The sequence below is a fragment of the Papio anubis genome, chromosome 7 (genome assembly GCF_008728515.1).
Source record: "Papio anubis isolate 15944 chromosome 7, Panubis1.0, whole genome shotgun sequence".
Lineage (NCBI taxonomy): Eukaryota > Metazoa > Chordata > Mammalia > Primates > Cercopithecidae > Papio > Papio anubis.
Window position 1 is genome coordinate 139,297,522 of NC_044982.1, and position 144,179 is coordinate 139,441,700.

Genomic DNA, 144,179 nt, shown 5'->3' on the forward strand with positions numbered 1-144,179 from the left:
TCTTTGCTGCCAATGAGCAACCCACTTCAATAAGTTGCAAAGCAAGGATGTGATTTTACAAAGTATCTCATAGAGAGATCTGCTGAAGTGAGCTGGCCACGAGGCACTAGGAACCTCTTTACATTCTGAAACCTCACCCTTTCCTTGATCGGCATGAAGGAGTTGACTTCTAGATGCCCTAGAAAATTGCTGCTTTTTTTCTCCTCCCTAATGTGTGATCCTGAACAGAGCAAAGATACCCCCCTCTTACCCCCCGCAAGTCAAGCTGAAATGTCTGAGATGAAAAAGTCACTCTGGAAATAACGGGATGTGAGAGGGCAGAGTTCTATTGGACAGCTCCTCTGGGAATGAACACAGCTTTGTTCTTAAGGAGGTCAAATGATTCCAAAGGATGCCACTGAGGCAGGAATGCTTTTTACCATCTCCTGAAGTTCCAAAGTAAAAACGCTTAAAGTGTAATTGTGGAGTCTGATGGCGTTTTTATAGCCTGGGTCTTTAGGAACAGTCAATTAAAGTTTACCTGCTGGAGCATTTTGCAAAACAAATCAATATCTCATTTATTAAAAATTAAGAACCCATAAGCTTCTAATACATGACCAAAAAAGCAGGGAAATAGTGTGTCAGGGAAAGATTGCAAGATTGGGGGAAAAAAAACGCAACATACATTTCTGATTTTAAATCTACCACAAAGTTTGGCTGTTGTCATGCTGCACTGCATGGTATTAGCATAATCAAGTTTGCTTACTTTTAGTTTGTGAGCTGAAGACCGCAATGAAGCTTGATTTGCACTGTTTCTTCTAAACCACAGGCTCCAGTCCTGAACGCAGGCGAGTTTCTAAAGAAGTGGCTCACAGAGGCTGGAGACAGTCAGCAGGCTACTGGTTTCCTTCGAAATGGAATAGGAAACAGAAAACGTGGTAAAGGAGAGCTTTTTCTTACTGAACTTCCCATTCATAGATTTTGAGTGGGTTTCTCCACCCAAGAAGCCTCCCCGGAAAAAACAGTCTTGCTCCTTCTCCCTATACCATAACTTTAAGAACAACAGTCTATCAATATTTCACAGATGTTCAGCTAAATCCACTGATTGGATCGTCATGTCCGTACATCAGTCACAGGTTCTCAAACTTGTCTGTGCATTTGAATCACCTGGGGAGTTTTTTGTTTCTTTTTAGAGATAGAGTCTCACTCTGTCACCCACACTGGAGTACAGCAGTGCAGTCACAGCTCACTGTAACCGTGAACTCCTGGACTTAAGCAATTCTCTTGCCTCAACCTCCCAAGTAGCTAGGACTGCAGGCATGCACCATCATGCCCAATTAATTTTTTTTTTTTTTTTGTAAATATGTGGTCTCACTATGATGCCCACGCTGGTTTTGAATTCCTGGCCTCAAGTGGTCCTCCTACCCGGGCCTCCCAAAGTGCTGGGATTATTTTTGCAGGCATGAGCCACCACTCCTGGCTCACCTGAGGAGTTTTAGAAATCACTGATGTCTTGGTCCCACCCAAAAAAATTCTGACGTAATTGATGTGGGGTGCATCCTAGACAGTAACATTTTTAAATTCCCAGAGTGATTCTCACGTGCAGCCGAGTTTGAAACCACTTCTATAAGCCACTGGTTCTTAAAGTGTGGTCCTCGGACTACAGCATCAGCGTCAACTGGGAGCTTGTTAGACAGGCAGACTTTCTGGCCCCACCCCAAGCAGACTGATTCAGAAACCCTGGGGATAAGCCCAGAAATCTGTGTTGTAACAAGCCCTCCAGGTGATTCTGATGCATGCTAGTATTTGAGAGCAATTGCCTTACATAAAGCTTTGAGAACCCACGGTGTATCGACACTGTTTGTGTAGCTGCTGTTCATGTCTCAAATTGGTGTCTTTCTCAGGAAGCAGCAAGATATGATGGAAAGACTATGGGCTTTGGAGTCAGGCCAGACCTGAGTTTGAATCCCAGCCCCATCATTTATGGGCTGTGTGAGCTTAGACAAACATGTAATTTAACCTGTATGAGCTTCAGTCTCCTCAATTCTGAAACAGTGGAAATTTTATCTAACCCATAATGTTGTTGTGAAAATTAAATGGGATAATAGCATCTAAAATGGACTTGTAGAGTACTATAAATCAGATCTTAGTTCCCTGTCCTTCCTCCCTTCTATTCCAAATTTTAACAAGCAATAGAAAGAAGTAATGGGATATTGACATGAATTAGGCCTATTCATTTTCTTGTTAGTTCCTAAATATTCTTTTCTATCCTCTTCTGATAGCATCATTTCTTTGCACTTGAATCAGCAGCATGACATAGGACTTTGGCATCAGGTGACTTCCATGAGCCAGGCACAGGACCAGGCTCTGGCTACTGGGCCACTGAAAGAGAGTCCAGTTTTGGTCTTATCACTTGACAAGGACAAAAAGTAAGGTCAGGATACTCAAACCTGGCAAATCCTTCTCCACAGTCCGCTGAGTGGATGTATTCTCAGAGGCACGTCAAACTTTTAGAAGTAGTTACCTACTTAATTCAGACAAATTGCTCACTTTATTCCAATAATTCCCCTATTCTGACCCATTTATAGACTTTGTATTTTAACATCAAGGATTCAATTTCTCTCTTCTGCTTGAGGAAAAGGCATCCAAGTCCGCTCCGGGACAAGCGTGTCAGTGTAGTATAATACCTAACAGCAGTACCAACAATTGACATCTCACTAGATCATGACTGCTTAAACCCATACTCTGTTTAACTCCGTTTCAGTTTCACAGCCACTCAAGGAGGGAGGGTAATTACTATCCCCATTTTACAGATGAGAAGGCTGGAGCTCAGAGAGGTTAAATGACTTGCCCAAGGTCACACAGTTAGTAACTAGGGGAGCTGTCTTATATCCTAACTGCCATAATAATGATAATGACCAATAGTAACAATACAAAAACACAGAGCACCTGAGAGATGGAAAGAATTGACTGCTGGAAGACATGCACAAGTCTGATTCATGCATAAACAGCTGGATTCAGACCAACTATTATTATTAACAATTCTCTCCTCTCTACCCACTGCTCCCTCTACTGTTACTCCCCTGCCCTCCCTGACTTCAGCATTGTTCGTCCCTAGAATAATGAGATGGATTTCCCAAGAATACCTAACTATGTCTTCCAATTTTAAAAACATTTCCTTAAAAATGGAGAGAGTAACCTGCAGTGAAATGACCAGGTGTCCTAGTGCCATGCTTGTTGTAGAATGAGCGGCAGCAGAGTCACCAGGGAGAGACGCAGACTCTCAGGACTTGTCCCAGACCTCCTGAATCAGAGTCCAGCATTGAACAAGCCCCCCAGGTGACTGGTCCACACAGTCTGCAGTTCCTAACCAGCTCCCGGGTGAGCCCAACACTGTTGGTCTGTGGATTCTGCTTTAGCAGCAGGGTTCTAGAATGGACAGATCTTCCACTCCTCTGCCAGCACACTAGGCCTCAGGTCTCAGTGCTGTGGCAGAGCCCATTAAGCTGATCATATCCTATAGTCTATGCTGACTTCTTCTGCCAGCACCTTCCACCTGAGGGAAGGTGGGAGAGCAGGAGAGGCTCTTTGAATCCCTCTAGGCACCTGACCTGCAGAGGTACCTGGGATTTACGGCTTCAAAAGGGGTGCACTAAGCTTCACAGGGGATGTCTCTCAGTGTGCCTGCATGTGGCAGTGGGAAAAGATATCTGTGAAGCCGGTTCTAGGTGTCTCTCTGTAAAAACGTCAGGGCAGGGGATAACTGGGATAAGCTATGTCTCCAGTAGATCTTATGTCCTTCAGAAGGGTGGCCCTAGAGCTGCATCAGGTAAATATGGGATATTTTATAGAAGGTTGTATAGGACATCTGTCTGGGCATAACTGGCCTCTCCATGTTGATTCTGACATGCCTCTTTCCTCTCTGTCCTCTAAGCCATGCTGCAATCCCCTGTCAACCTGGCCTGTTTCCCAAGGATCTGCCAGCGCTTACCTGATCCGTGTCAGCTTTCCCCTGCAGCTCTGTTGTGTCCCCTGGTTTCTGGGTTCCTGGCATGGGATCCAATGCCCTGTGTCTGAGTTTTGCTCTCCTGATCCTCTGTCACCTAGGTGTCAATCTAGGTGGCTAACATGCTTTTTCTTGTTGCTTCCTTGACCCTGGAAACAAAAAAGGCAATGCAGTTAGAGGCAGTTGAAGGTCTTGTGTCCTGAGAAGGATTTAACTCATTTAAACCAGAATTGTTAATCATTCCACCGGGCCAGAATCTTTTTCTCCCTCATGGAACTTTCCCAATTCAGGATAAAGCATCATTACCCATGTAGTTGCTCATGTTGAAATCCCAGGCAGAAGTCATTCCTGAATGCCTCCTTCCGTCACACCCACATCCAGTCCATCAGCAAGGCCTGTCAGCTCTTTGTCCAGAATACGTCTTAGGTGTGCACACTGTGCTTCCTGTTTATCAACACTGCTCTGATCCACCATCTCTAGATTACAGCTGTCCCCGACTGGCCTCCCTACTACCAGTCTTGCACTTCACAAAGAAGCCAGAGTGATCTTCTCAAAATCACTTCTCAGATTATCACCGTAATCTCTCTCCTTCCCAATTTCAAAACACTCAAAATCCAAACAGAACATCATGAACTTTGACCTTTGTCTCCTTCTCTACCTCTATGTTTTCCTATTCATTCATTAAATGAATGAAAACTTCTCAACTCACTCACTCTACTCCAGCCCCATGGACTCCTCCCATCAATGGGCCTCATTGTGGCCTCTTCTCTCCATCTGAAACTCTCTTCCCCCGGAGGATAAGGTGGCTAACTTTCTCTACTGAAGCCTAATCTTTGAACAGACCTCAAAGATTTTGTCCAAAGAGAGACCCTCCTCTGACCACATAATCTGAAGCAAGTTGTTATACCAACCTTATATTATAATGTTCTCTAGGCCTATTGCTACTGGAATCATGTTGTTAATGTTTCTTTTTCTTTGTTCCTGTGTATATCACCACTGGAATATGAGCTTTAGGGAGCAATTACCCTATCTGTTTTGTTCATACATTACAGATCCTCCACAAATTGAAGAAAATGATGGCAGGAGATATGATGACTGCCATCTTCATTTCTGTGTTAATTCCTTTATTTTTATTTTTATTTATTTATCTATTTATTTATTTATTTATTTATTTATTTTTGAGACGGAGTCTTGCTCTGTCGTCCAGGCTGGAGTGCATTGGCACGATCTCTGCACGCTGCAACCCTCACCTCCTGGGTTTGAGCAATTCTCCTACCTCAGCCTCCTGAGTAGCTGGGACTACAGGCATGCACCACCACGCCTGGCTAATTCTTGTATTTTTAGTAGAGATGGGGCTTCACCATGTTGGCCAGGCTGATCTCAAACTCCTGACCTCAGGTGATCCACCCGCTTCAGCCTGCCAAAGTGTTGGGATTACAGGCGTGAGCCACCATGCCCAGCCAATTCCTTTATTTTTATAATATTTAGAATGCCAAAGAGAATGTTAAAAACTATGAGGCAGGCACGGTGGCTCACGCCTGTAATCCTAGCACTATGGGAGGTCGAGGCGGGTGGATCACCTGAGGTCAGGAGCTTGAGACCAGCCTGGTCAACATGGCGAAACTCTGTCTCTACTAAAAAAATACAAAAATTAGTTGGGCATGGTGGCACATGCCTGTAATCCCAGCTACTTGGGAGGCTGAGGCTGGAGAATCACTTGAACCTGGGAGGCAGAGATTGCAGTGAGCCGAGATTGCACCACTGTACTCCAGCCTGGGTGACAGAGTGAGACTCCATCTCAAACAACAACAACAACAACAACAACAACAAACACCTAACTATGCTGGTTGGAAAATGCCATATTAAGTGGACTCATGCTTAGACCGTGCTTGGGTCACCCATAACTCCAGCATGCTGGGGCAGCAGGTGATGCTGTGGGGAGGAATCAGGGCTATCTGCTTCTACTCTTGCCATAGTAGTTCAAGGTGCAGAACTCAAACTGCACACCTTACAGGTAATGAATGAGTCTGTGGTGTCATGTGAAACAGGAAGAAATGAGGTTTAACCAATAAAATCACTGATTTGCCCAAGAAAAGGAAAAATTTTTCTCCTGGTTTCATTTTTTATTTGGAGATAGTTCACTCAAGATCAGAGACAGTGTCCCACGTAGGCAGAGTGACCCATCTGGGAAGTCTATGTTCCTCACTTGAGAGCAAAAGCATTGGAGAACAGATTTCAAAATTATACTATGGGTTGTCCAAGTATGAAAGGATGACAAAAACAAGACAGCAACCTAAGAAATAAAGAGATGTTTCTGACAGTGACTTCCCTGCCTTCCCCATGAGTCGTCTTGCTCTGCCAGTCCCCTGTTGGCGTTCCCACAGGATTCTGTTTTCCTTTCCCTCATCTACACTCATCTACATCCAAGGTTTTTAAGGACTATTCACGTATCGATTGCTGCCTTCAATTTAGATTGTTTTCCTGTGCTGCAAACTTGTATCTCCACTTGCCAGGTAGTTTTTTTTTTTTTTTTAAATTAACAGCCTTATTGAGGCAACATTGACCTACAATTAATATCATATATTTGAAGGGTACTGTTGGATACATGTGATACATGTTTACAGCTAGAAAGGAATGACCATAATTGAGATAATGAACATAATCATTACCTCCAAGTTTCCTTGTGCCTCTTTGTCGTTCCTTCTACATCTGCTTCACATTCCCAGGGAAACACTGATCTGCTTTCACTATAGATTATTTTACATATTCTCAAATTCTGTAAAGGAGATGATTTAGTATGTACTCTTTGTTGTCTGGCTTCTTCCATTCAGCTTCGTTATTTTGAGATTCATTCATGTGTGGGTATCAGTAATTCATTTTGTTTAATTTCTTAGTAGCATTCCATTTTGTGGATATACCACAGTTGGTTTATCCAATCACTTGATGATGGACATTTAAGTCATTTCCAGTTTATGGGTTTTACAAGCAAAGCTGCTATGAAGATTTGTGTACAAATATTTCTATGATTTTATTCCTCTTAGATAAATACCTATGTGTGAAATATTTAACTTTTAAAGAAACTCTGAAATTGCCTTTCAAAATGGTTACACCTAAATTACATTTCCACCAGTAGCATCTAAGAGTTCCAGTTGCTTCCACATCCTTTCCAAAACTTTCTTAGGCCAGTTTTCTTATTTTTAGCCATTCTAGTAGGCGTACTTCCTTAATTCAGGGCATCATGACATCTTCCCTGAATCATTACAGCCTCTTGCCCTCTGCCCTCTTCCGTACCTTGTTTGTATGCTATACTTTAAGATCCTACTCAGGTCTGTAATATCTTTCCACGTTTCTTGCCACCCAAAAAACTATCACCTTCCACAGAATTTGCCATTCATTCTTCAGCACCACATCCATATTCCATAGCAGACATACCTTGGAGGTGCTCCTATTCCTGTACTTATCAGTTTACCTATCTCACTGCACTGTAAGGGTTTTCTGCCTCTTTCCTACCATAGATTGTTAGCTTGAGGTCAAGGGCTAGGTTCTATTCAACTTTTCATCCCCAATTCTTTTGACACTCAGCACAGAGCCTGACACATAAAAAGTACCTATTGTTTCTGAAGGATGGAGTGAAAGAAACCCCCAAGTTTCCATTTACGGTGAACTTAATATTTCTAATTATTACAAGACTCTTCAAAAACAAATTTAATGATTTGAGGATATGCTCTATGTCCAATTTTATCTATATGATGAATAACAATATTTTCCTGTTTTCATTTTCTTTTCAAAAGATGAATTAACTATTCATCACGTTATCTGAGAAATTTACTTTCATAAAAGGGGTGGCTAAATTGGTTATTAATATTTTCTTAGATATATGTATAAATGTGTGTATACCTGCATACACACAAATACATATACACATACACCACACACATTTACAGTTTTTCAATGTGCCCTCCTGTACATTGGAACATTTAGTCAATAAGACAGTCAATAAGATCTTTTATTTCTTTTACTAAAGAGACAGGGTCTCGCTCTGTCACTGAGAGGCGAGTGCAGTGGCACAATCGGAGCTCACTGCAGCCTTGACCTCCTGGGCTCAAGCAATCCTCCCACCTCAACCTCTTCCCACCCACCTCAAGTAGCTAGGACTACAGACACACACCACCACACCTGTCTAATTTAATAAGACCATTTTAACTCAATTTATTCTTTTCTCAGTGCTACGGTTGTTGTCTTTAAATAATACCTCTAAATATTACAGAATTTTTTGTATGAAAAATTTATCTTAAAAATGGGGAAGAAAAGCAAACATTAAACAGCATTGCCTCAAGTACACTATAATTCACAACTGTTATTAAAAGTTTTCACTTTATTAAGAGACAGTGAGTTATACCACAATTCGAAGTGAAGTTTAAAATAAGATGATCAAATAGCTTTTCTTTCTTTAATAATTTCTCCCCTTCATGAAAGTACCATTTATAGTGAAATATGGTATTCATATTTCTGAGAAATAAACCAGAAAAGGCCACTAGCAAGAAATGATTACACATGATGTTTCCATTAAGCATTTCCATTCCTTTCAAGTTTCAGATCTACAATTTAAGCACTTACAACCCAGGGAAAAAAGGAATTCTAGGGTTGCTCAGCCCTAGTTTACAGCATGAAGCAGGACTGTTGTGTGGATGCCCCAGGGACCTCTACAAAAGCCTCGTAACTGGAGCTCACGAATACTTACTACCACTCCCTACTGGGGCTGAAACACAAACTGTTTAAGTGAAGTAAAGTAGATGGAACAGAATAAAAGGGATTACTTTGCATCACTCTCCCGTAGTGTTCATCTTTCCTTTTGGTAAGTCAGGTATCAATAGCTAGCTGATGTTTTACTTTAATGTTTTTTTCACTCTGTGTGTGTGTGTGTGTGTGTGTGTGTGTGTGTATCATGCCTATCTCAGGCTTTACCAGCCAGTAAGCACAAATTTTTAACACCCAAATATCATTAGCTAATGATATATAATAATAAATTATTAGCTAATAAATATAATAATATTTAACTACATGCCCCATCCCACTCCAGGGTAATTGGACTTGTTATGCCTTATTATTTTCTTTTTAAGAGACAGGCTGTTGCTTTGTTGCCCAGACATGAGTGCAGTGGTACAATAATAGCTCACTGCAGCCTCAGCTCCTGGCTCAAGTGATCTTCCCACTTTGGCCTTCCAAAGCTCTGGGATCACAGGCAAGAGCCACTGTGACTGGCCTGCTTTTCAATTTTGTACTCAGTATTTCCTGGAGACTCTGAAGCCTTGCCCTGATGTTTCTAGAGAGAGACTGTTAGGATTCTAGAATATGGCTCCAGTCTCTACTACTGTTCCTCAAATCCTGCAGGAATTGAACATTAGCTGTTCTCCATGTCAATGAAACTGGAAGCCTACCTCAAGCCCCAATGCCAGTGATCCTAATCACCACTCTTGCAAAGTCAGAAGAAGAGGGTGGAAGGCCGGATTTCCTGCAGAAACTCAGCTTGAGCCTCAAAATATCACAGCAATTAGCAATCCAGTTCTTTCTTTCTCTCTAGGTGGTAGATCTAAGCCTGGATCAGTAATCCAAGACAAGCAGTTCCTCAGAGTTCTGAGGGCAGATATCTGCTCACGTCACTATAACAGTGACTATCTCTTCACTACCTGAGGTTTAAAGTGGTGTACCAGACATGCCTAGGGCAATACTTTTGAAGTAAAAGGGGGAAAATGACTTCATTTTTAGTGTGGAAAGGAAGTTAGGCTCCCAGAGCAAGGTTGCATGAATAGCTCTCAAGTATTTAGAGATATATAATCATTTCAAGGTACATAAACATGCATGCACACATGCATACACACTGCCACTGCAGCTGGATGCAGCAGATTAGAAATGGTAGCAAGTTCTTTCACAGGCTTCTTTTGGAGAGGTGGGGGCTATTTGCTCTCCCCATGAATCTGGGCTGGCCTGTGAGTGTTTCATCAATAGAGTATAGTGCAAGTGAATCTATGTCAGATGTAAGCCTAGCCTTTAAGAGGACTGGTAGCCACTGCCTTGGCTTGTTTGAGCACTGTGCCTGACTAGTACCCTGCTTGAGAAACTTTGTGGAGAGGCTCTGAGGCTCCATGGAGAGGAAGAGGACTGAGACATGTGGAGTGAAGCCCATGTACCCTTCAGTCCAGCCCAGTCACCACTTGGATACCAGGGACCCCAGTCAACTCCACATGGTTCAAAGAAATCAGCCAATTCTGGACCCATATAAAATGATCCTTATTTTAACTTATCAAGTTTTGGAATACCTTATTATGCAACACAGATTCCTGGAGCCCTAGTTAGGGACAAATATTGTAGGGTCCTCCAGGCTGTGGCCAGAACTCCCATCCCCTTTTAAGAGCAGTTCTGCATCTGATCCTCCACTCCAGACTCTTTCCACTGGGTGCAGATCTGTGAGGACCTTGAGACCAACCAGCCTCATTGAATGAGTTTCAAGTTTTCCCCTACTAGATTCAATTACTACATGCAAAGGAGTACACTCAAAATAATGGAGCTCCATTCTCTGCCCAGCCGGGACACCCTGTTACATGTACTTTATTAGTTGCCACGATTGCTATTTTAAAGTTTTATAAAAGGTTAGGAGATGAGATTTGATCAGGAGAAAAAAGTACGTCTTTTCAAAGCTTTTCTTAGAATTTGAGAGGAAGGAATCATTCAAGGATGGGAAGTGCATGAGTAATTAAATTACTTTAGTCTTCCTTATTTTTTCTTTGTAATCATTATGTTTTCTCTTCCCCGAAGCTCACATCCTAAACCCTGTGCTGCATTTCAGAATAAATCCCAAGGTTCTCAATTATTAGTCTCTGTTAGAACTATTTTCTCCTCATTTTCTCTTTCTCTTTCCCTGCTAAAATTAGCGTTCCTACCAGGACTCTGTAGTTAACTTAGTACACCGTTCCAGCTCTGAGTTGGATGCCAAGAACACCTTTTCTGTCTGGCTCCCAGGGTGCCTGCATTGATGTGCTATGCTGAGGACATCAATATGATGTTCAGTGATGCATAGTTGTTTCTATTCTAAGGGATACATTTGACTGTTTATAGAGCAGCAAGAAACAGCCTAGTGTTCACCTGCTGACAAAATGAATGTGGATAAGATGCTTCTAGATTTCTGGCATAGATGCTTGTGAGCAGTGATCAGCTAAGTTTAGGTGTGGCTTATAGCAGTCAGGAACTTACTGAATCTCAGATTCTCAGATGACCTTTTCATCTGGGCAGGAAGACAACTTTTCTTAGCTGGGCAAAAGTAAAAAGGGTTCAGAAATTTGATGTGTCAAATTCACCATGACTCATTTATCAGAGTGGCGGGGGCTTAATTTTTTTTTTTTTTTTTATCTTTTCATATCAAGTTTCAGGGTATTCTCCAAAAGCCCAAAAACAAAATCAAACTGGATGAAGAATTGAATGCATTCATTAGGACTTGTTCCTAGTTACACAAAAACTAGGGTGGCTGTAGTATTTATTATACAGACGAGGACACTTTGAGAGTGCAAGGAAGCACTACTAACAGTTACACCACGACAGCAGGTGTGTAAGGCAAACAGGGATGCATTTCTACCCTTGAAATAGCCCAACTCAAGTTGTCTTAAGGCAATAAAGGAGATTCACTGGGCTGCATTAGAAGAAATGCAAAGGTTAGGTGGGCTTTGAAACAACTCGACCAGTTTCTTTTAATGTCTCCATTTTGCCTTCTGGATGGTAGCCTTTTTATATATATAAATAAATATTTCCCTAGCAATCAGACTGAGCATATAGTAGTTTTATCTCAAGACTGGTTCTTCTTGTGGTCATAGGTGGATGCCAGTAGCAGTTGGCATGTTTCCTTTTTCACATTCAGCAATGGAAAGAACACCTCAATCCCAGCATTCTAAGCAAGAATTGCAAGGCTCAGACACGTCAATGCCCACTGCTATAACTGACAAGGAAGTGGAATGTCGCGTTTGGCTTCAACCAACAAGGGCTGGTTGGAGCTTTGAGTAACTTCCGTTTCTTACAAGTACTCAGGACAGTTTGGGGATGAGTGATTTTTTTTTTTCCATGAAAATTCTGGGTAATGTTTTTTTTAAAAAGAGTGGGAATGAATACTTGATAGGTAAGCAGCAAACATCTGCTCTATTGGAAACAAACCTGAAATTTAATAAAGTAGCTTTCTTGGTGCCCTGAAAGTTAAAAGAGAGGGACTCTGATGTCAGACTTTCTACGTGTAAACGCAGGTTTTACCCTTAATAACCACGTAACCTTGTACCAGTTGTTTAACCTAAGTCTCATTTCCTCAAACTGGAAAATTGGGATAATGCTAATAACTGCCTTACATGGTTGTTATGAAATTAAATGAGATAATGTATGCAAAGTGCTTATGACACTTATGACAGGGCCTGCCATATTGTGAGAGCTTAATACATGTTAGCCTCTATTACAATAGTCATTGAAGTGATTGTTTAGCAAAATGTTCATGAGAATCTGTAAGGAAATTCTAAGGTATCAGCAGTAAAGAAAATCATGTACTTAGTTGAGGGAGAAATAATGAAGGCAAGAATAAGAACTGAAGGAACTGGGGTATGAGGGCGGCATCTGGGAGAGAAGAATGATCCCAAGTAAGTAGATGAGTAGTTCAGAAAATTTAAAATTATTCCCGTCCAAAGTGAGTCTCTCATTTTTAAACATCGCAGCAGACTCTCTCAGGAGCCTTTTCTAGTGTTTCATGGTCAGGAAATTCTCCCTTATGTTTAAGATAAATCCCTTGTTGTCACATAAGCTCGTTTTATGTCTTCACACAGGATAAAACATAGGTAAAGGTTTTAGAGACACGGAGAGCTGAGATGGAGCTTTAGAGATGTTATAGGGGAAAAGTGACAAGGCTTAGTGACATCCATTTCTTAGCGACAGGGAGAAAAGGGTAGAGTCAGATGCAGGCCCATGATAGTGGGCATGAAAGACGAGGGAGACAATGGTATCTGTGACAAAGAGGGAGAGGGGAGAGGTTGGTCTGCTAGATAAGGAGTTGGATGTATAAATATAAGGTGATGATATTACCAGGGCTCTGATAATAAAATCAAAATGGTGCCAGAATAGTAAAGAAGACATTTTCTCTGCTTCTCTGTCCTCTCCTAGATAAGTAGGAAGCTAAAAAAAAAGGGGGTGGGGGACAGAAGAAGATGTTGCAATCACAACTTTTAGCAACATGTACACATTCTGGCAAGGTTCGATCATTAGAAGTACATAAAAAATGGATATAATCCAGTCCTAGTTTTTGGTGTGAGTGTAGCAGTGGGCGTGGTAGTAATGATTGGCTTTTCTTTGCCTTATGGGGGCTTTTGTAACAAAAGTGGCACTTTGCCCCAGTCGTCTATCGAGTGAGTCTTCTGTCTTACAAATGCAATCTGAATCATTCACAACAACCACATATATGCAGCAATTTTTGCTTTTCTGTGTTTTCCTATAAATTTTCTGTGGGATTGGATTTGGGTAGACTCTTGTATTTAAAATGAAATTATATTTTCTCATGATTGGTTTCAATAAAAGATAAACTAGATTATTCACATTTTGGTTGTTTATTAATGTAACTGAATTAATGATAAGTTCTCCAACAATTACATACATTTTAATTACAAAATGTTATATGAGGTTTTATAAGTACTTAATTTAACTTGCTATACACTCAGCACCAGGTAATCTTTTTGCATTGAAAATAATGAGAAATAAGGATCCATTGTTGAAGCTTGTACTTTGATTTAGGAGGTGCAAATACCTAGTTGTATCACTGGTGAGAAATTGAAATTCTAGAGAGAATAGTGTCCCACTTAAAACAGATAATATGAAAATAATTTGTTTGTTTCTTGTGGTTTTGCTCTCCAAGCACACTTTGCTTGTGAGACCAATTATAGATTTTTCATATAGAACCATTATCTCCATCATCACATTGATGGCAAATAACTTGCTTTTTTTGTTCAAATAGTAGCTCCTCAAAGGATAGTTGCAACTGAATGAATGAATGAGTAAATAAGTAAATGTACCTATTATACTTGAGAAAATCAATTTAGAGTCCTGAATTTGTTCATGAGAAGTATCAAAATAGTATGTGTATTGATGCAAAGTTTTGGACACAATAAAGTTGCATTTTGTATTTTAAGCTATATCTGACCCTGATTTATTATATGTTTAAGAATTTAATTCTTGCTTAACTATTTGACCTACTACTGTCCAGTAGTCTCAATTATTTAACAGCTTAAACTGACACTTAATAAGTATGTAAATGGAAGGCACCCTAACACAATACAGGTATCTTCCTAAGTGCCAATTATATGCCTCAACATTCCCTTCAATTTCAATGTGTTAGTAAGAATCTAATTACACTGGTTTATAGCTGATGGAATTACAGAAGGAGAAGATTTCTCTCCTACATACTTATTAGACCTCAATAAGTGTTCCTTTGCAATCTGTTGCTATTCAATTACCAAGTAATAACTGTCTTAATGAATCTAATTGAAATGCTTATTTCAGACTCCTATCACACCAAAAAAAGAGGCTTCACTTGGAGTGCTGCCACTGGATGGGGCCTGACTTGTTTATCCAGAAAGAAGTGACTTTCCTGGGAAGAAGGTTGCATCTGTGAAAGCCTGTGCAGCATTTCAAGGACATTCATGTTTTCATCATTCAGGTATTAGAAAACGGAAGCCCCTACTCAAAAACCTTACTAGTCAAGCCCATGCCTGTGTGCGCACTTTTACAATCATTCTGCCTGAATGTTCCCCTCACCATGAGAAGCTTTTGTTTAGCTTTCCTTAATGAAGACAAAATAATAATAAGTAAAACATCATAGCTAATATCTGTAGGGTACTTATTAGTGCCAATGCTGCCTAAACACTAGTTTAATCTTCACAAGTCCCCTAAGAGAGATGCATATGGTTATTGACTCCATTGAACAGATTTGGATACAGTATAGTTTAGTCTTTGGCAGAGGGCAAATTCATACAGCATATCGGTTAATAAGTGGCAGAGATCATGATGCAACTGCAGGCACACTGGCTTTGGAGCCTCTCACCCGCCGGCAAAAACTATCACAAGAGCAAAGACATGAAATAAATGTGATCTTAGTTGATGCAACCTCTTGTTTCTTGGGAAACTGAAACTGTAAACTTGCATGGCAAATATGAAACTAGCTCCAAGTCTCCTGAGCCCCAGTCCTGTGCACATCAACCTACACCATGCTGCATTAAAACAACAAACAAACAAACAAACAAAAAACTCATTGAGCTCGATGTTCTATGTAATACTCTTTGCATCCCCATTCTTTGGTAACTTATTTTTGGATCCACAACTGGGACATAAAATGCGTTCATCTCAAGGTCATGATTAGAATTTGTTTGGAAGATAATGTAAGAAGACAGTTCAAAACACACTATTGTGTTTATTTCCTTTAAAGAAAAAATTTAAAGTTTTATTGGCCCAAACACAAAGTGATGTTATTTCAAGAGAGGGCAAATCACTTTGACAGGCACAATTTTTATGCAGATTCTGTGAGGCTCCCCATTTTAAAACCACCCCTGGAGATCTGGGCATAGCCATGAATCTGCTGATACAGATGGGCTCAACCCAGAGACTCCCTGAAAAGCCAAGTTATCCTCAGCAGTATGTGACCCTTCTTGAGTTGCATCCTCATTGTCAGGGTGAGGGATAGATGCCATGGTCCATCTTTGGGACATCTGCAACGTGGAGTTTCTTCCTCTCCAAAAATGATGATAATGTGGTCACTTCAGAGATTTCAAGGATTTCTGATGAACAATATCTCTATGGAATATACAAGGATTTTAGGTACAGTACAAATAAAGATTTGACAAGAATAAAAACAACCCTTTATATAAATTACCTAGGTTTGCTAAAGAGTCACCTTATCACTTACACAGGTGTGGTGTTCATCTTTAACCATTGGTCCTTTTTCAGTAATGATTGGTTTCATCACTCTATGTATGAACAGACAGAGTCGCTCAGGTCTGTTCCTGTCCCATTTTTCTCATTTGAAACTATGATGTTTCCCTGCAAACACCTGTTCTGGTCAGTGCTAATTGCAGGGGCTTAATTCCCCCTTTGCATATTCATTCAGAAACAGTTTTTTGTTTTTGTTGTTGCTGTTGTTTCCCCAGACAGGGTCTTGCTCTGTCACCAGGCTGGAGTGCAGTAACACGAGGATAGCTCACTGATAATCTCCAACCTCTGGGTTCAAGTGATTCTCTTGCCTCAGCCTCCCAACCAAGTAGCTGAGACTACAGGTGTGAGCCACTACACCGGCTAATTAAAAAATTTTTTTTTTTTGTACAAGCAGGGTCTTGCCGTGCTGCACAGGCCGGTCATGAACTCCTGGCCTCAAGTGATCTTCCTACCTTAGCCTCCCAAAGTGTTGGGATTACAGGCATGAGTCACCGTACCAGTCTTCTAAGAAGCAGTTTTTAAGGAGCAACAGGTTCTTGTAGTTATCCAGTTAACACAGTATCAAAATTATGAGTCTGCCAACAGGCAAGAACTTCTTTTATATGGAAAGAAAACAATATGATAGAAGGGAGTTGTTTAGCCTCTTGAGGAAGCCCTGAGTACACCCAGCCAGACGACCTGATAGTTTTGAGTGCCATTAATTTGCTGAGTGCTGGGCAAGGTTCCTTCCCTCCCCTTAGGACTCGCAGCCTGGAGAACTACAGTTTATGATTGTTGGAAAACTCCCGGGAATGCCCTTATAATGATGTACATGGGAAATTTGAAGTGGGGAACAGAGAATAGACAATGGTGAAATGACAGTTTAACTTAATCCTGTCCTTTCTAAACAGAGAAAGCTCAGAACAAGAGTTCATACAAACATCCAGCGGGCAGGGACCAGCTCTTGCGGAAAGAGTAGTTTATGGAACAAAAAATGGACAATAATTTTTATGTCCAAAATTGATTGTTTTGAAAATGACTAAAGATTATAAGAACTTGAAATCTTTTATATTGAAATTTTAAAATATTTTAAATGTGAAATTGTGAAATGTGAACATATTTTAAAGGTGAAATCGTATAATTACAAGCAGTATATTAAATAGAGAATGTGAAACTTTTTCTGAAACAGAATAGATTGTAAAGTGTTTATGGAATATACACTACCTATGGTATTCCTGTTTAATTTTTTTCAAAATAGTGAGTTATTTGGTTTTAAATTTTTGCAGGGTTATTTATTAAATGTATTTATTATTTATTTATTTATTATTAAATTATGACTAGTTTTACTTTGTTGTTTCTTTAAGGCACAGGTCTTTGAAGATTTTGCATTGCTCTGTGAGTTACCAGAGGACTACAATCTTTAATGCAATTCAGACAGCAATTCACCAGGCCTTGCATGTGCTCAGGCCTGTTGCTCCTTATCAGAGGCCCACAAACAGCTCTCAGTACAGCTGCAGCCCTGGAGAATTTCCCTGTCTCCTCCTGTTCCCTCTCTCTCCTCCTCCTCCCACTTCTTTTCCCTGCCTCTCCCCCACCCCTATACAAACACACGTGCGCGCGCGCACACACACACACACACACACACTACTCCTTGGCTCTTTAATTTTCCTTTGAAGGCATCAAAATCAATTTTAGGACTCAATTTGGTACAAAGAGTTAATATGAATTTGATATGGATAGAGTTGACTGATCTCTACTCTGGGTTTGAAGATGTTGATGCAAATGGAAAGGAAATAATCCCAGGCTATTGTGACAGATGACATGGTGTAGAGGGAAGAGCACAGGACTGAAGGTGGAGAATCACTTGTTTATGCAACACATATTTCCTGAACGTCAAATACGAGGATAAAGCCATGAAGGAAACAGAGCCCTGTTTCTGCAGAACACACATTCTGGTTGGAGAAGACAAGTAGAGAATACACCAACAAATAAGAGAATATCTGATGATGATGAGTGTTTTATGAAGGGGATAAAGAGTGACTGTAGGGAGAAAGTGATTATTTTAAGTAGGGAAGGTCTTTTGTGAGAAGGTACTATTTAAATTGAGACTTTATAAGCTGTGCAACTTTGGATAAATTATTTAGCCTCACTGAATCTCTCAAGAGTAAAATTAGGTTAAAAGTACCCAGCTCTTAGTTATTGTAAACACAAAGAAGAGGAAAATGTATATAAAGTGGTTCAACAGCTAGTAGCTGTAACTGTTGCCATTGACGAAATTCTGTGTCAGTTAGGATCTGAGCAAGAAACTGACAACACACGCAAATGAGGATAGCCTGAGTGAGTTTAATAGAGAATTTATAAAACTGTCAGTGGGGTGTAGGGAAACAAGAAGGGAAGTGCATTCTCTGGGATCCAGTAAGAGCAGAGAGTGATGACCAACTGCAGACCCCAAAGAGAAAGGAGAGTGAGGCTACTGGCACTTGGAGGCAGAGAAAGCCATGTGGAGAGGGAGGCAGGGAGGCCGGACTGAGCTAAAACCTTCAGTCCGCTGGCCTTGAGCTATTTGAGGGTCTGTTATGTTCAGGATTAAGCTTGGCACTATAGAGGATCACAAAAGTGTGTTAGTTAGGGAGTCTTCCAGCAATAGGCTTGCAGTCAAGAATGGGAAACAACACGTATGCACGTAATTTGATTGAAATGTAAGAAGTCTTACGGATCATAGGAGGAGTTCAGATAAAGACTAAAAAGTTCTCAGGGGCCAGATTGCTACCAGCCGACAGATCAAAGGAACTGCCACAGAGGAGGTGGCTGTGTGTGCCCTGGACCTCAAAGGAGAGAGAGCATATTCAGACATGTAGCAGTGATGGGCAGAAGCACATTTTAAGTGGAGAGAATAAAACGGGAGAAGCAAATGGCTGGTGATTGAAAAACCCTGATTGCATGTGCAGGAAAGAGAAATCTTAGTTTGACTGGAGCCTCTGGCACATGAAGGAGAGTTAGAGTTTGCTGTTTCTGGGAATCTGTCCATCTTCACCCTCATGCTGTTCTCCTTTCCTCTTTTAACTTGTATCTTCTCTCTCCTTGTTTTGTTGACGTTCTCTTTTTTGTTTTCCGTGGTCCTTTTTTATGAGTGGAGCATTTCAGTGCAAGGGCAAATGGGAGTGGAGTGGGGTTCTGTGGAATGTCAGAAATGCATGCTCAACCTAGATTTCCCAAGCTCTCACTCAGTCTTATCCCAGGGATCACTTGACGTGATGGGAAATGATGGGAAAAAAATAAACAATGTGATCCCAGAGCAATGCTTATTTACTTTATCCCTTTAACCCAGTTCTACTGCTTCTCTCTCCATTTCCCAAGAACCAGGGGCAGGAAACATGAGGAAGCAGAAGGGGGACAGATTTTAGAGAATGTGAGTTTGTCCTTTGTCCTTCCAAGACCAGAGGCCATGTCTGCCACCACCGGTTTCAGGGAACAACTGGTTCATTTCCCAGCCCCACCAATGTACACAACCTGGCTTGTTCTTGAGCCAGGTGCTTTCTCATTGGTGACAGAGCAGCGGTACTTTCCAGCACGCTATGCAATTACCCAGACCAGAGACCCTTCCTCTGCATGGATTGGCCCTGCTTAAGAAAAGATACGTAAACTGTCCTGGCCTATTCTGTGTTTTTCATTTTTGTTTCTTTATTCATCATCAAAGCCCAGTTAAAGTGGAAAACTTAAGCTCAAGGCATTTCCACTGATTTCTCTGGGTGCTCTCATGAGGCTCAACAGTACACACTCAATAAATGTACATTAAATAAATGAATAGTTGCAAAAGGGTATCTGGGTTAAAGAATAATCATCATACAAAATGTACTCGAGTTGCCATTCATTATTTTATCTTTGTCTTTCCAATAAGCCTTGACCCCATTGTGGAGAGAAATAATACTTTGATCATTTTTTAAATTTCCAGCTACTAGAAGACTATATATGGTCCATAACAGGCCCTCAATGCATACTTGTTTGAAGGAATGAATAACTAAATCACTGAATAAACAATCCTGTCTTCTAAGCCGATTTAGGGAAAGGATGGGAGATAGTAAGCCCCTTCCCAACAGGGAAGTCATGTTGGGAAGGGCCTTGTATATAAGACTAAGGATGTTGCATTTTATTATTTATTATTTTTCCTATAGGGGATGACTGAAGCATTTTAAGTAATCTGTGAGTGATTTAGTGGTCAAGGCTGCTTTAGAAAGATTATTCTGATGGTTAAGTGATGGATTGCTCTGATGATAAATCTGATGTATGTCTAAGCTTTTGTTGTTTTCAAAAAGTAACAGTGAAAACTTCAATGAACAAGGGGCTTTAAGTTCAAACATAGGTATGGTTGCCTTAATTCTATTGCTTACTGATGGAAACAAATGTACTTTACCCAGCTTACATGGTCTAAAGGTGTTGTACAGTTTTAGAAGACAATGTGTCCTCATGAGATTAGTATAAGCTAAATGTGCTCAATTATTTGTCATTTCTGTAAAGTGCAAAGTCTCAAACATCTTCCATGTTCTTAATCGCAAACACAAGACTATCTTCAAACTAAGAAAGAGAAATGTTCCCATTCTCATTTATTAAACATCCCTCTGAGAAAGAAACAATGCTCTTTAAAGTGCTGGACCTAAAATTGTAAGCTTTTTGTAGCCACTCTAAGGTTTGAAAAGTTAAACTTGTAGAAGCAGATTGTTTTGTTTGTTTTTGGCCATCTGAATAGCTGGCATCTAATGGTCACACCTTAACATGCTATTTTAGTTAATCACTTGGGATTTTCTCAGTCAGAACCAACTGAACTATGTTGGGCTATAGCTGAGAATAACTCAAATCCATCTACCCATGATTTTTTGCACCTCTAAAACCATTCAAACACCTCTTTGTTAATATATCATCATAAATATTGATTACTCACTGTGATATACACAGCTATACACTTTTTACAGCTCCTCTATCAAGCGGTGGAGTCCATTTCCCCTACTTTCTGATCTGGACTGGCTTTGTGACTTGCTTTGACCAAAAAGAGGTGGCAGATGTGATTTTGTGTGATTTCCAAGCCTCTTGTTAATGAGGCCTGGGAGCATCCTCTCTCATTCTCTTGGAACACTGCATTTTGAAAGAAGTCTAGGCAGCCTCTTTGAGGTTAAGAGATCACAGGGAGACAGTGAAAGAGACCATTTGACAATACAGATCCGTCTGTCCCAGATGTCCTAGCCAAGACCCAAGGTATATGAGGTCATCGGGGACAGCCAATCTCACAGACAAATCTACTAACAGATTGACTGCAAATGCACAAGTAAGCCTAGTCGACACTCTGTGGAGGAGAGTTAAGCTCTCCCAAATGAGCCCTGCCAAGTTGTTAACTTACAGAACTGTAAGGAAATAAATAGTTATTGTTGTCAGCCATCAAATTTGAGGGTATTGTGGTAGACAGATTCCTAAAGATTGCCCTTCTAAGATTCCCATTGCCTGGTTATTCAATTAAATACTAATCTAGGTACTGCTGTGAAGGGATTTTTCAAATATCAGTAAAGCCCCAAGTCCGTTGACCTTCTAATAGGATCCTTATGTGATCTTATAAAATATTTAAGTGAGCACTTAAGAGCAACAAGTTTTCTCTGGCTGGTAGCAGAATAAAAGCTCATACAGATATGAAGAATAAGAGGGATTTGAGGCCGGGCATGGTGGCTCACGCCTGTAATCCTAGCACTTTGGGAGGCCGAGATGGGCGGATCACTTGAGGTCAGGAGTTCAAGACCAGCCTGGCCAACATGGTGAAACCCAGTCTCTACTAAAATACAAAAAATTTGCTGGGTGAGATAGCACGTGCCTGTAATCCCAGCTACTCAGAAGGTCGAAGCATGAGAACTGCTTGAACCCGGGGGATGGAGGTTGTAGTGAGCAGAGATCACGCCACTGCACTCTGGGCAACAGAGTGAGACTCCTTTAAAAAAAAAAAAAAGAAAAGAAGGATTTGATATGGCCTTACTGTCTTAAAGATGTAGAGGGCCACATGACAAGAAGTAAAACAGCCTCTGGATGGTCAGAGCAGCCCTTGCCGACTGCCAGCAAGAAAACTGGGACCTCAGTCCTACAATCAGAGGAAACTGAATTCTACCAACAGTCTGAGACAGTTGTGAGCAGATTCTTCTCCAGGGCCTCCAGATAAGAGCACAGTTCAGTTAACACCTTGATTATAGATTTGTGCAACCCTGAGTGGGGAACCCTGTCCAGCCGGCCCACATTTCTGACCTACAGAACTGTGAACTAATAAATGAGTGTTAAAAGTCTCCAAGTTGGTGCTAATGTGTTATGCAGCAATATGAAACTAATACAAGAGTTTGTTTCGTAGCGGTGGATGATAAATACACACATGAGCATTTGTATAATACATAGAGAAGACATAACACGGAGCAAGGGATTTCAACTCTGTACATCAAAATCTTTTGGAGACCACTTTTAAAATACCAATGCCTGAGCCCACCCTAGAGATGCTAATTTAATTGATTAATTATTCTGGGATCTAGTCCAGGCTTTGGTGGTTTTAAAAACCTCGCCAGATGATTCTAATGTACAACCAGGCTTGAAAAGCACCAATGTAAACAAATTATACAGGACAGATAAATAGATAAGAGAGAGGTGGAGATTTTCACCCCATCTTCCCTCCTAATTCATCCACTATGAGATGACCATCTTGAACATGTTGTTTACTCTATCTGTTAGGGTGCTTTTGACTAGAAGAAGCAATACCTGACCAACAATGGGACAAGAAGAACATTCGCCAGGCGCGTGCCTATGGTAATCCTAGCACTTTGGGAGGCTGAGGGGTGTGGATCCCCTGAGGTCAGGAATTCGAGACCAGACTGACCAACATGGCAAAACCCCGTCTCTACTAAAAATACAAACATTAGTATGGTGGCTTGTGCCTGTAATCCCAGCTACTTGGGAGGCTGGGGCAGGAGAATCGCTTGAACCTTGGGGACGGCGGTTGCACTGAGCCGAGATTGCGCCACTTCACTCCAGCCTGGGCAAAAGAGCGAGATTCGTTTCAAAACAAAACAAAACAAAAGCATTCATGTCTTCTGTAACAGGAAATCCAAACCTGAGAGTCTTCAAAGTTGGTTAGTTTAGCAGCTCTACATAGCCATTAAGGACTTCAGGGCACTCAATCTCTTTACTATGCCATCTTCAGCATGTGAACCTTTCCCCTAGCCTGCTTTCGTGGTATCAAGATGGCAGCTGCTGATCCATGCACCATCTCTTGCTTCCACTACCGGAAAGCAGACTTTTCTTCATGTATTCCCTCTTTCTTAGAAAAGACAACCTCCCTTAAAGCCCTCCCACACTTTTGCTCGGATTCTACTGGCCAGAATTGAGTCGCATGTCTAAGCTTTCAGTGTAAGAGAGACTGGAAAAGGAAGTATTTTGCATTTTCAGGCTCTGTAGGTGGAGCTGACCACTCTCAGCAAATTAGAGCAGGGATAGGTGGGTGGGTGGTTAGTAGGTAGACAGCCAAATATGCTGATCCTCCACACATCTCTTTATCCTGATATAAAGACACAGTATTTGTGTGTCTATATAGATGTAGATATGGGTATGTACTCAGGAATGGGATGATATCATACACGCTCTTTACTGTGGTCATCCTCCCTGTCACATTCTGCTATTGTTATTACCATTTTGACTTCCTGCACTTTACTCAGTAACATACGTTAACACTTGGTGTTTATCCTTTAATAATTTCCTCAATGCTTATATAAATCATAGAATATACATCTACTTATAGAATGGAAGTGTGTCATTATTTATTTACCAAAATAATATTATGTTGCATATTATGACAATCCTTTTAAGTGTGTAGAAACACTTAGGTACCTAGCTTACTAGTGTTGAAATGTTATCATTGCTCCCCAGCTTCTCCCAGTTTTCCTTCCTATTCAACTTTCCTTTCTATCTCCTTCAACATTTACCAAAGAGTCCAGCTAAGCATGAGTACGGAGCTTCCTAGCCTCCCTCATACTTTGTTGTTTGGGATGTCAGGGTAATGTAGTTATGAAGCAGAATGTTCTCTACGTGCCCTTCTGTCTTTCAACTAGTTGCTTGCTCTTAGAGAAGTTTTCAGGGTCTTCTGACATTCCCGTTTAGTTTCTAAGATCCTTCATTCTCTTTCTGTTTTCCCAATGAAAGCCTGTAATTAATTGTCCCTCCTAAGCTTCTGGAAGCTACCTTCTCTCCTGAGGGAAATATAAGACCTCAGAGTGATATTTTACATTTCCAAACATGCTACATTCCCCATGCTTTTTGCCACTCACATGGTGGAAGGATCCTAATTATAGGGCTGAAGGGGAATTCATTCTTTCTAGACTCCCTGCCTTCCTTTTTCAGTGTTTATTCCGACACTAAAGGGAGTTTTTTCACAAAGCTCTAAAACTCAACCATTCTGCCAAGAATTTTTGTTGTGTTGTTTTTATGAACGGTGACTTTTCCTGTTATGTTTTAATCAGATGTGAACAAAACCAAATAGTTGTTAGACACATTTATACAGGGATTATCTTATAGATTTCTGTCAAACATAGTTAACCTGAATCTTTCTTGTATGTCTTCTAAATAACTGCCTAAATATACTGGCGTTCAAATAAACATGAGAGGAAAAGAAGCAAAAGATAATATCACTGGCAAAGGCATAAAAGATTCAAAGCGAAAAACTGCAAAATGTTGTAGCTCTTGGCTACCATCAATGCTGGCTCAGGGCAATAACTTTGTTAGGCTAGGGCCTGGCCTGATTCTCACCAAACGTGTATAAGGCCCAGTGCAGCAGGGGTCTCAAAATGTGACCAATGTGTTTTCAGTGTTCCCAGGGTACACATTGTAGATGCTGGAGATTTAGAAATTGTTCAACTGGGGAGATTTCATATGTACAGTAGAAGCATTCTAACTCCAGAGCTATCTCCCTGGCAGTCGGTGACTAATCTAAAACCAAGAGACACACGTCTGTTACAGGAAAAGGGTCCCGATCCAGACCCCAGGAGAGGGTTCTTGGATCTCTTGCAAGAAAGAATTCAGGGCGAGTCCACAGTGCAAAGCAAAGGAAAGTTTATTGTCTCGCAAAAAAATAAAATAAAATAAGAAGGTAAAGTTGTGAAAGGACAGCTACTCCATAGACAGAGTAGGGTGCTTCCAAAAGTAGGAGGAACACGTCCACCCTAGGTCCAATGCTTGTGTGTATATATACACACACATATATACACACACACATATATATACACACACATATATCTACACACACATATATATGATGAAAAAATATTATGGGGAGATGTGCTCTGCTACAAAGGTTTTTGATAAAGGTTTAATTTTCGTAAGAATCGATATATTATCTTTCAAGCAAAATTAGGAATGCTTTTGTTCTCAAGATATCAGGCTATTAGGACAATCCCAAGTCTGGGTCTGTTTAGTAAACGTTATCAATCTGTTCCCTTAACTGTAAATATCTAGAGGCTAGGAATGCCTAACTTTCTGGGAATGCAGCTCAGCAAGTCCCAGCCTCATTTTCCTAGCCCTCACTCAAAATGGAGTCGCTCTGGTTCGAATGCCTCTGACATGTCCAGTTATGCAATAACTTAATTTTTTTTCAACAATGGGGGTAATTTTCTCTATGGTGGCTTTATGCCTTTTGATTCCTAGGCTCATTTTCAGGAAACAAGATCTTCCTATTGAGTGGTCTTGGTATTGACATTCTTGATGTAAGTTGGAACTGTGGAAACCCTAATGAAATAGTATGACATACAACCAGGCCATTAAATGCCAATTCCATTTTGCCTGGCTAGACTGGTTGAGATTACCCCAAAACATCTCTCTCCTTAAGGTAGTCCATAGCTACAACAGAAGGAGGAGCAGAGTTGCTTCTCCTAAAAGAGAACTTGTTAAATTGAGAAAATTTACTTTTTAAAAAGTAGGGGGAGGGGAGAAATTGCAGGGAACTTTGCAAAGGGGTGTGGCTTTCCTGACATCCTTAACTGGCATGCTGTCACAGAGGAGAGGAGTTTGCTCTGCTAATTATTTCATATTTTCCCAAGTTGTCATTACCATAATAATCTCATTGTCCTCAAAGCTACCTGCTCTCTTTTCATCTGCTTCCTTGCTTTCTGTTATTCTTGAATCTAGGAAAGAAAAGACAAAGGAAAAAATGGGGTTTTCCAGTTTTTTGCGTGGTTGCCCTTTGAGATACAGAGAAGGCCCAGGCTGCCTGCCACAGCATCTCCATTCTGAGTTCCTCCTCTGGACGCTAGCCATGTACCCACACCGTGCTCTGCCATTGCCTGGCTATTCTGCCTGGGTCCTAGTTCTGTCCTGAGTTCTGTCTTTTGGTTTTTTATAATTTCCACATTTCATCGGTTTATTCCCAGTATCTCAAGGAAAAAAAAAAAAAAAAAAGAAAGAAACATTTTATTTAGACACTCTAGGAACCAAAGAACGTCAAGGTCGATCATAATCATTGATACCTTCCTTGTAGCAAAATAAAACTTTTGGGAGTTTGTTTTCAGTGGTAAATAAAGTCTTCATCTTTTCTTGATACTAGATAACTAAACAAAGTCAGGGGCTGTTTCCAGGAGTTTTTTTTCCTTTTTAAAACAAAGTTAGAATAAAAATGTACAGAGAATTTTCAAAAATGTGTTTGAATGAAGCATGTTTCAAAATATGTCAGTTTTAATGATTCTAAGCGGTTTTTAATATTTTTGTATGTTTTTTTTCTAGACTCCTATATATGTACACATATTTAAAATAATTTGAACTCTATTGTTTTCTTCCATTTTAGTGTTTTGCTCTTTTCTCTCATTTATGATATTCATGCAAATTAAGCAAACCACATGATGTCAATCATTTCTACCTCTATGAAGTGTGAGTTCCATAGGTAGTTGGAAATAATAGTTTAGTAAGTCCTGAAAAACCGATGGAATTTTTCAGGGTGAAGCCTTAACTGGGCAGCCAGAAGAGGCTCTCATCAGATCAGATTGAATCTTAAGAATTGATCTCAATTTTATGAGTCACTCCAGTAACATACAGACCAACAAAACTCCAAACTGCCTGACTCTATCTCTGAACCTGAGATGTCATTGAACTTTGGAGCCTAATTCATACCCCAAATGCTCCCTAAAACTCTCTAAACTTTCACATTTGCAAAAGTGCTCCAAGGGTTCCATTTCTTTATTATACTTTCCAAAGCTGTCTCCCAAACCCATGGAATGCTCCTTTGAGAATGGTTAAAGAATGCTATAATCCTCTTATTTGAAAACCTGATTTGCAAATGCTAAGAAGGTCTATATGCTTTTACTATGCTTATTAGCATTAACAGTTGCAAATGTCTGGCAAGGCCCTGCCACCTGACTTAGGGTAAGATGCTGGGGCGATTACCAAATTTGTTTCTTCAACAGATGTTTTTTTTGTGTGCTTACTCTAATGGCTCACAAAAGGCTAGGCAGCTCAAATGATCAGAAAACATTCTTTAAGATAGTCCGACTCCTAAAGATCTCCCAACCATAGGGAGCAGTGGAAAAACTGTAACTGTGTTTAACTCCCAATATACAACCACAGCTCAATATGAAGAAATTGCAAAGTAAGAAATAAACAAATTCTCCCCAGAGACTCTCTGCCAGTCCGCAGGTGTAGATCTGGCAAGATGCCCAGAAACCTAGATGGGTACCATTTGGACACATCAAGTTAGTTTCTTGTAGCATCTCTGAATGCATCCTTTTGGTTGCTTTCAGCCTACACCTTGTCAATTCAGCCCATGGATTGTTTTTTCAAATAATTGATTTGGCATGTTCATTATGATGGCTCAGCATGTGACTGATGTCACTGAATGTTCTGTTTTTCATTAGAAGTTTGGCACGTATTCCTGGATACTGTAATTATTCTACCTTTTTTGTTTCTCCTCATTATACATGAAGTGCTGGAGAGAGGCCATCCTCACTGATTGAACACCGATACTCCCTTTTCAACCGTCTCGCAGAGGGTGTTAGCTTGTGCATCGGGCATGAGTGTGAGAATGTGAATTAGCCCTGATTTTTGAACTGACTGTCATTTACATGTCCACAGTTGTCACACTCACACTCATCTTAATTTCTGTACCTTGAAAATGGGAATGACAATCTTATCCCTTTCAAAAAGAAAAAAAAAGGCATGTTGGGGATTAACTGAATAGGGCTCAAAAGCACCAGGAAAATGTAAGAGAAGTCTGTCCACATAAGCCAAGCACTGATGCTTTTTAGCAGTCAATGGATGTGCTTATTATAGTTTCTAAATCAGAAAACAGACCTCAAACTAGATCTGTGATTGATTGGGCGATCAATTGTGAGTTCAACTCTCTGTGAAGCCCCAGGGTAGATACACAAAATGTACAAGGCATGTCTTATCTTTTAATCAGAGTTAAATACCTCATGGAATTGCTGTATTCAGAGCCACAGCCTGACCTCTTACAGTGGTGCAGCAGCAGGGGTGGCCTTGTAGATGGCTTTGCCCAGTGTAGTAAGTCCTCACAAATACTGGCCACATTTCAAATACTCAGTAACCACATACGCGAAGCTACTAGGTTGTACAGCACAGATTTAGAACCTCCATCAGCATGGAACATTCCACTGCACAGGGCTGCTTGACACTGACAAATTGTCCTTCTTACCACTGCTCTAACTGGTCAGAAGTCAGTCTTTACAGTAGCATTGGGTAGGTCCATCTCACACTAACGAAGAACGCTCACAAGTAACAGCGCATATATAACGCTGTATTTTCATACTTTACCCAAACCCTGCATATGAGGCTAAGTGTACTCAAGTGCATGTTAAAATGAGATTTATCAACCAGTAATCAATACCTAATTTTTAAAAAGAATTATATTATAAGACAGGGGCTAAAAATATGCTATTTTTCTTTACATATGAATTCTAGTTGATTCACTATTTGAATGACCAAGACATTACCTCCCCCTCTAGCCTTGCACCCTCCATCCCCTCAAGAATTAAAGATTGATTTTATTATAGTTCCATTCTTCTTTGTTTATGATATCACATCTACTTGATAAAAAATGCAACACTGGCAGAGATTTAAGTGTTTCACATGTTATATATGCAAAAAGTGTAAACGTCAAATATATTAGTAGATCCAAGGTAAATGGCTTAAAGTGCACTGTTTGTCATAACTTATTGTTAATCTCACATATATCTTATATCTAACAGGAAGCAGGCCTCATGCATCCATAAACATACTACCAACCAAGCTATTGAACTTGTAATAGTTAAGCATAGCATTCATAAAATAATAGAATTGCAGAGTTGACAGAGACCATAGAACTGTCAGAGAAATGGATGTCAAATCATCTCTTTACCAAAGTCAGGAGAGGTGGAGTGCCCTCAATCACTAGATGAGTGATGGGGTGAGGATTAGAACTCAGCTCCCTGGACCCGGACCTAGGGCTGCTTTGGACACTTTGTTCTTTTCCCTCCTCTGACAAGCAGATGAAGGAGACCAGCTGGGAGAAGATGAGAAAGTTGATCTCTCTCTGATGGCAGGAGGCTGAGTCCTCCTAGTGCCAGACCAGCACCTGGGTCATCATGACACTACCTGGCAGAAGAAGAGATGCCCTCTCTTCTTAGCCTGTATCAGCATTTCAAGTGTTGCATCTGGCTTCAAAGTTGCCCCTTCCCAGGGTAACCAAGTGCTTAGTCGATGGAATTTCTGGAACCAGAGCACAGTGCCTTGTCCTGGTTAGTTTATTGTATTTGTCCCATTACTCTCTGGTTTTATGTGCTCCCTTTGAAAAAAAATCCCAAGTTCCCTTACCCTATGTCTCTCAAATGGGATCTGAGCATTTATCTTGAGGATTCACAGATGTGATTTTAGGGGACTGTAAATGTCCTGGAGAGGAAAGGGAAATGCGCCTTTCAGTCCATAGCATTCATTAAATTATCAAAAATGTCTATGATGGAATAAGGCTAAGAACTTCTATAAGGGAGAAAAGAAAGGTGCATTTTTTAGAAGAGAAAAAAGTCGCTGAACTCAGAAAAACTAGTAAACAGGCAGTAGGTATAATAAACACCAAGTTAATGGAAACAGGCAATGCAAATGAGTGATAATGCAATGCTAAAGAAGCCTAGGAGGAGGCTGCATGTGGTGGCTCATGCCTGTAATCCCAGCACTTTGGAAGGCTGAGGTGGGCAGGTCACCTGAGGTCAGGAGTTCGAGACCAACCTGGCCAACATGGTGAAACCCCTTCTCTACTAAAAATACAAAAATTAACTGGGCATGGTGGCGGGTGCCTGTAATCCCAGCTATTCGGGAGGCTGAGGCAGGAGTATCGCTCAAACCTGGGAGGTGGAGGTTGCAGTGAGCCGAGATCCTGCCACTGCACTCCAGCCTGGGCGACAGAGCAAGACAAGGTTGAAGATGCATTTCCCTTGTGTCTTCTTTCATCCATTTGTTCAAAATCTGAGTTACAAATTGACTTCGGCAAGTCAGTGAGATAGGAGACACCTTCCACCCTCTTCTCCAGCACTATAATGGTGTGCAGACTTACACAGACTTCCTGCCAATGATGGGGTCATTTGGAAGGCCGAGGTCAGGCTCTCTGGCTGGTGGCACAACCTGTGGTACTGGGAGCTGTGAAATGGGGCAAATAGGTCATCCACTGGTCTGTCTCTCTCACAAAAGGATTCCTGCAAATTTTTCCTCATGTCTCTGGAGTATTGCATGCCATGATAGGAATAAACAAGGACTTCTGATACCACTAAATTATACTGAAATGCAGCACCCCTAATTAGATGACACTATCAGGGAGAGTAATACTCGAGACAGGAATATGGCCATTCTGCTGTTCAGCAAAGATGCTGCTGAAGGTCCTTGAGAAAACATGACCACACGGGAGCTGCAGATGGGCTTTGGCCAGGAGTAGCAGCTAGAACCAAAAGGGCAGGGATTCCTACAAGCACCCCTGTTGTCTTTCTCAGAAGTGGCTTGCCACTGTCAATATCCATGAGAAGCAATGACAGCAGCCACCAACTCATTAGGTGCTAAGAAAGAGCTGTAGAATCATGTTGTTACCTTCCATTTCAATGTTTAGATATTTAGATAGCTCCTAATTTATTCTATTTGTTTAAAACAAGGGAACTGAGAAACTCCTTATACCAAATTGCAAGAAATGTTCACGGGAACCCTGTTTGCCAGTTATAATTTTGAACTGAAATTATGTGAAATATTTCATGCAGGAAAACAAATCATGAATTTTAAAAATGTCTGTGGAACTAGATAGATCTATGGATAATGTGAACCACCTCTGTTTGCCTAAAGCGTCTGACTGTTGATGCAGTACAGTTCAGCTGGTTTTCTGAGCAGTTTCTCATTTTTCTCAGGGGCTCTGACCTTCAGTACCAGCCTTCCAAGGAGAGAATGGTAGTGCAACCATGACTGGAGAGCAACTGTTCCAAGAATATTTTGGCAGATTTTAAAAGCAACTCTTAGCAGTGTTGATTGACTTGAAAATATTTAAAAAATTTAATACGTTATAAACCTCTTCAATATCAAGAGGCAAGATATAATGATTTGTATATTTTATTTTGACTTTACATGCGGTGTTAAAAACCCAAAGTACGTATTATTTACACATCCACAATACAAGTTTACAAGATATCTATACATGTTAAAGTACTCTATAAAACAGTATAGAGCCACTTCACTTGAGGGTTACTTTTTATGCCGTACCATTAAAAAAGATACAATCTGCATTTACCTTTGCACAAATGGATAAAGCATTTAAAAATTAAATTATCAGGATAGAGACTAGATTTCATGTTAGAAATTTCAACATAAATACTGATTGAACTCACATTACAAACTACAAGGAAGTACAATGTTACAAAATGTTATCTGGGGTCACATAGAGTTACTGTTCCGTTTTACACACGCTGGGATTAATATTGGTAAGGTGAATTCAAACACGTTTGTTGTTGGTGGACTGAGTAGTGTTTATCATTGGTTGGTTTAATTTATTATTAATCTGTAATATTTTAGTTGCAAAGCTGAAGTGTTTCAAGAACAGAAATCTTAGCTTTAGCGCCTCCAGGGATCACTGGAAATCATGTTCTATATAAAACAATGTTCTTTAAAAAAAAAAAGAATAGCTGTATCAGTATTTCACATTCTGTATAAAAATGATCTGGTCTTCTGCAACCTGTCCTCCCCAAAGTAATAGGTACCAACAGTATTGTCAAAAGAAATCCAGTCGAACTCATTTGCCTGACTACAGCAGGAGCATTCCTCTGCCTTGGTACTTTCTAGATTTGGTTCACTAAACAACTGTGTGGTCTGCAGCATATTAACTGAAACAGTCAGCAGGGTTGCGCATCATCAACTGTAAGTGGTTTCTGCCAAACTACGCATAAATGACGCTCTATAGTTTCTGCAGGTGTCACATTACCCAGGAAACCTCATTTGAGTTCACATTATCACTGTTTCATCCTTAGGAAAGCAGGAGTGGAATGTTTATCATGGCAAAGAATGTAATGCTGCTCTGAGGTTGGATTATGTTAACAATTAATTGTTCTAGATTGTTTCTGTGATTTTTTGAAAAGAGTCTTTTTCAGGTGCTGGTTGAAAAACATTTACAACTGGCACTCAGTAAATAATGTGCTATACTGAAAACACTTGACAGATTTTAGTACTTCTATCATTCTCATGAATAAGGCACAAAATGCACAGATTCAGGTAAACTCACATGTGGTATTTACAGTATATTGTCATTACCTGCATGACTTAGGAGAAAATTCTCACATAACACAACACAGACAACATGATTGCACCACTGTTAGTCTTCACAGACTGTTTCTGTTAAGCCAATTACATTTCCTTTCATATGTCTTTCTTTCGTCTTCTATTTTTTGTTTGTTTGTTTTTTGTTTTTTACCTTGGGGGGTAGGAGGAGTTAAAGGAGGAGAAATTTTACTATGCGGGAAAAAACCAAACACAATAAAAATAAAACCTTATTAATGTGTCTAAGGTTAAATAGAGTGACTCAGGCTTTGATTCACAGTGGACAGGAAAATTTTACTACTGAATACTGGAAAATAAATCAAGGATACCTCTTAATATCTTGATCTCCTTAAGCTGGCAAGACTGGAATAGAAGTTTTAATGAATAGCAGCACAAAATCACTTGCAACTCTTACATTCTGGCATTGGGTACCACCTAAGTAAAGTTCATCATTTTGATGGTCAAAGGAGCCTCGATTCTATTCCTCTTTCAAAGCTGAACGCAATGGACTCCTGTGGGAAGCAGTATTGTCTCTCGTTCAGTCATGCTCAATGTAAACAACTCCATAGCACAAAAAGATGCAATGGGCACCTAAACAAATCCTAGTGGGTACAGCACACACACACACACACAAACACACACACACACACACGCAACAAGTTTGTTGGTGGCATGAAAAAAATGCCACACATGAAAAAAAAAATGCTACAGCTTGGGTCAAAGATTGAATTTTTAGCAAACTGCGTGGTAATCTTACAAGTTCATTTCTTTGAGACATTACCATCTTTTTTCGACATTTGTGCAAGAGGCAAGGTGAATGCATACATATTAAAACGTTCACATTTAATGGGAAGACCACACATAATGGCAGTCAACATTGAACCCATTTTCAAGTATTTGTTCACAGATTCTTCTGAGTACTGTTATCAGCTCTTTATACTGGTAAGGTAGCCCCTGGGAGCTACACATCTCTTTAGCTTCAAACAAAAGAAATGGAATGACCAGCACCTTCCTTTGTTTTCAGGCAAGTACACAGAAGCCTTGCTGCAGTAGCTACATGTGGCGAGTTCTGATGTTGCCAAAGTTAGAAAGAGTTTCTTTGGCCACTTGGTTCTCTTAAAATACAAGCAAGTCTCTTGTTTTAAGGTACCCTTACAACATCATCCTCTCAAAAACATGGGCAGGATAAAGCCACATGGGAATAGCACACTTGAGGCCTAGTATGTGTATTTGTTCAGTGGTCTGACAGATGGGGTTTGAGGAACAAAGGAAGGCTTTGGTGGCACGTCAGGTTTTAAGGACGGCGTCCTCTTTAGTCCCGTCCTAGGAAGAGTGCCATTACTGGTGTAGCTGCTCTGTCTGGAGAGGGAAGGCTGCAGATGAACACTCACTGGTGTCCCCTGAATATAGTCCACCTTCGCCCCAGTGGGGGTGGGCATATATCCTCCACGGTTCATACTAGGCTGTCTGGATAACAAAACGCCATTTGGTGAGTTTAAGTTTTTAGGCATAGCAGATATAGAGTGCCTCTGGGAGGAATTTTTGTGATAACCCCTTTGTCTTTCCAGAGAAGTCATTGGGACTCCAGGAGTGGTGGGGACATCCACTCGCTTGGTTGGGCTATTTCTGGGGAGAGTTGAAGGAGGGGAGTATAGCGATGCCTCCCGGTTAGGGACTTTAGGTGGGACCTCAGACATCGATCCCACGGGATCCAGCATTAAGTTCTGGTGTGCCATTTGGATGTCTCCCATGATGGCTTTGGGGTTACTATTTGGGTCATTCAGATGCTTCAGGAGGTCATTGAGGGTATTTCTGGAATCGACAGAACGCCGGTGCTCTCTCTTACTGGATGACTTTGTAAGAGGGTGATCAATGTTTTGAAGCTTCTTTTCAGCTTTGTGAGCGTTGGAGTTTGAGAAAGACGTGTTGTAGTCATGGGTAGCATTTGGAAGAACAATGGCGCTGGGGATATGCCCATGACTTAATGGGGAATGAGGCGGCGGACTAGAGGGAAAAAACTGAGGGGTTTCTTTCCTTGAAGCCCCATGGCCATGGGCCTTTTCTGAGTGGCTCTTCATGGCCTGCAGGGTCTTCTGGTGAAGCACGGGTGTAGACTCAGGAGTGGGAAGAGCAGCCAGCTCTGGAGGTTGCCCTCGATGGTCCATTACCATGGATTTAGTATCTCCATTGGGTGGGAGCTCTTTCCGACTGGTCAGCAGGTTACTATACAGTTTAGGAGAATCGATATTCTGTTGGTATTCCTTGACAGGGCTGTCAAAGAGACCATTCAGTTTGGCAAAACTTCCACTGGAGTCTGTGCATGACTGGGCGGACTCTGCATCTTTATGGATCTTTCTGTTTTTCCGAACAAACATGTCTCGATAGCAGTATACTGCCACACCTGCAATGAATGCCCCCAAAACAAAAGCAGCAAAGACACAGGTGATGAGGACATTCATGTGGACCATCTGGTTGGACTCTCCAGACTGCACTTCCCATCGTACACCTGCAACAGACACATGGGACGTGTGAATGAGGTGCTTTTTAACAATAATAATAAACAGCAAATGGCTTTCAGTGAGCCAACAAGACCTTCACATGGTTCGTATGCTTAGCTTGGAGGGTCAAGTAGACTCCAAAATTCCTTGTATATTTTGTCTTTAATCAAACTAGGATCCCCAGAGACATACAGGATTGCTGCAAATGCCAGGATAACTGTAATCTCCCACTGATCTGTATTCTTCTGTTCTTTTCCTCTAATCCCTCATAAATAGTTGTTATATGTTAGAAAGTTTAATAAGAGTTTCGATCTAAAAAATAGTTAGAGGTGCATAGTTTCTGAATAGCTAACCTTAAACTCATTATATGTTTTGTGGCATAATTTTCTCTTAATTCAGGATTAAAAGGTAGCTGTTAGGATATAGGAAACTGTAATAATTAGCATAAATATATATTATGCTAAAATAATATCCCAATAAAATTATACTAACTTAAATAAGAACACATAATTTGTTCACAAACCAAAAATATCTGCTTGATCACTATTAGCTATAAAAAGAGACTTTCATGTTTGCTTGAATTTTTTTTTCATTCCATCTTGGGGTGAAGCACTCTTGAATGACCGACTATGTAAGAAATCCAGACAGTCTAAGGAAACATACTACGTATTAGTTAAGAAAATTGTCAAATTATCCGAAGATATTTGAAAATATTTAAATTAGACCTAGAAAAAGAAGAGCAAATTAGTTTATAATTATTGAAATTAAACTTAACCTTTTAATGCAACCACAGACATCTAACAATTAATTAAAAAATGTTAGTTTAAGAGGTATTCAAGTCTGTTACATGCTATAAACACAGCTATCCCAGAGTAAGGTAAGTCAGAGTGATTTTGAAGATTCTGTTGCTTTAAGTTAGTGCTAAGGCCTTTGAACATTAGTTGTTTTTAATTAATGTTTAATTAATGTTATGGAATTCAGTGGCACTGTGAAAGACCAAGAAAGAAAAGGAGAAAAAAATGGTATTACTAAAGAAAGCAAAGCAGAAAGAAGAATGAAGAATGATTATAAAATTGTTTACAACGAAAACATATAAAATGAAAATCAACCGATATAAATCATAAATGACAATGCGCTGCCATAAAAACTGATTGGAAACCTGATACCATAGTTTAGTAAGCACTAAAGAATAGATTTTTTTTCCTAGAGTAATATATCTAATAAGCTAACTCAACAGGCAGCTATTTTATAACTGCTCCTATTACAGGCTGAAAATGATAGTTATGGACAAGCATTCTGTTATGTTTTATTGCTTGTGGCATTCAAGCAACTTAGCATCTCACATATCCTTTTCAGATTGCATTTTGAATGGAAGCTAAACAAGAGGCTGGGAAAGGTTCCTAGACAAAACATCTGATATCAGGATATTTGCAATTAATGAGTTTTGTTTTTTGCTGCGGTGACCCTTGAAATTTCCTGAAATCCAGCACGCTCTCTGCTTCTTCAGACAGAAATCAACACAGATTAGATTGTCTGAGTGGCTGCTTCAGCAGCCTTTTCTCCAACAGCTTTCCACCTCTTTTATCTTTTAAGGAATGCACTCAGATATAACCACAGAAAGCCAGAGAGACTGTGGCTAGGGGCGGTGGAGGTACAACCGCAGAAGCTCCAGTGAGGCTCACCTCTGGAGAACCACATACTCCTCAGTGATATTAAGGATCAGGTTTCCATGCAGTTAGAGATGAGGTCCCTGCTGAGGCCTTACCCTTTGGGATACCCGATAAAGGATCAGTAAAATCAGAAGTGTTTGGATCATCTTGAACTACAAATTTCCGAGAGCTTGTCAGTTTAGGTCTCCAGGTATCAATCACTTTAGGTGTGATTTCTGGGATACTTGCCATTGTGGTAACAGAAGATGAAGATACCTCCATGTCTGTGGTGGCAAACAGATTTTATTAATATGGATAATGTCAAGATTTTTTTGATTGGTCTGTTGCATTTTTAAATAAAGTTTGAGTAAATTTCATGAGAACGTTTGCTCTAGGATTTTGTAAAAACATGCCTGAGGAAGCTACATCAAATTCTTTCCTTTCAAGGGAGTGAATGAAAACTGAAAATTAACAGTAAAGACATATTAAGCAGATTTCAAAATTAAAGATACTCGAAAGGCTCTTAGGAAAGCCCCTGTGGTTACTAATGACACTCATGAAAAAGGTAATATAATTCCCAGGGCAGATTAGTTGCTGTTTCTTCCTTCTCTTGTGAGACATCATTTCATTTCTTTTTATGCATCCTAAAAAGCACTTTCACAGATGGTTAGAAAATCTATAGTCTTTATTGGGGAAGAAGCTATGATGGAATTTTGTCAGAAAATATCTGGTTAAGTCTATGAAGAGACTTGATTTTGGATGTGATAAACCAGCTCTGCCTAAGAGGTTGTTACTAGTGGCCTCCTGTCCATATGTAGATTATTCACTACACTGAGGCTCTGCCCCCGACAGTAAAACACCGAAGGAGGGACAGACTTTGCCTGTACTCTCCAAAACTGCTGGGGAGTTTCTTCCAAAGAGTTAGCAGAACCTAATGCAAAGGCAATGGCATTTACAAACTGAACGAGGATATTCTGATACATAAGGTCTGCCATCTTTTTCTCCCCCTGAGGAAAGGAATTGCTGGTGAGTTTTAGAAGCAGCAATAGGACCGGGAGTAACTTAACCTTTTAGCATGTCTAGTACTGATTTCCTCCAAATAGATTTTCCCTCAAAATGTAAGCCTACGCTTTTAGGCTAAAACCTCAGAGACTGCAATTCTGACTGGTGCAACGATTACAGAAGAAGGTTCCAAAACAGGTACAGAGAGGCTTGGAGAGCCCACTGAACATCTTAATACATCAAAAATCAGCTTCATTCCACTGAAGCCTTTTTCACACGACCAAGACCACAACATTCAAAGATTCGCAGGATGAGCGCAAACCATTCAAAGATCTCTAAAACTTTTAAATACACATTTATGGGAAATGTGTATTTGTTTACTAGGTCATAGGAAAGGTGAGGAGAGATGGGGAAAAATAATGAAATTCCGCCATCCATTAAATACAGATGACCAGAAGAAACATTCACAATGCAAAGAGGTGAGAAAGAAGAAAGCTTGGGTGGGCGTGCGTGCAGCTGGAATGCAGTCTATGTTAGCCCATTTGAATTTTCTTAAAGGATGTGGCTTGGTCAATGATGAAGTGTTAACATGCTATACAAGGGTGAAGTGCTCAGTAAGAAAAGTCTTTTGGTACCATCAGTGGGATTATGAGTCAAAGCGGAAAAATGAAGGGCTGCCAAACTGCGCAAAAGGAGGGGAGAAGGGGCTGAAAATGCTGAACTGAAGGAAAGAAAAGGTTGTTAATTCAAAAAAATTAAAAAAAACTAACCAGATGTTGGACCGCCAAATATTTTGTAATCTGGTGTAGCTGAAGTAGGCAAACTTTCTAAAAGAATTAAAGGAACAAGTAATCAGTGAAAAGTAACCAAAAGAAAGCAAAAATTTATGAATTCCAATTAACTAAAAAAGTAAAAAAAAAAAAGACTATAAATTAAAAAGATTAACCTACTGGTTAGACTATCTCTCTCTAGATTTCCTACAAAATTGTAAATGGTGAAGGAAAAAAAAGTAAGCCTCTTTTCTAATGTATCCCCATGATCAAACAGCTCAGCTTTTGCGAAGTTTAAGTTAAAATGCTAGGTGGTATGTGTCCTGAGTCATTAAAAAGACTGATTGTAAAATAATGTCCACGTGCAAAGGTGGTCAAAAAGAAGCTCCAGGTGGGAATGGAAGATTCTGTCTTACCATGGCAGTCCCCTAGATGAGCTGTGTTGCCGAATTCTGTGTCTTGCTCATATCCTTCAGCACTGTGGTTATGGAAAGCAAAGAAGTCTTCGGTTAACAGCCTTCATAGGAACACAAGTGACAACCAGAGCAGAACCAAGAACACAGACTCATTAGTAAGAATGTGCAGAGAGAAAAAAAATATTAAACATTTTAACATAACTTGCTAAAATGGCTACTTCTGTTAAAAACTAGTGAACTAGAATGTTTAAGAGAACAGACTAGAATTGGTTTTTTCTCTCCATCCATTTCCCTTAAGTATTATTAGGTCTACCATTTCCCTTAAGTATTATTATGCCCTTCCTTCTCACATCTCCTGGTTTTCATTTTCCTGTTTCTTCCATAACAAAAAAACAAAAAGAAAGCAAGAAAGCAAGAAAGCAAGAAAGCAAGCAAGAAAGAAAAAGTAGTGTAATTGGAAGTTTTCCACAATTTCTAGCTTTAGAGACCCTGGAGAGGATAGTTCATCCTAGCTCACGTGAGAAAGTGTACTTACAGCATCCCTGGGGTCACTCTACCACAGGATCCCTGGCTTAACCAGCCACAATACGGGTCACGAGATGCAATACAAGACCTGTATAACACCAAACAGAATGTAACTCGGATTTTCTCATCATCAAAGGTTTTGATGCTGCAAGACCCAGGGTAAGTAAAGAAACACGAGCTTACTTTTTACATGATCCATAACGCTCACAGCGACTGAGGGGGATGCGGACAACGCAGCTAGAGAATGCCACATATAAAGCGTGGTGATCTTTATCCAACTGTAATGAGATGACCTTTTTGTCTTCCTCATTCTCAGCACTGCACCTATTTTGTGGGATACATTTTGAAGCCATATGTTTAGTCAGTCAAGTGTGGTTTGGTTTAGCAATTACTGAGAGCTGGGAAATCATAAGGAATATTCTTGGTAACAAACCAGGCAAGTACATAGTTTGGGAAATAATAATTACGTGATTCATCTTCTACTTCTCTGCATGGTTGGTTAAATTTCAGGCTGGACAAAGGGTTTTTAAAGATTGCTTTCCTGTTATGATGATAGAAATGAATTGCATTTGTGAAGGCCACATTTGACTATAGAAATAAAAAGGATCGTGTTTTTATGCATTTAAATTTTCCTGTGTTAGATGGTTCTGGTTCTCTCCTTAGTCCCCTTTGCTCCATTTCTCTCTTTTATTTCTTGTTTTTTTAAAAATGGTCTAAATATTCTCTTACATATTTATGATAGGAAGGAAATGCTTAACTAGTATTACATTCTGTGTATGTATGTGCGTGTATATTTGTGTGTGTGTGTGTGTGTGTGTGTGTGTATGCAAGCTCACAACTGTCTGCTGCATGTAGCATCTTGGAATATATCTGCAAGATAAGAGAGGTGCTGTTAAAATGTTCTCATAGTCTACAGGTGAAAAACAAGGGCTGAATGATTTTTAAACTCATCAACCGTTCACCCTCCTTGCCCTAGTAGGCTCGGGAAAAAAACAAATCCAAGATTTATTTCAATGAGAAAAAAACACAAAACACTATTATGCCAAACCATGGCTAATTTAGAGGGCCAAAAGGACACGACTAGATGAAATACACGCTGGAAATTTTTGAGCAGTACTGAAGGGCATTCTCGTAACATACACCTACTTTGCATGGTTGTAGGCTTCAATCTCTTCCAGTAACACGCTGTCGTTCAAAGAGAAAGGACTGGTCTTTGCCAGAACTTTAAGTACCACGCCAGCTTCAGAGCCAACAAAGATGACTGTGTAGTTCTGGTAGGGTCCGGCAGAATGGTCCACTGCGATGGCTGTCAGTCTGTACCTACGAGAGGCGGCAGCACAGATCAGAAGGGGAGGCCAACGGGCAGAGAAAATGTTGGATAGGAAGGAGTGTTTCCCATACGATCTCACCTGACCCGAGTCTTTGTGAACCAGGGCTCATCGGCAATGGGTGGAACAGCAGAGTCCATCAGAGGATGAGATTTGATGAATGACAGGGTTTCATCCGGGAAATCGATGGAGGTTTTATAAGCTTCAGCGAGGCCGTGTTTTGCACAACAGCCAGGCCTGAAAGGAAAACAGCGTTCTTTTATGCTCTTGGCTGCCCCTGCCACACCATGTACTGTATCTAAGGAATAAGTGCATATTCTCAGAGAAGAGGTCAAGGGAGGAAGGAGAGTGAATGAAACTAAAGGAGCAATGCTATGCCCCTGAACTCAGTGGGCTCTCCATTCACACTCATGAGCTTGCAGGTCACAAGGCTATATCCACTGGCTCCATCTGAGATGCTGCAGAGAGACAAACCCCTTCCTGGTGTGGGAGGTTGGCCAAGCTGCTCCCTGAGGAGGGCTTCTTCCAGCGACCGGAGGGTTTTGTTCAAGACAAAACCCTTTTCGACTTTTTTATTTACCTTGGCTTTGGGACTTTGTCTTCGGGAACTGCTGTCCAAACAGAATCTGGAGTTTTCTGTTCCTTAAACCGTCCTTTGAATACTTTTTCAATGTCATCCATGCTAAAGGCACAGACAGCGGAACCAGGGATGCTGAAAAGGAAGAAAACCATCAGGAAGAGGCTGGCGACACGGAGCCTGTCTTGGTTCTGACAGGCATGTGCAGAACATCTCTGCAGTGCCGGGGTCCTGCGCTCACCTGTTGAGCTGTGTGGTAAACACCCCGACCACAGTGGGGATGCCATTGATTTGTATTATGTCTGTAATAGACTGCAGAACATCAAAGTAGAAAAACGAATCTCCAGGGACAGAACAGTTCAGCCGAGCCTTCAAAAATGAAGTCCAGTGTTTCTCCAGGACCCGCTGGGAGCCACCCATGTCGTTTTTACAGATGCGGGCCACGCGGGAATACACAGCCTGCCCAACAGACAGAAGCAAAGCGATGGGGTTGTGAGCATGGAAAGGAATGGAAACAAAATGATGCTATTTAAGGGAGGGACAAAAAATGCTAAAGATACATCTGGTTCAAAAGAATCTAGCAGTCTTCTCTCTAGGGGTCTGTCCAGTAAGAAGGTAAACTGGATTCACCTATGGAAAAAAAAAAGAGCCACTGTTTTGCTAAACATCCTCCCCAAGGAGTGAGCTGTCTATCTGCCTTGCTGAATGAAAACCATTCTAGCACTTGGTCTCCAACTCTGCTTCCTGTATTGTTAATGAAACGTGTCGTCTTTCAACCTGGCATAGAAGGGGTTGCAATACTTTAAAATCACATGGGCCTTCACTGAAACACTAAAAATTGAATGGGGTCCCTACTTTCTATCCTGCCTTTTGACACTGAGAAAGAAGAGACTATGAATGATTTTCTAAAGAGTAAAAAAAAAAAAAGCATCCATAGCTCAAGGGTACCTGTAGAACACTCTCTGTGGCTGCAGGAAAAAAAAGGAAATCTTCTCAAAACTCAAGGCTGGTGTTCCCACTCAGGTTATTGTTCAGATGTTTTCCAGCAATTATTCTCATGACAAGCAACCCACCTCTCTGCAGTTGGCCCTATGTACACTGAATTGAGAGCTGGAAAACATGCCAAGGGAGCATCCTTAACTCTATCACAGTGGTCTCAATTTCATGCAGTACAAGTCCATGATTCAAGCCAAATGCATACACTTGCCTTGCCTAAATTATTATGTTCGACAGCAATTTCTCGAAAGAAGAAATAGACATAGTTTCCGTATTCTATGGCATGAAGAAAGTGTGGCTCTGAAAGAAAAATTAAAAACAAACTGGTTCCTAAAGGATAATTCAATTAGCATAAGACCCCGACTGCAAGGCATGACTGAAAGATGTTGCACAGTTACATTCAAGCCAACAAGAACTCCAATCTGCCAATGATTTTGAGGAGTCCCAATATGGGTGTGTTCAAGCTTCAGGGACCCGTTGTCTCTAAAGTCAGCTAATGGACTGTAAAAAGACCTACAGGGAACTGAACTACAGCAAAGGTCTTTGTTTCAACAGATTTATTCATTAACCTATTTAACTAGGGAAGAAAACCTCTTACACTGAAAATAAAAAATCTTGATTTCTAGACTCCGAAGAACAAAATGGCTCTCATACGGACTAATCAATTCTCTCTGTTAACTTTCCAAGATGGGTAAATGGCAAATAGTATTATGTGCATTTAGAAGGTTAGACAAATTGGTACACACAGAGATGAAATCTCCCCCTGCTTTTTTTTTGAGGTCACCTGGGATAAACACCTGGATGAACTTACTCTCCTTAGGCGGCTACTAGTCTCCTCATTCCCTATCAATGCTCCTGTTCACAACCAAAGCAGTGTTTACGTGTTCTAAATAAACAATATAAAGTCATGTGCTGAACCTCTCGATGGCTGTGGCTGCTGTCCCCACTTGGGCCATCCACTCTCCTGGTGACCCCACGACACTGCTCTTCAAAGGTACCTTTTATCCATTTGGAATCATATTTTATTGTGCGGAGGGCAGATCCATCACCCATGCTTCGATAAATAACGGCATCACTGGCCAAGAAGTCAGCCACTGTGGCAGAATACAGCTTCCCATCTGAAACCAAAGTTATAATTTTGGTAAGATAACCATAATTATCCCGCAGTGTGTTTGCTTCAGTAGCGTGCTATGCCCTTTGCAGTGCTCTCACCGGTATTACCATTATCTATACAAATAGGGCTGCACCTGATACTCACATCAATGTGTGACAGGTCAGCCATGGGATTATCTAATTTTACAGATGAAGGATCTAGGCATCAAAAAGTTAAGCAACTTATCTGGAGTCACTGGCCTAGTTAACAACAGGGTGTCATAATACTTATAGTGTGCACTGAAATATCCTTGTCCTTAATTTCTTCTTTTTTTCTGGAAATTTGTGCATAGATTTTAGCCTTTCGAACACTTAGATCAAGGTGGGTATCCAAGTTATTAACTTTTACTCTTCCATTACATTCCTTTTTTGCCTTCAATGTCATTAATCATTTATATTCATTAGGCTAGAGGATCTTACCAGCAAAGAGGGCAACATTGGTTTGTCTGGCATCAAATGGGCATCTTGCCAGGCCACTAATTTCTTCCCCATCATATTCTAAGGTACTCAACTACAAAAGAAAAATAAATAGCCAGTGTCATATCTATTCAATGTGCCTGTCTGAAGGCAATACTGTTTTATTTGTATTAAAATTCCATTTGAAGAATTCTGTCTTTATTCTTTCATAGCACTAGAGATAAAACAAATTACTGGAAAGCAGAAAGGTTTCAACTCTAACAGCATACCAGTGAAGGGAGAAAAGTTGATCAAAAGAAGCACATCGCATAAAGTATACTTACCCTGTAGTATCTACACATGGGATTGAATGCATTGGTACCACAAACAAAAACCATCTCATCGTTTCTTGGAACAAATACTTTGATAAAGTTGTGGCATTCATCCTAAAGAAAGTAGTAGTAACATTAATATCAGACATTCAAACGTGCTGGCACTGTGGTATCAAGCCCACAGAAAGACTAAATCTAGCAAACATTTGTCTGTTTAACTCACTTTATGCTTGCCTTTCATAGCACAGTTTTCTCGATCCTGTTGTCTTGATCGCCATGTCAGTTTCTGTATTAATCAAGCAAAATCAAAGTTCAGTTTTTAAATGGGAACATTTTTGGGGGAGGGAGTGGAAAAATTAATCAGGTTCAGAGGGAATGTAAATAAATTTGCCAACTACAGTTGCTCACCTTGCTTGGTATTACCTCTGTTTTGGGCATTTCATTTAAGTTTACTGTATAAACTTGATCCCTGTTGGAAATAAGGCAATAAAGCATATCATGTGAATACATAAAAATGTTAAGCTGCTTCTTATTTTATTTTTACAGATCTGCCTTTATTGTGTTTTAGAGATCATCTGGATTTTCTCTGTCTCAAACAAAGTCAACAAAGAGTACTTTTTCATTAGTGAGATGCTTTTATACATCACTGTAGTCAGAGAGCAAAGAAAGCTCTTCTCTCCAGGCATGGGTCAAACTGCTACTTGGTATTAGCATAGACATATTTCTGATATTTGCTTGAATAATTCTAAGTTAAAAACGCATAAAGAAAGGTTTTTTTTCCCTGCTGCTTTAGGAAAAAAGAATGGTGTATGATTTCTTGATGGCAGTAATAAAATAGCACCGCTGAAGGCTTGAGCTTTGTATTTTGTTCCTGGTACACAACACTGACTCTTCTCAGTGAATATTTCTGGCTACTTGCAATTTTTGATCACAATCACATATTAGTTTTTCATGAACTAGACACATTAATGCAAGCACCACTAGAGAAAAGAATTTTAATCTAATAAACCAATGAGAGGAAAATTACCTGCCAGCAATATAAAGTGTGTCTCGAATTTTCAACATCAGCTGAAAGTCCAGCCTGTGCTGCGATTCATTGCCTGAAGGGCGTCCTCTAAAAACCGGATATTGCCTTGAATCTGCAAGTAAAAATGGGCTAAACCATCATTCAGGATTATGGAGCTGAGGGATCAATAAACAGCATTGATTAGCCGTATATACTTGTTGTAGAAGGGTTTTAACTAAATTCCTCTCTTAAGGTCTTGAATATAAATGAATAAAAGGCAGTGAATGTCAGCAAATGGTCTTTTTCTTTTAACTCCACATATATAACCTATATATGGGTTGCTATAGAAAAGCACCCAACAAAACTGTCCCGTTTTCTCCAAACACTAGGACATGATTACTGATAAATTCAGATGCAAATTCATGTTTAAGACATAAAAAATCTCTGCCTCTTTCTGAAAATGAACATGCTTAGAAAATGAAAAACAGAAAAGCTTCCTTCTCAGAATAGAAGACTGTTCTTGAGACGACTTACAGTGATAATCGACAGTATTAAGGGGTTCATCATCTTCAGGAAAGCTGACTGCCCTCAACTGGGAAACCATCAGCAGCAGTATGTAGGCACAAAGCAGGAAGACCCTCATGGTGGGCCAAGGTGAAGTCAGGGTAGCCCCTGCTCAGAAATGCCACTGAGCTACCTGGAAAACAGAAGCAATTTGGAAAGATCGCTATGCTGCAATGAAATAGGTTTCTTGTTTGTCATCAGCTCAGTTTTCACCATCAGCTCCCTCCAAATCCCCTTTCCCACCAGGAATGCTGGCAGTGGTAGATCAGGTATCGCCAAAAACACAGGCAAAAGATGGCAGCATGCCAGTCCTGATTAAAGCATCTGGTCGAGCATATTGAAGTTTTCAGCAAATTCACAAGAATTTTGGAGGTAATCATATGTCATCACAGCAGAGTCACCAGAACCATGAACAGAAATGCTAGCTGCTGACTTGGCAAGAAGATGGGCAAAGTTGGGATGAGAATTTTAATTAAATTCCAATCCTCTTCCCTTCCCCCAGTCCTGAAATATATCTAATACAGCTTGTCTCTGCCCCCCATAAAATGCTCAAGCTGCCTCAAAAATAGCCAGAGGGCTGATGATCCTGTCATAATCCCTCCTCAGCTCTTTGCTTATGGTGTTGCCAAATTCCCAGCATTACCCAAGCATTAGCTCTAAATTCTTAAGTCGAGTATTTCCCTATGCTTAGCAAGACCAACATGGAGACAATGACATGAATGACCCTGAATCAGTGTGAAAGGGAATTAAAAGAAATACAATGATTCCACGATAACCAATCAAGCAAAGCAAGGCAGGGATGAAGTGGCACAGCTGACACCAGGCCACTAGGGAAGACCACGTTTTTACATAAAACCATTTGGACACAAACCAATACCCTAAGTACACCAGTCCTTTTAGCTTTATTGAACTTCAGAGCTGTAGGGGTCCTTAGGGACCATCTAGTCCAACTCCCTCATTTTTCAGATGAAAATCCAAGGGCCAAAAATAATTAAAGGGCTCATTGAATTGTGTGGGGCTAGTTAAGGCGAGATTGGAGTCCAGACTCACATAATCTGGGTCCCTGTCCAGGCTCCTTTTCACCAAATGGAAAGGGGAACATAAATGACTGAATTTTTTTTCCTTCAAAAATACAGCATTACAAAAACCTGTTTGGGAAAATGGATATATTCATCATTTTTATTGAAGTGATGTTTCATAGGTGTTAAATTTAATCAAATTGTACATTAAATACATGCAATTTGTTATATATCAATACCTCAATAAAGCCATCAAAACACAGCATTAATTGCATTATAATAACAGTAAAAAATTTAAGAGATCTTTAAATGTTATTAGCTTATCAAAAAGATAAATGAGGGCCCTGTTGGGCCAATGAGATGGATATTTTTGTGAAGCTGTAAGTGTTCTACTTTGCAACAATAACACCCCTCCCTCAACCAAAACTGTCACTTCCAGCTACTGTTCTGAACAACAAAACATTTACTTTATCATCAGTCTTACGTATCTAAGAACTTTAGGAGAGATCATGAGAGTCACTCCAAATTCCAGGGGAGTCCAACCACTAAATCAGGTGCTTACTGTGCCTTTTTTATGGACTTCAGGTGAAGCACACAGATATGCATGCTATCCAATGCTCTAAATATTTCTCTAACTAAAGTACAAGTCAAGTATATGTGAATTTTAGAGTCCCAGTTTTTCAAAAAGAGAATAATATATTGCAACAGTTTTTTTCGTGGATGATCAACCAGCAGTATGTTAACATATTTAAACTGCCTTACAAAAAGCAGGTGGAATGGAAACTGTGGTGGCATCATTTTGTACTAAAGTTAAAAGAGTGTGGACTTTGGAGTCAGTAGGACTTGGGCATGGATGAAATTATACCACATACTAACAATTGGCCTGGGAACGTTCCTTCAATCTCTTTGAGCATTAGTTTCTTGATCTGTAAAATATGGATAATGGCACCTTCTTAGAGTGAAAAGGAAGCTAATGCCTGGCACATAGGAAATTCTGAGAAAAGTTAGACCTCTCTACCCATTTCCTACTAGAAAATCCTGGGTATGACTAGATTGACTTTAAGAGTCTCATCAGGGCTTGGGGAAAAGATATCCTAAAATATTAAAGTTATTTGGCCAGTTATTTTTCACAACTAGTTATTTTAAAACACTAAAGGACTACTTATAGAATAAATTTTACAACATGTGCCTATGTATTGGACCTGGAAAATAAAGTAATAAAACAAAACAAAAAAGCAATCACCGATAATCCTACTATCCTACCCCAACAACCACAATGATTTGGTTCTAGTTTTTTACTACCTCTACATGGTTTCCATTGTCCTGACAAGACGGTTTTTCCTTGTTTACCCCTTTTTCTGAAGGAGTGTCTTCCTGTCTTGCTTTTCCATACTGTTTTGATCATTTATAAATACCTTCTAAAGTTGAAGTAGTATAAAAGTATAAAATGTTGCCCTAAGAACTAGCTTCTGCTTTGACACCGGTCCCAAACATCATCATTCTCTAGATGGAAAGTCACTGAATCTTTCTGTTGGATATCAGGAAAAAGAATTAGAAATACCAATTAATCCCAAAGACGTGCAGAAACATCTGCATTGAAACAAAAAGATTGTTCTGTGTCTCCTTCTCCTCCGTGACAGGTAACTGAATGGCTCACATCAGGTAAGCAGAGCCTCCATGTCCCAGACAGTGGGTGGGGAGGAGCCCTGAACAGGAAGAGTGTCTCTCAGCTGTGATCCCAGCACTGGGGCTGAGGATGGAATCACTGCTGACTCACTAGCAAGCACCAAGCTGCTGGCTGAGCTATCATTTCCTATAACTCATTCATCTGACACTGCAGAAAGCAATTTCTCCCCATGCCCCACCCCCTACCACTCTAATCCTCCCAAAATAAAGCCCTACCACTAACTGCTTCCTGTCTCTGCATAAAGCTGTATTTTTGAAAAAAAAAAAAAAAAACATTCAGACTTGCCATAGTAGTTACAAATGGAGGCATTTAATGTGATACATATTTCAAAGGCTGGGTCGGGGAGGGAAGAATCTGGAAATACCTGAAAGCAATGTACCAGAAAGGGGATGTCTTTGCATGTAAATCCCTCAGACTACTTAGCTCTGACTTTATATAAGAAGACGTATTAGGAGTCCAGGGGTCAATGAAATCATGATACTAGTTATGTTGAAAAGGGCAGGCCAAGCAGCAGGATGAAATGTTGGGAAAAAAACATGGATCTTGAAGATTAGAAAAATCTGAGTTCAAACTTGTTTGTGCCATTTACTTCCTGGCTCTTGGGCCCTGTTTAAATTAACTTCATCTCTTTAAGCCCCAGTTTCATCAAATATGAAATGGGAAGAACTATCTTTATTACCTCATAGGCTCTGTTTAGGATTAAATGAGATAATCGGTACGAAGCATCTAACACAGAGCCTGCTCCACAGTAAGTCTTTAGTAAATTTTAGTGAATATCATCATGTCTATTCTGGTTACGTCCTGTCTCACAAAAAGGTGGAAAACAAAAGCAACGTTCATTCCTTCATCTTGTACAGATATTTGCCAAACTGTTTATGTATACCGTCCTAACAATGACAGGAGCATTCTTGGAGGATAAGGCACAGCTTCACAGAGGGACAGGCCTCCTAAAAAGAGGAAACCGTCTTCCTCACATGCAAGCTTAGGGTAAAGAACATTCCTACATGAAGTCATTCCTGTTTGTGACACAGTCAGAGAGCAAGAATGCCTGACTAGGTATGTTTATTCAGTTTTTGGTATTTTATATGAACTTCTCCCATACACTGTTAATGTTAAATACTAAATATGATGAGGAAAGCTCTTAATGGGAGTTCAGAGCTGCCAGAATAACCAGGGCGTGAGTGACAGGATACTTGGGAAAAGGGAGGTACATGGAGCTTAGCCCCAAACTCAGCATTTGATTTTACCTTATGGAGATTTGATGATTTTATATAATATTTACGTTTATATTATTATACATAATATATTATATTTATATTATACTGTTACATTTTTATAATTTTATGTTTGCTAATTTCATAGAGCTTAAGGCTCTATAAAAATGAGAGTATAGCTATAAAGAAAAGTCAAATTTCTGGCAGTCACAAGTTTTGGACCCACCAAGAAGGGAGTACCAGTAAATAACCAAAGGCTATCATCTTGCCCCCTGACAAGCTACACTCTAGAAGAGGAGAAAAATGTGAGGTAAACCATGATTTACAAAAATTCCAATCCAATCCAGTAAGCTAAGTCCCAGACTGAATGGATATAATCTCCCACTCCAGCTGCTTGCCGGAAAAGATAACACTTCTTGAGAAAAAGATAACATCATCCAGAGACTACAATTATTTACATACATTGCTCAACATTCAAGTAGAAATTATCAGAAATTCCAAAAACTGCAACTGAGAGAGAGAGAGAAAAAAAAAAACAATAGAAATAAGCCCACGGGTAACCCAGATATTAGAGTTACCAAATATATGTTTTGAAAATAACTGTGCTTTTTTTATCCAAGAAAAAAAGATGACAAGATGGAGAATTTCACCAGAGAACTGGAATCTATAAAAGAGAATTAAATAAAAATTCAACAACAAGGCTGGGCGCGGTGGCTCATGCCTATAATCCCAGCACTTTGGGAGGCCGAGGTGGGTGGATCACTAGGTCAGGAGTTCAAGACCAGCCTGACCAACATGGTGAAACCCTTTCTGTACTAAAAATACAAAAAGTAGCCAGGCATGGTGGTACACACCTGTAATCCTAGCTACTCAGGAGGCTGAGGCAGAAGAATCACTTGAACCGGGAAGGCAGAGGTTGCAGTGAGCTGAGATTGCACCACTGAACTCCAGCCTAGGTGACAAAGAGAGACTGTCTCAAAAAAAAAAGGCACAATAAATAACACATCTTCTTAATAGATGTGTTTAGCAACATATTTGCCAGAGGTGAAGAGAAGATTAGTGAGTAAGAAGACAAACAAATAGAAATTATCAGACACAAATATGGAGAGCAAAAAGTTTGAAAAAGACAGACAAGAGAGTAAGAGACATAGGATTTTGTGAAAGAATTAACATACTGGAGTCCCTGAGACTGCAGAGAGAGAAATGGACAGAAGCAATATTTTACAAGATAATGGCTGCGCACATTTTCAAAACCGATATAAGATTATAAGCCACACATGAAAGAAATTCTAAGAGTTCTAAATATAAGGAAATAACAGTTAAGACACATCATACTCAAAATGTTGAAACAAGGAAAAATTTTTAAAATATTGAACACTAAGATATATTACCTTCCAAAAAGCAAGAATAATATAGACAGCTGACTTATCAGTAGAAACAATGGAAGCCAGCAGGCCATAGAATGACATTTTTAAGTTGTTGAAAGAAAATAAACTTCTAGCCTAGAATTCTACAACCTGTAAAAATAGTCTTCTAAAACGAAGGCAAAATAAAGATGTTTTATATAAATAAAAACTCAAAGATTTGTTGTTACCAGATACAAACTAAAAGAAATATTGAAGGCGAGTTCTTTGGGCAGGGGAATTTATAGGAAGGTTAATGCAAATTTTTCAACTTAAAAAAAATTTATTTTGTACTTTTAGTAGAGATGAGGTCTCACTACGTTGCCTAGGCTGGTCTTGAACTTCTGGCCTCAAGTGATTCTCCCACCTGGGCCTCCCAAAATGCTGGGATTACAGGCGTGAGCCACCATATCTGGCCACAAGTTCTTTTTATGTTTACAGCATAGTAGCCAAATTTGAAATTAACAAATCCCAGATGGAGAAAGTGGTACACAGTCTTTGTCTTCCTGAAAACTAGATAGCTCAAAGGAAATGAGAATGTAGAAATGGGGTAGACCTACTTTATCACTAGCCCAAAGAACCCAGAGAGAAACCATGTTGATTTGAAAGCTATCCCCTAGCTCTCGTCCCAAGATGTCACTATGCAAAGAGGATCTGCTTAGACTCTCCTACTCCTCCTGCCTCAGGATCTGAATGTGGAGTTGCTTCCTTTTAGTTTCCTGATGAGTCTTCCAGACCTTGGGCCTCCATGATCTTACAAAAAGTCTTTGGTATAAGTCCTGCCCCTCCTCCTCTCTTTTACCTGATAGTTTCCCAGTCATGTTCTCTAGCTTTACAAAGACTTTACCGGCCTCAGCCCATGGTTCCATATGGGGATTTCCGCCTCAGAATCATAAAGTAAAGCATTGTGTGCTCTGATGCTATCCTCTTGTTCTTCCAGCTTGCTCATACTGCTCTACTTTCTTCTCATCAGGACCTTCAGCCCACTAACTGTTCTCTTCTCTGCTGGTCATTAGTCTTCTCTGATCTTGACATACCTCTTTATCCATCTTAGGTACAATAGTCAATAGTCGATCATGTCCATTATTCTGCCTGTGCTGCTGACTTCTCCATCCTCTGTGTCCTTGTCAGCTTTTCTTGCAACATCTTAACCTCGAATGAACTCTGCCACTCACCTTCTGCACCTTCCCCAGAGCAGCTGAGCACTAGTTGAGACAACCACACTCTGGGACAAGTCGCTAGTAATAGAACAGAATTCTTTGTCATCAACTACAAATAGCATCAAAAACTCCATGGAGATCCTATGTTTCTCAATTATATTAGACCACTCCCCAAATCCATAAATGTAAACTTCCCACTTTCTTTAAGGCCCTGATCTGCTGTCTCCATACTCTGCCACTTACATTCTTTCCTCCTGACCCACAGCTTACTTCACATAGAACATGAAAGCTGTAACATGGGAGCTTCCTCCATTTTCTCCTTTCCCATTGCCAAATACATCAACTCTTTTTCATGTGCTTTTTTAAATTTTTATTTTATTATTATTATTTTTTAGACAATGTCTTGCTCTGTCACCCAGGGTGGAGTGCAGTGGTGCAACCTTGGCTCACAGCAACCTCCGCCTCCTGGGTTCAAGCAATTCTCCTGCCTCAGTCTCCCAAGTAGCTGGGATTACAGGTGTGCACCACCACGTTCAGCTAATTTTTATATTTTTAGTAGAGGTGTGGTTTCATTATGTTGGCCAGGCTGGTCTCAAACTCCTGATCTCAAGTGATCTGCCCACCTTGGCCTCCCTAAATGCTGGGATTACAGGTGTGAGCTCCTGTGCCCGGCCCCCCATACACTTTAAATCCAATCTCTTCACTCTTTTCTGGAATAAAAAGACGCTGATTATATTTCTCTCTTTTTGGTGTTTTCTGTAACTCTTAACCAATTAAATACTGTCCATCAGCATTGAAATGTGTCCATGTCTCCCTCATCACACACACAAAAGGAAAATACCTTCTGTAGCCCTGAGCCCACTCAAGCTATCACCGGGGTCTTCACTGCTCTTTACTGGCACTGAAACAAATTTTGCTCTTCTGCTATAATTTCCTCACCTCCTGCTCATTCTTCTACTTTCTGTGTTCTAGCTCCTCTCTCAGTAGAGACTGATGATCTACAGGTACCTAAAGGCAATGGACATTTTCCAGTCCTATTTCATTTGACTGCTCAGTAGCTTTAGATGCAGTTGACAGTTCACAGCTTTTCCAAACACCGCCTTTCCTTGCTTTTCCTCATACCACATTCTTCTGATGGTTTACCCACCTCTCTGTCTGCCTGTTTATCTCCCATTCGTTTTCTAGATACAACAAGAATGATCTTTTCAGAATATATACCTAATCACGGCATCTCATAATCCTCCAGTAACCTTCTATTACTCCTAGGATGGAGCCCAAATCTTTTAAATGTGGCCTTCAAGGCTTTTCAGGTTCTGAGTCCTGCCCCCTCTCACAAGGAGTCCTGTCTCACCTTGGGCCTCTATCCCTCTTTTTCCTGTGCTTCTACCACCCTGCCTCTGTTTTGAGCCCTGGAATATGTCATGCCACCTACCAAGCCTTGCTCCTGCTTTCCCTCTAGATGGCCCTTTCTGCCTCCCGTCCTTGGCCTAGTTAAGTCCCTCTAACTTTTCAGAAACTAGGGAAGATTTTTTCAGTCCCTTGGGTCAAGTATATCTCATAGTTGTCAATTCCCAAGACAACTGTGAATCACCTGTGAAAAAAGGAATAAACAGAAGAATGAACCACGTGTCCTGAATCACCACATCCCCGCTGAATCTCTTAGTGCAAGGTTAGCATTTTGGACTCCAGTCTAATTTAGATTGATTTAATACCGCTAAACAAACAACAGAGGACAGCAGACCCAGGGGGGATGGGCCCCCGGCACTTCCACTTCCCAAGAGCGTGGACTCTTTTAGCTGAGAATGCTGTAACTAACTAAAGGAAGAAGAGGGGGTGGAACTAGATCTGTGGTACAAAGAGCACCATTCACTCTGTAGTCTAGGACATTTCAGGGGGCACTGCTCACACTGTAGTCAATGAGAATGATGGCACCTGGCATTACAGGAATTATCCATTTACCAACTATGGATCACGAGAGCCTCCTGAGACTAAACAAAAAAGGAGCAGTGGGTTTAGGTAAGTTGAGAGCGAGCAAAGAGAAGCACGTTGATTGCTATACCTTGGAGCCTACCAAGACAAGGAGGGTTATAACTTAAGATCAACTATAAAAGGGAGGTTTAGGTTTATATAGCATTCGTGTGCCTAGATTCTAAGCAGTGTGTTCTGGGCAGGGCTTTAGAGCTTAATGATCACTGTCAGTATTTAATCAGAATGGTATAACAGCTTGGCTGACACCACAAGCTTTGGAATAGAAGAAGGTAATATCCACTGAATTGCAGGCCTTCTTTCACCTTCCATGCGTGCTAAGACGACTAGGTTATTAATCATCACTATATATAAACAGATTCCAGGAGACCCCTAAGTAGAGCTGGGGCAGGCTACCCTGGGCCCTTCTGAAAAGCATGGGTGCTCCTTGCCTCCAGGCTCACCAAGTAACTCTTGGCTGATGTGGTGTTTTAAAGGAGCAGAGGCTTTTCCATTTAAGAAATCACCACTGCTACTCCCCCATTCCCACCCCTACCTCATGCACACAGGTTCTGTGTGCAGGTGCCACGTCTGAACAAATACATACATCCTCTCTCACTGTGGGCCATAAGGAGATTGCTGAAAGGCCCTTGACTCTGAGACCCTTCCTCCTTCTGGGAATGTGAGTTCCCAGGTTAGAGGAAGAGGCTTCTAGCACTGTTATGTTACTGACACTTTATAATTAACCATCTAAAACTCTGCCCCATGGCATGTGGAGGAAATGATGAAGCAGCTCTGTGACTCACCTTCCACACAGCTGAAGCCCTGCTGACACATCAGAATCTGTGAAGATGTGCATTCTGATGGGAGCAGTGGAGACTCACACCATGAGGAACAAATCAGGGATGATTCTTCTCCCACCGACACTGGCAGCGAGAGAGGAAAGAGGCCAAGAACTAGGAGATCTGGGGTCACAGACTGGCTAGGTGGCCAGAGACAAGTCACTTCACCAATCTGGACTGATTTTATGCAATACAAGCGGGCTGCTAAATTACAACTGTAGAAACCTGTTTTTTCTCTAAGAATCCATGTTCTCCTGACAGCTAGAGGGATTCCTACTTCCCCTATCTAGTGGGATACACATCCTGGTGTAATTCGCACTGCTCCAGGGTTCTTTCTCCTCAACATCCAAGCATTTCGAGTCACTATCATCATAAACAAACTGCCATTCCCCTGACCTTGAGGCTGCCTCTGCTTTCTCTCTCTCCCACTTCCTTTGTCAGCCAGGCTTCTTTGAAAAGAAGCCTGAGTCCATATTCTCCATTTTCTCACTTTTCATTTTATTTGTAGCCTACTCTAGCCTAACTTCAATGCCTATGCATCAACCACCTAATTGCCAAATCCAAGGCAATCCTCATTTTAAATCTTCCTTCATCTCTTTGAGGCATTTAATCTCACTGGTCATTCCATCCGATCTTCAAACTCTACCTCTGACTCCCCTAGTTCTCCCCACCTCTCTAGCTGCTCCTTTTCATCGTCTTCCCAAATTTGTCTTAACATGCTTGCCCGTTGGATATCGTTCTTCCCAGTTCCATCCCGGGTCTCCAGAGATGTGCTCACATGACACCTACCTTCTTCACTACCACCAGTTCCCTAATCTCAGATCACACGTCCAGCACACACCACACTCCTCACTTCCAATCCAGCTGTCCAACTCCCCGCTAGATATTTTGACCTTGGTAAAATATAGGCAATTTCAATTCAGTAGTCTAAAACTGAACTTAAGATACTTTGCCTTGATGTCTCCTCCTGCTGAATTTCCTGCAGAGCATAGGTTTAGAGCTCGGAGTACCTGGCTTCAAATGTAAGCACTACCATTTACCAGCCATGTGACTTGGGGCCTGTTACTTCACTTTCAAACTTTCTTGTTTTCCTGGCTGCAATGAGGATAATAATAGCACTAATATTATTACGATGATTGAATGAGATAATCTATATAAAGCATGTAGTCAAACCCCTTGTGCCTGATAAGAATCCAATAATTAGGTTGGGTGCGGTGGCTCATGTCTGTAATCCCAGCAATCTGGAAGGCCGAGGTGGGCAGATCACTTGAGGTCAGGAGTTCGAGACTAGCCCGGCCAACATGGTGAAACCACATCTCTACTAAAAATAAAAAGATTATCCAGGCATGGTGGTGTGTGCCTGTAATTCCAGCTACTCGAGGGGCTGAGGCAGGAGATTTGCTTGAACCTGGGAGGCGGAGGTTGCAGTGAGCTGAGATCGTGCCACTGTACTCCAGACCGGGCGACAAGAATGAAACTCTATCTCCAAAAAAAGAAAAAGAAAAAAAAGATTTACAACTATTATTATTGTTATTGCTATTTTTCATATCCTTCTCAGGCACTTGTGTTTTAAGCCTGGGAGTCTTCCTAGACGGCCCCCTCTCCATCATCCTCTCCTTTGAACCTGTCAGTATGTCCCATTGCTTCTATCTCTTCATTGGTCTAGAATTGACTCTTCATTGGTTTCTGTTCTCCTAGACTTCTAGTGCATTCTCCACAATGCCACCAGAATGATCTTTCTAAAACACAAATGCTATCAAGTTACATCCCTGTCTAAAAGCACTTTAATGGTTCCTGAAGGCCTATGTGTAAAGTCTAAATTCATTTCCAAGATTTACAAGATCCGTCACAATTCTATTCTTGCCAGCTTCTCCATTTCACCTACTGATACGTCCCCACCTGGATCCCAAAGCAGTGTCTTCTGCACACGCTGTTCTTTCTAAAATGTCCTTCTTGAAAACTGTCTATTCACCAGCTCAAAACTTACCTGGCCCTCTCCCCTTTCTCATTCTTCCCTCTTCAGCCACACTGCTCCGTTCAGGACAGCTAGTCATACTATGATATTGTATAAATACTTCTATTGCAGAACTTATCACTCCACAGCAATGTTACTGATTTTCACATTTTCTCTATTGGGCTGTGCTACTCAAGGGATCATTTTCCTCTTTACTGCCAGGATCAGACGCAGGGCCTGGCACCTGGCAGGTCCTCAGTAAATACTTAATGAATGGAGGAATAAAGAAAGAAGGCAGAACACTGACAGGACTCTGTTGTGGCACACAGGCCACATCAAAATGAACAGCTCTCCACCATCAACCCAACAGCAAATCTTGAGTCTACCATCATTCTCCTGCAGCACTGGCACGGCATCCTCATTAGCCTCCAGTTCATGAGCTTCAGGTGCTGCAAAACCAAGAGGTTCTCTATAAAAGGCAACAGATGCCTCTTTTCACACCTACCCATCATTAACAAACTGCGCACCAGAAATGGGCAACACAGGCCAAATAACTAAATGATTTCTGTCAACCACCCCACTTCCACTACTGAAATTCCTGCTTACTTTGCAGCTTTCCCAGAGCAAAGGGAAGAAAAGCAGGGCTATTCCTGAGATTAGAGAGTGGGTATATGGGACTGGCAGAGAAGGATCCTATGTGACTCTTCACTACCTAACAAACAAATATAAAATGAAAATCAGCTTGACTAATGGCTGGGTTATGCCTGAAATTCTGCAATGGGAAATTCTTTTCTTTGGCCAATGGCCTTTTTTCCAGTTATAAATTAAGTAACGATAGAACATACCATAAGCCAGAAACCAGTATGAAGACATTTATAAGATCTGATCTTACCCAGCGAATCAGAACATGCTGGATTCTGACAGAAGAGAAAAAAACGCAGGTGGCAGTAGATACCATGGGAGAGAAGAAAGGGGAGGCTGAGGCTATGGAAGTCTGGGTGATCCTTATTAATGCCTTGCTCTTAAAATCGTGTCTTACTCAAAGTTGGGTCAATTTTATTTGAGTTATATTTTATGTACATGATAAAGCTGTCGACTTAAGTTTTCTGAAAATTAAAAACCTCTTATGCAAGGTTTTCACTTTAAGTCTGGATTTTCTTAAAGCAAAGCACATGAATATCTGAATCAGTAATACTTTGGTCACATGTTAATAATTCAAAAAGGAACTGAACTTAACAAGAGTTGGGTAGGAAGGGACAGAAAACAGGATCTAACCTGTCTTTGCCAATTCTAAGCAAACCTGGACAAGAATCCCAGGATCTGACCTCTGATCAGAACCATTGCTCTGGGGACCACAATTCTAGCGACAATTTGCCTACAAGTTTTTGCCTGTCTGCCCTAACTCAAATTGAATAACATTCATTTTAAAGCAAAATTGTCCTAGAAACAATCCTCATTAAAAGTGAAAATAATACAAGAAACTAATGAGAATATGAGCCTGATACATAAGCAGAAAATCTGCTATCCAGGAAGATGACAAAATATATCAGCCTCTTAAGATATCAAGATAATAACTTGCTTTGTGAAAATATAATGCATAAGGAACCTTCTACTATATATATATATATGTAGAATGCGATAACCTATGTAAAGCATGTAGCCAAACCCCTTGTGCCTGATAAGAATTCAGTAATTAGGTCGGGCGCGGTGGCTCACGTCTGTAATTCCAGCAATCTGGGAGGCTGAGGTGGGCAGATCACTTGAGGTCAGGAGTTCGAGACCAGCCTGGCCAACATGGTGAAAACACATCTCTACTAAAAATACAAAACTATTTTGTATTTGTGTATGGTATGTCGTTTACACCATTTGTAATGTGTGTGTATATATGTACACACATACACACACACACGCAGCAGGAGATTGTTGTGGCAGAAATGAACAATGGTGTCTCCTTTTTTCAGGGGAACTGAAGGGCTTTCAAGGCTAACTGACAAGAGAAATTAAAAGCCTTCTTTTTTGGTTATCTCCTCCATACACATATCCCAGCCAGGCCAGGCTCCTCCCCTTCAGCCTCCAGGAAAAGGAGCCATTCTAGACAAAGGAAGGGCTCAAGGTTCCAAGGGATGACCCAGATGCCAAAGGACTCAGCCTGGCTGTGGAACACTGGCTTATTCTACTAGATGACCTGCTGAGGCTGCCATATGGCCTGCATGTGACAGTCTGCTCAGGATAATAGGGCCTGGGTCTATGCCTGGTTCTGCCCTTTGGGCTGGGATGACAGAAGTAGAATATGTTTGTTCTGATGCTAGTGACTTGTCTGATGCAACCACCGTGTAGCCATAGCTTTCAGTGTACTCCATGGAGCCTTTTCAGGCTTTCAAAGAAATGAATACCCTGGCAAAGAAGGACTGAGGATGGGCTGCTGCTCCTATTCCTGTCTGACAAAGGACAAGCAGATAAATTAAGAGACTCACGATCCAGGAGTGGCGAAGCCAGTGCAGAACCCAGATGTCACAACAGAGTTCAATGATCTATGTTAGCCTCACTGCCAACAACGAGATTTCATTCTATTTTAAAAGGCTCATGTCTTCAGGCTTGATATTCTGCAAAGTGCCTCATCAGGGGTTCTCAGGTGATGTCATGCTTTAAAACAGTTGGTGATGAGTTTTCAGAAGGGTTAAAACTCTAATGACCCAGAGGAAGAGAAGTGAAATTTTAAAAGCCAAGAATGTTTAGTCCCAAGTCCTTTGGTTTTCGGTCACCAAAAATAAGGCCTTTGTATTAATATTTGCCTTCTGTATTTGAAAGTACAGTAACAGTTGCCCGTCTCTAACAAATGCAGAGAAAGATTACTGATTGCTCAGAAGGATCTAGAGCATTAACCTTATCAGGGTTCTGTAAGTCAATCCTAACTTGTTTTTCAAAATGTACTTCTCGGGTGAAGGGGACATGGAACTCTCTGTACTATTATTACAACTTCTTGTGAGTTCATAATTATTACAAAGTAATTATTTTTTAATATATTTTGTCCTACTGATGGAAATGTGGCCCATGATCATTTAGGTTCCATTTGATAGTTCTGGACTAAAGATGGAGCTGTGACCAAGAATGAGAATAATAAACAGCCCAGGTGAATTTTATGTCCTGTGAAGCTCAGGGAAGGCCCAGGCTAAGCCTGAGTCAGTACACCTGTGCCTGCCTGCAGCCTTTTGTCTAGGCTCCATATCTGATGGACTATGAACTTCTGAAACCTCTGGGTCCACAGAGGCAAAATGGGAGTTTAGGTCAATCCATGCACGTTCTTAAAATCTCAGTTCCTAATTTTTACTAAATTGATGCAAGACCAAGAGGGTATTAAGCAAACTCAGCCCTTGCTGCTGCCAGGGATGGAGCGTTGGGCAGTGGAGTATGGGGCAGAAAATGTGGCTCTGGAGCCAGGCTACCCAGGTAGGTGCCCCAGCTTTGCTGCGCAACCAGTGATCTGACCTTGGGTGAGCGAGTTCACCACTTGGTACCTCCATTATCCTGTACACTGGGGACGGGATCACACTACTAGCAGCTGCCTCATAGAGTTGCTGAGGACTGAAGGAGTTCTTGAAAGAGTTTACTAGAGATCCTGGCACATGGTAAGCACCATAAAAATCACTATTAGACGAGGTGAGTACCAGGAAGCCTGTTCAAGGCAAAAGGTACAACCTTGAGGAAGGGTGTGTGGTTCTAATGCCAGAGATAACTATGCTTCAAACACTATTATATTACCCTTATCTACATTTATTCTCACCTTCCTTATGAATCACCTTGGAGGATGTTAGTCTTATCCCAGACATTAAACACACCTGGAAATAACAGGGAGGTAAAAAATCTGGGTTCTACTCTTAACTCAGCCTCTAAGGATCCGACAGACCATGAGAAATCCAACTTGCCTCTTCCAGCCTCGGTTTCCCAATCTATACAATGAGAACACAGGTGATCTCCAAGGCCCCTTCCAAGTTGTGACATTTTATGATTCTGAGTTTGGTGCCTGGGTTGAAAACGGTTCTTTACTCAAAGTAAAATTCCTCCCAATTCACATGTCTAAGTTTTTTGCTGTAGCATTGCCGTTGCCTAGGATACAAAGTACATGTGCTCCCTCTGTACCCTGAGACAGGAGAGCGCTGCGATCGCTGCCTCTGATCTGTGACGCCGAACCACAAATGGGCTTTGTACTACAAACTGACTGATGCCTTGAACAGCGACCGAGCCTCTGCTGGCACTTACGAATGTGGACTTGGCATTCTGATGGCATCCCAGATGAAATGGCAGAGGGTGCACTTTTCCCCCACAACCATGTGGCCTTGGGAAATACGGCCTTTAAGTGTCTCCTTAAAGGAGACACAAATGTACGATGTGCTGTGGGAAGCTCAGTTCACATACACTCAGGACCTCTGAATGGTTTCTTAGCCCCTCTCTGCATTCCCAGTGTACTTTGCAGCTGAGATTTAATAAACTTCTGTGTGTGGGTGGGGACTGGGGTGCCTAGCTCTCATCGATATTCAGCCTAGACCAGGGTTTGGGGGAAGAGCTTTTCACTTACAGTGTTTTATGCTCTTCAAAGCAAATATGTTTTATCTATTCTAGTCCTTAAAGCTGCCCTTAAGAGGCTTAGGGCAGAAGCTATTTTCCCCACTGAACTTTGTGTCAGCTTCAGGAGAACAGAAGTCGTGTCTGTCTGTTCTATACTTTATCTTTATTACCCACTATAGCATCTGGAACTCACTATCTACTTGGCAAATATTTGCTGAATTAGTAAATAGATGCTTTTCAGACAAGGAGTTAAAGAACTGCTGGAGGTCATACTGCTGAGAAGAGGCTTCTGGGTTATGTGTCTCCAGGCCCACTGCTCTATGACCTCCACGGCTAATCTCAGAGAGGCTCAAAATGGATTTGCATTGACAAAAATCAAAACTAGGTTCCACAGTGACATTCAGCATTGGTCTTACAACTATGAGGCCAAGAGGGACCAGAGGACAGCGTCTGGATGCCACTTCTCTGAACACCCTATATTTTGGGCATGGTAAAGCACCCCCTCATTCCAGTGCAAACTCAGCTTCTCCTACCTTTCTGCCTTTGGATGTGCTGTCCCCATCACTACCTGGAGTGCTCTTCTTGTCCCTTCCTCTTCATGACTGATTCCTCAAGAGAAATCACTTCCCACCAGGATTTTCCTTCTTTTCCTTCTTCGGCCATGAAAATCTGGGCTCACTTTCATCAGAGCACATATCACATGATAGTATGTTCCTTCTTTTCATAACTTACTCCCCTGCACTGTAGGTTTCTTTGAGTTCAGGAACTGTCTTTTATGTCCATAAATAAACTCCCAAAAAAGTGGTTAGTCCACAGGGTTTTAATAGTTCTTGTTGAATGAATTTCTGTGTGAGACCCTGTGCCTTCTCAAGGAAAAAAAAAAGTTGAAAAATCTCCACAGAGCCCTTTACCCACTGATGGTGAACTGCTAATGGCAGGTCATCCACAATCACCAGTAATGAACATACACACACACCAACATATTAAATTATGCATTAAATTATTAAATTAAGCATTAAATTATGTAGCAGTATTTCTGGTAGGCATTTGTCCTTGCAGCTGCAGATGTGACCATAGTGAGATTTGGACTTCCCTTGATTTTGAAATTGCTGGAAAGGACATATAGGACTTAGCAGTGAGCCAGTGATATTGTCTGGCCCATTTCCTAAATCGACCAATGCCTTGGACCTAGAGACCCAAATTCTATTCTAATCACAGGAGGCATCCTGGGGAGGTACAGAGAAAAAACAATGTTGCTTTCTGTAGACATGTAAACAGGCTAAACATTGGTGAAAAGATTGAGAGAAATTAGCCTCATTATCTTTGGAGGGAAAAGTGTGACTGGTTTTCCTTTTCCCCACCTACTCTCACTCTAGAGACTTGCAGCTCTTTGACAAAAAAGAAAGGATTACAAAACCAGGAAACACAAAGGGTGTGGGGTCCTTTGTATGAAGGATACAGGGACAAGGTAGGATTACAACCAGAGTAAGAAAGGCGCTCTAGCCGGACTGGGGGAAAGAACTGGAGGGACCTGTGGGTTTCTTCCCGAGGGGCTGCATCTATTCCAAGCTGGGGAGAGAGGTAGAGCCGCCTCTTTCATGTCATGTGTGCTGACAGTCCCAGACAGCCTTCAGATCAGTGGACATTCAAGAAGTAGACGCAGCCTGGCCTGGTTTATGAGGTGCTCTAATCACCAGTCCCCAGGCCCTAGGCTCTATCTCAAGTGGGTCGGTTATACCTTCTGCTTACTGTCTTTCAGCAGCATCCAAGCTGCCCAAGGGAGAAGAGGGAATGGAGGCCAGTGTGAAGGACAGGAGGGATCCCTCCAGCACTGCTGGCTGCTCCCTCCTCCCTCCTTACCTCACCTTTTCTGAGATGAGGTAAGGATGCATCTGCTGACTCCCTCTTTCACCATGGTTTTTTTTTAAAGGGACAAGTGAGAAAATGTGAGTAAAAATACTTTATAAATTGTAAAGGTGCTATACAAGTGCGAAGAAGTTGTATTATTATCACTGCTTTATTTAGTCGCAGTTTGCATCACCCTGCTATACTGACATCGCTTACACTTTTGCTCAAATCAGTATTCACAAGCTTATTTCTACTGCTGCAGTTCCTCTGTGAGTGGCCAGCTCAGCTGAGGCCTCCTGCCCTTAGCTCCTGTTGTTCTCTGCACCTGGAACACCTTCTGCAGCTCCTCTGACTGGCAAATTCCTAGTCATCCTTAGGACCCAGGGCCACTCTGAGACCTTCTCCATCCCTCTCTCTGCTCTCCTCGCAGGACACTCTATCCATTTCTACTGTGGATTTGCTACAGTGGGTAGAATTGCTCCTCTACCTCCTGTCTTCCTCTTTAGACTGCGAACTCCTAGAAGGCAGGATCTATGGTTTGTCAGTAGGAATAACTTCCCAGGCCCAAATAGAAAATATTTCACATGCCTGCTCTACTAAGAGAATAGTTTGCTTGCTAACCTTCTTAATTTGTTTTTGTTTGTTTGTTTGTTTGTTAGACAGAGTTTCACTCTTGCTGCCCAGGCTGGAGTGCAATGGCACGATCTTGGCTCACTGCAACCTTCACTTCCCGGGTTCAAGCAATTCTCCTGCCTCAGCCTTGAGTAGCTGGGATTACAGGCATGTGCCACCATGCCCGGCTAATTTTGTATTTTTAGTAGAGATGGGATGTCTCCACGTTGGTCAGGCTGGTCTCGAACTGCCGACCTCAGGTGATCTGCCCGCCTCGGCCTCCCAAAGTGTTGGGATTACAGGCGTGAGCCACCGTGCCCGGCCTTCTTATTTTGTTTTCATGGGACACACCTGGAATTAGGTGTAATACTTAGATGTCGCAGACTGGAAAATTAGAGCTGATTATAACAAGCCAGGGTTGCATGCTAACAAAGCACCAGGCATTATGCTAAGCACCCCCTAGGAGGTTGGTGCTATTTTGCAGATGAGGAAATGAAGTAATTTGCCTTTGGTCACAAAACTAAATAATGGGGCTTAAGTCAGTTTGACTCCAATGTCTGTGATCTTAATCCCTGCAGCAGAAAAAGGTAACACAGAGGAAAAGGAAGAGAGAGGACAAAGAGGAACTTAAGAATTTATTAAGATAAGAATACTGTCATAGTTTTTAAGCTTGATTTTTTGATGGTTATTTTAAGACATGAACAGCACTATTTCCCCCTTCTAGACTAATAGTCTAGCAGGTAACTGTGTCAGAAAAATAAATAAGTAAAAGTTTCTATGAAAAAGTCAAATACAAGAGAAGATTCATGCAGGGAGCTAGCGAGGATCCTGTCTCCCTAAGTCTTCCGTATTGGTTGCCACCTCTTCCTCCTACCTTTCTATCTTTGAAGTTAAGGGACCTCAGTGGTCAGAGGCCTCTTCCTTATCATCCTAGACCTAACTTGAAGCCTTTGTTTCCAGGCATGACAGGGCAGTGGTGCAGCAGGGACCTACCCCAACGTCAGGGAGAAGAGTATATTGGGTACCTCCCTGCTCAGGTGCTCTAGATTGGAAATAAACTGAGGGCCCACGGCTCGCTCCTCTGGCTCCTGGACCCTTCCGAGTTAAAGAGAGGCTCCTTTTGAAACCCTTCTTTTAAGTGTCTAGCTGACCAGGGAGAGTGGATATGAGGGAGAAGTACATCAGAAGGCAAGTCTCTATCTCTGGAAGGCTTGTCTACATTTCTCTGTTTGTTTTGTTTTTTGAGACAGAGTCTTGCTGTGTCACCAGGCTGGAGTGCAGTGGTGCAATCTCGGCTCACTGCAACCTCCACCTCCTGGGTTCAAGTGATCCTCCTGTCTCAGCCTCCCGAGTAGCTGGGACTACAGGTGCATGCCACCACGCCCAGTTAACTTTTTGTATTTTTAGTAGAGACAGGGTTTCACCATGTTGGTCAGGATGGTCTCGATCTCTTGACCTCGTGATTCACCTGCCTCGGCTTCCCAAAGTGCTGGGATTACAGGCGTGAGCCACCATGCCTGGCCATGTTTTTTACTTTCTATTTTCAACTATCAACAAAAATACTGTAACCCAACCCCACAAAATGGCTGAAAAAGGAGTGGCAATGCATGACACCCTCGGGAGTTCCTGGATGATGGTCATCCTCTCACCACACTGGAGGATAAGCACCCTCATATAAACCAATGGGAAAGCAGGCTCTACTTTATGAATATTTTGGCTTTACCACCCGCTAGCTGTTTGATCTTGGAAAAGCTACTTCACTTCACATCTATTAAAAGTAGAAAATAACTGAAGCTATCTAAAATGGTTATTTCCAGGGTTGCAGACTTAATATATGGAAAACTTAAACTTATGCAAATAAGTACAATTAGTATTAGCTATTATTATGGTTATTGTGTTGACATTATTATTAGCCTCATTATGCTTCCTCTCTGCTGTGTTCCCTGCCCTGTCATATTCCAAACTTTTCTGAAGACCACTCTGATGATTTCAACATCTTCTTCTATGTTCCAAACTGTCTCTTGGAATATTCTTTGGAAGACTGGACCAAGAAACTGCAGTTCAAATAATTTCCCTTTTCCTAGTAATAGAGACACCTAAATCAACCACTCAGAAATCAGGTGGGATTCTCATACATATGGCTGTCAACACATTAGAAGTTAAGCATCTTGCCAGTGTACATGGACCAAATATGCCTCATGTCATTATTCTTCTTGAGATGTATCACACGCTCAGACCCACCTCTAAAATCTATCTTAATAGGAAAGAGCAACTACACAGATGATTAAAAGCCCTGAGACCTGATTGCTTGTGTGGGCGGGGGGTGGTGGAATACTGCAGATTCCCCACAGTGCAAAAGTCAGTCCAAGAGACAGTTGGCCGAATTCTTTGTTGTGGAAAAGGTAGACTAGGTTAATGGAGAACCCATCTCTGGACTCTGGAAAGCAGAGGTGGAGGTTGGTGCTATAATATCTACTAGCCCACTGTGCTCCAACTATCTAGTTTTTCAGCTTCTCAAAGGGCTGAAAATTCTGTATGGCAGTTTATAAACACAACACAGTCTCTAAGTGTTTTTTATATTGTTCCCATTCAGAAGTGGGTGTATATATCCTCCCTGTGATTCTGGGCTACAACTGTTTGAATAATAGAATGTGGTGGTGTGATGCTATGCCAGTTTGGGGCCCAGGACTTAATACATGGGCAGCTTCCACTTCCTATTTCTCTGGACACTTGTTGGAACCCAGCTAATGAAGTATGAAAAAGTCAAAGTGCTTGTAAGACGTCCTCATGAAGTGGCCCATAGGGAGAGGAACTAAGGCTATGGCTCTCAGCCCTAGCTGAGCCCTGAGCTGACAGGCAGCACCCACTGGCCTTCCATGAGAATGACCACCTTAGAATTGAACCCCCCCTCACCTACTGGAGCCACCCCAGTTGATACTACACAGAGTAGTGATGAGTCTCTGCTGAGCTCCGCCCACATTGTAGATTCAGGGCTAAACAAATGATCTTGGTAGTTTTAAGCACTAGGTTGTGGAATGGTTTCTTAGGTGGCTGGGTAAATGAATCCTTCCCTGGATCCCCTCAGCACTCTCTTAATCCTGAAATCCTGCTTCCTTTGCTCTTTCCTCTCAGTCCAGCTGAAGATTGAAATTAGCTGTCAGAGCTGGAAATATTGCAGGGAAACAGAGTCTTTGGTCAGAATACAGATGTTATGACAATTCCCTAGTAATAGTCTTCAGGTTGCTTTTCTATGTGTCAAACAGTAGAAACTTGTCCCTAAAATGTCTTGTCCCAGTCTTAAAAAATCAGGCTTCTTAGCACTATTTACAATAGCAAAGACATGGAACGAACCCAAATACCCATCAATGATAGACAGGATAAAGAAAATGTGGTACATATACACCATGGAATACTATCTATGCAGCCATAAAAAGGAATGAGATCATGTCCTTTGCAGGGACATGGATGAAGTTGGAGCCATGATCCTCAGCAAACTAACACAGGAACAGAAAACCAAACACTGCATGTTCTCACTCATTAGTGGGAGTTGAACATTGAGAACACATGGACACAGACAGGGGAACAACACACACCAGGGCCTCTTGCGGGATGGGGGCTGCGGGGAGGGAACTTAGAGGATGGGTCAATAGGTGCGGCAAACCACCATGGCACACAAATACCTATGTAACAAACCTGCACATTCTGCACATGTATCCCCCCCTCTTTTTTTAGAAGAAATAAAAAAAAATCAGCCTTCTTGATAGCAATACCAGAAATGCAAATTGTCACAAAGGAGGTACAATTTTACACTGGTGAAATTAGCTTCTTTTTTTTAAAGATAATACTTAATACAGGTAAAGTTGGGATGAAATCAATACATTGCACATGGCAGGGTAAATTAGTACAATCATTTTAGAAAATAATTTGGCAATGTGTAACACACATGCTCCCGTACACACAACACACACTTTCAAAACCAACCTTTGACTCAGTAATTTTACTTCTGGTTATTTACCCTTAGCAAATAATCTAAAGTAGGAAGGAAATAAATGAAACTTATTTTATAATGGTGAACAAACTGGAAACAGCTTAAAATTGTAAACACAGAGAAGTAGTTAAAAGTATATTACACTAGCCTCATGAAATATGATGCAATCATTCAGATAATAATAATGAAAACCAGTAATCTTCAGCTTATGATGCAATACTAGGAATGAAAAAAAATCAAAATATAAGGTTGTATGTTCACTGATCACAACTTTATAAAACTGGAGATACATATAGACAAATACTAGAAGGAAATAGATTTTTAAAAATTTAAGTTATTTTAGATTTTTTCCCCTTTAAAAGTAATACTTTATAATTTTTTTAACATTTAAAAAAGGGAGCATGGGAAAATGCTCCACTAAAGAACATTAAGTTACCTTCCATCCAAATAAACAGCTCCTTTTCTTGGTGAAGACAGTTATTGTCTGTTGAATCAAATCAAGAACTAGTACTGGGGTTCTATGGGATATGATTTTTGGAATATGTAATTTATTCTAGAGGATAACTTCCTAGAGAACAAGTCCTTGATTATGTTTTGTTTAATTTGTACTGTGGGTGTACGCTATGAAAACACGAAGGTAATTAAGAGATTTCAGCTAAATTAGCATATTATAATTTCTGCTCCCTCTTTCCTTCTTACCTCCTACTTTTTCCTTTCTACCTCCTACTTTTTCCTTCCTAAGCTTCTGAAATATAAAGTGCTAAAGTAAAATTAGCAATAGCAATTGCTATTTTTAGAGTGAACTTTAATCTGATTTTCACAAAGATCCATGCCAATTCCAAATCACTGCTGTTCACTGCTGTTCTCTTGGTGCTGGTATTACAGGGATTGTCTTTTGTATTAAAAGTTAAAATTACAGTCACACAGGAGAAAGAAAACCTGGCTTAAACTTCTCAGTGGTCAAATCTACACCAGTAAAAGCAAACAAAAAACTGATTGCAATTGTGTACTTGAATATTTAAAGCCAAAAACATTTATATCCCAGTTGTTCAAATACTGGCATTTAAGATCTTCCTCAACTCTGAAACATGCACAGAGAAATGGAGAATGAAGACCTGGCTTATTTAAATTCCAAAATCCCGCTTAAAGTCCTGTGTGTATGACAGCAGGAAGTAAGGACATTTTCTGTGCCAGCCTTCTTGCTCTTTGCTGTAGTCATCACCCTACATCACCACCATCCAAATAAGCAACAAACTAAGCATTAAGTAAATTCCTATCTGAATATGTAGCAAAACAGTAAATCTGTATTTTCACAAACAAATTTCTACATATGACTTGTTTATATTTTACTTTGAAGATAAATAGCTGCTTGGAACACTGAATCTATTTCAAAATTTGGTCACATTGAGCATTTTTCTCAGTCATAAGATAATCATAGCAGATAAGGGTGATTCCGCAATTCTGCCTGGGCTATGGCAACGAGGAGTCAGACTTCTCTTATCTCTGTGGCTCTTTCCAAATCAGCCCACTCAATGCTAATACAAATGTAAACACATTAGTTAGCCAACCATTAGGGGCTTGGGAGCTAAAATGTAAACTCCCTCATTTCTTAGCAGGCTTCTAAGCTAAACAGCCTACTGCTACACAATAAAACAGACCAACAGACTCAAGTCAGAATGTTCTCCACCAAAATAAAATAAAAATAAATTAAACACAATTAAATTAAACTAAGTCAATAAATAAACAAACCCCACAAACTGGATAACAAATTTTAAGAGGCCCAAAGACAGCTCTGGAAAGTAGAAAAGACAATCACTCCCTTTCTCTCCTTCTGTCTCTTACACACACCCTAAATCACTTGAGTTGTTTAAAATAATCTGCATTAACACCTCTTGATTAGTGTCAAAGTAAAAATTGCTTAATAGTTAAGTGATGAAATGTGTAGAACTAAGCATCACAGGTTTGATCTTAATTGGCTTGATACTGTGACTTACACTGGAGTTGTTTGTGGACTTTTACCATTATGGAAAAGCTCCCCATCTCTTCCATCTCTTCAGGCCGACAGCAGGCTTGTAAAGTGGAGAGACTAACTTAATGATGCAAATGTTTAGGCGGGTGATTAGAGACACTCTGAGCATTGCATTCTCTTGTGATCTCAAATTTGCTCAAGGAAATGATGGCTTCAAGCAGAACTGAAGGTGTATCTAAAAATGATTGCGGAATCTCAGTTAATTTGAAGTTGTTTGTTTTCTTTGAAATGTCTTTTATCATTTCCATTTGTCCATGACCTTAAGTTGATGAAAAACAAGTGTATCTGAAGTCTGTGTCTGCCATTGAAGAGCTATAACTTTTAACACGCACTTTGCAGCAATGCTTGCAGAGGTGCAAGCTGACTGAACTAGGAGAGATCTTGGTTCCCACACTGAATCAATACAGACTCACTGTGTTTAGTGGTACCTCTTTCTTGCATCTTGGAGAGTCTGGGTCACTGGAGAACAGATATTTGGGCCATGATGACTATACTGTAGTGCCTTCTCTAAAAGTTATCGTTGACATGTAAGACTGTAGGGCTGCCAATCACTTGGTACCACATTGTGGGGTCTGTTTTGATTGGTTAGCACCCATGCCAGAGGGCTGGCAACATATTTTTTATTATGATCTCCCAACACACAAAACTTCTTGGGCTGAAAATCAGAAGATCCTCAGGGATGTCAATATTTGTATATTAGAGTTTTAAGGTCTTGGCTATAGATTTTTTTTAAGTGTGGCAAAAGTACAGGAGTGAGTTAAGTCTCCCCTGGGAAATTAGCATTAAATCTATAGAAAAGAAAGGACAGATCCAAATTAAATGAGCAGAATAATACCAGTGCTCAATCAATTTGATTTTATATTTTAAAAACCACCAAACTGCATGTAGGCCTAGGCTAGAAGTCAAAGATTTCAACTACACAGCTCAACTTTCTCAAGAAGAGTGCTAATTTCCATTTTTATTTTGGCCCCATAATGCCCATAATCCCCGTAATTTCTAGTTTTGAAAGTAGAGTCACCACACTTACAATTCAAACCCAGGCCTGGCATTATTTTACCTGTGTCTTATTCTCCTAAGGTATCAAGATTACCAGCTACGTTCTTGGAGACTATGTGTAGTCTGCCTTCGTTTACAGCTGAGAAAACCAAGGGCCAGAAGTTAGGTAGCTTCCTGAGTATGAGACACTGTGGAAACTCAAGACCCAAAGTCTATGGTTCTTTTCAACTCATGTCTGCTTACTCAGCTCAATACAGAGTAAATGTCATTGGTGAAAAGAAGTCAGGACCAGCTACGTGATTCGCAGGGCCTGGTGTAAATAAAAATGGGATTCTCTTTGTTTGAAAAAAATTAAGGATTTCAAGATGGCGACAGCAGAACATTCCAAGCATGGGACCAAGTGCAGCTGCAGGTCACATACCCAGGAAAACTGATGCTGCATGTAGTTGTTCCATGATTTACTGGCCTTTGATGCTTTGAAAGCAAAGGGGAAGAAAAGCTCTGTGAACACTGAAGATGCTCTAAAATCATCTGTTGCATGGATAAATGAATAAATGTATAAGTGAATAAGATGATTCTATACCTAGAAGCATCTTAAAAATTACTACTAAGACTGAGGGTCAGGTTGAGCTAATCCAGAAAGTTACTATGAGTACTTAGTTCATCCTTTAAGTTCCAAAATTCATCATCTGAAAACACTTCACAACATGATAAACCTTCCCAACCCACCACAAACAAGTCTCCAGAATCAGCTTCAATAATGAGTGGCCGTGTATATATGTGGTGCTGCTTCTGTGCTCTGATGGGCTCAAGAAATGCCACATGCAGAATTGTTCTTACATTTTCTCTGTCTCTTTATGCTTTTAGAAGTAGCCATGCAAATACATTTTCTGGGGGAGGAACCAATCCATGTATAAAATCCATAAGCCTTTCATAAAGAATGTTTCGTATATTGCCAAACATCCTTGATTTGAAAATAGTAAATATAAAAACCAAAACTACTATAACTTACTGAGTTTATGTCAGATACCATGCTAAGTGCCTTGCATATATGTCCTCCTGAAGACCAATAACATCCCTATTTGGTAGAAATACTATCCTAATTTTCCAGTGAGGAAAACTAGGCTCTGTGAGGTTAAGTGGCAGACTCAGAATTTGAACTCCAGACTCTCTGGACTCACAAGGATGCACAGTTGGGAAGGAAAATTATGCAAACTGAATATAGAGAGAGTAGCAAAGCAAGGGTTATTGCTTTCCCTTAAGGAACAAGACTTGTATTCAATAAAGCCTGAGTGAAGTTTTACCTTGGTGAACAAAAACGCAACTATAAAACACTGAAAGTAGAAATTTCAAATATTGAAAATTTAGGTGATTAATTTTTACAGCTTCTTGCAAAGAAATATCAGCTGTACAAAGAGAGGTAAAGGAGAAGCGTCCTCACCCGTATTTTATGATGTCTTAGGACTGATTTATTGTATTATTGTACCAGGAAAAGAGGTTAAACAGGACAGGGTGAAGGAGACTCAGAGCTAGGCCAGGAGTTCCACTCAGGTAGTCTGTAGTGTATTTCATTAAGTGATAAGAAGGATTAAAAAAAAGTGAGTGGGTACGTGTCCTCAGTAGATACAGAATTTATCACATGTAACAGAAATACTACAAATCTTTAACTTTAGAGCTTTAAGGGTTAATGAGCTTTTTGAAGTAGGAACCATGAGAAAATGTGAATTTATAATCATGAAATGTCTTACAGAGTTGAAGAGAATCGAGTTAGCATTTGTGTCTCCACCTCTCAAGAGATAAAAGTGCCTTCATAATTATGGCTCGTGTTTACTATGATGTTTCAAAGTGTTAATCTGGCAGGGGTATCTTATTTCTCATTTAAAAGAAGCTAAAGCAAAAAAAAAATATGAAAGTATAGTGAAAGTAAAATCGTTTTATGAATCCTGCCTACATTTTTGTAGCATTTTCTTACAATGTCATATCTTTTATTTTTTAAATTACCTAATCAAATTCAAGTTCTGTTCCAAGTATGCAAAATTTTCAAATCATGCAGAAAAATATTGCTGGCCAAACACCAAACTTTGAATAGTTTAAGCACATTCACAAATGTGTTTAATGTACACTGTGTATAGGTAATATGTATAAATAACAATGGTATAAATAACAATGTATAATTCTCTATAACAAAGTGGTGATTTTGTTTATGTATCCACTGGTAAGCCAATCTCTCCCATTTGGGTCAACTGAAGTGGTCCCATTCCCCTGACCAAGACTGCTTTAGGCTTCATACATGAGCAGGTGACATGACGTTATCCAATGAGAGCCTGGGGAAATCTGTTAGTAGGAAAGGTTTCCTGGGAGAGTTTGTCTCTTGATCTGTTGGATTCTCACCTGGAGTGTACCGTCTTACTAGGAACATGAAAGGAGCTAGCAAAGGAGAAGATTAACAGGCTGAGAATGGCAAAGAAACATGGAAAACACCTTAGTCTTTGATGACTTTGTTTAGCCAAAGAATTAACCAACTTTGGAGCAATCACATTTCAGGACTTCTTATTATGTGACTTAATAAGACCCTAATTGTTTAAGCAATTTTAAATTAGGTTTCCTCTTACTTGTAGTCCAAAGCATACTAACAATGGAAACCCTACATGATTGAGCACCTTACTGTGTTCTAGGAACTGTGACGGTCAATTTCCATGCATTATCTTTAACTGACATCACATCTCTTTAAGAATATTTTCTCCATTTTACAGAAAAGGAAACTAGACTCAGAGGTCTCGTGATATACCCAATTTCTCAACTCTGTTAAGCAAACAGCATCGGTTTCCAACCTACGTCTGTCTGATGTTGAAGACTATCATTTAAAATCTCTGTAGGGGCACATGTGTGGTGTATTATATTTTTATATATGTCTATATTTACATATACCTATGTATAGCATGGACAAACGTACATACTTACATATACATATATGTGGAGTGAAGGCGATATCTATAGTAGCACAATCATTTACCATATATTTTGAATCTTTGATGGTTAAAGATAGCAGGAATAATTGAGGAAAAAGGCAACAAAATAAATCAAATGGCAAGAACTGGGTAAAGTAATAATTGCCAAGATTTTTTATGCATTGGAAGTTACTTATCTGCCTTCCCATGGATCAGATAATTGAAGCTCTGTTCTTGCAGCTAGCTGGGACATCACTTCAGATGACATCTGCATTAAACACTTATCAACCTGTACAAAGACCATGCTCACTGAGGGCTACCATACACTCTCCCTTTTTCATAGAACACTGCCAACCTATGAAGGCATTCTCTTTCTCTTTGACCTTGGATGCAGGCCTACAAATTTCTGTAGCACAAGCTGCAACAGCCACTACCAGTAAGTCAGGTTTGGCTCTCTACTTTGAAACTCATTTGCCCTCTCAGTTCTATGTATTCAATGGCAGGGAGGGGCAGGGTGGCTCTTTGGAGATATAACTGAAAATTACTGGGAAATTGTGCAATGGTAACGCATCAACCCCAGAGAGCTGAATGAGGTGCAATTACTGCTAACTGAAAATATTATCTATGTATTTCTGAAAATTGAGTCTAAAAACTATATTAGCAGCAATGAAGTTTAAGTGATCCCAAAAGAAAAGGGCAAAGTGTTATAAAATGTAAATGGCAATAATAAATTTGAGAAGTTGGACTATCTGTGTGTCTGTCTCTTTTTGCAGGTAGCTACGTGCAGGTTCATAAAGTAGATTCATATTTTCTAAAATCAGCATGGTATGTGATTGTACTGCCTAGGGGATTAAAATAGGAAGATAAACATAGCATGAAGGGATCCTACTACTAGAAAGAACTCTGGAGGTCATATAGACTCTCTCCCGCCCATCACCACCTCTCTTTGTTCTAAGGAGAAAACTAAGGCTAGCAAGGCCAGTCCTTGTCCACAGGTAATCTGGTTGTCTAACAGTTCAGCTAGGCTGTGTTTTTCCAGACTCTCAGCTCTGTGTTCCTACTCCTTTTTCAAATTGCTCTGACAGCCTTTTCAGTAATGAGCACACATTTTGAACTTGAAAATTACATTAAACCTCAGAGATTAGCTAAGTGTGTGGTGAAGAGAAGAGCGGGAGAGATGGGTAAGAGAGTGAGGGAGGGATCTCTGATAACTTTCTACAGTTCTTTGGAAACCTAGCAGAATACAGGCTCCTGACTGTCTGATTGGTCTCTGTGGGTATCAGTCCTCACAGGCTGGAAATGGTCTTGGCTATCAGTGGATGGAGTGGGCTGGTCTTACCTGACAAACCCCATCCAATCTGCCAAGGGGCAGTGCGAGAGCCAGAAAATGATGGCCCAACTGCCCCTGCCATCCTTCTTCAACTACCCTTTGCTGAAGTAGTAGTTCCATCAAAACACATTCCTATAGACCTCCAAAGTGGTCCCTTGGCCCCCCAAATGCTCCTTGTTCCTTCAGTTATCCAGTGAAAGACAAATGGATTCAGGGATCCCTGTAAATCTGGTTAATTGGATAAACAATATACACGCTGAGAAGAAATAAATGAATGACTCCACGTAGTATGCTTAGTACAAAGCAGGACTTGAAGATCAGGTCAATGTTTGTGTTGTTAATACTATGATGATTATATTTAAAAGTCCCCAATGGATTATTCTCAAAGCAACAGGGCTTTCCTCACCACTCACATTCTATAATTTTATTCTTTCCTTCACTGATTACATTGAAGGGTTTATAGTGAGTAGTTGAGATGGTGGACTTTGAACTGACAGCCTTGGGTGTGAATTCTGACTCTGGTAGCATGCTCCTAGCAAGGTACTTCACTGTGGGAGGAAGAATAACGTCCACACCCCTAAAAACAAAGATGTCCATGCCCTAATCCCTGGAATGGGTGAATATGCTGCCTTACATGGCCAGAGGGACTCTGCATCTATAATTAAGTAATGGATATTAAAATAGGGAGATTCCTGGATTATCTGAATGGTCCCAAGCTAACCACAAGAGTTCTTTGAAGATGGAAGAGAGAGGCAGAGGGTCGGAGAGGGAGAAGTGACTACGGAAGAAGTCTCAGTCATAGGATTGCTGGCTTTGAAGATGGAGGAACGGGGTCACGTGTGAAGAAATGAGGACAGCTTGAGAAGCTGGAAAAGGCAAGGACACATTCTGTCCTGGAGCCGCTATCCGGATTTTAGCTCAGGGAAACCCGTTTCAGACTTCTGACCTCCAGAACTAAAATTCTACATCTGTGTGGCTTTAGGCCAGTGCGTTTGTGGAAATTCGTTACAACAGCGATTGGAAGCTAAGTGATGCTCCTTGAGCATCTGTGTCCTCATCCATAATATAGGAAGTAAAAGTATGTGCCCCAAAAGGCTGACATGAGCATTAGATGAGAGAATGTAAATAAAACTTCAGTGCTTGGCACAGATTAAGAACTCAATAAATGTTTGCTGTCATTATGTTTATGATGTCACCACACAGAGTGTGAATTTACATATGGCTGATTATAATAAAGTGATTCCACAAAGTATATTTCATTGTATCATAATAATACTTTTCACTAGAGCAACAACTATCTGGTTTTTATGAAGCACTTTTATCCATATTGTCTTATTTAATGCTCATTATAATTGTGCAGGGTCAGTAAGGCATCCACAGGTGAGGAAACTGAGTCTCCATGTGGGGAGTGCTTCCCCTAGGTAACTCAGAAGCTCATTCTGTTGGCCAGGGCTGGAGTACAGGGCATCTGCTTCCAAATACAGTATGCTCCCAGCTTCATTGTGTGGCTTATAGAAATACATACATACAGTACACAGAATCTTAATATGATATAAAAATGCTAAAGCCAAATGATGATGGGGGTTGTTCATCGCAACCCAAACCATTTCCCATATGATCTCAGCCAGCGGAGCTTTCTGCTGGGCCTCCAGCTCTTCCAAGCACGGCTTGAGCACTCTCTCTAATGCATCTAGTCAATTGTGCAAAGCACAAGGGAAAAAATTCCATCCTGACCGCAGCAGGCAATCACCTTATGCCCTGAAGCATGAAGTTTGATTACCCTTATCTCAGTTTATCATTAAATCAAAAACTGTTGCTATGAATACTGGCCCAGGACTTCATTTATGAAATGATATAGGCCAGTCAGCAGAAATAAGTGAGTGCCCTTTTTCTTTCAAAATTTCTGTTCGCTATAAAGATCTTTTGCAAACTGGGAGGGTGGGAGGGGGGAAAGCCACTTTAGCTCTGAGCAGATTTTATTACTTTCTTTAGTCTTTCATGAGCTAGCTGGGATGTCTTTGGCTCATAATCATTCTCCTCGCACCGTAGGCAAGAGGTCTTAGATCTACTACGGAGTGGCCTGCCAACAGTAACCCTGAGGTCTAGCACTTTGCTTGGATGGGAATCTGCATTTTAGCAAGATGCCAGGCAATCTGTAGGCACACTGATGTTTGAGGAGCTCTGACTAAACTAAAGCACCATTTCTCAAAATGTGGTGAAGGGACAATGGGCACAAGTTACCTGAAGTGTTCCTTAAAAATGCAGACTACTGGGCTTCATTCCAGATGCAGCAAAACAGACCCACTGGTGTTGGGGCTCTGGGAATCTGCATTTTAACCCTATATCATTGTGATGAAATTTAAAGTTTGAAGACTCCTGGTAGAGATTGAAGATGTGGGTGATGACAGAGATGGTCAGGAGTGTGCTTAAATTTTTATGACATTATTCACATTTTTAACAACCCTGGGGCCACCAGCATAGAACATGTGCTAATTATCGATATTTTGTCCTTCAACAGAACCGATAGCGGAAGCCAGGCTTTTGTCACCACAATTCTGAAACAGCTGACCTCAGGCTTAGGGATCTTCAAAAAGGTGCCAAGGTCTAGAGTAAAATTTCCAGTCCACTGAACCTCTCCTTCCAAATTCCCCTTTCCAGTTTGGCTGAATGTGTGGCAAGTATACCGAGTGGGAGTGCAGGGTAGCTGTTGTGGAACTGGCCTTAAGGTACATATATTGGTTAAAGAGATAGGATAAAATCACATGTGAAAAGATAGCACAGTACAAGGGCTAAAAGCATAGGCTCTGAAGCCAGCCTGCATTTATTTTTATTTAACAGACACTGATATATTTATAGCACTCACTACATGCCAAGCACTATTATAAGTGCTGTTCAAATATTAATTCATGTGTGTCTCACAATACCCCTAGGAGGTGGGTACCACCATCATCATCCACCTTTTATAAGGTGAAAATGGGTCTCAGAGAGGTGATGTAATTTGTTCAAAATCACACAGCATATGAGTCACACTCCAAGACTCACACCCCACAACAAGCAGACTCCAAGAGCTCATGTTCTTACTCACACTGCCTATCATGGGTCCAAGTTCCCTGGTTCCACTAGTCACTAGCTGTTTGACCCTAGGAAAATGACTTCATCACCCATGACTCAGTTTCCTCCTCTACAAAATGAGAATATTCACAATAATATTACTCATGTCAAAGAATGCTGATTAAACGATTTAATACATGTTCTTAAAAGTGTATCAGGCACATAACAAGCACTCAATATATGTTGGCTCTTGGTTAGCTATTAGTCCTATACTCCCAGAGGTAGAGTGAGGATTAAATTAGATAACATATTTGAAGTGCTAGGCACTGTGCCATGGCACATGGTAAGCACACAGTAAGTGCTAGCTGTTATTATTAGTCTAGTTGAACCAGGCCAGTTTATTTTAGATCCTGTCTGTAGGCAAGTGTGCTCTGCGCAGGGGGAGGCAGCCTGCCCTTCACTTCGACAAGCAACTGGGTGGGAGCCAGACCAATTACTAAACTAAACAGGTTATCTGCTTTATGTCACTCGAATATTCCTGAGAAGTTCCCAATATTGAATTTGTATATGCTTAATCCTTTTTCCCTACTGACCTATTTTATAATTTCTGATTGATCTTTAATTGGCAGTGATTCTTCAGACTTAAGATTCGTCTCTAACACAGTCTGTCATATAACGATTAACTTGTAACAGACTTAAATATACCATAGAAAATTGAACCACTGGAGCAATTCTTGGCAAAGCAATTGACTTGATCATTCCCTAATGTAACTGTTTTCATTCTATTTTTCCTTTATTATGTGTTTTAATAAGCATACTTACACTACACAGAACTTCTGGTCTTTCCTCTCATGAAGCTTATTACCTCCACTATTAAACTTAACAATGGATTGATTATACTTTGTGTTAATCAAAGGGTTAACGATGGCTTGGAAACTCTAATGTCCAAACAGGTTATCTTGGGTGAGGGGGTTGAGTATGGCAGGACAAAGGGAGGTGAGGGAGGTGGGAAAGTGGGGGATTGGGGACCATTAGTGGCAGATGAGTTTATCTGGAAGACTCAGGCCCTGAAAGAGGTATGATTTCCTCCTGGGAACCCTAAAATGAAAGTTTCCAAAAGGAAGTATTAAAAACGTTCCAAGTCATTTCCCCTTTCTCTATTAGGAAAAGGCTGTCATAGCTCCAACCTCATTCCTTTCCATTTACCAGCCATGATAAGCTATATCTGCAATGTAATGAAAAGTTAAACTCAATTAGTGCATTTATTAAAACACTTGCTGCATATCTACTACGTGTCACTCCCTCTGCTAACTTACAGTGATGAGCGCGCAATATAGCCTCAAAGAACCTGCAGTCTAAGCAGCAACTAGAGTCCAACTCATATGAGCATGGTTTCAATTTGTGTCTGTCCTCTCTTCCACTTCCTATCTTCACATTCCCTTATCTCCCCTCCAAAAATCCTCATATACATATGCAACATATTCTTTATTATAGAATCTATGTCTAGAACCTTTTCAAGTTTCAGAAAAAAGATGAAGCCAATGAAGCCACAGCCTTCCAGTTTGGTTCTGCTAAACAACTCTATGAGAGGAACTCGATGCTGGGTAATTTGAGGCAAATCATCTTATTCCTTGCAACGTTCATGTGTATCACTGAACCAGTTGGCAGCTGATGTGCGGGTTTTAGTCCTGATCACGGAGCAATCTAGTGAATTGCCACAAGATTGATCCTATTCATTCTGATGGCTTAAGCCGTAGGGCCATCTGCTGAATGGCTAAGTATAGTAGACCAGAGATGCTCAATAAATATTTGTGGATTGTATGGCAAACTGCCTCTTCACACCTGAATTACAAGTCTGTCGTAGGTAAGGGCGTAAATATGGACAACTGATCTAGACCCTCACTCCCACCCCACCCCTGGGCTTTTGCCTAAGCTGTTCTGTATGCCTGGAATTCCCTCCCTCTCAACACCTCCCCCCCTCCCCCGACCACTCCTCACTGTCCACCTGTCCAAATCCTACCTAGTTCAAGAACCAGCTCAAATATCAGTGACTCCACAGAGCCTCCCCTGATCACCCTCACCAGAAATAACCTCTCACTCTTCTCAATTTCCCTAAGACTGTGTATATCTTTTCTGGCACTTAAAACACACAGCATTTCAGCTATTTGTACACCTTGTTTTTCCTACAGCACTCAGTGAGATCCCTGACCTCGGGAATTTTGTGATGCTCCTCTTTGAGCCCTCTCCTGCTCTGTACCCACTTGTACAGAGTAGACCCAGGGTAAAAGTTAGCCGAATGAACAAATGTTAGTACCAGCAATGGCAAGAACAACTGCAACATTCTTTATTCCTTCTTCTGCCTCCTCTTCTCCCTCTGTAGCTTTTAAAAACATCTTTATTTGATCCACTAATTACCCAGAGGAGGCTTGAGGACTTACTGATAAATAAAGACAACTCTGTAGACCAAAAAAAAGCTTGCAAAGACCCTTATAATAACAAGTGAGGCGTAGGCCAATGGAGAGGGGAATCTCAGTCCCTGCTTTCCTGACAGCCTGCTCCTGGGGAGTGGAAGTGTTATTTTCTCAAAGAGCTTCGTCTGCTCTGGTTCTCATGTGCCAGTTCCTCAGCTGAGTAGAATCTCCTGACGTTATTTTTAAGTACAGACTCCAATAATAGGCTAAGTAATTGCAGATCTTCCTGAGGCCTTATTATATATGTACCAACATATTGGGCTTTAAAAACCCATATTCCTTCCTGTAAATATATGTTGAGAACCTTACATTTCAGTATTATGTGTAGTGGTCATGCATATTTCCCTTTGTTTCCTCTCATAGAGATCCTGAATTAAAAAGAACAAAAAATTATGCTGATGCATGAGAGAGAATTTCTCAACAATGTATGTGATTACTCACATAGATTGAAAGATTTTTCCTCCATCATAACTAAGAAAAATGTATAGTACAATCTAATAGAGACTTTAACTTCAGTAATACACTTTCCATACTGGTGTCACTAATGCTTGAACAGCTGCAGCTCTCACTGTCTTTGCTGATGGGGCCCATAAATACTCCTGGGAAATGGGACAAAGATACGTAATGGATCTTCACCTGCCAAGATCAGGGAAATGAATGTCAATCGCACCCGGACGCAGAAGCACTTTTTGGTGGAGAGTGATGAATATTACCATTTGTCCTATGCCACTGCAATCTTGGACAGGAAAGCCTAACATGGAGAAAAATGGTGGGAGAAGATACCGTTCTAGGATGCTTGAAAAGAAGGGCGTGTAATAATTATATGGCCAATTGGAAAAAAAAATTAAAAAGTATAACAATATGATTTAGATGAGAAAAAAGATGGTGCTTCAAGAGCATATCCACAGTGTACGTATCATTTCACTCAGTATGCAATCTTCCCCCAAATCATGACTTTTTCATTGAAAAACAAATGTCAGAAATATTAGGAAGTCAGAAAATTGCAGGACGGTCTGTGTTCTTGGAAGCAATCCAGCGCAGTGGGGAAAAAGTGGGCTGAGATGTCGGGAAGCCTGAGTTCAAATCCTGCCCCTACCACCTTTCCATCGTGTAACCTCAGGGAAATGACAGCTTCTCAGTACCTCACTTTGTTTCCCAATAAAGCAGCAATAATAACATAATTCACCTTATAGAGCTGTCTGAGGGTTATATGATATAATCAATATTATAAAGATCTTAGGATGGTGCCTAGAATTTAGTAAGCTAACATCAAGTGTTTAGTATTGTGGTTGCTGCTTTCTCCTCTTCTTCCTCAGCCTCCATCATCGTCACCATCATCCTTCAGATGTTTTGTGGCTGATTTCACTAGTAAATGTTATGGAGAGAAGACTACATGCTAACTCACACCCAACATGAGGCAGTCTCCCCTTGACACATCAATCTCCAAAAACTAGATTCCTAATTATGAAAGTTTAAACATCCAAACAAAAAAGTTTGGCAACAGAATCTACAGATGTAGCCAGCTAATTCATGTTATTCTTGCTTTAACAAGCAATGGCCACTATAACAGATATCTTATTGAGTAAAAAGAAGAAAACAAAACAAAAAAAAAGGTGACAGAAAGTATTGGGCACTAGTAGACAAGGGCCCCATATTTAGGTACATTGCATGTTCTTTGTGAAAAGGGATATAGCAATAACATGCTCAGTTCACCAAGAAACTAGGTAGGTCTTTTTCTGTCTTCAGTCATTTGGGATCACAGGCTGAAGGCTACTTCATTCCTTTCTTCCCCTTTTCAAGTAGACTTAAGTTCTGAAGGTGTAAGATGAGTGGTGGCTGAATGACTCCTAATTCTGTGATTCTGGTGGTTTGATCTTACAAGCCTCAAGAATCTTTCTGTGGTGGTATAAGGTTGGGGCAAGCCTCCTTTTAAATGGAACACACGATTGCAAAGTGGCAGGGTCTTTCAGCAGGTGCCACCCCAGAACTGGATGAGGGGCCTGGGACAGGTTGCTAAACAATGGAAACTTCCCGTTCTGGGTGTTAACTTTAGTTACCACAGCCAGACAATACTGCCAGTGGTGTGGAAGAAAAAATTGCTGTAGCCAGCTGTGCTGTTCACAGTCGGATGGATTCCGTGTAGCTCCAAATGGTGATGGAGCCAGCAGCCTGTTGTAGCCAAGGACGGGATGATGGATGATCTACATACTGTGTCCAAGTAGAGAGAATGGCAGAAGTTCACTTCAGGGTTGTTAAAATGCTAATCTGGGTGAGTTAACAAAAGCTTAATAGAAAAGGAAAGTTTGAGAAATAAGTACACCTCATGTGGTATCTGTGTGGACCACTGATTTGATCGCCCTTGGTTACATAAATGGTTGTTTTTCAAAGTAAGAACGTCTAGTAGTTTTCCTGTTGGGAGAAATGCAAGCAGCTTCAATTGTCAGTGGCACTGCCAGTGCTGTCAGGGTGTGAGGAGGAAAACTCTGCCCGACAATAGCCACCTCAACTAGAAAGTGTTATGGTATGTTTAAAATAGTTATGTGATTTTTATTCTCTCTGTGTGTCATGGGAATAAATCAGAACATTTTTTTTTTTTCCCAATTGGAAGTTGGCAGCTGTTCACAGGATCAGCGGCAACCTAAGACACTAGCTTTGGTAGATATTAACACTAAGTCTCCATTCACATGAGCCACAGAAAGTGAGATCTCTCACTCTAAGGACAGATCCAATGCATGAATTACACTAACAGTACATTGAATCATTCACTACTGTTAAAGGCAGGTAGGCTGCACCACTGCAAGTATCTGATACGGGCAATCTTGCTTTAAAATCTCTAGGATAAAATACTACACTTCTAAAGAAAGGAGCATATCTACATTTCTTGTCAAGAGGTCTGTTTTCCCATCCTTTATTTCTTTTTATTTTTGCTCAATTGAAAATACAAGAGAAACATATCTGGCTCACCTGGTGTTGGAACACTGGCTAGCACAGCTCCTTGCAAATGATAAATATTCAATAAATACTGCCTGGTTGGCATACCCCAACCGCTTCTTGCTTCCTCTAGAAAGGCATCTAGAATATGCAGGCTTGAAGTCTATTAATTAAAATAAAAGACAATATTTTATCTCACAATATGCCAAAGAAAGAATTCACCTCCTATGGTTACACTACTAATGGTTAGGCATTCAGCCAGGCTCTTAACTCTGCATAAAACGCATCAAAAGGATGAAAAATGACCCTATTTCAGATGCATTTTTCACTCTTTGTATCTTAGTGAAACTCACATGCAAGAACAATGACTAAGCTAATTACCAAGGTTTATTATGATGGAGCATCAAGAAGTGAAGAACTTCTCCAGTTTCAGTAAGTTTTTAGCAATTATGGCCATCTTTGTGAATCAAGGCTCTGATTCCTGTTTACTTGCTTGTGGCCTTTCAAGCAATGGAAACCCCGACATTGATGTAGGGGCCTGCTTACCCCAATCACAGTTACTGGACAGAGCCCTTCTGTGCATGCAGCAAGCAACAGAACTGAAGTCTTCTGGATTTCTAAGCTGCCCTCACTCTAAGGACTAAGGGATTTACATCACAGCCATCTTTCAAATCCATCAACCCATCAAACCAGGGGAGACATGACCAGATGGTGCTATTAAAGGGCACCAAAAGAAAAAAAGAGAGAAGAGGAAGAGGGCAGAATGCCCACAAATCTAAATCAAACTCAAGTTAACCAGCTGTCGGTGATGAAGAAGTCACAATATTTCTGGCATACTCTCCTGAATCACAGAAACGTTCCAAAAAAAAAAAAAAAAAGGTTATCGATATAGCATCCCTACTAGAAATAAGGCCAGGTAGGAATATTCTGTAGGATGCAGTAAGAAATAGTTGCTGGCTGTTAATCTAACAAAATGTGCCAATGGAAGAAAACAGGCTGCTCAACAACACATTTTGGAAGCCTTGGGGTTATCTATTTAACTGTCTTTCTGGAAGTACATTCTAGAGACCTAAACCAAACAAAGCACAGGCAGTAACTATAAAAAACAAAACTCAGCTATGACTGAGCTATGGTTTATTTATCTCTAGATGTTTAGGTTCATGGTAATATAGACCCAAATCTCAGGGCTTATCTGGCAATTTCTATTTATCTAAACCAGAGTAAATGTTTGTGTAATATCTGCCAGCTTGACAGAATATGCCTGTCACTCACTACATTAAACATGACTACACACAACTTAATTTCCTGAGTTAGACACCTAAGAGAGTAAGGGGATTTATTTTTTAACAGCATGAGTAAACCGGTATCAAAACCTATTGTTTTAAGCCACCAAAGGATAGTAAAATCCTTCCCTTGAGCGGTCTGAGATGAGATTTCTTAATACTACAAGGAAGAAACCTTGAAAATTTTCTTCAAACAAGTATTTTTCCTATTCTAAGGGACAGAGATCAAACCAGCTTAGAAAAATGTTAGACCTTTCCCTGGGACTTCAGCTTTGGAATCAACAAAAGAATCCACTTCATAGCCCCAAATATCAAGCAGGGGGAAGGGCAACCTTAAAAAGCACCCATAATTTTTACTACAGACTTAAAATTCTTAATGGCCAGAAGTTTTGGGGAAAAATCGTCCCACTCATTGCCCTTTCACCCCAAGTAACAGGAAACACTACAGTTATTTTTAAAGGAAAGCCCCGCTGTAGTGGCAGACAGAAGGTCCAATGACTGTTGACGAAGTCTATATATCTATAGTAACGATGTGCTGCGCCTTCTGTGTGAGATCACCCAGCTGACGGCGCTGAGGGCTCGGGATGCTGGAACATCAGTTACCGACTGGTCACCCCAGAACACAGAGTACTGCCTTAAGTTCCTCAAACGCTGCGATTTATACCGGGACTTCAGTCCCCCTCCACACCCCCAGACCCGCCAGCTCCCTGACATTTCGCCTTTTAACAAGTTCAGGATTTAAACAATCACCTGACAGCAGTGGTCCCAAGAGTGGATGGAACACAAATTTTTCAAACCCAATTCTCGTCCACACTTTCAAGTCCTTTATGACCTTTCATTTCAATCCAAGAATTACACACGACAGAGGAAGCTTCAAGCCTTCCTAAATTACCCAAGGAAGGCGGCTGCTGTGTCAGTTTCTGCAGACCAGGGAAGAACACCGCCGCTGTCAAGACGGGAAATAAAAGTTTCCCTACCTTCCTCCTCACCAAGCCCCTGCCAGCGGCTGCCGGCGCGAGCGGCGGCTCCCTCCCGGCTGCAGGACGCCTCTTGCAGCCGGAGAAGGGGCTCATGCAAAATTGACTCTTCCTTATTTGTTTCCATCCATAATTGATGGGGAGATGAGAACGTAACACATCTCAGAACCGAGCTCTTGCCGCCTGGCGGAGACCCTATCCAAGACGCTTCCGTAAAGCATTTCCAGCCGGGGAACAAAGCACGGAAAGTTGCTGGGGAGAGCGGCCGGGAGGAGACACCGGGCGCCGGGTGGGAGGTGGGGTGGGCGGTGGGCAGCTCCGGGCCCGTGAGTCCGCCCGCAGCGCGCTCTGCCAGCAGGGGGAGAGGGACGGTGGGAAGTGGCCGCCCTCCGGGCCGGAGCCGGTGCCCGGGCCCGGGGGGCTGGGGATGGGGGTGGCCAAGTCACCCGAGTCCCTGCCCCTCGCCGGCAAGCACTACCCGGGGGCCGTGCAATCCCGGGGCTCACTGACAGGTATCCTGCGCCCGCGAGGGGCTGCTCCGGCCTCAGCTGCAGCGCTGCGCCCCTTCTCCAGGACGCAGGCGAATAATGCTCGCCCGCCCGCCCGCTCCTAGCCGGGCCGGAGCTGCCAGACCCCGGCCGTCCCAGCGTCCGCTCCAGGGCCAACGGGCGGGAGGGGCGGCTAAGCCTGCAGGCGGCTCCTTCGGCCTTGGCTCAGCTCTCTCCGGCTGGCTCGAGACGCCGTGCCCGGCACCGAAGCAACCCCTGCTCCCCCCAACTATGTGTAGGGGACGCCGAGCTGGCTCTGCCTGGCAAGAAACTTTTACTTGGTGCCCCCTCCGCTTTTTTTTCCAAGGGGGTGCACAGTGGAGGAGGGCCTCCAAGTCCACTTGCCCCTCCCCCTAAGCCGCCAGCTTTGCCAGTTTTGACGCGTCCGCCAAACCTCTGTAGCCCTTCGCGCGTCCCTTACACGGCAGGCAGAGAGCAGCTTGGAAAAGAAATCAACCGTCCACTGGCCACACACACACACACACACACACACACACACACCCGATACGGGATCTCAGGTTCCGACCCCCAGCGGGCGCCACAAGAGCATTAGCAAATTGTTGAAAACGGTCTTACCTCATTGGGGGGAGGCTGGTAAGAAAAAAGAAAAAAAAAGAAAAAGCTTGCCACGCGCAAGGAAGAAAAAAAATAAAGAAAAATATTGTAAAAATAGATATCCCTCTGTCTCCTTAGGTCTTGCCTTTCTTGATAGAATCCTGAAACTCGCCACCACCCCTTACAGCAGCAGCAGCCGCCGCCGCCGCCGCCGGACAGAGCAGGAGCAAAACAAACCGATGCACGGCAAATGGTGTAATTCGATCCATCTCCAAGTCAATCCATCGGGCGAGCCGGAGCCTGGCTCCCTCCACGCACTAGGCAGCTCGCGGCGCGGGTCCCACCCCCGGGTACGGACGGCAGGAGGCGCGGCCGGCCGGGCGCGCTGGCCCTCGCGGGTGAGCCGTGGCCAGCGCCGCCTGGAGGCCCCCACCCTGGCGCCGCGGCTCTGCTGACCCCTCGGTGGCCTCCGCGTCCCTCCTCTCCGGCGCTCTGCTGCGCACCCTCCCTCTCCCCACCTCTGAGGAGCTGCTCCTTCCAGCAACTCCCAGTGTCTCAGTCATCCAGCTCGCGGTGGGTGCTGCAGCCTGCGAAGCAACCTTTTCGATTCCCTCCCTCTTTCCCTCTTTTTCCCTCTCGCTCACTTCTTTCAGAGCTTTCCTCCAGACACCCAGAGGACAAATCACTGCAGCCCAGGAGAGCTGCGGACGCAGTTGTTTCGTGAAGTTCTGCCTTAGTTTTTCAGTGTAAGATTTATTTTTTAAGCACATCTTTACAAACCCGCCCCCACATTACCTCCCCCCACTCCATTTCTCTTTATAACCACTAAGCAAAACAGCTGGGAAGAAGCAATCAAACATTGCTTTATCTTTATAAAATACAGAAATTGCCTACTAAAAATCCCATTTCTACTTTGAATGAAAGCCATTCTGTACAGTATAATTTTGCAGGCTAATGAGCCGGTTTTACAGGCAAGTGTTTCGTGTAATATGTTGTGGGAGAAATGAAAATGTCCTTGAAGTGGCATCATTTAAAATTGACTGTCACAAATGAAAGGGGAAAAAAAGTCACATATTCCAAAACAAGAGGATTTTAATTCAAACTTCATTTCCAAGAACGGGCTGTGTTTTATTAATTTCCAGTTGAATTATGGATCACTGAGGGCTCTAAATGGCTAGAATGAACCATGATGCCCCTGTTTAAAGAAAAAGAAAGAAGAGAGCTTTTTCCGCCAAACTTTTAATTTTCATTTGAGTATGGTTAATTACCGTGAAACAGAGAAGAGAGGGACGCAGAAAGGACTTCCTTTCCTCAATGGTTCCTGCTTTCTCCCAAACACAGTTACATGTTTACGTTTAGGAAAAATACCCTGGTCCTCGTTGTTTCTGAAACTTCCAAGGACAGCCTTGAAAAGGAACTCAAAAAAGACACCCCCAGCAACGGCTGCGGGATTCATCCGGAGAACTGTTCCCTCCCTAGTTAACACTGTGTAAGCCAAGGAAGGAAGGGGAGAGAAGGATGAGGAGTCTTTTAAAATATAGACTCTTTCCTGCTGTTCTTCCAATTAGAAGAAAAGAGTAGGGGGCGGAAAGAACAGCTTTGGCAACACAGCTCTGTGATTTTTTTCCTGTTATTAGGTCTTTTGTTGGCTGGCTAGTTGGTGTTTTCTGGTTGTGCTGGGCTCTGACATCATTGCAAGTTACTTGGCAGTCAGGGCCCTTCCCCAGCCAACTTCTGACCCAGAAAGCTGTGCCTGTTTCCTGGCGTCCAGTTATTCTGTATTTTCTCCATCAAGGGAGCAAGCCTCTCTGCAGGCAGAGGATACTGTGCATTGCATAAAGATTGCAAGGGGGTGGCCATTGGCTTGATGAGGAATCAAATCACCACCCACCTGGAGACAGAAAGCTCTTGAGTTGTCCTGGGTCTGCAGTAGCAGCAAAAATGAAAAAAAAAAAAAAAAAATCAATTCTGGAGATTCCTAAATTCCTTGCTAAAATGCCACAATGACCAGCTTTCCAGGGTGCCACCCGAAGAGTGCAATTTGCCCCAGACTGAGTTCCTAAATCCAGGAAAAAGAAACTTTTAGATTGCAGAAGGATATGCTGGTAGGTCATTTCAAGCCATGGATTAGACATGTTTTCAGTCTACATATCAGTGAAGACCTCACAGTCAATCCCTATATTTGGCCTGCTGGGGGTGAGAGGTAGGGAAGTAGGCTCTTCACTGTGGCATGGTAAGAATGGTATCCTTTACCTTTTGGTCAAGTCCAAAATATTACTTTTAAGCATTTATCATTTCCCTGGTTCCAAGAATCTTGATAGGAAAACAGCGCTCCTTTTATTTGGATTTCAGTGGAAAGAAGTCTAAGAAGTCTCTTTATGCAGCTACCATTGTTGTGGTTTATTAGCATTTGGGCTCATCAGTTGATTTTACACACTTTTAACCTTTTAGCTTTGCCTGCTTCTCTAGCCTGACTCCCCACTCTCCCTACCTTACGCTTTAGATGCTAGCATTACCCAGAAACTTGCAGTTGACCACTGTGCCACACTGGTTCACGGTGTCTCTGCTTTCTGGGTACTCCATCCCCATATTGGTATGTAGTTTAATTTCTGCTTTTCTTGACTTCTAGCCAACAATTTGTTTAAATGTCAAAACTTGCCTCATCCCACTAGCCCCTGCAATGGGCGTAAGTGCTTCTCCTCCGTGTTCCCCTAACCAGTTCACTTATGTAATTAAGTAAATTGAAGGGGAATTATCGATTTAGCATGTCTTCCCCACTCGGCGCTCCTTAACAACAGAAATCTTTATTTACCTAGACAGTCCCAGTGCCTACCACAGTGCCTGGCATTTAATGGATGCCCAATAAATACTTGTTAAACAGATCTAATAATGGAACCTATGACTTTCTCACACTCCCTTATGTGCTAAACCAGAGAATATCGTCAGCTCTAGATTGGATTCTTCTCAATTTATTCACCTTGTGTCCCCAGGACTCAGCAAAGTACTGGCATGAGAATGTTTGTTAAATGAGTACAAGAAGGAACGTATGGATGAATGGAGATAATTGACCGTTTTCACCAGAAGAAATTGTAAAGGGCTCAACGCTTTACATGGTTAGTGACTATGCTTAAACATTATCTACATACATTTCCCATCAGTGGAAAGTAGTCATTTTGTTTACAGTCTAGTTTGAAGCATAACAGTCATCTGAAAATTACAGAAAATCTGTGTGTGTAATTGTTAATAAAAGTTCATCAGTCATCAGAAAGTACAACTTCTTAACTATTAGTTATTAAACAAAACATCGGTACTTAATATGCACCCAAACTCTGTTCTAAGCATTTTACAAATATTAACTTGCAACAGTACCACAAGGTAAGTACTATTATTATTATTATCATTATCATTTTTACAGATGAGAAAACTGAAGCTTAGAGAGTTTAAACGAATTGCCTAATATCACAGAGGTAGTAAGCAAGTAGGAGTTGAATTCTACCCCTTACTTAGTTGTAATAGTAGTGAATAGTGAAGTCATAGTTAATAGCAATAGATGATAATGAAGTCTTTGGAATATTAGTCTGGATTGAAATCCAGACTCCTCCTCTCACTAGACTTGTGACTTGGGATAATTTATTTAGCCACACATGCTTCGGTCTTCTCATCTGGAAAACAGGGATGATGATAATAATATTCAAATGGATTTTATAAAAACGGAATGTGGTAACGCATGTAAAGTGTTTAGCATCTGACCTGGAACAAAGCAAGCACTGAATAAATATTAAACAATGCTTTTATAGATTCTCTGAAGGCAGCAGCATCTTGGAATCCCACAGAATTGAATTCGAAACTTAATCCAACCTCACATTAAATGTGAGATTAAGGGCAAAAGTCTGTGCTACACAATAGGTTTGCAATACATTTTTGTTCCATTCCATCTCCTTCATTTTCTTATCTATGTATATATGTCTATTAATTCTGATACACACACCACTCACTATCCAGTTGATATGAAATAACATTTTGTATGAATTTTAATGAATAATAAAATTTAGGATGTAGAATTTCATGTTTCAAAATAAAAAGAGGTATTGAAATTTCAAAGGTTGCTGCAGCTTCTGTGATTACTTTAATTTGGAATGCACATATAGTATTCCTTGCGTTTGCACATTATAGAAAGTGCTTTTGTGGCAAGGGATTGCTTTCAAAACTAATCTAAGCTCTCCATGACATGATAAGTCATTAATAATATAGACCCAAATCTCGGCATCTGCACAGGCACAGCTGGCCTCCTTGTGTCAATAGTCTGCATATGAAGTGACTCTGCCAAGATATTTCACTTTAATGAAAAATATTTATCACAGTAAATCTTAAGCCTCAAGATTTTACTGACATAATTCATTTCTATTATTATGTACTATGATAGTATACCACCATAGCAATGCTTATATGTTTAGAATGATAAAAATGTGCTTTTTAAAGTCATTTTGATTATTCTACCTCAGCATGAATAATTTTTGCTCTACACTCTGAGTAAAGGGAATACACTGTGCATTTATGGAACTAATAAATCAGTTACTTATCTAATTTTGCTAATGACTCTGTAGGTGTCACTGTGTGGAAGGACACTGAGTGCCCAAGTCAAATAAGAATCAGGCTTTAAAAAAGTATTGTTATTTCCATAAGAAAGATGAACAGCAAACAGCCTTTAATAACACTAGCTCTTTTGCAAACAGACAAGCGATATGAAGACTATCATCATTTTATCAAAGATCTTTTGAACAAACAGAAGCAAAACCAACTTTTTGAAGGGTGGGTCATACAAAAAGCTGGCAACTCAGTCAGTCACTTCATTGTGCTTATCTGTACTTTGAAAAGGAATACTCAGGATACTGGAATGCCAGCTTACATCCCAACAAAAAAGAACTGAGACTCCAAATTCCTGACAGACTTCTCTCTACAAATTTACAGTAACCAAGCGTCTGACCTTGAAGGATTGGAGCTGAATAATACCTGTCAAATATTAGAATGTCTTAACCAAGGAGAGAGATGATGAAACTAATTAAAAGTGGTAGAGAATTAAAATAGTTTATTTACTTTTAAAATTATATACTTAAAACTTGTTTTTTAAAAACAAATCCTCCCCACCTAATATTATTATTATTATTATTATTTGCTTGTGCCAACCTTAAAAATTCAAACCGACAAAAGGAGAAGGAACTGACTGGATACCTGTTTCATCCCAGATCCTGGCCAGATACAGTAGTATTAATTCTCACCACAGCTCTTTGAGACAGACATCATTTTACGAACAAAGAAACCTAGGCTTGGTTAAAATAACTATCTTATTAGGGTTTTCGGCCCTAGTAGGTGGTAGCCTAGATTCTAATCCAGGTTTCTTTGCCCCTCAATCCTTACTTTTTTTCTAGTATACCATTCTATGAAAAATGGTATAAGCACAAGTTTTAAAAACTATATATTGGATACACAGGAAATAAATGTAAAAACCCACAGATATTCAAAGCTAGACTACAAGTAAATGTGTGCTTCCATGTCAAAATTTTAAATAATTTTTGCGTGTCACATAAAATCCAGTGTAAGGACATCTGTGATAGGATTCATAGCATAGTTTAAACCTCTGTATATTATATACATTCTATTATTCATATAACTGTTCTTAATCACTTGTAAATAATAATAAGACCTATTTCATACCATGCAAATTTATATTAAAATAAACCTCTTTGGTTAAGCTATAAATGTTTCAATTACTGTTCAGGGCCATATGTTCACACCCTCCTCATCTTCCCCAAAATCTTAATCATTGAATGTTTTACACACAAAAACCCCTACATTACAGGTACAGAGAGCTGATTCATTGCCAGAAACCACTAGTGCCACCTACTGGTTAAGGAAAAGAGAACAGAATTCTGGGTAATTTCCATCTTTCCAAGTAAAAGGCACTAAATGAAAACAATCTTTTCTTTCCTGTTTGCCTTCTCAGATAGGATGTTTACCATTATGGACATTTTATTAACGTTTAATATATTGAATTTGTTAAAATTACACTGCTAATATGCAAGGGAGTAAAGGGTGGTGTGTGTTTTGGGGACAGGAAGAAGCTGATGTTCTGGGATAAAAATCAAAAGCAAACACTGTTAGAGTTCAGCTTTAATAATAGGGGTTGTCTAAAGTCCAAAATGCCCTCTTAAGCTGTGGTGAAGTGGCAAGAAGTGCTCCCTCCACCAGTCCCAGTTACGGGGGCGGGGGGTGGGGGGGTGGTTCATTTATGTCCTAGAAGGAGGCTTAAGAGAAACTTAGTGTGTTTAACTTTTGTTTGGTTCCACAAAGTGTACTGCCCAAGTTCTGGTTCCCAAACCCTTCTGGCCTTCGAACCTAATCAATTGCCAGCCAGCAAGTAAAAATAATTCAGGCCTATACATTTTTACAACAAACTTTCTTAGTAGGTTGGCCCCAGCAACCAAGTTAGATTTAAACATTATCTGATTCATTTGACAATTGCTAGGGTGTATGTTCCTTGGTGGCTGTCTTCTAGAAGTTTGAATTGTGATATATGCTGAAAAGATCACTTCAAATTTATATTTTTAAGGAAAGCTTAAAACAGGAGCCTCGCAGAATTTGCCATCGTCTGCCTTTGTGTTTCACTTACAGTACAGCTAAAATGAAAACCTATTTGGCTGAGAGCTTTTCTGGAAAATCCAAAAAGGTCTAGAAGAACTGGTTAGAGGTTTTTAACAATATCACGCACCCATTAAATTTGAATATTTTGGTTATAGTTGTATTGGATGGCTGACTTTTCAAATGTTATTGCCACTATATCATTGCACACATTGTGTGTGTGTGTGTGTGTGTGCGCGTGTGTGTGTATTTTTCCTCCAAGAGTTTCTGTTTAAGGCTTTATGAATTCTTTTGCTATAATAAAATCTTTGGAATTATGTTCATAAACTAGCACAATACGTTCTGAATTTCTGGGTCATAATTATAAAATAAACAGATTTATTTCTCATCACAAATTTTAATTAAGAATTCCAGTTATGCAATTATTTGCTAATGAATAATACCTACTCAGTTCCAAGGCATACTATTAAATATGTTTACTCAAAAATTTGTTTTCTGAAGACAATTTCCAGGGGTCGGTTTCTCATTTGTAAGCCATCAACCTCAGTAACTGTCATATTAAAAGAAGAAGAAACGCTTGTCTCCTATATCATTGAGGTAGGTGAGCATTCAGGAGACAAGGATAATTTATAATTGATGGAAATAAATTAATTTAATATAAAAAGCTAATCCATTAGCCACTATTTCAGTTCCTCATAAATATCAAGCTACTGGATTCTTTTGAATCCAGTGATTTATTTTGTTTAGATCTTTTGGTTAGGCTATCCAATTGCCCAGTCATTGGCTAGGCTTTTGCTTGTAAAAGGGGGCAGTAGAGGAAGTTGTTTGCCTGATGTTTATTTATTGTGCTTTGAGAAAACTACCCCAGTCTGGACTACTGACTCCTTAAATATGATCTCGGTTCTCACGTAGTAAAGGAACAATCAATTTGCTTGCTTTTGACTTTGTTTTGGCCAGTTTTTATGTTGAAGAAGAAAAAATATGAATAAACAAATAAGTAACCTATTTTTGATATCAAGTAAATGTGCAGCCTATAGAAGGGGGATATTTCTAGAAACTGGAAACAAAGTTGGCCCTTTCAAGTTAAACCACTAGAAATATACAAGGGCTGACATTTCTGCAGATAGTCTAAGAGACGGTGAGTTCCAAGGGAAAAGGGGACCTCCCAAATCAAATCAGGGCATTACAAAATCTAATCAAGGTGACAAGGATATATCCCCAGCATAAGACTGTAACTAAAGTGGAAGGGGGCAGGATCCTTCACTCATTCATTCTTGCATATATTCATTTCACCATTTGTTATTAATAGCAGCAATCTGCTTTGTGTAAAGTGCTACACAGAGATAAATGAGAAATACCTTGCATTTAGACAGCAACTTAAAATTTCAAAAGCAGTTTTATCATTTAGAGTTGTGGCAGGGAACAGATGGCACACTTGACTTTGGTAATTTAAGAAGCCTTTAATAAAGGGACTGTTTATTAAGGTGTGGGTAGAGTACAGGGAGACTATAAGGGCCTGTACTCTGGGGCCTTTACTACCTCTAGGTCCTAAGGAGCCAGATGAGGGAGGTAATTGCTCCAGCAGAACCTGGAGATATGAAGACTGTAGAGAGGACCCACTTGCAGCAGCTGTGTCTTTCAGTCAAAGGACTCTCTCATCCTGGGGTGACATACAGGAAGGGGATGGGGAAATAAATATCACCACCCATTCTCTTCCCTCTTTCTGATCCCCTGCAGGTGCTCTTCATTCGTTCAACCTCACTTGAAGACAAAGGGCAAGGAGGCCCATTGATGTAGCCCTTAATGGTCAACCTCTAGGGAGAAGGGAAGAAAGGATTAAGAGTAGATCTGGTGGCACAAATGGAAATTTACTATTTAATTTTGATCCTTATAGAGCACTATGTGGTAGGGGTGCTCCTTTTGCAAATGAGAAAGCTGAAACCGGGAAATGTGCTTATTATAAAGATAACCCAGTTATATAGCGGAGCCAGACCTTGAACCTGGGTCTTCTGAATCTAAGTCTGGCGCTTATCACACTGTCTCCCTATTCTTTGCCCTTTGGACTTCCTTATTACACTTATCTCACCATGTAACTTTATTAACATGTTTTATTACTTACTAGACAGAGCTCCCTAAGAGAGAGAACTAGGTCTTTGTGTCATTACTGTCTAGAATTAGAGGCTGAGATAGTAACCCAGGAGACTTCTGATGGATGGAATAACAAGTGAGAGAACATGCAACCTGACTGAGGAGACAGATGTGCAAAGAGTTAACATCACATGTAGCAGAATATTGTAAATACCAAACCCAGAGGTAGAGAAAATGTACTTTGGATGTATAGGACAAGGGGAAATGCGTAATACTGCAAGTTGTAAAAGCTTCATGACCTGGGGGCCTATAAGCTGAGTCACATGGGAAGATAAATGTCTACAGGTAGAAACTCTAACAGAGGTACTTTGGGCAGAGAGGGCAGCAGAATCAGGGGAGGGTGATAGGGCATGGTATACTGGGGCCATGATTGGTGTTCTTGGAGGCAAGTAACAGGAGATGTGATGGAAAAGACAGGAGGAGATCATTGTACCGAGTTCCTTAATTGGCATGTGTTAGAGTTTGAATGTTTTCCTCATGTGTTTAGAAGACAGATTTTTTAGGAAAAGATGATTGTAATGCTGTTGAGTGAGAGACAGCTCTCAAGCTGTCTCAAGCCAGAGGAGGTACAGCTTGGAGAAGCAAGAGGTTTCAGATGTAAGAATGCTAGTGTAGGGGTCAGGACAGAAGATAACATTAATGGAAGTAAAATCAATAGAAAAGTGGGAACATACAGCAGAAGACACAACAGAGTTGGTAGATGGTTGAGTGTCAGGGTAGGGGATGTGGGAGATTTTTCCAAGTTTCTTAGTCTGGCCAAATTTAAGAAAAGTTGAATTTTGATAAAAGGAACATGAGGGGGAAAATGTTAATGGGGGATAATTGAGTATGGTTTTGGGTAAATGGAGTTTAAAGGGCTGGCATAGTGTCCATGAAGTGATGCCCAGCAGAAAACTGGAAATTATTACACAGTTACCTCAGTAGACAAGGGGAACAATTTTTTCAGAAAAATACCAAAATCTACCTGAGCCACAAACATATGAAAAAGTAAGAGGAAATCTAGTTTTTATCCAGTGATGCGGGTTAGCCTATCTACCTTCTGAAGGCGCACGTGCTCAGGAGAAACTGCGCAAGAAACCCTTCATCCTTCACATTCCTAGACTCTGTCCTCCAACTTGGAAATCATGCAGTCTTACTGGTGGCTTGCAAACATAGGAAACGCAGACGTGGCAATTCATCATATTTTATCTACTATCTTTTTTGAGCTGACTGTTTAGTGATATCTTTTCAGCCTGACACTTTTACAGAAAATGCTGATAGATACTTTTAAAACTTTTAATGAAACTATATAAAAATCATTATTTCAGAAATTTTAAGAGAACTTTGGTCTTAGTGTGGTGTAGATGAGGTTGAAAAATTACCCAAATCAATTTGCTTAACCATTACCACTCCATGTAAACTTAGGCATCCTTAGGCTCTGATCATCAAGATTTGCTGCTAAAGTGTAAATGAACTTGGGGAAATACAATTCAGTAGCTTCTCTCAATTTTCTTGGACAACGTGAACATGTCATTTTACTTGATTTGAAATGCTAACATGAAACATAAAAGAGAGTGGATCATTTCAGAGGAAAAAGAATCACATCTTGACAGCCAGATGATAAAATACTATAACAATAAAAGATTAGATCACTTCCAATTCTCTTTACAAAAAAAAAAAAAAAAACACAAAACCCTGAAATATATAGGATATAATTTAATAATTTAAGCAGAGTTTTCCATTTTATTTAGAAAAGGAAAACTTATGAAAAGTGACTATGGATATCATAAGCATCACGATATTATTTAATGGTTAGGGTGCTCTGAGGTAGCAGCATGTTCAAGACAATTTATCATGTAATAGTTATAGGATTACAAAATGGGCACTTTTGTTTCTTATGGTGATTTGTTTCTTCATTCATATTATGTGGGTCATTTTAAAACAACTTATATAGTGTTCTCCTAATATCTAGAGGAGAGAGAGAAAAAAACAGAGAGAGAAAGAGAGAGAGAGAGGTCGAGAGACAGAGTGAAAAGGAAAGCAAATGAGAAATCTAATTAAATTTAATGGAACATTTCCAAGAAAAAGATAAAGTCTTTAGCAGCATCTGCAGTTTCAATTTGCGAAGTGTAGGTACTTACATTGCCAGGAACTTACTTCTCTTTTCTTTTTGTTTTATGATTTGTCATTAATGCAGAGAGAAGTAAAATAGATATTAAGTATTTGTTAATTTCATGCAAACCATTTCAACTTACATAGAATGTCATAGAATGTATGCTTAATTACATAAGCAACCTTTGTATTAAAAATATGACTTTATTACTCTCCATAAACATTTTATGAATCTCTTTAGTTTATGATTAAATTAAGAGAAAATGAAAGGCAGGAGTAAACTACAAAGGGTTTTTTCCTCATCTTTTAAACTGACTTCATTAAAACTGTAATTTAGTGCTATGTATAACTGAGCAATCCAAGAGTAGAGATAGGACAAATTTATACTTTTATTCAGTCAAATGTTGAAAAAATAGTGTTTGGCTTTTGATGAATATTTAATATGCCAGAGGGCTCTCAAGATCCCACTTTAGCAGTGAGATCTGGGGCAGTTTCCAGCAAAGACTGAATTTCTGATCCGGCCTCCTGAGTTCCCTCTACCACTTTCCTTCCTCTCATATTCCTTAAGTTGCAAAGAGGCAGAAAAACACAACATCCTTTACCCAAACAGTCTCTCACGTGTGCTCTGTAACTGAGGGAGATTAGGACCAGGGCTCTGGGACTGAAGCAGTCTTCATTCTGGAAAAGGAGCAGGCTGCCCTTGATTGGAAGCCATAGGAGTGTGGTTATCCACTGAAGGTGTTGGCTTCCTGGTAATGACCGTAAGCCTTGAGGGCTTGATAGAAAGCCAAAATTCTTCGTACTGCAGCACAGAGTTTGGCCTTGATTTGAGCACTTCCTCTCTTACCTCTTGATAGCACAAGTCACTGTGCGTCAAGAACCCGGGGAATTTCCTGGGGGACTGGTCTTAGATATCCCTGTACTTCAGAAGAATTGGGAAAAACACGGGTTGGAAAGGCCTGTTGTGATTAAGAGGTGATTCTCTGGTTGAAGGAGGAAATGAGAGAGATTGGGTAAAAAATCAGGGAAGAATGAATTCTAGATTCCACTGCCAAAAATTATGAATATTATTAAGCCATGTATTACATTTATTTAATTATTTTACAAGGGTAAGTACAAAGAGCACAAGTTTTGATTTTTGGCTCAGCTTTGAGCTCTGAACAATTCCAACTTTCAGTTTCCTCTTCAGTAATGTTGAGATAATGTTTAACGTGAAGTTTATTGTTAGGGGTAAAGTAAATGATGTTGGTAAAAACGTCATGTAAGCTTTATAAAGTGAAACTGTAAAACCCTAAATTAAAGTTAGATATTACCAAAGTCCAGTGTCCAATTTGGTGGTCTTATCAGAATCACTTAGGAGTGCTTTGTTAAACAACGTCTGCCATATCTGCCACCCTTCCTTCTCCATTACAATAAGCCCCTCTAGTGTCCTCCTCTCTCCGTTTGGTACCGTTGCTCTCCTGATCCACTGTTGTGCTGTCTCCCATAGGTGCTTCAGAGTAAAAGTAATTGCCTTCAACTGTGCTAGAAAGCGTGGGCCTTATATTTATCCCGAGTGCATAGGACAATGCTCAGCTAAATATGCATTTATTGAATGGATGGCTTGAGTGGTAACACGAAGATGCTCACCAGAAAAGTGAATGTATTTTTACTATTATAGAACCTTTCTAAAAAACTTTAAGTACATCTTGATTATAGCTCTTATACAAAACTAGAATAGGATAATTTTTTGCCATGTTCAAAATGTAAACCTCTCATTTCAAAATCCAACAGTTCTTACTGGTAAAATACAAGAATCCTTTTTTTTTTTTTTAAAGAAAATAAGAGCCATGGATATAAATCATCAATTGCTACTGTTATTTACCATTATTTTGAAGGTGTTATCCAATGCAGGAAGACAAGTTTTTTTTTTTTTTTTTTTTTTTTTTGAGACAGGGTCTGGCTCTGTTGCCCAGGTTGGAGTGCAGTGGCACGATCATGGCTTCATGGCTTACGGCAGCATTGAGTCCCTGGGCTCAACCAGTCCTGCCACATGAGCCTCCTGGATAGCTGGGACAACAGCCACATGCCACCACATCCAGCTAATTTTTTGTAGAGATGGGGTTTGGTCATGTTGCCCAGGCTGGTCTCAAACTCCTGGGCTCAAGTGATCTGCCTATTTGGATCTCCCAAAGTGCTGGGATTATAGGCGTGAGCTGCTGTTCCTGGCCCCAAAATATGAATTATCATGTATATTCTAAGATTGGCAGCAAAAACGCACTATTTAAAGTGATGGTATCCATTAAAACTATACAAAATATTTTAAAAATATAAAGTGATGGTATATATTAACATTTAATGTACAGAAAGATATCCACTGTAGGCCGGGCATGGTGGCTCATGACCGTAATCTCAGTACTTTGGGAGGCTGAGGAAGGAGGATTGCTTGAGTTCAAGAGTTTGAGACTAGCCTGGACAACTTACTAAGACCTTGTCTCTACAAAAAGTTTAAAAAAGGAAGAAAGAAAGACATCCACTATATACTGAGAGATAAAAATATGCTATAGAAGGGCTTATTTCATGTGCTTCCATTTTTGAAAAACAAAAGCAAAATGAGGACTGTGTATACGAGCGCATATGTATGTATGTCTGTGTAAAGCTATATATCAAAACATTAAAAATCCCTGGGTTTTTGCAACAGATAATTTTCTTTCTTTTACACACCCCCATGTACTGTGAAAGGTTTTTCTTTCATTAAGAGTAATTAATTTTATTAGCAGACAATTTAATCTTTATTAAGAAAATCTGAAACCTTGTAAAACTTCAAAATATTTCAACATCAGATGGTAAATACACACACAGCTAAACCTCCCCATCTCTCCCTGAAAAAGAGAGAGAACTGGGCCATTGTTTAGTATTGGACCTAACCATACTTTTTATCTCCATTATTGATTTAGATATTGCAGGGTTTTTTTGTGGTTTCTTTTGCCAGAATTATCTATATAATCATATTAATTTTCTACTTTCCTTTATGCAAATGCAAATTCAAAGAACCGGAACTGTTTTTCACAGTCATCATTTTTCTCTGCAGGAGTTTCTGGAAATTGTCACAAACTGGGTTGCTGCGTAGTGCATTCCTTTCATTTTTTTTTTCCACAGGAATAGTGATGCACATGAAAATTTGCATATTGGACCAAAATACGTTGTTATTGATACTGTGGCATAAATCACAGTTACAGCCTATGTCATATATTTAACTATGCAAACGTGCACCTTTATATTTAAATAGCAAGCCTGTAATTCATGTCTTAGAAAAAAGCATGAAAATGTTTTTATTGATTTTACAAAAGGCCCCAAAGTACAATAAAATGAATGTATAGCCTATAAAAATATAATTTCACCCATGCCATATACTGCAGTGGTCTAAAATTAATGGGCTAGCTCGAGTAAACATTAAGCACTTGATGAACAACATGTGCACCTGCTATAGATTACAGAAATTCTTTTGGAGGGTTATTTCAACGGACCGTGTCTTTTTGAAAAAGGTGTACATGGAAATTTGAAATAAGCGTATTTTTGCTCTTAATAAATAAATTCATTTTCACATAGAGCTACGTACAAAATCTTTCCATCTATCTTTTTGTATAAACACTTACACACTGCATCTACATTACAGTTCACTATTTGTGCTGTACATTCAAGGAGTTTGGATGAATGCATAATGATATGTATCGACTGTTACAGTATTATACAGAGCAGTTTCACTGCCCTAAAAATATCTTCTATGTTCTGATTACTCATCCCTCCTTTTTTCCCTCTCAACCCCTGATCTTTTCACTGTGTCCCTAGTTTTGCCTCTTCCAGAATGTCATAGTTGGAATCATACAGTACATAGCCTGTTTATATTGTCTTCTTTCACTTAATAATATACATTTAAATTTCCCACATGTCTTTTCATAGACTGATAGCTCGTTTCAGTCTAATATTGAATAATATTCCATGGTCTGAATGCATTATAGTTTATCCATTCACCTACTGAAGGACATTCGGGTTGCTTCCAGGTTTTGGCCATTATGAACAAAGTTGTATAAATATCCATGTGCAAGTTTTTGCGTGGACGTAAGTTTTCTGCTCCTCTGGGTAAATACTAAGATGTGCGATTGTTGGATTGTATGTTAAGTTGGATTGTATGGTAAGTGTATGTTTAGTTTTGTAAGAAAACACCAAACTTTTCCAAAGTGGCTGTACCATTTTGCATTCCCATCAGCAATGCATGAAAGTTCCTGTTGCTCCGTGTCCTTTCCAGCATTTCTTGTTGTCAGTGTTCTGAATTTCGGTCATTCAAATAGGTGTGTGGCAGTATCCTGCTGCTTAATTTGCATTTCTTTGATGACATATGATGTAGAGCATCTTTTCATATGTTTATTTGCCATCTGTATATCTTCTTTGGTGAGGTGTTTGTTAAGGTTTTGGCCATTTTTTTTTGAGGGGCAAGGAATGGGAAAGAGACATTAACGCTGTGTCAGAGGCATCCATCAGCCAAGTATGACCATCAGTGTCTGGCTGTAGGTAAAAATCATTGGGAAAATGTCTTCCTATAAGCAAGAAAACTTAAAGCTAGTATAAATTTCTGAATAAAAATTTGGCTACAAAGAAGAAGAAAAATGTTGAGTATAGGAAATACTTTTGACTAGCTTTGACCCCAGTGGGGCACTTTTTCTGTCTGCTGTCAAACCAGCAAACTAGCAGCACAGAGGATGTGCTCACAATAAGGATGGGTGAGAGGGCACAGCTTTCCTTGGTTTCCCTCATTCCTCAGGGAGGTGTGTCTGAACTTCACTGTTAAAAGCAGTACTGAGCCTGAAGAACCAGGTGAAGTGGATGCCAGAGCATGGCTTTCTGCATTTCATACCATTAGCCACAGAAGGGGATATACCATCACTAAAGCAGCTTCTCTAATACCATATGAGGAAATTTTTGCTATGCTACATTATGTATTTCTACTTTCACCTTCTTTCTGGACCAAAAATCTTTTTAATTTTAACTTTATTTATTTATTTAAGTGGATGAATACCAATCGTGAATATTTATTCTGTACAACATGTTTTAAAGTCTATATACATTGCAGATGGCTAAATTGAGCTAATTAATATGTGGGTCATCTCATGTAATTACCATTTTTTGGTGGTGAGAAAACTTAAAATCTACTTTTTTGGCAATTTGCAAGAATAGAATGCATTGTTATTAACTATAGTCACCATGTTCTACAATAAATATCTTGAACTTATTCCTCCTATCTAACTGAAATTTTGTATCCTTTGGTCAACATCTCCTCAACCCTTCTCCTCTCAGCTCCTGGTAACCACCATTCTACTCTCTACTTCTATGAGTTTCTCATTTTTAGATTTCACATACAGATGAAATATTTGGGTTTTTTTTGTTTGTTTTGTTTTTGAGACGGAGTCTCACCCTGTTGCCCAGGCTGGAGCGCAGTGGTGCGATCTCGGCTCACTGCAAGCTCCGACTCCCAGGTTCACGCCATTCTCCTGCCTCAGCGTCCCGAGTAGCTGGGACTACAGGCGCCCGCCACCACAGCCGGCTAATGTTTTTGTATTTTTAGTAGAGACGGGGTTTCACCATGTTAGCCAGGATGGTCTTGATCTCCTGACCTTGTGATTCGCCCGCCTCGGCCTCCGAAAGTGCTGGGATTACAGGCGTGAGCCACTGCGCCCGGCCTGGCCTACTTTTTAATTGGGTTGTTTGTTTTCTTATTATTAAGAGTTCTTTATATATTTTGGACAACAGTACTTTATCAGATATGTCATTTGGAAATATATTTTCCCAATCCTTTGTTTATCTTTTCATTCCCTTGACTGTGCTGTTCACAGAGCAAAAAATTTTGATTTTAATGAATTCCAGCTTATCACTTCCTTCTTTCATAAATTGTGCCTTTGGTGTTGTATCTAAAATGTCACTGCCACACCCAAGGTCATCTAGAATTTTTCCTGTATTATCTGATAGAAATTTTATAGTTTTACATTTAGGTCTGTGACTTTTTGTGAAAGGTATAAGGTCTCTGTCTAGATTAATGTTTTTCCCATGTGGGTATCCAGTTGTTCCAGTGAAATTTGTTGAAATAGTTGTCTTTTCTCCATTGTACTACATTTGCTTCTTTGTCAAACATCTGGGGTCTCCATTCCATTCCATTGACCTATTTGTCTGTTCTTTTGCCAAAATTATACTTAAAAAAATGATATATGAGCTTGCTATGTTGCCCAGGCTGGCCTCGAACCCCTAGGCTCAAGTGATTCTCCTGTCTCAGCCTCTCGAATAACAGGGACTACAGGTGCATGCCACTGCACCTAGCCTATACTTTCTCCTTCAATAGGCTATTCTAAGTCTTTTGCCATTCAATATAAACTTTGGAATCAATTTTTAAAAATTATTTATTTACTTATTATTTATTTATTTACTAGAGAAAAGATCTTGCTTTGTCACCCAGGCTGGAGTGCAGTGGTTTCATCACAGGTCACTGTAACCGATTGCTTGAACTCCTAGGCTCAAGCGATCTTCCCACTTCAACCTCCTGAGTAACTAGGACTACAGGTGTGTGCCATCATGCCTGGCTAATTTTTGTTTTTTAAAAAATATTTTGTAGAGACAAGGTCTCCCTACACTGCCTAGGTTGGTCTCAAACTCCTGGCCTCAAGTGATCCTCCCACCTTAGCCTCCCAAGAATCAGTTTGTTGGTGTTTACAAAATAGCTTGGTAGGATTTTGATTGGGATTGCATTGAAACTATAGATCGATTTGGCAAGAACTGACATGCTAACAATATTGTCTTCCTATCCATGAACATTGAATATCCTTTCATTTATTTAGTTCCTTTTTGATTTATTTCATTAAAATTGTGTAGTTTTCCTGAAATAAATCTTGTACCTATGTTGTACATATTTATACCTAAGTATTTCATTTTGTGGAATGCTAATGTAAATTGTATTGTGTTTTAAATTTCAAATTCCACTTGCTTATTGCTGATATATAGGAAGGCAATTGATTTTTGCATATTAACCTTGCATCCTGCAACCTTGTTATAATTGCTTATTAGTTATAGGAGGTGTTTTTTCATCAATTCTTTCAGATTTTCTGCATAAATGATCATGTCATCTGCAAAGGCAGTTTTATTTCATATTATTGTTTTTATTGCATTAGCTAATATTTCCAGTATGTGTCAAAAAGCAGTAGTGAGAAGCAACATCCTTGTCTTGTCTTGGTCTTCATGGGGAAAGTGAAATGTCTTGAATTTGCTTGCTTTAGTTTTGTTTTCTTTTCTCCCACAAATATTCTCCTTCCTTTGCAATGTAATTGATGTGAAATGCAGCAAGGCAGTTAAGGTATATGCCTAGGCATGACATGGAGGGACAGCCACTATCCTCTGTCTGTTGCTGGTAGCTTATGTTTTCAAGATTTGCTTTGCTGATCTGTTAATTAAACAGAACAACAGATGTCTAAGGTCTTTCTTAGAGGTGATTTACTGTGGTGAAAACGCACTGCGTAGAGACAAATAAAGCCAAACTTCACTCCTTAATAGCTGTTTGACCTCAGAAAAGTCACTTTAATTTGATGAGTTTTAATTTCCTCATGTATAAAATACGGATAATATCAATCTTCATAGGATTGTAAAAGACAAACGAAATAGGAAGGGCAAAGTACTTTGCACAGTGCTTGGCACACAGTAGGCTTGTAATAAATTAGTTGTCTTGCTCTTTGACCTAAATCCTATGATTGTGTGAAGGTTAATTTGAGGTAAAATATAGGTTCCCATTGAATAGTATTGAATAAAAGGATAAGTAAAATAAAGGCCTTTAAAAAGTTGGCATAGGCTTACCCTTCTTGTCTTTACTAGACTGGGTATAGAGTAGGTGCTCAATACATTGTATAGATAATTAAGATAAAAACACAACTTAGGGATTATTATTCTTTCATATCCCCCTTCTTTTAAAATCAGTCACTTCCCTTTGCCAGCCTCTGCTCTTACAGCCATTTAAGATTTCAGTTTATTGAATCATACAATGGAGAATGTTATAGCTACTCCTTGGGGTGGTGGTGGTAGGTTATGACAGTGCCTGGAAAATCATACTGTCTAGGGATCTAGTTTATCTCCAGTTCATGGGAGGCAAGTAGGTAGAAGGTACAGTATATTGTGGCAACTCTGATAGTGACTGCATGGGATGTTGCATTGACAAAGATGCTGTGGCTGCAGCAGAACTCGTGGGAAAAGAGTATTATCATTAATTAGTTATGCCTGCCTTGGGTTTAGCAAGACAGACTAGGTACCTGCCATGTATTTCTACTTCATATATGTGAATTAGCTACATCAGAGGAAAAGATGGAAGAAGGGAAAAAGTAACAGGTGATATCCAGGCAAGAAGGGAATAGTCAAGTTTATAAATGTTTCTCATTTAGTAGATTCACATTTTTAGGTCCCATCTATATCAACACATTTTTCATTTCCCTCTTGAGAAGTTTTCCCTGGTAGGAAGATGTTAGTAGCCTGGAAGCCATGCCTTGAAGAAGTCTTAAGAGAGTTTTATTTTTATTGCCAGAGGTTTTGCAGCAGCAGCAAAAAGCATTTATAAAATTTTGCTCTTGCCATTGGAAAATTTGATCATTTTGTCTGTTAAATAATACCTAAGCTTATACTGGCCTTTTTTCCTCATTTCTTCTATTGGTTGCTTACGTCCATAGAGTGGCAGAACATCTAAAATAGCTTGCATTTCATTGTTTATTGACCATTCCCTACTTCACCATGAGAAATATTTAAATTTTTTTTTTTGGATTATGAAAAAATATGTAATCTCAAAGGGATCTCCCTAAACTCGTATTTTAATGATGGGAAATAACCATTTTGAGAAGAAATGAAAAAGTGAATTATCCTACAAGCATATGTTAAAGATTAGGTGACTTCTGATAAAATAAAAGAATTGAATGGATTCTAAAGATCACTTATGGCAAAGTCTTCTATTTTACTAATGGGAAAACTGCGACCCAGAGCAGTTGGCAATCTTTTGGCCTTAGCAAGTTAGGGAAGCATTGGGTTGGAATGGAATCTAAGTTTCACGGCTCTCAGTATTTTCCAACAAATGTTACTGATCTTCAAAAGAGCTGTGTCAGACATGAGATGGTGGTGTACGTGCTGAGGATGCTATAAGGCTTTCTCCAAAGGAGGGGACAGGTTGAGATGGAAACATCAGAAAGCTTTAATCAGTGATGGAATTAGATTAATTAGAATTAATTTCAAATTCATCAGACCATCCCTATATAGAAAAAGAGATTTTGAAAGAGACTAAAGGACAATTAAAAATATCAAACAATGGGCTAAAAGGGTTTTGGCATTTGATTTCTAACAAATCCAGTTTATTAAATTATTACCTAAAAATAATTAGAATTTAGAAGTAAAAATAGGATGAACCTTCGAATTCAGTAAGTATTAGTCAATATTCAACCAATAGGCAAAATTGCTACAGCCTTTCTTAGTGGGAGAGGAGAGGAGGCAAGAGGTAAATTAGGACAACAAACCATTATTGTGGATACTTCCAGTGTCCCGAGAAGTTCTTGTGGGAGTTCAGAGAGAAAATCAAGGCAGGGCTTGCTGTTTGGGAGAGGAGGATAACTATTAAACACCAGAATTCTTATCAAGATATGAACACCTGTGAACATACATATCCTTCCTGCGGTTCTCTGCTGTGGCAGTGAGGAGAGATAATCAGGGCCCTCCATCCTGCACCCTTGTTTCCTGCAAGTTGACAGATGTGCATTGCCCTTGCCCTTCCTACTCAAGGGAAATGCAGCTGACTTGTTCTAGTAAGTTCTTTAAAATCTGCTGCCAAGAAGGAAGGTGAGAAGAGCAGTAAATACATTCTTTCCCTTATTCAACAATTTTGTAAAAATTTATTGGACACCTATGAAGTGCCAACCATCTGATCACATTGCAGTGGAGACTTAGGTAGGACTTAAAAGATGATGATGATTATAATGAAGATGACAACAACCTCAAGAATGATGATAATAATAGCAGTTCCCATGTATTGAGTCCTTACTGTGTCAAGTATTCAGTGAGATATTTATAAATGTTAACTATGAGACATTACTTCAAATCTATGAGAGATATTACTATCACCAGTATTATACCTACATCTATGAACTGTGTAGCCAGTCCCTAAAGCAGAATTCCAAATGCTCAGCTCTGTCACTGCCTGTGTGATTAAGGGGAAAGTACTGAATTCTTGGAGCCTCAGTTTCTCACCTACAAAATGGAAGTAACAATCCCCATGCTCCCGTCCCCATGGCAGGATTTGGGTGAAGGGCCTGTCACAGTACTTGGCTGCCAAGAAGCTGCACAGCAGATGTCAGGTCCTTCCCACTCCCTGCATCTTTTCTTTTCATCTTTGGCAGCAAGACAAGTTACTAGGGGCTTTTGCCAAGTGGAGATACCACCATGGAGAGACCCTCTCTCCCCTTCCCCACAGCCCCTACTTCTAAAAATAATTGCTGAGACTTGCAGTCCCTGAGAACAATGTCTAAAGTGTGTTGTTCAGACTGAAAGAAACCCCTGGAAGTCCCTTGTGCTGCTTGAATTTAGCAAGAAACCCCATTGCTCAGGAGACTTACAGAATTGTAGTGTGAGACAGCTTTGGCTGTGGAGAGAGGTAGAGAGTGTTGAATGTCCAACTACACTTGGAGTAGATACTATAAATGGGTGGATTTGAAGACTGAGTCATCTAATGAAATTTTGAATTGAAAACAAGTTTTTCAGTCCCTAACAAAATCTTGGAAAAGTGGAGTTCAGATCACCCTGGGAATCCATCATCAAGTTAGGTCAAGGAAGCGCGTTAAGGGTAAGTGAACAGAAGACCTCTGTTTGTGCTAACGAAAAAAACAGATTTCCTAGTGGATAAAGGAGAGAATTAAACAGCATAAACATACATGCATATCTGTAAATGTGTTTATGTTCCTTCATGCAAAAACTGTTTTAAATGTTTACTAAAACTACCAATGACCAGGTTATAACGATACATTAGCGAAACCCATGTTTACTGGATATACTGATGGTTTACTGGTTACAAAAACGTCAGCTTGGTTTATCACAAATCAATAACTCATTACATGCTCCAGAATATATAAAATCCAATATAAATCAACTTGCTGTCACATCCAGGCATTCAAATATCACACCAATTGTACTTTCAGTCATGTGACTCTTCATTTTCCCTTCCTATACTAGTTTTGGGGACTAAAATACACTTTGTATTTTGTTAGATAAAAAATAACAAATATTATGCTTCTGTTTCTTTGGAAATTTTGATAGTTGAAGGGCAGACATCAGATGATAATATGAATTAACACTTCATTTAACAAGGCCTAGCCTATAAATTTGTGTGTGCGTGCATGTGTTTGTGCGTGTGTCTCTGTGTGTGTGTGTAACATCTCCCTCTTTCCTATGTAGAAGTTATCAGGGCTTCCAGAATTCAGATTAACAAAGCTAAGCCAGGAGCCCCAAATCTCTTCCAGCTGGTGTTGACTGAGATGATTACTGGCACCTTGCAAAGGAAGGAAGATGCTCAAACTGTCCCTGTAACCTATTAGGAAACAATACAGAGCTTCATTGAAAAGAACATTAATTTGCATGGCTATTCTAGCAAGATTCTTAAAGGTGAACAGGGACACATTATCTTTTTTCTCTTCTGCCTTTGAAAAATGAGAATTCAGGTTTGGCATTGATATTATAAATCAGCTGGAGTCCACAGAAGTTTGATTTACATTTGGGCACAGATGAGGAACTTCATTAAGTGTGCCCACCAACAAGCATGGACCACCTAGTGGCTAGGCAATCTGCCTGTCTATATAACTTAGGTCTTAAGCCCTGGGGGCATATGCCAGGCACAGTGTTGCCATTCAATAAATAAATAATCTCCGTCCATATTGACTTTAATTTTTGCCTAAGGCAATGCCCTGCTCACGAGCCTATGGTGTTCAGGGCTTCAGATACTCTCCCTGGTACCAGCATATATCACTACCATCTCAATAATTGTAACACATACTCTAATTGGACACAGATGTATTTTAATTACCAACCTTCCCTGCCATGACTTTTCATCTTTGTCACTTTCATAGAAAAATGATCTGATTTGAGAAAAGGTGCTGTATTCTTCCTGTGCCCTGCTGCAAAAAATAACTTGCAGTTGACTGGCCACAACAGACACATGCCTTGATCTTTTCACAGCTGGGTTGTTTGTATTCATGTGAGCCTAGGAAAAATATTGCTATTTGTATCAGGTGAATGAATACACAGCTCAGCCACAGGCCTGTAAACCTCAGCATGCAGATTGATGGCTACAAGCAGGAGGCATAGGTTTCACCCTAGCAGGCCTTGAATTAGTTGAAGAGGGGCATATGAGGGGCACAGGAAGAAAGACTTTTCCTTTGGAGGCTTATTTTGTAATAAGAAAGAAGGAGCTTTTTTTCTAAATGTATGGTTTGGTGGGTTGGAGGTGAAGGCAAGGAGTCCTAAGTTCTCAAATTGGGGTCCTTAAAGACATTGAGATGTCATGGACCAGACTGAGGTAGACCAGTGAATTTCTATATTAAATATAGACTTTTTGCACATATACTTTGTGTATGTGTGTGGGAAGGTCCCATAATTTTTCAGATTCTCTTGACCTTCTAACATGTAAAGCATCAATGCATTAATGTTTTTCAAATGTAAGCATGTCTCAGCATCATTTTTGAGAGCTTGTTAAAACATTGATTCTTAGACTCTGCCCCAAGAGTTTCTGTTTCAGCAGCTCTGTTTGTGGGGCCCAAGATTTTGCATTTCTAACAAGTTCCCAGTTGACTCTAATGCAGCTTAGTTTGGGAGCCACACTTTGAGGACCACTCCTTTAAACGAATGCAAGGGTTTCTAAACCTATCTGTACGTCAGAATCTCTTGGAGAGCTCTGAAAAAATCAAATGCTAGTCTCTGCTCTCAGATTTTTTTTTTTTTTCTAGAGTAAGGGTCTTGCTCTGTTGCCAGGATGGAGTGTCGTGGTGTGATCACGGCTCACTGTAACATCGAACTCTTGGGCTCAAGAGATCGATCCTCCTAACTCAGCCTCCCAAGTAGCTGGGACAACAGGTATGAATGAGCCACCATATCCAGCTAAATTTTTGATGTTTTTGTAGAGAGGGGGTCTCACTATGTTGCCCAGGTTGGTCTCCAACTCCTGACCTCAAGTGATTCTCCCACCTTGCCCTCCCGAAGTGTTGGGATTACAGGTGTGAACCACAGCATCTGGCCCACAGAAATTTTAGTTTCATTGATCTGGGGTCCCCAAGCATTTGAAATTTTTCAAAACTTGCCAGGTGATTCTAATAACACGCAGGCAGGACTGAGAATCACTGTCTTAGGGCTTGGGAACTGTCACAGTGATAGTGTGATAGGGGAATGGAGGGGGATAGGTAATCCCTTTCACTTTCACATATTTAGCCATCTAATTGTTCCTTCCACCTCAGGTTATAAACAATTATATTAGTTTGCTAGGGCTGGTGTAACAAAGCGCCAACGACTGGGTGGTTTAAACTACAGAAACTTACTGTCTCACAGTTCTAGGGGCCAGAAGTCCAAAATCACGGTGTTGGCAAGCTTGGTTCCTTCTGAGAGCTTTGAGGGAAGAGTCTGTCCCAGCGCTCTCCCTTTGGCTTGTAGATGGTGGTCTCCTTCCTACGTCTCTTCCCATTGCTTTCCCCTGTGTGTGTCTCTGTGTATACATTTCCTTCTTTTATATGGACCACAGTCATACTGGATTAGGGACCACTGTAACGACCTCATTTTAACTTGATTACCTCTGTAGGGACCTTATCTCCAAATAAGGTCACACTCTGAAGTACCGAGAGTTAGAACTACAGCTTATAAGTTTCGGAGGAATAGGGGTACAATTCAACTCATAACACTAATTCTGCTCTAAAGCTGAAAATATCTGAGGTTGGGAGAAGGATACTCTCTACTCCTTTTTGCAAGATTTCCCATTCAAACCAGAGCCTTTCCTAACCATATTAACAGAAAGTCAATCTTTTGTAAACATTGTTTTTTCAGCCTATCATTACAGATTCTGAACTTTTCATATGATGTTTTTGAGGCAGAGCTACTAGATCTACAATGAGGTGCCAGGGTCATTGCAACACAACTAGAAAATAGGAGGTCACTGGCACCTGTTGTGATAAGCCCATCCAGGAGACACCATCGGTCATGTCTGCAAACAGACCCCAAGAAAACTTCAGCCAGTTTAGCCAGCCAAGAATTCTCCAGCAGGTTTACATGAGTCTGCTTTGCTTTGAGCATTGGAGAATCAGGTACAATGTGTTTTTAATGTAACGTGACAATAGTTAAGGTACTAGACAACCTTGTTTTTACAGCTTCACTCTCTGGGCTGAAGGCATGCTATGTGTGCAGCATGCTTAGGGATTTTTTAAGCAGAGCAAATTGTGCAATCAGCAAGTGGACCTTAGCAAGATTGTTACCAGGTTGGCAGAATAGAACTGGTATGGGAGATGTGGGAAAGCAAAGGAAGTAAGTGGGTGCACATTTAATATTCTGATATGTTCACAGTAGAGGAAGGAAACCTCTGTGGAATAAATAACACTTTCAACTACAAGCGGAATTAAGGTATGGGCTGGAGTCAGGAGAAAAGTACATTTCTACCACGAATGACTTACAGAAATGTCTAAAACTGGGCAGAAGTCTAGATGGTCATTAGCTAAGGAATAAATATGCATATAAGCCTCTTAAATAGTTTTGGCTATTAAGTACACGTAGCTCTTAAATTATTCATTGTGCTCTGGCCACTCTGGCTCTCTTCCATTTTCTCAAACATCCCGGGCTCTTTTCCCATGTCAGGGTCTTTGTCTTCACTATTCTTCCCGCTAGAAATGCTTTTCCTCTTGCTCTTTGCATAGAGCAGTTTTTGCCATCCTTTGTGTTTCATTGTAAATGTTGCCTCTTGAATGAAGTTTTCTTCTATGACTCCATCTAAATATGTTCCCTCTCCCATTTTTCTTTTATAAAGCAATGTATTTCCCATTTTTTTTTTTTACTGGCTTTTCTTCCATGAAGGTATATTTTCCATGAGGGCTGGGAATATAAAACCAGCACCTGGCATATGGTGGGCACTCAACATAGGTTTTTTTTGGAATAAAAGAATGAACTAGGCTAACAAAGAGTTCATGAATGCGACCTGCATTACACCAGAACAGAGACATCTATCCCATCTCCCAACAGACATGGCTAATATTCTTTATTAAGCACCTACTATGGGTCTGGCCCTACATGGGAACCTTATGTTTATAATCTCTAATATTCAAATCAATCATGCAAGATAGAAACTATTATCACTATTTTGTTAAAGAGAAGGTTAAAGACTTGTCCAACACTGCAGATCTATGATTCAAACATTGGACAATCTAACCCATATTATTCTCATTTCATCATGAGAGTAAAAATTGTTCCTTGGATCTCTGTACTCTTTGACTACAGTGACAAAGATGGAGAAAGTATTTATACTGCCTACCGCCTCCAGTAAATGGTAGCTCCAAAAGAGAAACAGCATCATTTGGCTTCCTGCTATCCCTTCTTTTCAAGTCCAGAGGGGCAAAGTGATTACTATGATGGGTTACACAGGCCTTCAGGTATCATCCTGAAACTCTAGCTTTGAAAAATCATGGTTTCAAAGGGAAAAATAGTAACTTCACAGGAGCAACGTGGAAGACTCTGCTTTAACCAAGTGATCAAAGTTATCATCATCAATATTAAAACATATTGATATCAAGTACCTCTTGATGGGATGCTCTGAGATGGAATCAATATTGCTTCCTTGGTACCCTTGGCAAAAGTGCATAACCACATTTTAATCATGAAACAACAAAGACAACCCCAAACTGAGGCATATCCTAAAAAATAACGAGCCAGTACTCTTCAAAAGTATAATGGTCATGAGGAACAGTCCCAGATGAGAGGAGACTAAGGTGACATGAAACTAAATTATTCTGTGGCTATATACAATCTTAACATGAGGGGGAGTTGGGCAAATGGTATCATGGGACTCTGTATATATTTTTATAGCTTTTTAAAGTTAAAAATTACTACAAGTGAAATGTTACAAAATAGCATGGTTTCCACAAAAGACTATTCCAATTTCTAAAACCTAAAAACTAAAACAATAACTTACTAAAGGGAGTTTAGCATAAGCCTGTATGTAAGTTGGGAACGTTGTATAAATTTTTGACATTGGGAACCACCTTGTAGTGCCAGAAGTTGTTTAGAAGATTCTGAAGACTAAAGGTGGTAACGCTTTGTTATTATTTGGTCTCTTAGAGAAAATGGAGAAAAATTGTGGAAGTCTACAGGCCATCTGTGCACATTTGAAGGGAATTTTTGGACCCCTCATTTCTGATTGCATTTTTGGGAAAATGAGGCGTTCCTTGTGGAGAATAGTGGACAAAGTCTGAAATGAAGAAAGGAAGTGGATGCTAATCGTCTATTTTACAACTATAATATCTCTTAATATTTGTGGTTTCTTTTTTTCCCATCTATCATTAAAGACTAAGTCAAACACTATTCCTTTCCTGTCTTTATTCCTTTACCTGAAATAGACCAGGAAAAATTTCAGAATAATTTAATTAGGAGCTAGCCTCTGGGTACAATGACCTCTCAAGGCCTTAAGAGGGAATCATTTATGTTTTGAGGCTTTTGACTTTTTCAGTAGATGCAACTTGTTCCTATTGCCTATAACTTCATCAATGGGCTAAACACCACGTCTGCAGATGGGCAGCGCAAGGTGTAATTGCTGGAGCAGCCAGAGCCTCTGTCCCTGTGACAGGAACACTTCCCTGCATAGAGGAAGGGAGGCGGATGGCCATGGAGGGGGTTTTTAACAGCAGAACTGGCCTGTCCAGGAAACATTTTGCTCTAAATCCCTGCTTTCCCCACCCATAGCAAATCTCTTGCTGTCCAGGAAACCCCTGAGGAGCTGTGAATAGGAAAGAGATGATGATGAGCAAACTCATGCATACCAAAAAGCTGTGAGCCCCAGCAAGCTCATTTCATCAGACTGTCATGGAATTCAATGCTCTGCAGAGAGACATGCTCAGGAGAAGGGGCAGGAATGGAGTAAGAACTTTGCTCTGAAACAGGAAGTCCTCATCTCTCTGTGTTGGCAGTGCATCTGAAGGTGGTGGCAAGGCCAGAGAAAATTAGGATTCTTAAAGACCAGTGTCTCTCCTTGCTAGAGTCTTTAGGTTGTCTGGGGCTCTTTGTTAAAGGCTCTGAGGGGAGTAGAGGCCCTTCCTCATTTTACCCAAAGTCCAGGGCAAGACCTGAAGAAAGCAATGCAGAGGTCTGCTTATTTTCTTTTTTCCTATCATCTCACTGAGCTAGAAGCTGATTTATAAGCCCAGGATTCCTATTCTAAGAGATAGCCAATTGGCTAAGCATGACTAAGTTATCTGGATGTTGCCATTTCATTGGTATAATTTTATGTGTTTATTTATGAAAGAGCCAATCAGCTTTTGCTACTGAATTCAGTTACATGCTGTTCAAGACTGCCTTCTTATAACATCTTCTAGGATTTCAGCCTTTTCTGAACAGGTTATCAAACCTAGAGCTATTCCAGTTATCCATATAAAAATGAAATTCAAAGGGGTGACTGAAACAAGAAGGATATATTTTAAGAATCTGAATATGGGTGTATTGTTGAGCATGGTGAATGTGAACAGATATTACTTATAAATTATGCCATGTAAAGTCTAAGCTCATATCTGTTTTCAGGTATGGGAAGGGCATTACTGTATGATCCATATTTCTGCCACTGCCTCCCAGACCCTCCTTTTCCTGGGTGTATCTTTGAGGAATATTAAATCCATTATATTTGTAATGATTCAAAATTGTTTATCTGTGATTCAAAATTGGTTTACACTGTCTTTGCCAACTTGCACAATGGCCCATGAGTCATTTCCTTTGCCTCCCTGGAAGTCCTCATTTTTTAAACAGTCCTTTCATCCAACCAAAATATGCATGTGAAAAATTTACATAATTGAGGTATATTGGTAATGTGTGTAGAAACTCTCATTAGGGACCTGACTGACCAAAGATTTTGTCAATCCCTCGTCTTTCAGTGAAGGAACTGAAGTACAGTTTGGTGAAGTTGCCAGGTTACACCATGAAACGGCAGACTCAAAACTTGAAAATAAATCCTCTTCCAAGTAGTCTGCTGAAATTATGTTGCCTTGTTGATGTCCCTCCCATCTCTAGTCAATGCGAATCAGAGTCTCAAGGTTGGAAAGTACCTTAAAAGTTTGTTAACCTACCCATTTATCTGATCTTTTCATACTCTACAAAACCCTTAATAGCTCTTCCCCGAGCCTATGCTTCAATACTCCCATGATAATGCCTTCAATAATAATTGTTGAATGAATGAAGACATAATAATTTTATTCCAGCTTCTATTATGATTGTCCTTTTAATATTTGAAGAATTTTCTTATATTTAGACTGAACATTCATGCTTGATTCAATAGTTTTTAGGTCTTATCTCGGTTTTTCAGCTTTGCCATCACCAGGAATCTCTTCTGAAGCTGCTTCTAGTATGGTACCCAACAGTCAGTATGATGCTCAGCATGACCTGATCAGCTTCAAGGAGAATACGACTGTCCCTACCTTATTTTAGAGCCAAATACATTCTGGGTTAACACATACTATCATCACACTATCACACTGTGGACTCCATGAACTTAGTGTATAATTCAAACTCATTTCTAATACTCTATCTCCAATTCTCTTGTCTCATTTATTTCCATGGTTTTAGTTACTACATATATGTTGATTCTCAAATATGTACCTCATTAAGTTAGTTTGGACCTCATTTGTGAGCTCCAGGTTCTTATGTTCAACTGTATCTTGGTTATCTGTAGTTGGATAGTTCACGGGAACATGAGCTATCTAAATTCTACCTGTCTTAAATTTTAGCCATTATTTTCTCTTTTTAAACTGCTGTTTCTCCAATATTTTCATCTCACTAAACAGTACCATCCTATAATGAGATACTCAAGTCAGAAATCTCAGTATCAGTATTATCAATGTCTTCCCCATCCTTCACATCTCAAATCCAAAAACTTACCACATCTGGTTGCTTCTACCCACAAATCTCTCTCTGTTACTTTTCTCTCTGTTACTGGCTATCAGCCTCTGTTGCCGGGATCCCTCCTGAACATGCTTATTCTCCACATGCTTCCAGATTGATACTTTTAGAGCTCATATTTGATCATATTACTTTCTCGCTTGAACTGCTCAGTGGGCTTCTGTTGCTTTTATAATAAGATCTAATTGTTTAATACGGCTTAAAGGGCCTTTCATGATTGTGATTTTGCTACTTTTTCCAACTCCTTGAATACCTTCTCTGCTTCACTTAGCTAATCCAAAATCTTCTCTCTTTCTTTTTTTAGATTCCAGCCTAAATGTTGCTTCTTGGGGCATGGAAGACATCACCCAGATAAGTTAGGGACTCCAACACTATTTCTACTATCATAACACTTGGCCACACATTTTAATTTTGATGGCTTAAAAATCTGCCTTCCCTTTTGCACTCTAAGTGTTTCGAGGGCAGGGAAGCCTCTGTCTTGCCCATCACTGTATCCACAGTGCCTGGCACAGTGGCAGGCATATCATAGAGGCTCAAAATTATTCATGGAAAGAAGAAAGTCCAGAAGCTTTCATTTTATCTCTATGAAACCTTCATATTTCTAGATCTAGTCGAAGTTTTTCTAGTTCTTTTGGCAATTCTGTATGTCATAATTAATAGTACATTTTTTGGATACAGGGTCTTGCTCTGTCACTCAGGCTGAAATACAGTGGTACAATCATACCTCCCTACAGCCTCAAAATCCTGGGCTCAAGTGATCTTCCTGCCTCAGCCTCCTGGGTAGCTAGGACTACGGGTACAAGCCACCACTCTTAGTTAATTTTTTCATTTTTTGTAGAGATGGGGTCTTGCTTGCTATATTGTCCAGACTGGTCTTGAACTCCTGTCCTCAAGTGATCCTTCCTCCTCAGTCCCCCGGAGTGCTGGGATTACAGGTGAGAGCCACCATGCCTGGCTTAAGTTATCTACAATGTTAAGTCATTTACAATTTTGATAATTATATCTTTTGTGTGTTCATTCAAGGAATTTGACACACACGTTGAAGTGCTGAAGAGATCACGTGCTGAGACATATGTGTGATTGGAGTGTTGGAGGGCCTTGGAGGGTAGGTGACCACGAAGAAGGAGAAAATGACACTGGAACTCTCCTGAGGGTCTCTCCAGGTTTGGTAAGAGTAAATTTATTATGTGCTATCTTTTGTTTATTCACAATGTTAGCAACTTAGGTATCGTGTATTTGCACAATTACTGAGCATTTCCTAAATCTCTTTGAGATGGCTTTTCCTGCAGAATCTCATACCATGTAGTCATATGTATTTTTCTTCTGAACATTTCTTGAAGTTGGTCAAAATTGAAAAATTAGATAGGTAACTCTTCACGTGTAGGACTGAAACTGTCATTGAAGCACTTTAAGAAAGTTTCAGAGGGTTGGAAGTTAGTTAAATAATTATTCTAAGACATCTAAATATTTAAAGATCTTTTTCTTTTTGTCTTAATTCATGACTTAGTTTTAATTTTACTTGTGAACCATTGCAAATGATTCTATAATATGATATCTTACTAGGAACAGGTAGTGCATAAGTAAATAAATGACTTGAAGTCCTCTTAATATAGGTTGCCACTGCACAGGAATGCATCATCCATTTTTTTCCACCTGAATAGTAGCTGAGAGTACTACTCATTTTTTTCCCACCTGATAGTACCTGAATGTCTGCAATGTTTTAATTTCTATTCCTCCCTGCAAATCCACACCCACCTGCTCTCCAGTGGGCTCTCTGTGTCAGAAATCACATCCATCCCCTATTTTAAATCTCAGATATGCATCTTTTAATCAGGTAATGTTTCCCTCTGGTTTTGAGTTCTCCCAGGGGTATCGAGTCTAGCGGCAATACAAAACCATAACAGGAACATGGCACATCTTTCTGGGGTCAGTCTTGCTCATTTGTTTCAGATTCCTCATATGGTCAGCTCCAGATACCCGGGATTCAACCTGTCTCCAGGATCCTTGTTCACATGTTCTACCATAGTTGTGTTGGTTTGAGGCTCCCACTAGCGGTCTCAGCATGCTCTTACCACTCTGGACTCAAGTACCTTCCCTATGGGTGATGTGGCTTGCTCTATGGTATCTTGAAGGGGTCATAAGACCCTAATCCAGAATGCAGAAGTGTTAACTCCCCACTGGGCAAATTTTGACAAATATGAAATGGACCCAGTGCACAAATTCTCTCCCATCTCCTTCCTCACCTCTTCAATGACAGAGTCCCCATATGGCCTTTGAAATGACATCCAGCAGACCAGGCAAACAACTCTGCTTGCTACAAAGGGAAGGCTAACTTGGTGATGTCCCTCATATCTGCATTCCGCCTAATCTGCCTCATCCCCCTTTTCTCTCCCTCCTGCCTCTCTGGGATTGCACTACTCAGCAAAGTGTCCGTGTGAAAGTATTTGCCTCAGGCACTGTTTTCTAGGGATTCTGGGAAAACCTATTGGATGGTATTGCACAAAAGTTTCATGAATTTTAGGATAAAATATGACTCTTAAAAAGATACTTAATGCTTACAATGGGCTCTTTAAGAGAAATAGACTCATTGGAAGGACAGGTTTGATCTCATCTGCTCTTAGGGATTCTTCAGTGGAAACCTTTGAAGACGACTAGAGTATGTTCTGAGTTTTTCAATACTACATTTAATGTTGAATTTTAGTCCACTCTTTCCTCCTCTTCCTTCTTTTCCTTCCTCTTTTGTGATATAATCATTACTTCACTTTATCATTTATGTTCCCTGCCCTGGTTTCCATGGTAAGTTTCTCCATGTCTCTGGTATTTGGCATTGAGCCTGGTGTATAGAACCCAGCCAGTGAATATTTCCAAATCAATTCATGAATGAATGAATGGAGTACCTTTCATTTTTTTCTGTCGAAATTAATAAAGATTATATAATTGAAACTAATGTTAGTTGTGATAAATCTTCCAATTCACACACATTTTTAAAAAAGGGAATCACATTTTAAAAGTTCTTACAATTTGCTAACTATTTAACTTTCAATTATTGGGCAACTGCTGGCATAGTAACTTTAGACAAGCTATGTTCATTCATTCACTTATTCAGCAAATGTCATTGAGCTCCTGGTATATACTGGGCATTATTATGAACTCCAGGAAACACAACAGTGAACTAAATACTCAAACCTTCCTGCTATCATGGAGCTTACATTCTATATCATGTCTCTGTGCTTTAATATGAATTGTAAAATGAGTATAGTTCCTATCTCAACCTTTTTAAAAGATAAAAGTGTGGTGATTCCTCAAGGATCTAGAACTAGAAATACCATTTGACCCAGCCATCCCATTACTGGGGATATACCCAAAGGATTATAAGTCATGCTGCTATAAAGACACATGCACATGTATGTTTATTGTGGCACTATTCACAATAGCAAAGACTTGGAATCAACCCAAATGCCCATCAGTGACAGACTGGATTAAGAAAATGTGGCACATATACACCATGGAATACTATGCAGCCATAAAAAAGGATGAGCTCATGTCCTTTGTAGGGACATGGATGCAGCTGGAAACCATCATTCTCAGCAAACTATCGCAAGAACAGAAAACCAAATACCGCATGTTCTCACTCATAGGTGGGAATTGAACAATGAGATCACTTGGACACAGGAAGGGGAACATCACACACTGGGTCCTATTGTGGGGAGTGGGGAGTGGGGAGTGGGGAGGGGTAGCATTAGGAGATATACCTAATGTAAATGACGAGTTAATGGGTGCAGCACACCAACGTAGCACACGTATACATATGTAACAAACCTGCACGTTGTGTACATGTACCCTAGAACTTAAAGTGTAATAATAATAAAAAAAGATAAAATGAGGATACCTGATACAGTGATAACTAAACATAACCTTGAAGAATATATATGTCTTGATTATATATAATTAATATATAGGTATAATTTTCCGGTTTTAAAGACAGTATCAAGCATGTAGTGAGTACTTAATGAATGTTCGTAGGTGTTATTTTTTTTTTCTATTATTGTCATCATTAAGCAGACTGGGGCATATTCCATAAAACTGCACAATCCACATGAAGATAACACAAGCATGAACACCCATTTTAGCATAGGCAGTGTTTGATGTAGCCTTAGGAAGGCATCAGCATCTTTCAGGGAGAGGTGAATGGGGCTTATAATGCTTTTCTTTCTGCCAAATCTGCTTAGATGTGAAGACCATTGAGTCGGCCATCCTCAAGATGACTCCATATCAATTGTTACACAACATAATCCGTCCCTTTAAAGAATCCTGCCTCTTTATTATCTATCTTCAGCAGCTCTTGGATTTTGCTATCACCAGGTATTAAACTTGAGGAGGGTCACTAAATGCATGTTGATAGAAAAAAGTAACACTAGTTATACATTATAAGGTCTGAACTAAATGAAGACACAATGCATTCCCATTGTGCAGTCAGTATTTCACTCAGCCATGGCCTCAATGCCTGGACTCCCGCAGAATATGAATCACTCGTGTGCTGGTAAAGCCATACCAATACTAGTAATACTTAAATAACTCTTTTTTGTGTGTTATATATGATGTCTGCTTGTGAAAACAGAGTAAATATCAATACAAATTAAGTACAATGTGCAAGGCTGATTTTTTTTTCCAAAAAAAATGCAGACAAGATATATAACCATATATATCACGTACAGTTAAAACAGTAGATACAAACACAAAAGCGCTGAGTTTTCCCTGTACAGAGTTTATAATACGATGCAAATTTAAGGATGTTGAGATTTTTCATAAACGACTAGCTTTTCTATCTCCAGAACTTGGACATTAGCACGTTTCAGTGGAAATCCTGACATAAAAATATGTGCAGACATAAAAAAGAATGAAATCCTGTCCTTTGCAGCAACACTGATGGAGCTGGAGGCCATTATTTGAAGTGAAATAACTCAGAAACAGAAAATCAAATACTGCATGTTCTCAAATGGAAGTGGGAGCTAAGCAATAGGTACACATGGACATACCAAGGGAAATAATGGACACTGGGGGCCCCAAGAGGGGAAGGGTGGGTGAGAGGCAAGGACTCAAAAATTACCATTTGGGTATAATGTTCACTCTTCAGGTGATGGGTACACTCTAAGCCCAAATCTCGCAATTATGCAATTTATCTATGTAGCAAACCTTCACATGTACCCCGCAATTCTATAAAAATATAAAAAATATGTGCACAGACTAATCATTTCTACTCATGGTCTGCTCTTTAGAGTCTCCATGCAGCCATGAGAATTAAACCTGAACATGCTCACTGTATTCATGAAACCAATCAACAGCACTTACATGCTTAGCATCAGTGATGAGCATGCACTTTTGCTGGGGAAATCTGTCCCTCTTCTCTCAAATGGTGTTTGTGTGTATCTGGGGTTTCCATCTTCATCTCTACCAGTGGACATTTGTAAGGAGAGTTTTATGTACTGTGGGCAAATGAACTCATTAAAAAAAAAATGAGTAGTCAGTTTAACTAGAATATTATTACTTGGCAGAGCTGTGCTATTCTTAGAGCAATGGTACCCAATGATTTGCAGTAGTTTAATTGGTCTTTTACTTATTTGGGATAAGATGGCAAAGCCATCCTGGTAAAGAAGCATCCAAGATTTGGTATGCAGGGTGGGTAAACCAAGCCCTGTAAATGGGGCAATAAAGAGGGAAGCTGGTCACTGAGGTTACCAATTCTTTACATATTTTCATTTGTGATTTGAAGATATGCGTCAGAATGATATGAGCATTGCAAAGATATCTGACACAAACGTGGCACTGTTTGGATCAGGCTGTGCACCATTGTCTCCTCATATAGTAACTGGTTGAGAAAAGATCTCAGAGCTAAATTTACCCTTCACGGGTTTACATACATCCCCTAAATCATACCTTACTCAGTGATATTTAGTAAGATTATGGTTATGGAGCTAAAACTTGGCTTTTATAAAAATTGAATACTATTTGAAACAGCTAGACCATTGAACCTAAAAGCTTTTTCTTAGAGAGTAATTTTTATGATCAAATATTGTTATTACTGATCACACTTGAGAAATTTTGCCAACATCGACTACATCCCCATGATGATTTCTTCTTCAGGTGGAGAAATGGTTATACAATTTATGATAACAACAATACACCTTTTATTTCACAGTGCTTTACAATTAATAATCATTTCAATTCAACCTCATATCACCACTGTAAAGAACATATGACTATCTGAGGACTGGAGAGGTTAATTAGTTAATCACTAATGTCATATAGTGATTGACTAATAAAGGTTGGTCTGAAGCAGACATTTGTTTACCCACTTATTCATATTCATTCATTCAATTTTTTTTCTTTTTCTTATTGTGCTAAATAGCACATGAGATCTATTCTGTTATCATGTTAAAGTGTATAGTACAGTATTGCTATCTCTAAATACAATGTTGTAAAGTAGAGCTCTAGAAATTTTTCATCTTGCATCACTGAGACTCTTTACTCATTAAACAGCAACTCTCCATTTTCTTCTCCTCCTCCCAGTCCCCAGAAACCACCATTCTACTTTCTGCTTCTATGTGTTTGGCTACTTTAGATACCTCAGCTAAATGGAATCATAGAGTATTTGTCCTTCTGTGACTGGCTTATTTCACATAGCTTAACCCCCTCAAGGTTCATCCATATTGCAGGATGTGACAGGATTTCCTTCCTTGTAGGCTGAATAATATCTCAATATATGTATATACTATTTTCTCTACCCATTCATAAATCCATCTATTCATATTTTCATAGGCATTTAGAGTGTTTCTATGTCTCAGCTATTATGACTAATGCTGCGGTGGACATTGGAGTGCAAATATCTCTTTGACATACCGATTTCAATTCCTTTGCATAAATACCCAGAAGTGGGATTGTTGGATCATATAGTAGTTCTATTTTTAGTTTGTTGAGGAATCTCTATACCGTTTTCCATAGTGGCAACAACATTTTACATTCCCAACAGTTCAGAGGAGTTTCAATTTCCCTAAATCCTCTAAAATACTTGTTATTTTCTGTTGTTTTGATAATGGCTGTCCTAACATGTGAGGTGACACCTCATTGTGATTTTGGTTAGGATTTCCCCAATTATTAGTGATGTTGAGAATCTTTCTATAGACCTGTTGGTCATTTGTATGTCTTCTTTGGTGAAATATCTATTCAAGTCCTTTGCCCATTTTAAAAACAGGTTATTTATTTTTTGCTATTGAGTTGTATAAGCTCCTTATGTATTTTGGATACTAACCCCTTTTCAGATATATGGTTTACACATATTTTTTGTATTACACCATCTAGTAATTGTTAGATTGAGTCATTTGAGCAGTAAGCAAAACTCTACGTTGTCAGTAACTATCTGACTTTCTGATGTGTCCATGTCTCCACACTTGTGTCATCAACCTCATTTTTTGAGGGGTAAGGGCAAAAAGTCTTTTCAATGCATGTATGCTACCAGGAAAGGGCAATATGCTAACCAGTTAGTACCTATGTTCTTGTATAATAATAAGTTCATTAATCAAGTTTCCATCCTGTTATTTGGCTTGAGCAGGATTCACAGACGAAGTGACCCCAAATATGAGAAATCTGTTGAGTGAAGTGCATCGAGCCAGTTGAGCATAAAGTGTACCTAGGAAGACAGGCTGTGGGATATGGGGATGGATTTCAGTGAGGGCCTCTAAATTATAAAAAATAGAAGAAGGAATAATATGAAGATTATGAACATGTGATACGCTAGGAACTGCTATGGGCAGGCGATGAAAAGCGCACCAAATGCAAATTTTTGTCATTTTGTCCTGATAAGAGTAAACTGGTTTCCCTAATCTTACCCTGGACAGCATGGGGGCCTATTTACACTCTAGTCGGATTTATGTGGGAGCCGTTTTGTGATGGGGCTTCTCAGGGTCCTCATGCAGGTAAGTGGGGCAATTCTATGACAGGGAATATTTGGTGATTCTCAGACCCTTAACCCTTAGCATGGAAATCCAAATTCTGTGATGCTTTGAGGCCCACTTTTGTCATTTAATAGCTTGGAGACATGAGACAATCTGGGTGGCCACTCAGGCCAATCACCTAAAGCAACTGGAGCTCCAGTTTTCCCTTCTATGGAAACCAGGATTGGCATGGGCACCAAACAGCCAAAGATTGCAAAAATGCTTTCATATCTGCAGAATGTTACAGCCACATTACTGGTGGGCATTGTGCTTATTTTTCCTTCAGATGTCTCAACATTGCAAAATTTCCCATGGAGAAAGTTATTTCAATTTTTATCAAGTTAAAAAATAAAATATACCCTGTGAAGCACTTTGGGGAACAGTGAAATTGTAAAGCAAGCAAGCAAGCAAACAAACAAATGAGTATTGCCTCTCTGCAAGGCTAAAAATCAGCAGGACAAGGGACCCAGGGCTGCTGAGAGGCCAGAGTGAAACTCCTGGGAAACCAGGTGTTTTCTTTTCTCCTGGTGAAAATGGAGGAGACCCACTTGGAAGAATAAAAGAAGCAAGGCCAAAGAAGTACTTTTTTTATTTCTCAGCCAGAAAATATGTATAGTTTAAGTAATCATCACTACTTAGTCCAATCCTTTTATTTTATAAATAAGGGCAATTGCCTAATTGACCAAAGAGGGCAATTAACTCCCTCACCGTCAAACGGCCCTAAGCCGCAGAGCTCAGTCCCAGGTCTCTGTCTTCTGATTCTCAATCCAATGTTTTAATCTCACGTCAACTGAATTTATAGTAAGACAAAATACGTATCTGTAGTATAAAAGTTAGTCTAGGCACTTATTTGCAGCAGAAGCAAGTATTAGTCAATTCTATGTGCGTCAATACACAGTGTATAACATCGGACATATTTTAATAATTTTGAAGAGTCTAAATGTTAGTATGAAATGTCACCCTCTCAGATGACCAGCATTCGTAAGGACAGAAAGTATCTTATGAATAGCTGACATTTGGAGTCAGACATCCTGGCTTTTATTCCCATTTTAACACCTTAATTTAGCCTCTCTCTACCTCAGTTTATCCATCTGGAAATGGGGCTAATAACAGCAAACACCCCACAATAACACTATGTGAAGATCAAATAAAATATGACACAAATACAATATATAAATATTAAATAACATAAATACATACATATAATATATTATAAATAAAGTACCTCACACAGAGCCCAACACATAGAAAGGACTAAATAAATCTTAACCATTAGAACAAATATTATGGCTAAGGGGAAATAGAAAGTGTGCTAAAAAACCCAAAAAGGTTAGGATAAGAACAGTACTTTGCCACTCCCGTCCATGGCACTTCGCTGCTTACTAGCTATGTGCCGTTTGGGAATTCTCTCAACTCGAATGGGCTCCATTTTCCTCAGCTGTGAAATGCAAACAATAGTATTTAGAAGTATCATAGTGTTACAATAGTATTTAGAAGTATCATAGTGTTGATGTAAGGATCAAACAAAATAACCTGGACAGCATTTTCCGATATATAATATATCCATACTAAAATATTGAGGAAAAAAGGAAGGATGGGAGGGAGGCTATGAAAACACTTGAAAACCATAAAGCATTTTTTGACTGTCAGTGACTGGGGACTTCCGCTAGTCTGTGGCTGAAAAGTCGAGAACTTTACCTTTTTGCTACAGCTCAGCTGCTGACTCATTGTTTGATGCTGGGGAAATAATTTAATCTCTAGATGACTATCTCAGTGGGTGTATATAATTTGTACTCTTCTGCCCAGAGTCACCGCATTGGATGAGATGACCTTGAGGTCCCCTTCAAGTCTAATTTTCTATGATAAAATTATATTCTCTCTGCCAGTGGTGCCTCTCCAATAAAAAGAAAATAGTGAAACCTTAGGCTAGTGAATGTGTCAAATGTTCTGAGATTTGCAGGAGAAAATTAATGTTCACAGGGTGGTTCTTGTTGAGAAAGGATACTTCCCATTTTCACACTCCCTTTTTTTCTACTGAGGTTTTTAATTTAGTTGAATTATAATGCTTTTTTGCTGCTCTACAGCTTTCAAACATGGGTGTGCTTTTGTGAAAAGTCTTTAATCATCTAATTTCTTACATTCTCTGTCTAAAAGCGACATCATGAGAATTGCTAGCAATTTAAGCTTTTCCTTTCATATGACTTTTTGGTTTTCAAGACCTATGGCTAGGTAGATACAGATACTGGTGTTCACAATGAGCCAAACACGAATTTTTAAATGTGAATGACTGTAAAATGTATCTCATTCAATTCCATCATTTAACAACAGGAGATCCTGCGGCTCAGAAAGGGAAAGCATCTAAACCAAGATCAAACAGGAATGGACTTCAGATGTCTTGATAAGCAGTAACTATGGCAAATTGCCTTTTTCAAAGGTATTTGTAACACTGTCTCCCATTCCACATGCTTCTCTGTAATGTGCTTTTTGCCACTCTTCCATTAAGAGATGGAGGCTAATTCTTCTCTCCTTGAATCTGCTTGAGTAATAGAATGTGGCAAAAGTGACATTGGAAAATTGAAAGGCTAGGTCATGAGGGATCTTAGCAACTTCTCCCTGGGTCTCTTGGGATGCTGTCTCTTGGAACCCAGCCCCAATGCTGTGGGAAACTCTAGCCACATGGAGAGGCCATATACAGGCAATACAATCAACAGCCCCAGCTGAGCTCCCAGCCTATAACCAGCGCCTACTCTTAGTCAAGAAGTGAAGCTTTCTTGGACATCCATCTCAGCTCAGCCTTTACAACAGGGGTCCCCAACCCCCGGGTCGCAGACTGGTACCAGTCTATGGCCTGTTAGGAAACGGGCCACACAGCTGGAAGTGAGTGGTGGGTCAGTGAGCATTACCACCTGAGCCCTGCCTCCTGTCAGATCAGCAGCATTAGATTCTCAGAGGAGTGCAAACCCTATTGTGAACTGTGCCTCCAAGGGATTTAGGCTGTGCTCTCCTTATGAGAATCTAATGCCTGATGATCTGAGGTGGAACAGTTTCATCCTGGAACCAGCCCCGCTTCACCCACATGAAAAAACTGTCTTCCTCAAAACTGGTTCCTGATGCCAAAAAGGTTGGGGACCGCTGCTTTAGGAGACCGAAACCCCAACCACCATCTAGGACCCCATGAAACATTCAGGAGAGAACTCTCTGAGTCCAGCCTACCCACAGAACCATGAAAGACAATGAATATCTGTTTCAAGACCTATGTGTTGGGGTGGTTTGTTTTGCAGCAATAGGTAACTTGAACAGTACCCTAGCCTGCATTGGCTCTCAGGTTCACACTATTTCTTGCTGAGTAAACTATTTGGGATTAGCAAGGTATCTCAGTTGTTGCAATTGAGAGCCATTAATTTGAGTCTGACTGGAGGAACAATTTAATGTCAGAATTCCTAAAATTGCAGAAGTTGTAACTTCCCATCTTTTGCTTACATGGAAAACTTGCCTCCTTTGCTTCTAGGGGTAGTCATGGCACTAACTGTTGACCAATGAGGTATAAGCAGAAATGTGTGTGATTTTTCCAAAAGATTGCTTAAAGGAGCTGAGTAAGCTGAGAAGTAAGATCTTTTCATTCTACTTTACTTTCTCTCTCCTTCTGTCCTAGAACTAGACATGATGGGTGCAGTTTTAGCAGCTAGCTTGGATAATGAGGTGATCTCCAGCATAGAAGCTGCATCAGGCAGGCTCTAACCAGGAAAGCAAAATCATACTTCACATTTAACGTTGATTGAATTTAAAGGGGGGAATTGGTTACACAGATCCTGGAAGAGCTGAGAAGCCAAACAAAATGGTGAGAAAACCTAGAGATTAGCAAGAGATTAGCCACTACCAATGCCAAGGGGGAGGCAAAGGAGAGAGACAGTGTTGCTGGAGCCAACTGCAGTCACCCAACAGAAGCTGAAACACAGTGGGCCTAGCCTGTAGGAGCCAGAGCCCCAAATAGACACAGCTACTGCCAGGGGCAGTGCAAGGTAGAAAGGCTTCTCCCTTTCCCCTGTCTGCCAAACTCTGGCCAATGCCTCCCACTGGCTAAACTCAGCAGGCAGCCAATAATCTCAAGAACCAGGGCAACACAAGCTACAGAGGCCAGATTCCCTGCAGTACAGGGCACATCAGGGAAACGGGTAGTGATGCCTCTGAGGGCAAATAAGCCCAGAACCACCACAGAAGCCAGTGCTGGGATGGTGAAACAGAAAGACAGAAGGAAGCTGAGCTCTGATGATCATGGAATTGCCATACAAAATAAATGCTGGTTTTCTGCAAGCTGTCATTTATTCTGATTTTTTTCTTATACACAGAAAAACACAATAGTAATTGATATCAATGCCTCTTAGGGAGGGGAGTATATTAGTGTGCCAAGTCCACCACATCAAAATACCACAGACTGGGCAGTTTAAACAACAGAAATGTATTTTCTCACAGTTCTGGAGGCTGGAAGTCCCAGATCAAGGTGTCAGCAGGCTAGTTTTCCCTGAGGTCCTTCTCCTTGTCTTGCAGATGACTACTTTCCTGCCGTGCCTCTCACATGGCCTTTTCTCTGTGTGTGCCCTTCTGGTCTCTCTGCGTGTTCAAGTTTCCTCTTCTTGCAAGGACTCCAGTCTGACTGAATTAGGGCCCACCCTAATTGCCTCATTTTAACTTAATTATCTCTTTAAAGGCTCTTTCTCCAAATATGGTCACATTCTGAGGTCCTAGGGATTAGGGCTTCAACATACAAATTCAACGGAGACACAATTTCACCCAACGCAAGGGCCAAGGAAAAGAATCAGAAAGTTGGAGAGTTAAATCATCCTAAATTATGTATGCCGACTAGAAAATAATAGCGTTTATAATGCCAAACAGCCGATAACCTCAGAAACATTTTTATGTGGCTTTATGACACCACGGTCACTCCTGGATCGAACACCTCTGTGTCTTACATTGCTGATCTGCTGTTACGTAAGTCAGCCTGTTTTATTCGCGCATGTGGAGGCTCACCATTTGTTTTCACTTAGATCATTGAGCCAGGAGGTCTTCTTCATAAGAGACCGAGAATTTGGCAGGTGCTAATTATTGGCTAACCCCTCAACTAACAGGAATTCCCACTTCTGCTGGGGAAGGGATTCGGATGCACAGTGAATCCTCAATAAAGGGGCAGCTGCAAAATGGTGTGGGTTCCATAGTCTGCTCCTATAATTAGCTGCGCCTTAATCCTCATGTACACAATTCTTTCTGGGACTACAAAAGCGCCATCCTCCTCCAGCTGCCAGCCCTTTCCCCTAAGCTTGCTTTTGGCTACACAGCACTGCTTCTGAAGATGTAATTTAGCCTTTCAGTTTAAAAGGCAAGGTCTAATGAGTGATCCCGAGTGGTGATACGCGGAACCCTCACCCTTCCAAGCACAACGGCTGCACATAGAATAAGAGAAAGCAGAGGCAGTCAGAATGTCACTAAATGAGGCAAACGTGACCCTGTGCGTGGAAATTTCAAGTTATCCCCTTAATCAAACGATAGTTTATTGACAATGTTTTCGACAAGGATCAAGCCTTCTCAAAGACCATGCTTTAGTCAGGTTGAATTACAAGGGTTTAAAATGGCCCAGTGACTTCTGATGACAATAATGGTGTCTGAGGAATCCAGTCGCTTTTCCCACAGCTACATCTTTCCTTCCAACCTGCCTTGACACTCACCTTTCTGTGAAAGAAAGCCAGGCTTGACATTTCAGATGTGAAAATTGCCCTAAAACTGATTTCTGAAGTGGACACTCAGTTCTTATTTGGAAATAATTCTGTTGTCAACACCATAGTCTCCCTGTTTCATTTTAATTGGGCCTGGACCCATGGGGGTCTGGGGCACTTGATCTGAGATGGGGTCCTGGGAGCCAGTGCTGGTTTTGTGTTGAGACAGGGCTGTCCTATGGGCTGCAGAGTATGAAGAGAGATCGACAGAGAGTGTCCGGGGACAACATGAGACAAACCCGCCAAAAGGACTGGATGCAAAGATTGAATCAGATAGGAGACAATGACATATGAAGCAGAGGTGTCAAGACAGAAATACTAGCTTGAGAAAGCACTGCACAGAGGGCACAGCCTGAGGACATAGCCTAAGGAATGGAAGCGTAGCATTACTCCTCCCGCAGAGGCCTTTCTACAGTGATATGCCTGCAAGCTTTCCTGGGGGTAGAAGGGCACTTCTGCAGGCATCAGGCTAGTTTGCAAACTTAATTCCCTGGTCTCGCTCCATAATCTTTCTTCCAGTTAGTCTGGTACTAATTCTTCCCCCCGCCCACCCCTGACAGCTCCCTCCTTTTCCTTCCTGCTGCAAGTTCCTGAGCAGGGCTGGTCTTGCCCCATAGACCGCGTTGTTTTTTCAGCTGATTATGAAGCTTACAGTGTTCCCACTGCATCAAAACAACAAGCTTCCCCTGCAAACCTTATCCCTGGATGAAACGTGACATCTTCCACTGAATGTTTTCTGGACCTGCCCGGTCATTCTGTGACAGGCGGCGTGTAGGCAGCATTCCCAGATGTGGATTCTGGGAGACAGCCATTTGAAGGCAGGGGTTAAGTTGGAGAGGGAAAGGGGGAGGGGGAGCAGTGCTTCAGCTCATGTTGATTCTGTCAGATTTCAGCTGAGGTTTGTGAAGAGATAATTGTGATATTTTCTCCTCCTTCACAGCCTGGTGGTTCCTGTATAATTATATATGCCTGAGCTTAATATTATTTCAGAAAGAAGAAAAGTATACAACAGATTTTTAGCCTCAGGCTTCTGATGATTGGGTACAGATTTTCCTCTTGCAAATAATTTAGTTTTTTTTTTCCCTTTGCAAGGAGTAATTGTAGGGACGTGGCTCAAGTGGATGGCTGGCCTTTGGGGGATTTTCTCGGGGTGAGAAAAGTGTCACCAAGCTAGGGGCATATGTCATTTGTGACCTGAAGAAAACCACAAAAGTGGTCCTCCTGTGTTTTAGACAGCAACCAGGGAAATGAAGGATCTTTCTGCCGTAGGCACCAGAAGCTAAAGGGGTTGGCTTGCAATCAAAATCCCATTTGAAAAAATTCCTTGCCTTTTGGGTAACCCAACCAATTTGTTAAAATTTTAGGAACATTTCCAAATATCATTTAAGTTTTGCCACTTACATTATTAATATGATTAAATATTATTAGGTTATGTTTATTATGTTACACTGAATTATTATGCTAATTATTAATACATTGCCTGGACTAGAAAATAAAAAAAAGGGCCTCAAGTTGAGTGAAATTTTCATATTGATGCTATATAATTACCATTATTGAACCAGAAAGAGAAGCCGAACGCAATTAGGAAAAGAAAGCCTAGTCCAAATGTTTTTATTGATATCATTAATACATGTACTCAAGATTGCTGATAAAAATTTTAATACAACCTGATGATAGAATAAATTATACCAGTAATACAATTATTTCAAGTTAATTAAAATACTATTGGCATATATTTTTCTTAAAATTGAGGATGTAACCCTACCTTCCTATTTACACTATTTAGAGTTTAAATTACCATGTGATTAACTTTTATGTATAACTTTGGCTTTTTCTTCTCTTATCAGCTTTTGTGGTCTACAGTCAACAGAATATTGGCTATTCCGGCAAATACCTCACTTTCCATGAATCCGTTTCTGATGTGTAAAATAGGAATGATCAGGAAAGCCATTTCTCACTGTGGGTGGGTTTTGCAGTGGTATGACAATGTCAGACACAAAATCCTTAGCAGGAAAGCATGGTGGTATGAGTTCAGGCTCTGATGCCAGGCTTCCTGGTTTTGAATCCCGGCTCTGCATGAGACCTCTGGCAAGTCGCTTAACATCTCTGTGTCTTGGATTCCCCATGTGTAAAATGGAGATAAATATATCACAAAGGGATATTCTAAGACTTATATGAGATAATAATATCATATAGGGAGGTTGAAAGTCTTCCATGAATTCACAGAGGTAATGGTTTTAGAACAATGTGTGGTACACAATGCTCACAATATGAAATGTTTGTAATATTACTAGCAGACTATTTGGCATGCTGTAAATGCTCAATAAATAGTAGTATTTGTTATTTTTACAAACATCCTCACCCACACACGTCCACAAAGCAGAATGCCCTTGCTTCCTATTCTACTCTCTGCCATTCATGTTATTTCTCTCTTGCTTGCCCTTATATTGATCTTGTTTCCAAGTCTTACTGCTGCTTCTTTCACATCTCTTCGATTCCGTTTTATTGCTACCACCACCAGGTTTTCAAACTTAAAATATCATGATAGCCTTCAAACTGCTATTCCTGCCTTCAAACTTTTCCCATTTCAATCCATCCTTTGTGGTATAAAAAAACATGATTTTTTTTTTCCTGCTCACTGACTACTTGAATCCATTGTCCAGAATTTTTATCAACTGAAGCTTTCCATCTGTAGTCCCCAAATATGTTCCATTATCCAGTGCTCCAGCCAGGCTAACTTCTTCCCAGTGATCATGATCACTTTTCCTTTGTCTGATGTTTGTCTAACTATTTGAATCCTACCTGCTTTCCTACTTAAGTTTCTCTTCCTATCCCCTAGGCTTTTCTCATTATGTTGATTCCTGTACGTCTTGCCTACACCTTTTATATACTTGCCAATAGGAACAAATACTATGTCGCATCACTTTATAATTTACATTATGTCCACATTTTGTATATGCCTTTAAGGATCTGAATCACTTTTGACAGCTCTCTTGGAAACCCTATGTTGCCCAGCATAGTGACAAACAAAATGGTAGGTATTTTAAAAAATTCTTAGAACAACTATCATATCTAGCTGAAACTACTCAGTTTCCTTTTCCAACTCAATTCAGCGTCATTTTCTGGTTCTTATGTGCTGTGTGTAATGAGATTTGCTTTGAGTTATCAACACTGCAGGGAAATGTTTAAATTAGAAGGAAAAAACCCACCACCAATTTCTTTGAAAATGGAATAAAAACACAATTTTTTTTCTATATTCTATTACCAAAATATCTAAATCCAAAGCTATCATCCCAACAATATCACTTTTTTTTCTTAAGAACATAAACTTGGTTTAGGAAATGTACTTACAGAAAGTAATTAAATGGAAACCAAAATCCCTACAAAACATTACTGCATAATATTTCTTGCAACAGAAAGATTGCCTAATGCTTAGAAACTGACAGAGTACTAGAAAAGACCAGATATCCACCAGGAAAATTCTCACTGGACTTGGGAATTTAATAGCAGCCCTTTAAAAATGAGGAGTCAGGAAAGAGGGAGGTGAGAGGGTTTATAAAGTGTGGAAGTGTTTGTATGGGAAAAAGGCACTGGAAATTCCTTTTGTTCCTCAAACTCAATCCCTTAACTACTTTAATCCCTTGAAGATTTTTCTTGTGCTCATCAAGGGAACAGAAAACCTACTAAGCCTCATTGAGAGTCTACACTGCTAGGAAGAAATCATTAAGGCAATGCCTTCCCCCATGTGCATTCTCCCCCGTGTCTTGTTTGCTTCCTATTATGCATTAGCCAAGACTCCTGACCTCGGTTCTGTGATCAGGCACAGCACTAAGCAGGCAAGGATGGACACACTGAAATCATGAAATCATGCCCTCTTAAGAAATTTCTTAAGGACTGATTACTTCTCAGATAAGGTGCCATGTTCTCTGTGAAGTTAGCATCTGTGTGTGTAAGACACACATGAAGAACACATTACTATTCATAGTGTGGTGTGTGGGACAGACCCTCAACAGGTGTTCACAATGGAACACAATGAATATTTCCTAACAGTATTTAGGGGAAGTTAAGGGAGCACAGAGAAGGGATTGACTAATTCTATTTTGCTCCAGGGTGGCCAAGAGGAGGGAGTGATGCTCCAGAAATGCTTCACAGCCAGTAAGCCATTTGAACAAGGTCTTGAAGGATGCACAGAATTTCTCCAGTTGGAGAAGAACAAAGGCAGTGGACAATGTGTCCACAGGCAAGAAATGACAGAAAGAACTTGATGTGCTCTGGGGAACTGAACAAGGACAGGGACTGGATGTCAGGGGTTGTTTTACAAAAGTTATCAAAACCTCACAATTTCCTAGAACAATACAACTCCCTTCGTCTGGAAGAAGAGGGGTTGGTAACAGCTGCTAAGCGTTAGACTTCAGCTTCAAGTCCAGGTCAGACTTCAAGGCGGTTTGTTGTAGACCACATGAGAAGGGATGTGATCAAGCACAGATGGAAGTATGGCTCAGCAGAGGAAGAAGAACATTTCTTTCTCTGAAAGTGTTGAGAAGGAAAGGGCAGAGGCAGGTATGGAGGAGAAGGAGGTTGACAGAGGAATTTATATTTATGCATAAGGAGATTGGTGGGGTCATCTTTTGAAAGTGAAATGGAAAAGGCTGGGGTAAGAGAAGGGTAAGAGTTTTGAGTAGTAGCCATGGAGAATAATAAAGGAAGCCTCTATGGATTGTCAAGGCAGGCACAGCAGATGGTCAAGGGGACCAGGGGCTTTGGAGTTCTGGGATGGGGAAAGCAAGGAAGGACTATCATCATTCAGCCATTAATTTAACTAACAGTTAAACACACACCATATGCCAGGTGCTATGCCAAACACTGATGAGCCAGAGAAAAATAAAAGAAGCCCTGCCCATAAGAGTTTACAGCTGATGAAGTTACAGACTTATCAACAACTCTGTGCAAGGGTTACAGGTGCTGAGATAAAGGTGTATATATGAAAAATGTGGAGCGGGAATTTCAAAATAAGTGGTAAGGAATTCATTCATGTGGAGGAAGAGGATGCCAGGAAGGTCTTCAAGAGGTGGTATTATAAAAACGCCCTTGTTCTGAGGACCTACTTGCCCATATAGGGATGAAATGGCCTGATGGCTCTGCCCAACTTCCCTTCAAATCATTAGCCAAAGGGGAAAAAAAGAGAGAAAAATAGAGATAAGGCCAAATGTAGCAAAATAACCATTAGTGAATCTATATGGGTGTTCATTATAGTATTTTTCAACTTTTCTATAAGTTTGATTTTTTTTAAACTAAAAAAGGAGGCAACAAAAAGACGTACCTTAACGTGAGAATTGCACTGCTGTAATTTATTTCCTGCCAGTACACAAGGTCTGAGGGTAGAGGCGGGGCTGGAAGATGGGTACTGCTGCAAGAGCCGGTAGGCAACACTCGACCTGGGTGGGAACTGCAGGAACCCACATTCGGAATGGTTAGAACCCCAGGTACAAGGGGGAGGATGGGGAGAGAGGAGATTGAAGAGGCAGAGAGCGTCCAGACATGGGTAGGAAGAGGACGATTTGCTAGGTCAGGGAACTATGATATCAAGGTATTGGAAGAGATTCTTCCTTTCTAGTCTTCAGAGGGTCTCACTCTGCCGGTTCAGGCATGCCTTTGGCTTCTTGAAGTGAAGCACACAGCAGAGAAAGGGGAATGGAAGCGAGAGTGGCATTTATCTCATTGATTTTGTAATTTCTGAGATGTATGAAACCAGGGTAAGCAGCTAGGAGCAGAATAGAGCCCATATATTATGCAGCCCTTTATACCCGAGATGTTGGAATAGTGTATACATTATAAACAGTGGAGTGAAAATTAGATGACCATGACCAGGCTGGAATAGGTCAGACTGTTTTTTGTCTTAATGTTTTCCAGTGTTAGATCTACTGGCTGTTTATACTACAAGAAAGAACAAGCTGATCCAAGTTATTTGAAGGCCATTAATAGTGTGCATTATTTTAGATTATTATTTTAACAGAGTTAATTCCAGGCCACCAGGTACATGAAAGGGGAAATAAAGTCAGTGAAGTTCAGTCTAAGTGATACTTTTAAGTAATCTTAGAGATGAAGAAATACCCCACAGCTGTACTCGAAGGCATTCATTTTTCCAAAGCAATTTTCAAGAAAATTTTCGTTAATTGTTTCAGAAAACTTTAAAGAATTCCAATATTTTCATGTAATAATAGTATAAATAGTATATATTCATTCAGAGAATGAACAGAGAATAAATATATAGGAATAAATAGAGAAGGAAAAACGTTCCTGTTCTCGGTGCCTGCGCAAGTGCAGCTCTAGGATCCTGGGAACCTGTGTCAGTGCTACAGTTTACGAAGCTATCTGGGTTCTCACAGGGTTCACCCTAAATGTTATAGACTGAATGTTACATCCCTCCAAGTTCATATGTCGAAATCTGATCCTTAATGGGTTGGTATTTGGAGATGGGGCTTTGGGAGGTGAATGCTGTTATATAAGAGACACTGGCGAGCTCCCTCACCCCTCCTGCCACGTGAGGACACAGCAAGAAGATGGTCAGGAAGTGCGCTCTCACTGGACATCAAGTCTTCCTTGGTCCTGGACTTCCCAGCCTCCGCAACTGTGAGAAATAAATTTCTATTGTTTATAAGCTACTCAGTTCATGGTACTTTGTTAGAGCAGCCCGATCAGACTAAAACACTGTCTGAAGGATTATTTGATAGGAATACCGCAGAGGGGATAGTGTGTTCTCAGTACCTTTTATCAGAATGTATTTTCTCCAGCCCAAGTCGGTTGCCCTCTTCAGGCAGCCCTCTAGGAAGGCTGACACCTGACATGCTTGAGAAGATGTGTAGCTCTACACAAATCTACGTGACTTTGTGTTTGAATGGTGTTTGTACTTACCCCTAGTGTTATGTACAATTATTTAGTGTTTCAGAAAATCAAAACCTGTTGATGATGGTGATGGTTCCAGTTATTCTTGCTTTATAACAAACCATTCCAGAATTTAATGGTGTAAAATAACCATTTTCTTATGCCCACGGATTCTGTAGGTCAGGAATTTGGAAAGGCCATGGCAGAAGGGGCTTGGTTGTGCTCTGCGGTTTCTGGTGCTTCAGTAGGGAAGACGTAGAGGCTGAAGGTGATGGGATGGCTCAGTGCTGGAATCTTCTGGACGCTTCTGGACTCTTATGCTGGATGAGTGGGCTCATGTGACTCCAAGGCTGAGTCCAGTCAGGACTATTGATTGGATTACCTACGAGTGGCCTCTCCGTGTGACTTGGGCACTCTCCCAGCATGGTGGCCTCAGGGTAGTTGGACATCCTACATGGTAACTTATTTGGGTCGTGTAAGAGCCATGTGAAGGCCATGGGATGATAATTTGGAAAGCACTTTTCTTTCAAACACTTAAAATCCATTTTAATTGTATTTTGAGTAGCTTCATTTGCTGTTCATGTGAGGAACATACATTCCCTAGGTGTAAAAAATAGGGAGAAAGAACAAAACAAGGAAGGAATTCTCATGTGTGGATCACAGCGAGAGCAATTTAGCTGTATTTTGATAACTCTAAGAAACAAATTCTGTAAGAACACAGAAATTCGGCACTGTAGTGTACCCACTTAGTGGTATATATACTCATGGTTATTGTCTGTCTTGTTCCCCCTACACGGCTCTGGTTTCAGAAAGATGCCAGCAAACCAGTAAGGCTTGCTTTGTTTGAAAGCATTCTGTTAGTTGCAGTCTCCTCAATTCTCCTCCGAAATAAAAATCAAGGAGTTGGTGACTAAGCAGGAGATTATCCCTTCAATGTCACAATTTTGCCCTCAGCCAGGCTGGTCATACATATAATTCCTAGCACAATGACTCAACCGGGTCAAAATAGGGATTTTCTTAGGGCAGTAGTCTTGCCATTACATATAGAGACGTGTCTGGGCCCAGCTTCCTGAAACAGGAAGGCAGATTAATTTCTTGTTTCTTTTCACAGCCTCTTACGGCACAATGAAGATGTAAACACTATCTGAGCAGGATATCGGAATAGAAGTTTGTACGCAAAACAGTTTCGTAGGTTGAGATGTTATACACACTTTCCTTTAACAGCTGGTTAAAAATTTCACCAGAAACGTTCGGGAAATCTGAACTCTCATGCTGCTGGGGATATCCATATATTATTGGCAAGCATCTAACTTTAGGATAGCAATGTTTTGTAGTCGAAGAATTGGGACACATGTCTAACAACAGAGAAAACCTGGACCTCTGAGTTTATTCTCAATACTCTTGTCTGTATTATTGCCAAATGCAGGCTCCTGAGGTTGTTTCTTCATCTGCAAAAATGGGAGTGTTATCGGTGATCTAATGCTGACTAGTTATTTTAGGCGAGTCACTATGAGTAAACTATTTTTTTTTTTTTTGGAAGCAGGGTCTTGCTCTGTCACCCAGGCTGGAGTGCAGTGGCACAATCTTGGTTCATTGTAACCTCCACCTCCTGGGTTCAAGCATTCTCCTGCCTCAACCTCCTGAGTAGCTAGGATTACAGGCACATGTCCCCACGCCCGGCTAGTTTTTGTATTTTTAGTAGAGACGGGATTTCACTATGTTTGGCCAGGATGGTCTCACACTTGTGACCTCAGGTGATCTGCCCACTTCAGCCTCCCAAAGTGCTGGGATTACAGGTGTGAGCCACCGCGCCTGGCCAAACATTTCTTAAATAGGGACTGAATGTATTTTCTCTAGCCCAAGTCTGCCCATGCCCTTTCTCTAACTGTTACCTTATTATTTGATTAGTTGAAGTTCCGGCTTCCTGAAAAGCTTACAGGATAAAGAAAGACTGGAAGGGAAATGCAGAAAATAAAAGACAAAAGCATAAATAAAGATAGGAAAGGGAAGAAAAGGCAAGAAGAATGAAAAGGAAGATGGATAACAATAGTTTAGAACAATTAAATGTAGAGGAAATGATCTAAAGCTGCAAAGACAAAGAAAAGAGAATAGATTTTCTTTGTCTCTCATTTCTTCCTACTCAAGGGCTGATAACATCAAGCAAGAATCATTCCTACTATGACTTAAAGAAAGAAGTCAAATAAGAAACCTCACCAACTCAACAGGTACATGCTACCACTATAGGTATGTTTGACAGAGGAAGACATTAAAGGAAGAATAACGAGCGTCTCAAAGATAAGAGAGGACCTTCTTGGTAATACTCAGCCTTGGAATTGTTACCCACGCCCCCCCACACTCCATGAAAGCAGGGCAGGTAAATACAGTCCTCCCACGGAAATCATCGTGGGAGTTTTGTAGCAGCCATGCTTGCTGAGGTTATTCGCTGGGCCTGCCCAGCATTTGCCTACCTGCCTCGTTAATGCGGAGACTATGAACTGCATGCAGAGTTGATTGGGGGAACTCAATTCTCAAGATGAGCTTTGAACAACTGCAGAGAGAAAGCTTGAAAACTCTGCAATCAGATGCTCAGTCAGTCCTAATCCTGGGAAGTGGCTAATCACCACAGATTGGCATGTTTCAAGTGAAGAGGACAGGAGAGGTACACGTGGGGCAGGAAGGAAAAGGGAGGCAGAAAGTAGGACCAAGGGAAGGTCTCATTCCTTCTGGAGAGGTTCCCTTTACAGGGATGCTCAGTGATCCACCTATGTCACACCCCAGTGAGGAAGGAGGGTCAGTTCTGTGATACACATTACAGTGACATTTGCCTGCTTTTCGAATACTGTGTAGCTGTGATACATGACAAATGGTTCCGTTCACAGTGCAGTGTGGTTTCCAGTCTAAATAATTATTTTATTGTCTTTTTAAGTTAAGAAGATTTCTTAAGTGGAATCGTCATTACCTAGAATGTTTCCTGGCACAGGTGGTAGGAGCTCATTTTCTATAAACAGAGCTCAGTTATTATATAGGTGAGGAATCTTCCAAAATAATCCAATCAAAGCAAATTCCTCTGTTGTGCCTGTATTTGTAAAGCAACAGATAGGCACCTTAGAACAGTAAGACAAGTGTCATCATTTGATGTGTATGTGTATATATAAATGTATGATAGTTGAGCAGAAATAGCTATAAATAAATAATGGTATCTGCAGTAGATATAATACCATGGGATGAAAATTGTTTTGCTTTGAGGCTCTGTTAATATAGTCAATGCCGTTTATCTTCAGATTTGTTCTCACACTGATTTCTGGATTTTTTATTCATAAGAAGAATATCTACTTCATCAAAATGAAAAAGTTTTGATGAAGTCTGGCAGTAAAACAAGAATAGATCCAAAAGTCAGAAGACTCAGGTTCTGATCCCACAAGCACTCCTAATAGTCTGAGTGTCCACGGGCAACCACTTTACATTTCTAGGGCTGCACTTCTGCATCTCCAAACAAAAGAGCTGGGTTAGATGAATTTAATTACCACATCCATGTGCCTGTATTTTCTGAAAGAGAGTGACATTTTCTAGCTTTTTATCTCTTCTCCTATCCAAACTTTTAGAGTATCTTGGAATTTCTAGTAACTCAGCTTTTGAATTACATTCACAGGCTGCCTCAAATTCAACAAAGCACTGGGATCTTTTGAGGGGTGTTGTTGCCAGAATTCTGGTGAAGAACTATGATCACTGTATTCCCTATACTCCCCTCTAGTTCTAATATTCTATGATGCTAAGTTGTATATATATTTTTATTTCTGGGCACCATTAGGACTAGCAATAGTTTACAAGTAAATGCCTCTTTTCAAAGCTCCCAACCCTATTACTACTGCAGAAACAAAACAAAGCAAAATCCTAATTTTGTTACTTCAGAGATCAATCCAAGATTAATTCAGGATCAGGAAATAAGGTAATTTGGTTCTAGTGACACTGAATTGAGTCAGGATAAACAGTTTACTGGCCAAAAGGAATTACAGATTTCAAGCATCTTACTAGCTGGAACCAAGTAATTTTCCATTACGGAACACACTTAGCCTTTTTCACAGTGAGCAATGTTCTTGGAACATTCCTCCTGGAATTTGTTAGCATCTGTGTAATCTTTAAGGACTCCTACTCCCACTGAATTAAGGGAGTTGATGTTTACTGCGTACCTGCACCGTAACATACACTGTTATATGCCTTATAAGCGTTTTAAAATATATTATCTCATGTGGATCATTAAAATTGCTTTGAAATTTAATTATGAGTACTTTACTCTGATCTTCAATGCGTTCTGGTGTATGGTTTCAACTTACCTTTTGAGGCTACTTCTTGCCAGCATGTAGTATAGCCTATTTCATCCTGGCTAAACTACTTGTTATGCCCAAAATACACATCCTTGATTTGCCATTTCTATAACTTTTATTATTCCGTATGATTCATGGTGTGCGTGTGTGTGTGTGTGTGTGTGCGCGCGCTCGTACATGCATGAATAATGACTGCTTACTTCTATCTCCTTTTTCTCTCCCACATCCTACCCCCTCGATCTAGGTGAAATACCATCTGCTTAAAACAGTCTTTTGTGCTCTACTCAACTCAAAGAAGTTGGCAAAGAGCGGTATCCAAAATATATGTATTGAGTTGAACTGAAGTCATGTATTCTTTAAAGTGTAAGTTTAGAAGAAATAAACTCCTAAGAAATGATGTAAATATGTATATGTGGAGAATGCCTAATGGGGCAGGTTATTGCTGGAGTGTATTTGGACACATTTAGGGTTCCCTTCAGAGACAGAGGAAGATAAATTCTAAGAAAGATGCACAAAAATTTGTGAACTAATAACAGAATTTTCTGGCCTTCCTGATTGTACAACACTGTCACTAGAAGATAAAACCGAGATGAACGCGTATGGAATAGCATAGAGACTTGGTTATTTTAAAGTCTCAGTGGTGCACTCAAAGAAGATGGCAGAAATCACAGAAATGGATTTGCCATTGTCATTCTGCTGCTTCTAGTCCTGCCCTTGGAGATGTCACTCAAAGACTATGAGGAAACAACACAGCCACATGCACAGTATTCTGACTGCCAATGTGTGTGTTTGCTGGGGTGGAGGGTGAGGGGATGGGGCAGTCATGGTGGCAGTAACCCTGCTCCAACATTCCATCTCCGTATGCAGAACTACTGCAACCTACTGCACTCCTTGTTTGCTTTCCCAGACACCGCAGACACCCACTGATACTCTCTAACATAAGCTCCACTCACTCCATTTTTGCTTCCAGTGAGGCAAGTCAGATGTATAGCTGGGATGTGCAGACCATATCTGAAGACTGTAACAACTGGCTGGGAAGGAGCCTCCATTAATTGCTGCTGTTAGGAATGCCACAAATGAAATGAAGAAACAACTGAGCAGTTTCAACAGTGATCTGTGCAAGATATCTAGGCTGATTCTCCAATTGGGACGGTAAGAGTGTTTGAATAACTCAAAGATCTGTATTAGCATCGCTTTTTTAAAACATCTGCTTCCTTTTAGAGACATGGGTTCTAATTCTACTCCTGCCTGCACTTTTGACATTTAGAGCAAAAATCTCTCTGTAACTAGGCAACGTGGTTTTGCTTTGCACAAAAGGACTCTAGCATCACCTTCTCAGGACACAAGCTGGTCATTATTCTTCTTGGTCGCACAAACATTCTCACCTTCAAAGTCTCCATTTTCCCACAGATCCAAAGCTTCAGTTCCTCTGTTCGCTTCCTGGAACAAGCTTTTCACTAATACTGTTTTTCTCTCTGAGTTCCTCCCTTCAGGAGAGAATGGGAGAAGCCAGCTCTTCATGCAGTTTCCATAGCTTCACCCCTCACCCAGAAAATCTTAAGGACTGTAGATTTAGCAGGGCAGTGCCAAGGTGTCAAAGCCAAAATGTATTTTAGAAATCTTAATTCTAAAATATATTTTAGAAATCTTAACTCTGACGTAGGCAGAGATTACATCATCAGTTATTTGCATCATCATCAAATTTTATTTTGTTTCGTTTTTGTTCAAGTAGTACAACAGAAGGACGTAAAAATGTAAAAGGAAGCATTTGCAACAGGCTACC

The 144,179-nt window shown here is 40.3% G+C and overlaps 1 protein-coding gene across 15 annotated transcripts; it reads right to left on the bottom strand.

The window, feature by feature from the left end:
• Positions 1–31,560: 31,560 nt before the first annotated feature.
• Positions 31,561–87,708, bottom strand: SEMA6D (semaphorin 6D). 15 transcript variants are annotated; one of them, XM_031668739.1, is made up of 20 exons: positions 86,256–87,371; positions 84,029–84,158; positions 45,955–46,117; positions 45,442–45,553; positions 44,823–44,883; positions 44,638–44,700; positions 44,427–44,528; positions 44,107–44,197; positions 43,533–43,652; positions 42,746–42,834; positions 41,780–41,997; positions 41,542–41,673; positions 41,043–41,198; positions 40,780–40,953; positions 39,817–39,957; positions 39,644–39,721; positions 39,109–39,209; positions 38,693–38,749; positions 37,037–37,204; positions 31,561–35,279 (listed from the first exon to the last, which is right to left on the bottom strand). In XM_031668739.1, exons 3-20 carry the CDS (start codon positions 46,061–46,063, stop codon positions 33,991–33,993), a joined length of 3,261 nt encoding a protein of 1,086 aa, XP_031524599.1. In that variant the 5' UTR covers positions 46,064–46,117; positions 84,029–84,158; positions 86,256–87,371; the 3' UTR covers positions 31,561–33,990. The 15 variants fall into 15 exon arrangements, with proteins under 15 accessions (XP_031524599.1, XP_031524600.1, XP_031524602.1 ...); XM_031668740.1 differs by lacking the exon at positions 86,256–87,371 and adding an exon at positions 86,029–86,246; XM_031668742.1 differs by lacking the exons at positions 84,029–84,158; positions 86,256–87,371 and adding an exon at positions 87,380–87,708 and having other exon boundaries at positions 39,109–39,170.
• Positions 87,709–144,179: the final 56,471 nt, after the last annotated feature.

Bases quoted from the DNA above. Each gene is read 5' to 3' on its own strand.
- SEMA6D (XM_031668737.1), bottom strand. From the start codon at position 46,063: ATGAGGGTCTTCCTGCTTTGTGCCTACATACTGCTGCTGATGGTTTCC. The intron at 44,884-45,441 runs GTAATTTTCCTC...TATTTCCAACAG, and splicing joins ACACTTTATATTGCTGGCAG to GGATCAAGTTTATACAGTAA. The intron at 43,653-44,106 runs GTAAGATCCTCT...CTTTGGTTTCAG, and splicing joins CAATGTTGCCCTCTTTGCTG to ATGGGAAGCTGTATTCTGCC.